The following is a 126,587-nucleotide window of genomic DNA, read 5'->3' as shown; positions in this document are numbered from 1 at the left end:
TAGTGGTGTCTACGTCAGTGATTTCCATCTGCCAGGTATGGTATATACATATTTACATTGGTCCAAGCAGCTGGCTCAGCCTCTCAGCCTGTTGCTGATAACCAGGGCCAGCTGTTCCCATCTCTCTGCAGCCTGGCACTCCAGTGAACACTGGAGGAGCAGAGTGGAGAGCAGTGACTGACAATCACTACTCTCTCTACAGGCAGTCCTTGGGTTACGAACAAGGGGGTAGATTCACATACCTTTTGCGGCGGCGTATCTCCAGATACGCCGCCGTAATTTGAATTCCACGCTCGCGTAGCGTTACGCCGATTCTCAAAGGCAGTTACGCTGAAAAAATAGGCTTCCTCCACTGACGTAACTTGATTGCGGCGGCGTAGAATTGTGTGCAATATAACTTTGGCCGCTAGGGGCGCTTCCGTTATTGTCGGCGTAGAATATGCTAATTTCCTAGATACGCCGATTCACAAACGTACGTGCGCCCGGCGGTAGTTTTTTACGTCGTTCGCGTAAAGGCTTTTTCTGCGTAAGGCTGCTCCTGCTATTAGGAGGCGCAGCCAATGTTGAGTATGGACGTCGTTCCCGCTTCGAAATTTGAATTATTTACGTCGTTTGCGTAAGTCGTTCGCGAATAGGGCTGGGCGTAATTTACGTTCACGTCGAAACCAGTACGTTGTTGCGCCGTACTTGAAAGCAATGCACACTGGGATATGTACACGGACGGCGCATGCGCCGTTCGTAAATCACGTCAATCACGTCAGGTCATCACATATTACCATAAAACACGCCCCCCTTCCCCATTTGAATTACGCGCGCTTACGCCGGCCCCATTTACGCTACGCCGCCGCGACTTACGGAGCAAGTGCTTTGTGAATACTGCACTTGCTCCTGTAAGTTGCGGAGGCGTAGCGTAAATACACTATGCTGCGCCGCCGTAGATTATAGCGTAGCTACCTGAATCTACCCCAAGGTTCTGAAGGTTTGTTCTTAACCACTTGCTGACGGCCGTACGACTTTGTACGGCCTCAGCGCGGCTCCCAATCTCTAACAGGCCGTCTTTTTACGGCCGCCCCTTTGCACGTTCCCCGAGCGCGCAGCAGGGAACTGCTGTGCTGGCCGTGTCCCTTGGACACAGCCAGTCACAGATCGCCGTGAACGGCCAATCGGAGCGGCCGTTTCCTAGGCGATCTGTGCGGCCAATGAGAGATGATCTCATATGTTTACATATGAGATCATCTCTCATTCCCGGCTCTCGCAGACAGCGGTGCTGTCAGGGGAGAGAGGAGACGGATCTGTGTCTCTTGTACATAGAGACACAGATCGGTCACCCCCCCCAGTCACCCCCCTTCCCCCACAGTTAGAACACTAATTAGGGAACACACATTTAACCCCTTCCTCACCCCCTAGTGTTAACCCCTTCCCTGCCAGTCACATTTATACAGTAATTGCAGTATAAATGTGAATGGCGCCAAAAATGTGTCAAAAGTGTCCGATGTGTCCGCCATAACTTCGCAGTCCCAATGCAGATCGCCGCCATTACTAGTAAAAAAAAAAAAAAATAATAATAATTCTGTCCCTTATTTTGTAGGCGCTATAACTTTTGCGCAAACCAGTCGCTTATTGCGATTTTTTTTTTTTTTTTTTTTTTTTTTACTAAAAATATGTAGAATACGTATCGGCCTAGACTGAGGATAAAAAAAAAACGTAAAAAAAAAATTGAGCTATTTATTATAGCAACAAGTAAAAAAATGTTTTTTTTTTTTCAAAATTGTCGCTCTATTTTTGTTTAAAGCGCAAAAAATAAAAACTGCAGAGGTGATCAAATACCACCAAAAGAAAGCTCTATTTGTGGGGAAAAAAGGACGTTAATTTTGTTTGGGAGCCACGTCGCACGACCGCGCAATTGTCAGTTAAAGCGACGCAGTGCCGAATCGCAAAAAGTCCTCTGGTCAGGAAGGGGTTTAAGTGCCCAGTAAGGAAGTGGTTAAAGTGTTACAGTAAAATCAGTTTGTATATGCAGAAAGGCTAGGTTTCCACTATTACTACCTCAAAGTCGTGCGATTTTGACACTTTTTTAACGATTTTTTTCTGCGATTTTGATGCGACTTGAAGAAAAGCATGTGTATTCTTGAGGTCTCAAGTCTCATCAAAGTAGGACCAAAGTAGTGCAGGGACTACTTTGAAGTCACACAGATATGAATGGTACTTATTGGAAATCATGGGGTACGACTTGTCATGCGACTTTGCAGTCCCAAGTCACGTGACAAGTCGCACTAGTGGAAACCGAGCCTAAAGCATGCTTGTTATACTCTTTGTGAAGTGTAAGGGGTTAATCCTCTGCATTGTGTAAAAAGGCTGTTTGATCTTGTCTTCTCTGATCGTCTTGGTCTTCCACTGGCTCCAATAAAAATCCTCTTATTTAGAGAGCCAGGGGACAGGCTGCACATGCTCAGTTTGGTGTTTATTGCTAGAGAGTTTTTTTTTTTCCTGGGAGGGTGCATGTGGTCAGCACAGGCCCATTCAGCACTGTCCAGACAGAGGGTCAGGGGTCCTGCATCCTGATAGGACAATAGTGGGAGACTGAAAACTCCTCCTACAAGCTTTAACTAGACACTCATAGAAGTCAAATGACTGCTCTAACTTCTAATGAAAAAAGGTATTTTGCAGTTTACAGTATTTGTAGAAAAATAATTGCATTTCCATGTTCTGTGTGCTGTGGGAGACCAGATATAGTGAATGTAGGCTCCTGGGTTTAGTAACACTTGAAGTTGAATTTGTATGTATGTTGGAACAGGTAATTTTTTTTAGGTGCAACTTCAGCCAAAAAATTACTTTTATCTGGCCGTGCAATGATGTGGGATTACTGACCCGTCCGCTGGACAGTAGGTGGCAGCATGCGGTGAGCAGCAAGATGGCCACCTCGGTGGTTTCCGGGACCAGCGTGACATCACGCTGCCTCCGTTCTTGAGTACGATTTGTATGCAAGTCGGATGTTTTTTTAACTCTGGGACTGCCTGTATTCTGATCAGGCCAAGAACAAAATGTGATTGCTCAGTTCTCAGGTTTAAAGCTGGCGTGGGACAGCTGCAGAAACACACAGATGCTGCAACATGGAGATGAGTATGTAGGTTTGTTTATTTTTTCAAACACTTCTCCTTTAATGCCTAGAACCAGTGCTTTAACTGGGCCGGAACGCGGCGGTACTCAGTACCGCCACTTCCAAAAATGGCCCTGGAGAGTACCAGCACCTCTCCGTGCGCCCAGTACATGGGTTTACAGTACCGGAACGCAGCCGGTGGGCTTGTCGAGTTGCGGGCCGGTAATGTGTGTCAGACAGGCAGCGCAGTCACAATAGAAACTGTATGCCGCCCCGCCGGAGCCGACTCACTGCTGCCGAGTGCGCTCCTGGCTCCCTTTCCTCTGTCCTGTCACTCCTGTCCTGTGCGTTTCCTCGACCCCCCCCCCCAATGGAGGAGAGTTGGTTCATTCCCCGGCATGCGCCGCGTGACGTCACGCCGGAGGTGAGAGGTGAGAGGAGGACTCGCGCAGGGAGCTGTGTCGGCGGCAAGGAAAGAAGCCCAAGTCACGAGGAGCCTCAGCTCAGCCTGCGTCTACAGTTCCTAGTGCTGCTACTGTCTGGATCCTGGACTCAGGACTGCAACAGAAGAAAGTAAGAAAATAATTGACTGTATTGGAGGGAGGGGGGGGGTTGGACTGAGGTGACCATCAGTTTTTTAATAAAAAAATGGCAGAAAAAAATATTTTTGAGTTATTTTGAGCTTGCCTTCTCTAACTAAAAAAAAACCCCCCCATTAATTGCAGCCTCACTGTGCCACCAAACGCAGCCACTGTGCCCATCAAACGCAGCCACTGTGCCCATCAAACGCAGCCACTGTGCCATCAATTGTCGCCACTCTGCCCATCACACGCAGCCACTGTGCCACCAAACGCAGCCACTGTGCCATCACATGCAGCCACTGTGCGAACACACGCAGCCACAGTGCCATCAATTGTCGCCACTGTGCCATCACATGCAGCCACTGTGCCAACTCACACTGCCACTGTGCCATCAATTGTCGCCACTGTGCCCATCACACGCAGCCACTGTGCCCATCACACGCAGCCACTGTGCCCATCACACGCAGCCACTGTGCCCATCACACGCAGCCACTGTGCCATCACACGCAGCCACTGTGCCACCATCAATTGTCGCCACTGTGCCCATCTAATGCAGCCACTGTGCCCATCAAATGCAGCCACTGTGCCCATCGCACGCAGCCAAGGGTATTTTCATGTTCAGTATTGGGGGGGGGGGGGGGTAGCACCGGCGCCTAATAGAGTACCGGCACCTCTTTTGGCCCACTTAAAGCACTGCCTAGAACATTTGCTTAAATCGGAGTTCCACCCAAAAGTGGAACTTCCGCTTTAAGCACTCCTCGCCCCCTTACATGCCACATTTGGCATGTCATTTTTTTTTGGGAGGGGGGGAGAGTGGGGGCTTTGGTAGGAGTGGGACTTCCTGTTCCACTTCCTCCTTCTGCCCAGGGACTGCCTCTGCGACTTCTCTTCTCACCTTAGGCGGCCCCTCCCTTTAAGCGATCTCCAGGGACACGTGACAGGTCCCAGGAGATCGCCTGTCCACTCATAGAGCGCAGCGAGACTCGCGCATGCACAGTGAGTGCCCCCGGCCGTGAAGCCAAAAGCTGTCACCGCCGGGTGCCCACACTATGAATGGAGGAGCCGGCCGGAGAGGGGGGGAAGAGGAGAGAAGCGGAGCTCCGGGCGGCCGCATCGCTGGACTGTGGAGCAGGTAAGTGTCTGTTTATTAAAAGTCAGCAGCTACACTTTTTGTAGCTGCTGACTTTTAATAACACCAAAAGGCTGGAACTCCGCTTTATAGCACCAAGATCCACATACCAGGGTGCACTATAGGTATGGAGTTAATATGTACTCCCTCAATCTAAAAACATTCTGGCAAATTACAAATTGGCTTCTAATCTAAGCAGACTGGTGCTATGGTGAGGTGGCCTATCGCTGTAGCAAGCAGGGCTGTGCTGGTGTATGTTGACCATTTTTGCCACTCCCCTGGTCACGGATGACTGGAGTGGCAGAGTTTCCTGTCACGCAGGCAGGAGTGGTGGACAGCAGAGCAATGCTCAATGAGGCTGAAGCACACACCTGCTCCCCTTTCACACCTGAGTCCTTGTAACACTAACGAGTCACATGACATCGGGGAGGGAAAATGGCTAATTGGGCCCAATTCAGACTGAGGTTTATTTCTGGCATTTTAGCGCTAAAAAATAGCGCATATATAACACCTGAAATACTCCTGTCCCAGCATTCTCAATGTGAAAGCCCGAGGGCTTTCACACTCGTTGGCGGGAGAAAAAACAAATCTCCTGCAAGCAGCATCTTTGGAGCGGTGAGAGGAGCAGTGTGTATACCGCTCCTTCCCATTGAAAACAATGGGACACCGCGGTAATACCGCCAGCAATGCGGAGGCGCATTGCTGGCGGTATTAACCCTTTTTCGGACGCTAGCGGCGGTTAATACCGCACCGCTAGCGGCCGAATACCGCCGCAATTCCGACGGTATAGCCACCGCACATACTGCCCCAGTGTGAAAGGGGTCGTAGGGGTGTATTTTGAGGGGACAGCAAATTTACACTGTTATACAAGCTGTACACTCACTACTTTACATTGTAGCAAAGTGTCATTTCTTCAGTGTTGTCACATGAAAAGATACAAGAAAATATTTACAAAAATATGAAGGATGTACTCACTTTCTTGAGATACTGTATGTAGAAATTTCTGGAAGCACACATATATGATATACTCATTCCAGTAAATTGGAAATAAAAAAGGACATGGCATTCAAAGAATAATAAGATGAAATAAATGGTATGACCTCATAATGATGATTAATACAATTGGAAATAAAATGAAAGAATAATATGATGAAGTAAATGGTATGAGGTCATAATGATGAATAATAATAAAAAATAATAAATTTTCTGTGCAAATTTGATTAAATAAGCAAAAAAAAAAAAAAAGAGACTTGACATGATTTATTCTGGAAATCGCCATATTTGTGACTTTTAGATAAATGGTGAAATGTGAGGTAGAAATGTCTCACCTGTCCTGTGGAAAGTCACACTCCTCTCTCTCATTTACCTCACGGTGACTGAAGGCGGGAGAATTTCCTCATACCAGTCTATGCTGTGGGGAGCAGCGCCATCTAGTGCTCAGTTTTATGTACTGCATGGAACTTTATTTTTTTTAATAAACAAGGGGCCAGATTCACAGTGAGAGTACGCCGGCGTATCTACTGATACGCCGGCGTACTTTCAAATTTGCCGCGTCGTATCTTTATTTTGAATTCTCAAACAAAGATACGACGGCATTTGGCTAAGATCCGACAGGTGTATGGCTTCGTACGCCTTCGCATCTTAGGATGCAATACTTTGGCGCCCGCTGGGTGGAGTTTGTGTCGTTTTCCGCTTCGGGTATGCTAATTAGCTGTTTACGGCGATCCGCGAAGGTACGCGCGGTCGTCGCATTCTCTTACGTCGTCGCTAGTCGGCTTTTCCCGTCGTAAAGTTGCGACTGCTATTTCAATGGCTTATATTTAGACTAGCCATGTTAAAGTATGGCCGTCGTTCCCGCGTCGAATTTGAATTTTTTTTTTTGTGTAAGTCGTCCGTGAATAGGAAAGGACGTAACGCACGTCGCCGTTCAAAAAATTACGTCGGTGCGACGTCATTTCGCGCAAAGCACGGTGGGAGATTTCAAAACGGAGCATGCGCAGTATGTTCGGTGCGGGAACGCGCATAATTTAAATGATACACGCCCCATTTGAATTAGGCGGGCTTGCGCCGGACGGCTTTACGCTATGCCGCCGCAAGTTTACAGGCAAGTGCTTTGTGAATCAAGCACTTGCGCAGAAAACTTGCGGCAGTGTAACGTAAATGTAATACGTTACGCCGCCGCAGATGTACCTGAATCTGGCCCAATATGTTTATCCCCTACCTCCCCTTTTGGAAGTTCCACGTCAACGTTTTCCGCCTCTCCCTGCTGCTTGGCAAGCTGGATGCCACGAAGGCATGCCAGAGCTGGGCTGTGTGAGTCCATAGACACAAACAGCACCTGTAAGCCAGTGTTCCCAGGTCTCCTAAAACACCTTTCTCCTGGCATCAAATACAAATTAGCATCAAATACATGCCTATAGCAGCATTTTTGTAAATGCATTTAGGCGTGTGAATCGCTTGGGCATTAATTCATTTCATTGGCCATAATAATCATTTAGTCTGGCCATTGAAATTAATTACAATTATTATTGATTAGCTATTAGCACAAGTAGGTAGCTCGCAAGATCTTGTATACTGTTTATACATTCCACATTAATTAATCACTCAAGTGTACAATACATAGTGATTCATGCATTGCATGAATCTCTATGTATTGTTGCCACTGCCGCCCACTATTCAGATGGCCGGCTCCCTGGTGAGCGCCGGCCATCTGTATAACAGCAGTTTATTGGTGTTTGGAAGTGCCGATCAGAGCCAGCAGCTCTGATAGGCTTTCCGATTAGAGCCTGTTGGCTCTAATCGGCTTCCAAATAGTTAACCAGGGGGTGTGCGTTCCCTGGTTAACACTGACACTCGTCTCAGCCAATCAAGTTCACCGGGTCTGGTTACCAGTAACCTGATTGGCTGAAGCGACATCGAGGGCGGGACTTGGGAGAAGACATCGAGGGAGGATGGCTGACCCGAGAAAGGTAAGTGCTGGTGGATGGGGGGAAGAAATCTGGCGGTTTTTGAGGGGGCAAACTGGCGGCAATTGATGGGCACAGTGGTGACAATTGCTGGCACAGTGGCTGCGTTTGATGGCATGGCACAGTGGCTGCGTTTGATGGCATGGCACAGTGGCGACAATTGATGGCACAGTGGCGACAATTGATGGCACAGTGGCAACAATTGATGGCACAGTGGCAACAATTGATGGCACAGTGGCAACAATTGATGGCACAGTGGCAACAATTGATGGCACAGTGGCTCCGTTTGATGGCACAGTGGCTCCGTTTGATGGCACAGTGGCTCCGTTTGATGGCACAGTGGCTGCGTTTGTTGGCATAGCACAGTGGCTGCGTTTGTTGGCATGGCACAGTGGCTGCGTTTGGCACAGTGGCGACAATTGATGGCACGGCACAGTGGCGACAATTGATGGCACAGTGGCTGCATTTGATGGGCACAATGGAAGCATTCGACGGACACAGTGGCTCCAATTGATGGGCACAGTGAGGCTGTAATTGATGTTTTGTTTTTTGTTTCCGTTTGTTTGCACCCCCAAAAAAATTTGAGCGCCACTGGCCTTCAGTATTGCTCTTGTTTTTTCTTGCTGGAGGCTGCCATTTTGCTGAAGCCCCTGAACAGCACTAAATCATAAAGTGTAACTAAATCCATTGATTTAACTGGAATGCCATCTGTCACATTTGAAAAATTGATGAACGAAAAATTTGCACTACCAATATCAACCAGCATCAGCAAAAAGACTAATTGCATACAAATAGGGTTGTCCGATACTGAGCATTTGCGCGAGTATTTGTACTCGCGCAAATGCTCCCGATGCTTCACCCGATAATTTTTTGGGGAGTGACGAGCGGGCTGAGAGGGGGTGGAGAGCGGGCTTAGAGGGGGGCGGAGAGCGGGCTGGAGATCGGGCTGAGAGGGGGGCGGAGAGCGAGCTGGAGAGCAGGACAGCTTTCATTTCAACAGCTGTGTGTTCCCTGCCGCACGTCGTCATATATAGCCCCTCCTCCTTGTCTGGGCACTTTGATAGACAGATCACCCGTCCCAGGATTGAACGGGTGATCTGTCTATCAAAGTGCCTGGACAAGGGGGAGGGGCTATATATGACGACGCGTGGCGGGGAACACGCAGCTATTGAAATGAAAGCTGTTATGTTCCCTGCGTGCTGATCAACTAGGCAGCAGTGGCGGGAGGCTCTCTTTGCCTACACAGGTAGGCCACTGGGGGCCGACACAAGGCTGCATTTGGGGACGCAAGGCTACACATGGCTGCATTTGGGGACACAATTTGGGGGAAAAAATAGAACATGTTTTACATTTTTAGGCAAAACTGATGAAAGTCAGCTTCATCGGATATCCGACGAAAAAATCCATCGGATTAGATTCCATCAGCTATCCGATCGTGTGTACAGGGTTTAAGAATATACATGCCTCCTGCATGTACCCTTACCTGTCAAATGTCTCCCCTCTGTTATGAGACCCGAAAAAATACAGATTCTGTAGGTGGGTCTGTTGCACGAAGCTCATGGGTGGAGTCGTATTGTCAGTAGACTCCCCGCCCACTCTACACTCCCCTTGTCAACATGCATTTTGCATTTTCTCCTGTGTATTTCTTAAGGCCCGTACACACGGTCGGACATCCGACAAACTTTCCCTTGGACTTTTGTCCGAAGTGATTTGTCCGGTCACACCTATAGCATACGCACGCTCTGACTTTTCTGAAAACTTTTCTAAAACTTTCCCAACATCACATGGTTTTTCTGCTCTTTTCTGCTCTTTATTGCCACCCTTTGGTTAACTTCTGCTATTGTTGGTTGATTTTAACATTGGTTCTGGGCATGCGTGTTTGTACTTCGGACAAAAGTCCGATGGCTTGCTGTACACACGGTCGGACTAGGCACCATCAGACTTTTGTTGTCGTAAAGTTTGTCCGTTTGCAGAGCGAACTTTTTGTCCGATGAACCCCGAAAAAGTTGGTCCGATGGAGTGTACACACGATCGGACAAATGTGAAAACTTGTTGATTTTGAAGTTTGTTGGCCGAAAGTCCGACCGTGTGTACGGGCCTTTACACTGAACTTCTTGGCCCGGATTCAGATAGCAGTTACGACGGCGTATCTCCGGATACGCCGTCGTAACTCTGAGTTGTGGGGTCGTATCTATGCGACTGATTCATAGAATCAGTTACGCATAGATTTCCCTAAGATCCGACCGGCGTAAGTTTCTTACACCGTCGTATCTTAGGCTGCATATTTACGCTGGCCGCTAGGTGGTGCTTCCGTCGATTTACGCGAGGAATATGCAAATTAGGTAGATACGCCGATTCAGAAACGTACGTCCGCCCGGGGAATTTTTTACGTTGTTTACGTTCGGCTTTTTCCGGCGTAAAGTTATCCCTCCGGTCTATGAGGCATACACAATGTTAAGTATGGACGTCGGGCCAGCGTCGAATTTTCCGTCGATTACATCGTTTGCGTAAGTCGTTCGCGAATAGGGCTGTACGTAAGTTACGTTTACGTCGAAAGCATTGACGATTTGCGGCGTAATTTCGAGCATGCACACTGGGATTCAATCACGAACGGCGCATGCACATGGGGTCACAATTAATTTAAATAAAACACGCCCACATCATCCACATTTGAATTAGGTGGGCTTACGCCAGACCACATACGCTACGCCGCCGTAACTTAGGGCGCAAGTTCTTTATGAATACGTTACGCCCGCCGATAGATACACCATTGTATCTGAATCCGGGCCCTAATCACTAACATCCAAAACCAAGAAAAGTCACCAAATGACTTCAGCATGCACAATCATGCTAAGGTGTGGAGCAGCCAATCCTGGGAGAGCTGGAAAAGAAAGGAGGAGGGGATCTGAAGTACACAGAATGTCTCTCACAGGCTCGTGCATCGTAAATCACCTGTCCCTCACAGCAAGGGGGAAGAACTGACTCCTATTTCTCTGTCAGTTTGAGGTCTGCTCAAAGCTGGATTAACTCTTCGTGGCAAGACTGGGCACAGATGACATGAAATCCTATACTGTACAAGGTGCAAGCCTTAATTAAAAATAAAAAATAAATCAAATTTACATCCACTTTAAGTAAAGTAGTTAACTAGAGATCGAGGTTCACTTTTTGAATTAAGATTTTACAAAACCATACTGTTCTAGGCTATCGTAGTATTTCAGAAATGTTTTCAAGCTCAATTACAGAGAGGTCTATTTTAAAGATCCAGTGTCATAAACAAACACAACAAAAATAAAGAGATAACGTTACACGTGAATGCGGTCATGTTTATTGCCATTGAAAATATACCAATACGTCATACCCGGACATATGGGTATACATACATAGTGTTTTTATGCCTGACGCCCCATTTTAGCACACGGTGCTCTGGATGTGGGACTCCTGAATTAACCCCTTGCCTTTCTACCGGAAGGTGCACTTTAGCAAATATGGCTCATGGAGGCAAGGGGCATGCATACATTTACTAGAAATGGGCTGCAGCAGACAAGCTAGCGTTGGCTCATCATCCTTGATATTCTCCTACTGACATCTCTCCTGGTGGCTTTAAAGGCAAGGGCTAGCTGTGTTCACTCTCAGCATATGTGCAATATGTGTTTGATTGCTGACAAGATGCAGTATAAATTGATATACACAGTAGTGGCAAAATGTCACAATTTTGGTCCTTAGAAAGTTGGAAAAAAAAAAGACAGAAAGAAAGAGATGCCATAAAGGCTAAGTATTACTAATGAGACATCAGAGGAAGAATAAACAAAAAACATATAAACTTGCTAATAAAGTTGTATTTCCTATAGTACAGACTAGTCTGCTGTTTTCCGAATGTCGCCCCCAATTATGATGATGCCAAATAAAATCTTTCTGTAAGATGGATCGCCTAAACTTGCCAAAAAACGTCAATAACTTCGGGTCACGATTCATTAACATAAAACACGCCCCCTGTTCCTCATTTGAATTAGGCGCGCTTAGGCCGGCACATTTACGCTACGCCGCCGTAACTTAGGACGCTTTAATCTTAAGGGGTAGTGTTAGTAAATTCTTCATGTGTTTGACAGAATCATGGGGAATCAACTGCATGTTTTTTTTTTTATATATATATATTTTTGTTTTTGTACTGATGTTATGTGGACTGGGTGGATAAAAAAATGAATAGCGGTCTTGTGATGTCTGTAGACAAAAGAGAAACAGGGCGATGAGTAGTGGACTGTGATGTTGAATCTTGCGAGATACTATCCAGAGAGGGGGCAAGAACCACCATTATAAATGTCCCACACTTTGGCGTTCTATTTATAAAAAAAAAAAAATGTGCAAATATCTCAAGCATTCGCACAGCTGTCACAAGTAATTCCCTTAATTAGTATAAAATGTTTTTTACTTCCTAGGATAATCAGCGCCACCTAGTGGACATAATGCTGTATTTTTCTGATGGGGTATTTCAGGATAATACAACATTATGGCCAAAAGATGAAGCTGGTAATCACAGTAAGTAAACAAATTACGATGATTATCCGTGACGGCTGTGCCAATACTTCCAACATTCCCATAGCAATTTTTATTATAAAATAAACACAGTACTAGTCTTAATGACACACAAGAAATACAAGCACTATACTTTGGTCAAACTCAAAAATTTAGAGAGTGAACACAGCTTAAGCCCAATGTACTTGCCCCAGTCTCAAAGAAAGGTCTGCTTTGGAGTTTACAATGGTAAGGAGACTGTTGGGAGTAAGATGGTGGTACCGTTATGGCTTCTTTGATGTCGGAGCAGCTCGAAAACCATTGCTCAGCAACGTACGACAGCCCCCAAATAACAGTAGAAATCCATTTTCAGTAAAGGGGGCATCCTGCACCCTCTGTAATATCAACAACTACCATGGTCACCAGGTAGTGGGAAGAATTAAAAGTCTTAAACGATCCAACCCCCCACCTTGTATTTTAATATGATGTCCCTTGAACCCTCTCTTATTCCTGCTCATTCATTTCCATGTCTGACACCAGTATGTTCTTATCAGCTGATCCTCCCGGCTCGGTACTGGCGCGACTGTATCTTGCACTTTCGAATGCTCCTTGTTCTGCCGCAAGTTTTCTGCGTCGGTACAGGTAGATGATTACAACCACTAAGATGCAAAGGGCAAAGGTAGAGAGGACCACTACGGCCACTGCCGTGCTGTGCGGTGGTAAAACTGCAGGAAAATAGATCAGTATATGAAATTTAGAGTGAAATTATCAAATATTAACATACAAATAAAGAAGAACTAAACCCTCAATGGATGACTCAATTTTTTTTTTTTTTTTTTTTTTATAGAGGTTTGTGAGGTCTGGAACTGTACCCAGTTGGGTAACTGAAAAACAAATAACTTGCCCCAAGGAAATAAATAAAAAAAATTTCAACAATAGGTAGCAGCAGCAGTGTAAGCGCAACAGCAACACTACAAGTCAGAAATATAAACCGACACCGCGCTTAGCTTATATAGAATAATAAATCCAAATGATCAAAAAATGAATCAGAAATAAAAATAAAAAATATATATGAAGTCCCACAATTGTGAAAGAGAGTGCTTGTGTTCAAATTTCAAATGGACAGATCGGTGCTCCACTTCACTGCTTAGTGACCAGACCAGGTGCTCCACTCACCCTAGATGTTGACTACCTATCTCTAGTGTGGTCACTTGCGCTAAGTGGGGAAGGAAACCCCTAGAGGGTGTCTTTAATAGCCGGCCGGCCACACTGCAGATACTCGTCCAATGGTAGGGAGAAAAATGGCAGAGTGGGGAGTAGTGTACTCCCACAGTGTAAAACCGTTTAAAAAAAAAATTGCAATAAACCAATGTAGGTTCACTCACCTATCCTGGTGCCTACAGCCTGGTCCCTGATGTGTTCAGCATGTGTGTATCAAGGAAAATAATCCGTCCAGCATCCACTGGATACTGCTTAGCTGATTCCTCAGGGTCAGTAGTCAGCGGATCCCACCATCTGCTGCGCCTACTACGCAGACTCACGCCCTTTATCCCGAAAGAGGACATTGCAGTCGTGGTGGGAACAATCATCAATTCCAGACTCGACTATGCAAATGTCCTCTTTCTAGGACTCCCCAAATACCAAATCACTCGTCTGCAAGTCATTTAAAATACGGCCGCTCGACTTGTGACTGGGAAAAAACCATGGGAATCAATCTCACCTTCACTGAGATCCCTTCATTGGTTGCCAGTAAAAGACAGAATCACTTTCAAGGCACTCTGTCTAACACATAAGTGTATTCAAGGCAACGCCCCCCAATATCTATGCGAAAAAATAAAAGCCCATAACCCCAATCGCATTCTGCGATCCACCAATCAAAACCTCCTCCAGATACCCAAAGCCAGATACAAGTCCAAAGGAGATCGAAGATTTGCAGTCCAAGGACCCCGCCTGTGGAATACACTACCAACCACCATCCGACTGGAGTCGGACCACTTGGCCTTCAGGAGAAAGATTAAAACCCATCTATTCTGAGGTCAAGGGGTTCCTTACCCGTGAAATGGATACAGCGCCCAGAGGTGATTCAGTTTGCATGTGTTGCGCTTTACAAGTCTCTCACTCCCTCACTCACTAGCATGGGATGGGCGGATGGGATGTTGCGATAACGCAATCAAGCCTCAATGCATTTCGGCCAATAGGAAAGGCCGTCATCAGGAAGCTTTTCACAGCCAAAATGGCAACTGAGTGCAACTGAGTGTGGCCGGCCATTAAAGATCTAGGGGTTTCCTTCCTCACTAAGCACAAGTGACCACACTAGAGATAAGTGGTGAGGGTGAGTTTACATCCATCTTGGGTACCAGGTCTGATCACTAAGCAGTGAAGCAACGATCTGTCCATTTGGAATTTGAGCACGAGCACTCTCTTTTCCTATTGTAACTGGCTGTAGTGATTTAGACGGTACAGAACATGAGAGCTCTATCATTTGTCCTCTAGTGGATTTTCTATAGTAAAATCTAAAGAAACGACCTTACACTGTTGGCAAAGGTATCTTATTTGAAAAGCCAAGCTAAACACAGGCCTGTTGGATGTGAAAAAAGACAACAGCAAAGACCAGAGGGAGACTAAACCCTGCCCCACTTTACCCATAGCTTAGGAATATATCTTTCCTGGCACCAACATGGCAGCCAGAGGCATAACTAGAACCTTCAGGGCACCGGTACACAAAACTATAATGGGCCCCCCTGACCCCCGCCCCACGTGGTGGTGGGAAGTTTGCGACCCTGGTAGTTCCACCATTGGTGTCAGTAATTTTTTTATTTTATTTTCCTTTCCTTTTTTTATTTATTTATTTATTTTTATTTTATTTATTTATTTATTTATTTATTTTTATTTTATTTATTTATTTTACAATTTTATTTAACAAATTTTAGCAGCCACGGTGGGGGGGGGGGGGGGGCATCGGTCTTAGGGGAAATATCAGTCTAAACAGACCTCTGATGTTTTACGTTTGAGACAGAGAAAAGAGATTGAGGACACAGCCCTCAATTTCCTTCTCTGCAGCCTCAGCGGCACAGAATGAATAAACAAGAATACAGAGCTTCCTGTGCATTCATAAACTGAAGCATAGTAACAAGTTTACAATGCCGCAGTTATAAATGAACGGGGTCAGTGATCAGTACCAATCACTGACGACTCTATTCATTAAGACAAGGAAGGGGCCAGTGAATGAGACACTTATCAGCTCCTTCCCCGCTCACCATCCTGACAGATTCTCCACAGCAGCCAGCAGGAGAGGGAAGGGAGGGGGGAACCGACATCACTGTGGGGTATAAGGGGGGGGGGGCAGGGGCAGGGGCAGGGGATAACACAAGGGCCCGATCACAGCAGGAGGTGGATAGGAGGGGTGGTAGGGTGGCATGTAGGGGGGACCAATCCACTCCATTTTCCTCTTGTAGCTGCTGAAAGCCTGCAGAAGGAAAATGGAGAGATCGGTTACTCTATATGCCGCCCCCTCCAATCCAGTTGTACAGGGGGCAGAACAGGCCCCCTGGAGCATAGGACTGGGCCGCAATTGTGAGCCCTGTACGTATGCCCCTGATGGTAGCATACTACCACATGTATGTTGCCATGAATTGACGCTAAGAATGGAAAACTACAGTCAGTATTTGATACAATTTTCCACTTTTAGGGCTGGTTTACACTAGCAGTTGAAGGGCAGAAAAAATTGCAACTGAGCTGTGTTTTTATCACCCTCAACTGCAGAGGCATTAGCTGGGACTGTACACATGCCATGACAGTGATGCTTTGCTTCATGGCCACAGCCGGAATTATATCGCCCGTTGATTTTTTTTTTTAAAGCCCCCTACCCCCCCCCCCCCCCTTTCATATGTGAAAGTATATCAAATATATTGTATTTATAACCATAACTCAGCTTTTGGGAGATTCAACTCTGTTTGTCCTGGTGACCAAGTACTAGAAAATCCCAAATGTTACAGTTATACAGAGTTATTCAAATTTGCTTAAACTCATACTTACTAGATTTAGCAATGTTGTCTTCCTCCGCTAATAAAATACAGGATTTTGGATAAAGAAGAGATAAAACAAATAATTAGTTATGAATTGCAAAAAAAAGACATCGGTATGTGCAATAGTAAAGTTAAACAGGAGTTCCACCCCATACCAACCCCCCCCCCCCCGCAAAAAACAAATACTGTAGCTGCTGACTTTTAATATTAGGACATTTACCTGTCCTGGAATCCAGCGATATCGGCACCACAACCAATGTTTCCATTGGCTCTTGGGTGCTACTGCCGCCATTCATAGTAAGGCAAACTGGCAGTGAAGACTTGTGGCTTCACATCAGGTTCCCTACTGCGCATGCGCAAAGCTCGCTGCACTTTCTAAATGGCCACAATTTCGCAGTCCTGCTAAAGGTCATGGATCACCATAGTTTGTAGACGCAATAACTTTTTTGCGCAAACCAATCAATATACGCTTATTGGGATTTTTTTCACCAAAGATATGTAGCAGAATACATATTGGCCTTAACTAAATAAGAAATCTGATTTTTTTCAGTCTTTTTATTGGATGTGTTTTATAGCAGAAAGTAAAAAATATCGTTTTTTTTTTTTCAAAATTGTCAGTCTTTTTTTGTTTATAATGCAAAAAATTTAAACCGCAGTGGTGATCAAATACCACCAAAGGTAAGCTCTATTTGGGGGGGGGGGGAAGGACATCCATTTTAGTTGGGTACAGTGCCATGCATCCATGTAATTGTCAGTTAAAGTAATGCAGTGCTGTATCGCAAAAATGCAAAAAATGGCCTGGTCACATAGGCGTGCGCACAGGGTGTGCCAGGTGTGCCTGGGCACACCCTTATCACCCTGTATGGGACAGATTCCCCCTGTTTAGACCAAGCCCGAAGGGGCTCCTAAATAAATTGTATTAAAAAAATGTATTGTAGAAAATAAAATAAATAAAATAATAAAAAACTCCTGACACCGTCCATTGCTCTACTGGCATTGTCAATATGTATACACGTGCACACACACATATGTGTTTGAGCTTTGGGGTGCACACCCTAATGCATTAGGCTGGGCACACCTATGCCTGGTCATGAAGCGGGCTAAATCTTCTGGAGGACAAGTGGTTAAAGAGGAAAGAGGAATTGTCCTTATTATAGTTATTGCTACTCCTTTGGGGTTTTTAATTTTTCCTGGATATGAGTTGTGAACCATTTAAAAAAAAAGTCAGATTACCGGTATATGTTTTGTTTTTTTCAAAACAAAATTCAGTTTTAATACTTCCAGCCCAACCTCTAAAGGTGAAAATGCGCAACTCACCTCTGTAGAGTTTGCATATCACTCCCTTTCTGATATTAGTACAAGATCCCAGACCCCAAACTCCATTGCTGCCTTCAATCCAGTAACAGGAATTTGGACTCAGCAAGCTGGGACCCGAATCTTGCTGTCCCCAGTTTGAGTAATTGACCGGCGAGTTATCATTCCACAAAAGGGAGCCTTCTGCAATACAAGACGATGCTGAATGTTACATCATGTTACAATCTGACCATTCAATCTCTCTACAATCAAATTTAGAGTTACCAAAATCATGTAATCTAAGGACCCACCTAATCTATCCAATCAATATCAAATCATGCAGGTCCTAAATCTGGTAGGTAGGTAGATTCACAGGTGATTGACATTTTTTATATTTTTAGAGGATAATTTTTATATAAATGCATACACTGTTCAACTGTGAACATCCACACTGAGGTGTAGACAGGCTGTTTATCCAGAAGCACTGGGACCCATATTGTTTAGAGATTCCGAAGCAATCTTAATGACTATTCAGGTCTTTTCTTTAAGATATAATAATTTAGCTCAGTCTCTCTCACACAAGATATCAATCACTTCTGGGAACACCTTGCTAGTCAGTGAGCTGTGTGTCTAATCCCCACGGGCTCCCCAGGCTGAAATTTCTGGGCCAGATTCACAGACAAATACGTTACGCTGCGGCAGCATAATGTATCCCATTTACGTTACACTTCTGCAGGTTTACAGCGTAGGTGCCTGATTCACAAAGCACTTACCTGTAAACTTGTGGCGGTGTAACGTAAATCCGCTTGGCGCAAGCCCGCCTAATTCAAATGGGGCGGGCACCATTTAAATTAGGCGCATTCCCGCGCCGAACGTACTGCGCATTGCTCCGTCCGTCAAATTACCCGACGTGCATTGCGCTAAATGACGCAAGGACGTCATTGGTTTCGACGTTAACGTAAATGGCGTCCAGCGCCATTCACGGACGACTTACGCAAACGACGTGAATTTTAAAATTTCGATGCGGGAACGACGGCCATACTTAACATTGGCTAGGCCACCTAGAGGGCAGCCTTAGTTTTACGCAGCGTATCTCGACGGAAACAACGTAAATTTAGAGCGACGGGTAAAGCGTACGTTCGTGAATCGCCGTAACTAGTCATTTGCATATTCTACGCCAACCGCAATGGAATCGCCACCTAGTGGCCGGCATAGAATTGCATCCTAAGATTCGACGGTGTAAGTCAATTACACCTGTCGGATCTTAGGGCTATCTATGCGTAACCTGATTCTATGAATCAGCCGCATAGATACGACAATCGTATCTCAGAGACACGACGGCGTATCAGGAGATACGCCGTCGTATCTCTTTTGTAAATCTGGCCCTCTATTGAGTTGGTTACTAACATCTTACAGTTGAACAGTGCATGCATTTATATAAAAATGATCCTCTGAATCTGAAGCTCTGATGAAGCGAGTCCTCCCGCGAAACGCGTAGGCCAATTTCACAGATCCCCCAGCCAGGATAACAACACCCTGGATAAGTTATACTGCAACAGTGTTTTTAAAGTTGTTTGTCTTTCAAGGTTTTAATCTATTTCATGTAATATGTTAAATAAAACTATGTATACTCTCTTTTTTAAAACCTTCTGATTTGTGCATTTCTTAAAAAACAGTAAAGTCCCACCCAACCTTTTTCTTTTTTCTGTACATGTGCATATTACATAGTTTGGGCAAATCTCAAGGTGCAGAAATTGTACAATCACATAGCAAGACATATAGCTGGGTTTAGACGTCAGATAAAAACATTCAATCATTTCAGTAACAATTAGCAAGGAAATTAATTTACAAACAGCACATTAGCTTATCAAACATACACCATGCACTGTCCTCTAATTTGATTAATTACACCACAATGAAAGTTCTATTTTGTAATGTTTTAAAGGGATGATCAACCAAAAATTGATGCAGTCATTTTTGTTGGGTGTTGGCAGGCTGAATCATCTGCAAACTATGGAAAGTTTTGAGTGGATATGGCTTTAAATACACTAACATAAGCAATGTAATTAATGATGACTACCTTTTATCACTTATCTCAAAGAAAAATATCTTACCTTTGATACTAAATGACATGCCAAGCCAGGCTCCTTGCGTTTGGCTTTCAAATGTCTGCAGGTGTTCCCAGACAAAAAGGTTTTCTGTCTCATCTACAATGGTTAGAACATCACCACCAACTAAAACACAGTAATTGTAAAAAAAGGGAATTATTGTAATTTTTTATTTACATTTTTGTTTGAAAGTGCACAAGATAATCATCTGTTGTACATGTGTTCTATAAAGCCTCGTACACACGATCAGTCCATCCGATGAAAACGGTCTGAAGGACAGTTGTCTTAGGTTAACCGATGAAGCTGACTGATGGTCCGTCACGCGTACACACCATAGGTTAAAAAAACGATTGTGTCAGAACGCGGTGACGTAAAACACGACAATGCTTCCAAGCATGCGTCGACTTGATTCTGAGCATGCACGGGTTTTTAACCGATGGTTTTGCATACTAACGATCGGTTTTGACCTATCGGTTAGCAATCCATCGGTTAAATTTTCAAACAAGTTAGGTTATTTAACCTTCGGTTAAAAAAAAGCAATGGCGCCCACACACGATCGGTTTGGACCGATGAAAACGGTCCATCAGACCGTTTTCATCGGTTTAACCTATCGTGTGTACGAGCCTTAAAAGGTCTGATTTAGGTGTGTGGGCTAATTTTGCATTTCTGAGCTTAATTTTTTTTCTTATAAATGGATTGGCATCACTAAAGCTTATTTTGGGAGTGTGTAAAGTTGAACCTAGCTCCACATTTAATGTCCCTTTATAGTTTGCTTTGGAAAGCTGACCTAGACAAACTATTTACTGCACTAACAGTTGTGCTTGTTGGGCAGGTACATACAGTGGGAGGAAGTTGAAAGTCCTTGTTGCCCAGCGACAACCCCAAAATATCACTGCTCTAGAGGAGATCTACATGGAGGAATGGGCCAACATACCAGCAACAGTGTGTGACAACCTTGTGAAGACGTACAGAAAACGTTTGACCTCTGTCTTGCCAACAAAGGATATATAACAAAGTATTGAGATGAACTTTTGATATTGACCAAATACTTATTTCCCACCATAATTTGCAAATAAAATTCTTTCCAAATCAGACAATGTGATTGTCTGGATTTGTTTTCACATTTTGTCTCTCATAGTTGAAGTATACCTATGATGACAATTGCAGGCCTCTCTCATCTTTTTTTTTTTTTTTAAATTATGTTTATTGAATTTTTCAAAATATTAGTGTACAAGCATTTTCAATAAAGCATTACACATCAAACTTTTGCGTTGAGAAACGCCAACTTCTTGTCTTACACACGAACTGACATATTATAAACTTTAATAAGTATATATATTTAAAGCAGGACTTAAGTAAATGGGGAGGGGAAATGATAAGAGAGAGGAGAGAAAGGTTTTTCTGTTTACTGAAATGAGTAAATAATATTACGTATCAATAGGCATATTCTATAATTTCATTTTGTTATGTGTTGACTAAAAACGTCCAGAATAAAGGTCAATTTTATCTAGAACAATCCATCAGGACTCCAGTAAGGCATGACATTCAGCGGAATTCACAAAGTGTGTCCAACAGGACCATTTATCAAGATACGATCTTGAAGAGTCCCTAGATTGATGAATTAATTCTTCCATTTTGGAAATATGGTTTACCTTACGTATCCATTCCGGAATGGTAGGTGGGAGATTTTGTTTCCACTTTGCTGGTATGCAAAGCCTCGCTGCGTTGATGAGGTGTATTATAATGGTGTCTTTGTAAACGGAGTGAGAGAGGCTAGACAAGTGTAGTAAGTATTGTCCCGCCGTGAAATCGGGAGAGTAAGTAGTTATTTGTACTATCAATTTATGTACTCCCGTCCAAAATTCAGCCAATACATTGCATTCCCACCAAATGTGTATCAAACTTCCCGGCGCGACCATACATCGCCAGCAAAGGGGCGATGTGTCGGGGTTAAATTTGTGAATGACCAACGGGGTCTTGTACCATCTTGAATAGATTTTGTATCCGTTTTCTTGTGTACAGATGTTCAATGTGCCTTTGTGCAATCGTTTAAATACATTCGCCCATTGATCATTTGTCACAGAAACTTGAAGGTCCTTTTCCCAGTGAAGGTTTGTGTTGTCCAATTGAGGGTCTACGTCAGAATTTAGAAGGTTATAAGTGAAGGAAATGAGGTGGCTCTGAGGGGATTCCCTAAGGCAAATTGTTTCAAATGGTGTCTTTGGCCTATACCATCCACTCATTGGTTCTAGCCTTTCAAGAAATCTAGTGATTTTAACATAATTGATATTGGAGATTTTACAATTAGGGTCAGTAGTTTGGAAGGATTCAAGAGACAAAAGGATAGTATTCTTAAAGAAATCTGTAGCTCTGTATAACGTTACTGGAAGAGTATCGGATGTCGATGCGTTACTGTCAGGAAGATAAATTTCAGGATTTATTGTGATTGGGGTAACTGGTCCATACATGGAAGACACCTTCTTCGTCTTACATAAATTCCTGAATATCTTCAGGGACGCTCCTACCATGGGATGTGTTTTAGTTATACGAGGGATCTTTTTGGGGTTGATCCATGGTAGGTGTCTTATAGGTGCACTTGAAAAACAGGAAAGTTCCTCCAATGCTATCCAATCTTTGGATTGAGCATGCACTTGCCAGTCAATTATCTTGGATAGGTGGCAGGCCCAATAGTACTTGCGCAAATCCGGAACTCCGATACCTCCCAGATGCTTGGGTTCCACCAATTTGTCCCATTTAATTCGAGGTTGTTTCCCACCCCATATAAAGTTTACACAAATCTTACGAAAGGACGTGAAAAAAGAGCTGGGGATACAAATAGGCAGTGTCTGAAATAGGTATAAAAATCTCGGTAGGATGTTCATCTTAATTATATTTGCACGACCAAACCATGAGAATAGTCCCTTATCCCATCTTGTTAAATCGGATCTAACCACATTCAATAATGGAACAAAATTATTAGAGTATATGTCATCTAAATGGGGGGACAAATTAACGCCTAAGTAGGACAATACTCTATCTTCCCAAACAAATGGGAAGTTCTTTTTGCATAGATTAACCTGGTCTGGAGGTAGGGAGATATTGAGGGCTCTGGATTTTGCAAAATTAATTTTCAGGTTGGACATGTCTTGGAAGATGGAAAAGTCTTTTAACAGATTGGGGAGTGTAATGATAGGATTAGTCAGAAATAATAGCACATCGTCAGCAAATGCAGCTAATTTATATTGTTTATCTCCAATGGTTATCCCCACAATGTCTTGATTGGCTCGGAGCCTACATAGGAGGGGTTCCAATATTAGAACGAAAATGATCGGTGATAATGGGCATCCCTGTCGAGTTCCATTGGACACAGAGAAAGCCTCCGACAGGCTGCCATTTATTTTGATCCTTGCTGTTGGGGAGGAGTAGAGAAGGTTGATATATTGTAGCATACGTTCGTTTAGTCCCATAAATCCCAATGCTGCGTGCATATAATCCCAAGCTATCCTATCGAAGGCCTTCTCTGCGTCCAATGAAAGTACAAATCCCGGGAACTTCGATACCAGTAACCAATTTTGAATGTTAAGGACCTTGATGGTATTATCCCTGGCCTCCCTCCCAGGAGTGAATCCCACTTGATCCAAAGAGATTAGGTTATTCAGGAGGGGTAATAGGCGGTTCGCTAATATTTTCGCATACAGCTTCACATCCACGTTCAGCAGTGAAATGGGTCTGTAGTTGGAAACTAGATTTTTGTCTTTGTTCGGTTTTGGGACCATCACTATATGTGCTTCAAGCAGATCTTTGGTCGATGTCCATTGGGTTGGATCCGAATTAAATGCTTTTATAAAATGGGGGATTAGGAGTTCTTTAAAGGTTTTAAAATAATCAACCGAGAAACCGTCAGGGCCCGGGCTTTTCCCGACATTAAGTTGTTTGAGAGCTCCAAGAGCTTCACCTGTTTCCAAGGGCTTATCCAAGTCTTTGGCTATCTTTGGGTCAATCGGTTTGGGACAGTATGAACTTAGAAAATCAGTGATCATGGATCTCCTTGAACTTGAGTCGAATTTCGGCGTTGTGTCACGTAAATTATATAAATTAGAGTAGAATTTTTGGAACTGTCTGGTAATATCAGAAGTACAGGTTAATTTTTTACCTGTTGGATCATTGATAGAGTGGATGTTGTCAAATTTTTTGTTTGAAGCATTCAGGGAGTTAGCTAGAAGTCTGCCCGTTTTGTTACCAAATTCATAAAAGAATTTCTGCGAGTAAACTTTGTTACGTTTAATTTTTTCCTCCAATATTTGAAGTAATTCATTCCTGGCAGTAGTTAATTCAGCTAGTACATCTGATGCGAGTGAGCGTTTATGACTTCTTTCTAACATCTCTATTCGGTCAGTAAGTAGTTTTATACGTTCCCGCCTATCTTTATTCCTTTTTGCCAAGAAGGAAATCAGCTCGCCTCTTAACACACATTTGTGGGCTAGCCATAATGTGGGAGGATGCACGTCAGACGTTGAGTTTTCCTTGAAGTAATAAGAAATTGCAGAATCTAATTTTCGGATTATGTTTTTGTCATTTAATAATGAATTATCCAGTCTCCAAGGTTTCCGGGAAAGGGGTTTGTCTTCAATGGACAAACACATCGTAATGGGATTATGATCGGATAGGATCATGGGATCAATAGAAGTGTTGTCTAGTAATTCCAGGCCGTTTTGCGAAATATAAAAATAGTCTAACCTAGAGTAGGAATTATGTGGGGGGGAGTAGAAGGTATAGTCTTTAGAAGAGGGGTTCATGGTGCGCCAGGAGTCGTGCAACGATAGACGGTGTAGCAATTTTTTAATTAAATTCAATGTTCTGTATGGGGTCTTGGAGGAGCCCGATGAGGTGTCTAAAAGGGGGTTCATTGTTAAATTAAAGTCTCCACCTAGTATCACTAGACCCGAAGCAAAGAGTTCTAGTGATTCTATTATGTCTGTAAAGAACGGGGCGTGAAGTCTATTTGGGGCGTATATGTTAGCCAGGGTTACCGATTGGTTGTATAGTGTACCTTTTATGAACAAGAATCTACCCTCCCTATCAACCTTAGTATCCAAAATTTGTATGGGACAGTGTTTAGATATCAAAATAGAAACCCCTTTGCTCTTGGAATCGGAGTTAGTGGCATGTAAGATGTGGGGAAAGTATTTATCGGTAAAGATGGTATAGTTATCAGTCTTAAAGTGTGTTTCTTGCAGGAAAATTATGTCAGAGCCCGATTTCTTTAGGAGTAGCAGAAGTTTTGACCTTTTTTCTGGTATATTGAGCCCTTTGGTGTTCAAGGAGTATAATTTGATCCTCCTTTTCGCAGCATTCATATTATTAGCAGAAAAGGACATTTCAGTAAATAGAATAGAATTGAATGATCAGATCTGGAAGAAGGGGAAAGAAAAAAAAAAAAAAAAAGGGGGGGGAAGAAAAATAACAAAAATGAAATAATAAAAAGAGATAATCTACTGTATCTTTGAAACCTCCTGAAGGAGGATAGAAACCAAAATATAATATGTAACAATGTCTCTATGCCCTATACCTAAAAGGTGAGATAGGCAAAGATTGTTGCTACTTGGGGGTTGAAATCTAACTAAGTCCAAAATCAACAACAGGACTAAATCACTACCCGCCGCCACAACTGTGTATATAATAAATATTTACCGTAAGAGGCACATATATATTACAAAAGTTAGCCATTCACCCTACTGAAAAATAGATAAACATATATTGAACAAGAACCACAAGTGTTGCGTACATGTACAGGTCATCTCACTCAGTTTGATTATCACATAACTGGTAGTCATGCCGACCATCAGCTTGTGTGTAAACAAACACATTGCCAATGCAGGGAATTCATTGCTATAATGCAAATTGGGTTCACTAAAGGAAAATAATGCACAAGACTGGTATAACTAGTAGTCCAGAAAGTGTGGATATAAAAGGGTGCTTTAAACCTAATATGTCAAGAAATAAGACATATATATTACAAAAGTTAACCATTCACCCTACTGAAAAATAGATAAACATATATTGAACAAGAACCACGAGTGATGCGTACATGTACAGGTCATCTCACTCAGTTTGATTATCACAGAACTGGTAGTCATGCCGACCATCAGCTTGTGTGTAAACAAACACATTGCCAATGCAGGGAATTCACTGCTATAATGCAAATTGGGTTCACTAAAGGAAAATAATGCACAAGACTGGTATAACTAGTAGTCTAGAAAATGTGGATATAAAAGGGCGCTTTAAACCTAATATGTCAAGAAATAAGACATATTATTTGAAAAGTGCCCTGCCAGTATAAACGAAGTTACTTTTCAATAACCCTTCAGATATTATACCTAGAATTAATGTGAAAATTAGGAGAAAAGGGAGAACGGAAAACAGTTCTAGGCTTAAGTAAAACAAAACAATTCAAATTATTAATATTCTTTCCTCGCCCTCCTGGGCTTAGGTGTAGTTGTAGCTCGAGGATCGTTCACCGAATCTGCGCCGGGTGGCTGTCTGTCGTCCGATGATTGGGAACGTCGTCTCCGGACCCTGGAGGAGGATGTTTCCATCAGATCATCTCTAGCTTCGTCTTTTGCGGGAGTCTTGGCTCTAAAGTCTGCATACCAATTTGGCAAATCCATATACTCTATATCCATCGTTTTGCAGAATGACCGTAGGTCCTCCGGTACTCTCAGAACCGCAATGTGACCCTGATTATTGGCTTGTAGACCGAATGGGAACTTCCATTTGTATATGATCCCCTTGTCACGCAATTTGTCTAGGAGTGGTTTCACATCCCTCCTATTCTGCAGGGTAATATGAGACAAGTCTTGAAAAAAGGAGATGACGTTTCCTTCATACACGTATTTATCTCTTAGTCTAGCATTTCTGAGTATGTTTTCCTTAAGTAAGAAATCGTCTATGTGACAGATTATGTCTCTGGGGGGATCAGATGGTTTGCCTCTCGGTCGAAGCGCTCTGTGGATGCGCTCCATATTGATGGTAGTCTGCGGAGGACGTCCTAATAAGTTGTTAAAAATTCCAGTTATTATTGGAGTAATTTGATCTGCCTCCACCGATTCTGGGAGCCCCCTCACTCTCACATTATGCCTCCTGCTGCGATTTTCCAATTCCTCTACTTGGCGATTCAATTCCCTAAGGTGTAGGGTATTGGCATTAACTTTAGAATTTACATGACGCAGCGCTGCTCCTTGTTGCGCAGTATGTAATTCCACCTCTTGTACTCGCGCTGTAACTGCGCGGATCTCCACACTCAGTTCTGTAATGACAGCTGTCAGCGTGGTTTTTATGTCTGCCGCAACCAAGTTTAAATCATCCAGGTTTAGATTACGTTGTACCTCGCTCTTGGTTGCCGGTACTCGTTCACCGTATGTGGGAATTTGATTAATTCCCAGTAAATGAGCTCCGTTGTTCCCAAGGGGGAGATTCTGTGATTCCGCCATTGCGGTATAGGGCTGAACAGATCAAGTAGTGGTAATTGCCCCAAGAGTCCTCCGTTTCGGGTAAAAATGGTATCAAAAGATTCCCTGGGGTTACGGGATGTCAAGTGGCCAATATGGGATGATCGGTCCTCTTACCGGCGCCTATATGTTCAAAGCTTCGTCCGTGGCGGCGGGAGCTTTCCGTTCAAGCTGCCATACCTGAGCTCGGCTAGACCACGCCCCCTCTCTCTCATCTTTTTAAGTGGGAGAACTTGCACCAATGGTGGCTGACTAAATACTTTTTTGCCCCACTGTACAGTCTACAGTGCTGTGCGCCTGCAGTGGCATGAGAACTTCCCGTACCACTCCCAGAACAAAATTCTATGAATTAAAGCAGAGTTCCACCTAGAGATTGAACTTTCGCTGATTCCCCCCCCCCCCTCCGGTGCCACATTTGGCACCTTTTCAGGGGGGAGCAGATACCAGGTATCAAATCCAGGTATCTACTCCCACTTCCGGGCAACTACACCATATCCGGCCCCTCCTCCTTCCCCCCTGCTGATTTCTGGGAGACACACAGGTCCCAGAAGACAGCAGGGATCATTCAGATTGCGCGACTCGTGCATGCGCAGTAGAAAACAGGCTTCACTTCCTGTTTCCCTTAGTAAGGATGTTGGCACCTGCACCCGGAGCCGAGGGAAGGGTCGGCTTTGGGTGAGGACATTGCGGGCGCCCTGAACAGGTACATGTCCTTATTGTAGCTGCTGGCTTATATATTTTTTTCCCCAGAACAAACAAAAAAAGCACAAAAAAGCTTAAATATAAATCGTTCATAAAATAGAAAAGAATAAAAAAAATCAGCAGGGAAAAAATAATTGAATAATTGAATGGAGAAGAAGGAGTTAATTAGGGCTGATTCGTGTAAACTAAGGGTTAATAAAAGGTGAAACAGAGGAAAATTTTATAAAAAATAAATAAAGCAGTTTTGACTTGACAGGTTGCTTTACCTGACATCATCTGCAGATCAAAGTTCATCTCTTTGATCTGCAGAGAAATGAACAGAATGATATAAAAGTAACAATATGCTACTTTTGTATCTATCTGTAGCATCTGAGAAAGTTTTATTTATAAATTGCCAACTTTCTTTCTCTGTGTACACAACCATGCTGGCTTTGATTAATCAAAGCCAACATAGTTTTTAATTTGGACTGGGGGGGATGTGGGGGGTCCTGGCGAATAGATAATGAGGCTGGAAGTGCTACACATGACCTGTGTATAATGGTGACTTTTTCGGGTGTGTGTGGACCTTGTTGCCAGACCATTCATTTTAACACCAAATATCCCATGAGGTTATATTTGCATTTAATGTATTTTAGGCGTTGTATTTACATGTAGACATCCAAAAGTCTTGAGTCTGCTGCTGTGTGCTGCCATCTTGAATGTGATGTTAGCATTCCCAGCAGATTCAGAGCACTCATTCAAATGACATTCTTTAGTATTCCTTTTGCTCCACCCGAAGCATTTACATAAAAGTTTATGAAGGGAAGTAAAGGGAAAGGCCAGCATAGACCGTAGTAGATGGTCCCAGTAGGGAAGAGGGCATGACATGCAAGGAGGGAAGGGGAATTGTGGCTGAGCCTGAAAATGTATTATTCCTGGTCTAACTGTAAAACAAGGGTCTCTTTAAAGAGAATAGGTGAATGAGAGTCGCACTCTGGTATCTGTTCATCATGGTACTTTTATTCAGCCCACAACGATATAGCTGTATCCATAATTTCTCCATCCAGAGACCACATCTCCTTAACATGTTTCACTATGAATGGCTTGATCACAAGACTCCATATGCTTATGATCAAGCCATTCATGGTGAAATGTGTTAAGGCGGAGGTCTGTCGGTGAAGACATTATGGATACAGCTATTTCGTTGCTAACTTAATGAAAGTACCTAGATGAGAAAATACTGGAGTGGGCTTTCATTCATCTATTCTCTTTAAAGGGGTTGTAAAGGTAAAAAAAAAAAAATTCCCTAAATAGCTTCCTTTACCTTAGTGCAGTCCTCCTTCACTTACCTCATCCTTCCATTTTGCTTTTAAATGTCCTTATTTCTTCTGAGAAATCCTCACTTCCTGCTCTTCTGTCTGTAACTACACACAGTAAAGAGAGGCTTTCTCCCTGGTGTGGAGAAAGCCTCTTGAGGGGGGAGGGGGCGAGCAGGCAAGTCAGGACACTCTCTACTTTGCAATTAGAGAAAAGAGCTGTGTGTTAGTGGGCGTCCTGACACTCCTGCTCGCCCCCTCCCCCCTCCGGAGGCTTTCTCCAGACCAGGGAGAAAGCCTCGCATTACTGTGTGGAGTTACAGACAGAAGAACAGGAAGTGAGGATTTCTCAGAAGAAATAAGGACATTTAAAAGAAAAATGGAAGGATGAGGTAAGTGAAGGAGGACTTCACTAAGGTAAAGGAAGCTATTTAGGATTTTTTTTTTTTACCTTTACAACCCCTTTAATGCTGAGTGAAGACAAGCTTTTTTGAGCTGCTACCTTGTCTGTCTGTAGACAAGAAGGAGGAGCAGGTCTGGAGCCACATCGGTGCTGTGAGTTTGGGATGTTTCAACAACAGGTTCCCTTTATTATTAAATGGGTCAAAAACTTTGAGCTAGGCTTCAGATTTTGCTATTAGTGATTACCTTTCTGGCATGTTTTGGCAGCGTCCTTCTGGCTAATGTTGACCTCCATATGGAAGGAGTAGCAGTAGTCACGGAATGGTATCCAAGAGGAATCACCTATTGAATTCGGACAGCTGCTGTTGAAACTCCACTTATGCGTTTTGGTAGATTCTATTTAGGAAAAGAGAGAAAAGGGGACATGTTAAGACATTGGGGCGTACAGGTACGTTGTTGATCAGCACAGAACTGCATTCATTTCCGCTTTTATCTGTCTGGAGTCTAGTTTTAAAAATGCCTATTTTTATCCAATGCATTCCTAAATGTAAACATGCCAATGAAACCTTAATGATCAGCTAAGAAATGGTTATATGCAAGCTTCCACGGTAGTGGGTGCCTTTTTAGCCGTGCTTTGTGTTAGGCAGCAATTGCATGCCATGAAAAAGCAATTAGTACGCTACTTATGCTATCCAGAAAACACTGTACCGGTTTCAAAATCTGTAAATTTAATGTAAACTCTCTGTCTACTGTAGAAAGCACTTTTTTGCGCTGGTTCACAACACATATAGCTAGATTCACGTAGGGTTACGCCGGCGTATCAGTAGATACGCCGTCGTAACTCTGAATCTACGCCGTTGTAAATTTAAGCGTATTCTGGAAACCAGATACGCTTAAATTAGGCTAAGATACGAGCGGCGGAAGTCTCCTACAACATCGTATCTTAAGGTGCATATTTACGCTGGCCGCTAGGTGGCGCTTCCGTTGAGTTTGGCGTAGAATATGCAAATGACTAGATATGCCGATTCACGAACGTACGTGCACCCGTCGCAGTAAAGATACGCCGTTTCCAAGAGGTACGCCGGCGTAAAGATAAAGCTGCCCCCTAGGTGGCCTAGCCAATGTTAAGTATGGCCGTCGTTCCCGCGTCGAAATTTTAAAACTTTACGTCGTTTGCGTAAGTCGTCCGTGAATGGGGCTGGACGTAATTTACGTTCACGTCGAAACCAATACGTCTTTGCGGCGTACTTTGGAGCAATGCACACTGGGATATGTACACAGACGGTGCATGCGCCGTTCGTAAAAAAACGTCAAGCACGTCGGGTCACCAATTATTTACATAAAACACGCCCCCCTCATTTGAATTAGGCGCACTTACGCCGGCCCCATTTACGCTACGCCGCCGTAACTTAGGAGGCAAGTGCTTTGTGAATACAGCACTTGCCTCTCTGACTTAAGGCGGCGTAGCGTAAATACGATACGCTACGCCGCCTGAAAAATGCGCCCATCTACCTGAATCCAGCTATAAGTAAAGCATAGAGCAAAACATATGTAAACATTCGCTGTAATGCATTGTATTAACACATTGCAGTGTTTGATTTTTTACTTCTTTTTTTTATCTTCTACAATAATTCTATGCAATGCAGTATTTTGCGACATACAACTATAACATGATCCTTGCATACTTTTATCACAACGCAGACCAATGTAAATTTAGATTCTATATGAAGCCAAGTTTTTTTATTTGGCTTTGCATTGGAACAGCATTCGACAATACTACCCAATGCTGCCCGGTGGGACTGGTGAGAATGAAGCCTAAAGAAACCCTGGAACTGTACATCCTGAAGCTTGCCCTGTGTAACTTAATATCTGTTCTTCATGCATCACAAATCACAATCAGTCTTCCATAGTAGGTACTTGTGAGAAACTTCTTAGCTGTAGTGGATGTTTTTCAGAAAATTTCTCCTGCATTATCACTAGGAGTTCTCAGATCATCAGATTACCGATAAAAGGGATGGGGGAAGACTGGTAAACAAGTGCAATGTCTGAATAAAAATACTAAGGGGGTAGGCTGTGTTTGTACAGTTTTAAAAGGGTTTGTAAAGAATTTTTTTTTTTAATAACAAACATGTCATACTTACCTCCACTGTGCAGTTCATTTTGCACAGAGTGCCCCCGATCCATGTCTTCTGGGGTCCCTCGGCGGCTGTCTCAGTCCTCCCCGCAATTAGTCATCACAGTAATGCGAGAGCTCGCATTATGGTCACTAATTGCGGGCACACTCCCGTGATACAGTGAGCGGCCATAGCCCCTCACTGTATCACTCGGCCCCACCCCTCGGCGCGCCGCATCACTGTATGTGATTGACAGCAGCACCAGCCAATGGCTGCGCTGCTCTCAATCCATCCGCGCTAGCCAATCAGCGGCCAGGCTGAGCGGCGAAGAGAATATCGGGACCGCGCGGGACTTTCGAGGGGTCAGGTAAGTATAACGGGGCTCGAGGGGTGGGGGGGGGGCGTCAAATTTTAGATTGCATTAAGGTGAAAAAACATTTTCCTTTACAACTCCTTTAAAGCGGGAGTTCACCCATTTCTAAAAAAAAAATTTTTCTTCCCCTAGATTCCTGCTCGTTCGGTCTAGGGGAATCGGCTATTTGTATTAAAATATGAGCCGTACTTACCCGTTTTCGAGCTGCATCTTCTTCCGTCGCTTCCGGGTATGGGTCTTCGGGAGCGGGCGTTCCTTCTTGATTGACATTCTTCCGAGAGGCTTCCGACGGTCGCATCCATCGCGTCACTCGTAGCCGAAAGAAGCCGAACGTCGGTGCGGCTCTATACTGCGCCTGCGCACCGACGTTCGGCTTCTTTCGGAAAATCGTGACGCGATGGATGCGACCGTCGGAAGCCTCTCGGAAGACTGTCACTCAAGAAGGAACGCCCATTCCCGAAGACCCATACCCGGAAGCGACGGAAGAAGATGCAGCTCGAAAACAGGTAAGTACTGCACATATTTTAATACAAATAGCCGATTCCCCTAGAGAAAACGAGCAGGAAGCTAAGGGGAAAAAGTGCCCTCTAAGGGTGAACCCCCGCTTTAAGGCTTTATTTTTTAATTTAAATTTACATTTAAATTTAAATTTAATATGTTTGACATAGGGGTCTAGCTCTCTTAACTTGCATTTTTAGACCATTTTGTTTATTTAAAATATCTACTTAATTTTTCTTTGACCATACATCTTACCTTTCTTACCTATATATTGATTCATGACTAACATGAGACAACGGGCCAGATTCAGAGAGAGATACGACGGTGTATCTCCTGATACGCCGTCGTATCTCTGACTTAGGCCGGTCGTATCTATGCGACTGATTCACAGAATCAGTTACGCATAGATATGCCTAAGATCCGACAGGTGTAACTGTGTTACACCGTCGGATCTTAACTGCAATTTAAAAATGGCCGCAGGGGGGCGTTCCCGCTGATTTACGCTGAATAATATGTAAATCAGCGAGATACGCCAATTCACGAACGTATGCGGACCCGACGCAGTGTTGTTACGATGTTTACGTAGCGGATTTCCCGGCGTATACTTACCCCTGCTTCTATGAGGCGCAGTCAGTGGTAGCAATGCACGCCGGGAAATTTTGCGGACGGCGCATGCTCATTTAAATCGGCGCGGGGACGCGCCTGATTTAAATAGTACACTCCCCCTAGCCGCGGAATTTTAATTCCGCTGGGGGTTTTACGATCCGCCGCCGCAAGTTTGGAGGTAAGTGGTTTGTGAATTACCCACTTGCCTCTCAAACTTGCGGCAGCGGATCTTAAATCACATAGATCACGCGGATCTAAAGATCCGCTGATCTATGTGAATCTAGCCCAGTATATTTTGTCTTCTGTGCTGGCCGTGGGGTATTGGAAAATGCTTACAGACCTGCAAGCATTTTTCCAATGTGTGTAGACACCTTAACACAATCTTTTTTTTTTTTTAAATCATTTTGGTTCTTAAGAAGAATTTCCAATTCATAGAGGTTCTTAATGAGTTAAGCTCTTTCCACTTATGGAGCTCTTCCACTCTTTCTAAGGGAGAGGCTGTTCAGAGATTTACTACCCTCATCTCATTAACTTCTAAAGGAGAGCTGAAGGCTCAGCCTTTATATCTCAGCACTGGTGAGATGGATTGCATGTTCAGGGAGGTGCTGCCATAGTTAATCACAGAACTAAATGGGCATCTATGGCGGCACTTCCCCTAACAACCATCAGAGATTTTTAATAAGATTTGAGAATTCAAAAATTTTATTTTCTTTGAGTGTGTAAAATATCACTGAACAGTCTTTTTCTGTAAGTAGATACATTCGTTTAAAGATGGCCATACCCCAATCGAAAATTGTCCGGTTCAGCAAGGACGGGCGAAATTCTGAATTAGAGTGTGGTCATCCTGCTTTGATTGACTTCTGTCGAGGGGACATGCTGGAGAATGTTTGTCGATTAGCTCTACCCACCTTCCTTGCCCTTACTCACTGCTATGAAATACCCAGTGATTGCCTTTATGGAGTAATATATGACACCCAGGGCCAGGGCTGTATCCTGGCCTAGGCCAACAAGGCCCAGGCCTAGGGCAGCACGTTGCAGGAGGGCAGCATGGAAAGAGTCCCCGCCGGCTTGCGCTACACTCTTAGTGTAGCGCCAGTCTTATGGGGTGTACTGGACAGAGAGGCAAATTAGTCTAGTGCCCCCGTAAAGCAGCCGCAACTGTGGGGGGCGGACCTTCTAATTTTGACTGTTCTATTATCCTGAACCACAAACCTTCCTCACTGTGCTATGTATTTTCTGCGGCACCATTGGCATGGTTATATCTTCTTAGTCCTCTCCATAAAATTTGCAGAATTATGTGCCTAAAGTAGAACTATAGGCAACACTTTTTTTTAGGGAAGGGCGGGTCTTAAACAGCAAGGGGTGTGGCCTTGACAGGAAGGGGTGGGTCATATTTAAATTAGGGGGTACACGAGTTTAGTCAGGCCTAGGGCAGCACAAAACCTAAATACACCCCTGCCCAGGGCTGGTACTACCACTAAGCAAACTAGGCAGCCGCCTAGGGCGTACTGCTGCTGGGGGGCACCCGGCCACTGGTGTTCCTACTCTCTTCTCTCTGCAGCAAGCAACTAAGTCTCAGCATCAGCAGACAGCTGCCGCTCCATTCGCACATAGTGTCAGAGGCACAACGGCGGTGGAGGACTGTGTCTGTGTCCCGACCCTGATTGAATGGAAGGGTACTGGTAGACTGCATTGATGGGCGCTGGTGAGGCTGCATTAATGGGCGCTGGTAGGCTGCAATAATAGGCGCTGGTAGGCTGAATCGATGGGCACTGGTGAGGCTGCATTAATGAGAGCTGGCAGGCTGCATTAATGGGTGCTAGTAGGCTGCATTAATGGGCGGTGGTGAGGCTGCATTTGATGGGCGCTGGTGAGGCTGTATTTAATGGGCATTGGTGGGCTGCATTTGATGGGTACTTCATTAAAAAGGTGGGGTATACATGGGCATGGCAAAGTGGGTGAAGCCAGGGGGGGCAGCAAAATTAGGTTTCTAGGGTGTCAAAAATCCTTGCACCAGCCCTGATGACACCTCTTTCCTCCCAATAATGTAGTTTGGGGTGCTTGAGCAGCCGATTGCCAGTTCCCGGTGCTGTCACTTGTGAGAAAAGAGAGGCTTGCAGAGTCTGGGGCAGGTGTTGACTTTCAGAAAGTCAAAATTTGCATAGGGGTGTTAAGGAGCTCTGACAGTTAACAAAGAGACAGGAAGCATGGGGAAGGTGAGAAAAGTCTGCCTAAGACAGCCTGCTATATTTTCAGGTATGGGCAAAGTTTGCGTTATAAGATATATTCCTAAACTGAGTGAAGTGGAGCAGGGCTTAAGCTGGACATACGCTGATAGAAATTCGCCTGGTTCAGCAGGAACTGGACAAATTTCAATAAGCATGTGGCCGTCCCTCCTTGACAGATGTATGTTATAAAGACAATAAAGCATTTTGTAAAAGAGGAAGTTAAGAACAACTATGAAGACTTATAATAAAAATGGAAAAATGTATAAATAAAAATGCTTACGAGTATTGTAGTTGCAAATTGCTCCAGGTAGTTTATGATCACAGTTTGCTGTGCTCCATGTTCCCTGGGCATCCATGTATACACAGCCACTCAGGCGTTGTGGTTCTCCATCCCTCCAGTTGATATATGAAGTCCCATCGTCTGTTAGCCAAGAGTAGGATCGCCCACCCTACGAAGTATGAAATAACACTATTGTAGGCAAATATTCCAATATAAATGGCAGTATTTTCTAAATTGAGATGGTTAGGATTTTCAGAATGCACGTTTTAGAAAACATAACAGAAGCAAAGCTCATCTCAGGCCCCGTACACACGACCGAGTTTCTCTGCAAAAACCAGCAAGAAACTTGCTGGGAGATATTTTTTTGCCGAGGAAACCAGTAGTGTGTACATTTTCGTCGAGGAAACTGTTGAGAAACTCGACGAGCCAAAAAGAGAGCAAGTTCTCTATTTCCTTGACGGGAATGGAGAAAATTGGCTTGTCGAGTTCCTCAACAGCCTAACAAGGAACTCGACGAGGAAAATTATGTGTTTCGCCCGTCGAGTTCCTCGGTCGTGTGTACGAGGCTTAAGAGTATCAGCAGATGGACAGGTAATTTGAAATCAATGTATGCTGCTCACCTTGACGAGTGGCCAAGAAAACAACAACTTGTGTCCCAGCTGATAGGCTTAAATTGCAGGAATCCAAATTCCTAAGAAATCTTTACAAGCACATCCCAAGGCTAGATGTACCACCCTTAACATCAGCGTTGATAGAGTTTAGGAGTCCACGAGGTGCGAAGCAAGGAGGTTAATTACGATAGTAGATAAACAAAACTCCCAAATTTATTAAAAGCAATAAAACTCAACATTTTGAAGCATGCATTGCTCTCTCTTCACTGGAGTTTTATTGATTTTAATAGTAGGGACTTTCATATACAGTATATATCGTTATCATGATTCTCCTCATTACTTTGCACCTTGTGGACTCCCAATGTCCAGCAGCGCTGATGTTGAGTGTGGTACACCCAAACTTGGGATGTGTTTTTAAAGGTCCTTTGGGAGTTTACTACAATTTAAGCCCATCAACCAAGACAAGACAAGTTGATATTTTCTTGGTCACTTGTCAAGATGAGATGCAAACATTGGCCCAGATTCACGTAGGAGATACGACGGCGTATCTCCAGATACGGCGTCGTATCTCTGAGTCTGAGTCGTCGTATCTTGGCGCCTGATTCAAAGAATCAGATACACCAGAATTTGTATAAGATACGACCAGCGTAAGTCTCCTACGCCATCGTATCTTAACTGCATATTTACGCTGGCCGCTAGGGGCGTGTACGCTGATTTACGCCTAGAAATATGTAAATCAGCTAGATGCGCCAATTCACGAACGTACGCCCGGCCGACGCAGTACAGATACGCCGTTTACGTTGGGCTTTTCCCGGCGTAAAGTTACCCCTGCTATATGAGGCGTAGATGAGGCGTACCAATGTTAAGTATGGACGTCGGAACAGCGTCAAATTTTTGACGTTTTACACCGTTTGCGTAAGTCGTTCGCGAATAGGGCTGTGCGTCATTTACATTCACGTCGAAAGCATTAGCTTCATGCGGGTTAATTTGGAGCATGCGCACTGGGATACTTTCACGGACGGCGCATGCGCCGTTCATAAAAAGCGTCATTTACGTGGGGTCACATTAAATTTACATAACACACGCCCACATCTTCCACATTTGAATTAGGCGGGCTTACGTCGGCCTATTTACGCTACGCCGCCGCAACTTCGGTTTGAGAATACTGCACTTGCCTGTCAAAGTTGCGGAGGCGTAACGTAAATAGGATACGTTACGCCCGCACAAAGAGGCGCGCTTCTACGTGAATCCGGGCCTCGGATTCTAATTTACCTCTTTATCTGCTAATACTTTACAATGCACTTTGCATTTGTTTTGCTTTCTGGTATATATTCCTTTGTGAATATTTGCAGTCAGCTGCTTATAAAATATACAAAAACTTTAATGCTGGATCACCAAGCTCCCCCTTATTATTGTGGGGTATTTGACTTTGGAGTATGAACTTTTTGTTTTTTAATATTATATTTATTGCATTTTTAGAATGGGGTACAGACCAGAGCATGCCCTGGCTCAAAGTAACATTGAACCTACTTTTGGAGTATGGGCATTTTGACTGTGGTACTGCTTGCCATGTGAACCTCTTCATGGATTAGATAGGCAAAGAACATTGCCCTGAGTGATGGAGAATGGGTATGACAGAGCTTAAAGTTTGAAATTGGAGGCAGTCATTAGAAATGAAAGACAAAAAAGTGAGTGCAGATACATATTGTTAGTGTTTTTTTAGTGTTTTTTTTTTACACTGCAAGCTTAGCTTAAAGTCTAGAGTTTAGAGTGTATGTGTGGGCAAAAGTACATCTCTGCAATACTCAAATTGCCATATTTTATCACAGATACAAGCCAGGGATTTTGTATGTTATTTTTTCAGTGGTGATGTTAGAAGCTGCTGACCATGGTTTTGTGGAATCGATTGTGACCCTGATATATTGAGCATTTATGACCATTTATAATCAAATTGTCCAACTAATCTGGTAAGAGGCACATTTGACTATCTCCCATGGTGGTGGATCTTCTTTGCACAGGATTGGAAGGAATTTGTGCACAATTCAGAGAGTGGATCGCTTATGAGTAAAGGCTCTTTCATCGCTAAGACTTTCCTTATGGACACTTTTTACAATACATTTTTTCACATTTATTTTCACTTTGATTTTTATGTATTTATATATAAACTGTATTTTAGATTTGATAACACTATTATTGGAACTAGCGCTGGTAATTTTTTTTGCACACTATGGGGCAGATCCACAAAAGGATTACGCCGGCGTAATTTTAAATTTCCCGTGTCATATCTTTGTTTTGTATCCACAAAACAAGATACAACGGCATCTGGAATTGATCCGACCGGCATACGTCTTAGTACGCCGTCGGATCTTAAATGCAACTTTTCGGCCGCCGCTAGGTGGCGTTTCCGCGTCGAGTATTCAAATTAGCTATTTCCGACGATCCACGAATGTTCGAGCGACCGTCGCATTTTTTTACGTCGTTTCCGTTCGGCTTTTTACGGCGTACAGTTAAAGCTGCTAGATGGTGGCGTACTCAATGTTAAGTATGGCCGTCGTTCCCGCGTCTAATTTTAAATTTTTTGCGTTGTTTGCGTAAGTCGTTCGTGAATAGGAATGTGACGTCATTTACTTTCACGTCGAATCCAATGACGTCCTTGCGGCTTACTTTGTCGCAATGCACCCTGGGATATTTTAAGGACGGTGCATGCGCCGTTCAAAAAAACGTTGTTTACGTTGGGTCACAACGTATTTGCATAGAACATGCCCCCATCACTCCCATTTGAAATTGCGCGCCCTTACATCGCAATAGATACACTACGCCGCCGTAACTTACCGCGCGGATTCTTTGAGGATTCACAAGAAGAAATAGTAAGTTACAGCGGCATAGTGTATCTTAGATACGCTACACCTGCCTAAAGATAGGCAGTTTTAGGTGGCTGCTTGTTTAATTAACTTGTCCTAACGCAGATATTAGTTGGTGTTTGGTTATACAATACTGCTGCCTTGAATCCCACTGTGTGCCAAGATCCCCTCTCCCAGGAGCTCCCCCTGCAAGACTTATACACACTTGGTGATGAGTAGCAATAGCGGTTTCTTACTACAGAAATAAAGTAAAAGGAAAAATAAATGCTTGGACATGATCCATGAATGAGAGGGAGGTTTGAGGTAAATTTGGGTCACCCAAGGAAATGACCTTTAAGCTAAGGACAAGTTTACTTCCTGGGGTCCAAACAGTCAACATGCCCTATGTAACTAAAATAGCAATTTTTAGTTGTCCATAACTCTAAAAGCCAAGTTTTGTCTCATCCAAATGTACACAGTTGTGCATGTTGCCTTCTTTATCATATTCACAGCACTGAGAGAATAAAAGGAACACTAAGAACATTTCTTAGGCCCATTAAGTCATACCACTTAGCAAAATAACTTGATATTTTTAAAGTAGTATTTCACATTTAATACTTTAACAGAAAACACAAAGCGTGAGAACCTCTTCATTCGACAGCCCAATCCAAAGAGGGGTCTTCTGCCCGGTTACTGCAAGGGTCAGATACGCCTGTTGGTAGGGGTCTGAGATGCTTGCTAAGGTGGCATTGCGAGTTTCGCACAGCAGGCGAGCTTCAGTCCAAGTCATTGGTTTTTGCAGAATGAGGTAGGAGCTGTTCCTGTACTGAAGTCTGGTGCTAGGTGGAAATGGAAAAGGCTCGGATGCTGGGCTCAGAGAGGGCACTGCAGAGAAAAGATTTTTATAAGAACAATATAAACACAGAGACTTACTTCAACAAGAAATGCTAAGTAATGATAAGAAAATGACATAGCAAGCAACAGATTTAAAACAATGAATTCTGATTGGTTGTTTTAGTGTCCTTCGGATTTCAGATTTTCTTTGTTTTGTCACATAAGCAATCTAGACTAGAAATGTGGTCGCACACTCACAGCGCACCTTTGCTGATCTGGCAGATATATCCATGCTTTTCTGTACATAGTTTGTCATCCCATCGCCCTGTGAACTGTGGTTGAGGTCCATGCCAGATCGCAGCACAACTAACCTGCAGATATCATAAAAAAAACATTTTGGAGAATTTTATATTCTGTTTTATATAATGATTATAAAGATTATATTATCTAGAAAGGTTCTAGAACTAATTAATGTAAATTCGCTCACCATCTTGCCATTGGAAGAGCTCTCCCTGGATGGTGCCCCTGGTGCCCAGTTCACATATGCCAAAGGCTGACCCTCTTCCCATTGGAATCTCTGCTGTCTATTGTTCAGACCAATCCAGAGGTCAGAGGTGATGTTGGGAAGTATGGATGTAATAAAAGCTAAAGAAAGGGAAGTAGAAAGACATAAAATAGACTAAAAAGTAATATTTAGGCTGAAAAGTAATATTTAACTATTGGGTGGAAGCCAACAGTTAAGCATGGTACACACTACAGTTTTTTTTTGGTTGCACCAAAAAAAAACTGACAGCTCGAGATTGGAACCGCTGTACTAACCATGTGAGGCTAGTGTACAACCGGCCTGCCCATACATGTGTTGAAATTCAGCCAATCCCTTCTGAACTTGCCAGATTTGAATCCATGTATGTCTGGCTTTAGACCCATAGGCTTTTTGGTGATGAGATTTAGTATGAGCACCATTTAGTACCATGTCCATGAATACCTTTACCAACAACAGTGACATCACTATCAACATTTTTTGACAACATTTGTGCTGTCTCAACTAGAATAGCAAATCCTCATGTACTGCAGAGGCTCATACCTGCATTAGCCCGTGACATGAAGTCAGACTGCGGGCGTTCAGTGTAAAAAAGCCATGGCTCCTCCTCGTCCTGTTCCGTGATAGGCGGAACACTCAGTTTCCAAGCAGAGACTGTTTTCAGTGTTCCGCCTATGCTTGAGACGAGGACGAGAGGACGTCCGTAATAGGCAGAACACTGAACACAGTCTCTGCTGGGAAACTGAGTGTTCCGCCTGTCACGGAACAGGATGAGGAGGAGACACTGCTTTTTTACACTGGACGCCCACCTGCAGTCTGACTGCTAATGCAGGTATGCAGACTTGAGTATAAGTCAAGGGGGCATTTTCAGCACAAAAAAATGTGCTGAAAAACTCAGCTTATACTCGAGTATATACAATACAGTATTTGATAAATAGCAAAATATGATATTTTGCTACCTCGATGGCTAAACATGACTACGTTTTTGTTTTTACATTTAAGATATAGGTAAGGAACCGATTAAACCTTTATAAAATGGCCATGTAGTTTTTACAGATAGCTCTTGTGGGTGTTACTTGCCAGCAACTCATTACTATTAAAACCCGAACAGTGTTCATGGTAGCACTTACCCTGTTCTAAGTAGTTGTCAATTGTGGCGATCTCTCCATTTAGGACTTTGCAAAACTCTCGAGCTTGTTGCCATGTCCTACTCTCGCCCTTACCATCTGCTCTCACGCCAAAACACTGCATGGAGATAAAAGTTATTTTCAGTATTAAAGATAACAAACACAGTTGTGGGACTGAAGAAAAAACTTTGCATATTGCTGAACTGACCATTATTAATCTGGCCTTACACCTGTAGAATTTAGTTTGGATGAGAAACTACAAAAAACAATCGTCCAACCATTGATGGTGTCTTCATGGACTTGACTTGTTTAAAACAACGTTTCCTGTCTCGATTTTGGCAGAACATTCTACTTCTGGATGAACTTTGACTAGTTCATGTGTATAAGGCCCCATACACACGGGAGGATTTATCCGCGGATACGGTCCAGCGGACCGTTTCCGCGGATAAATCCTCTCGAGGATTTCAGCAGATTTTAATGCGATGGAGTGTACTCACCATCGCATTGAAATCCGCGCCGAAATCCTCTGGCGATGACGTGTCGCGCCGTCGCCGCGATTATGACGCGGCGACGTGCGCGACGCTGTCATATAAGGAATTCCACGCATGCGTCGAATCATTACGACGCATGCGGGGGATCCCTTCGGACGGATGGATCCGGTGAGTCTATACAGACCAGCGGATCCATCCGTTGGGATGGACTCCAGCAGATGGATATGTTCTGCATGTCAGCGAATATTCGATCTGCTGGAATCCATCCCAGGGGAGATATATCCGCGGAAACAGATCCGCTGGCGTGTACACACCATAGGATCTATCCGCTGAAACCCATTTGCTGGGATTTATCTGCGGATGGATTCTATGGTGTGTACGGGGCCTAAGACTAGTTATGATTTTTTTCTCATTGGGGAGCGAAGTCAGTGTTTAGAAATTTGTTTGCTCCCATTAGATTTGGCAAAAAATTTCCATCCTTGTCCTTTGATTTTTTTGTTCTCACTGATCGAAACTAGTTGTTGAATTATTCCTTTTACCACTTAGGTAATGAATATTCCAAAAATGACATCTTTATAACAAATTTCTGCATGTGAAAGGCCAGCTTTCGTTAAAAATTCTGCTGCAGTAATTTGCCCAAAGAGAAAGATCTATCATAAATGTACATGTTTAGCTACACTTCGTTAACTACAAAAACATTTTACATTTTAGTTCACTAAAATACAACTAAAACAATTCAGATGACTAAAATACGACTAAGCCCTCGTTCACATTGGAGTGATATGTCAATCGATTTGACAGTTGCAGCGCCGCACCGATTTTCAAAAGTAGTTCCTGCACTACTTTTGCCGATTTCAGGTGCGACTTAAATAGACATCTGTGCATGAAGCTGCAAAGATGTCTTTCAAGTAACACCTGAAATTGCGCTGACCTGCTACTTTGAAATCGTGCAACTTCAAGTAAAGTAGCACGATTTCAAAAAAGCATCAATGTGAACCAGGGCTAAAACTAAATTTTTTTTTTACCCGAAAGACTAAAACTAAAATTGCATTTAAGTTAAAAAGGTACGACGAAAACTAAATCGAAATTTGATATCAAAATTAACAGTGCACTACCACATTCAGATGACTAAATTACAACTAAAACTAAAATGTCTTTTTAGTCAAATTACTACAATATAACTAAAATCGTATTTTAGTCAAAGGACTATGACTTAAAAACAAAATCGAATATTTGACCTCAAAGGTAACACTGCACTGCCACATAAAAATAAGTAAGGGGCATCTACTAAGCTGCCGTAAGAAATATTCTTAATATAATGGTAATATTATATGGTATTACAACCAATAGAGTTTACAGTTTTTTGATTTTTTTTTTATACTTTAAAGTTTCATTTCTGTTTGTCATAAAGCTATATTTTTGTTTGTTTATGAAACGTAGCTTTATTTATAGACATTGTATATCACAATGGCTAAATCTGTGTCTGTTCAAACCCTAATACCATAAATGATAAACATATTATTCGATTTTTACTCCAGGAGTATATAATGAGTTTGGCAATTCTATAAAAATGCTTAAATAATGCATTACAATTTAACTAAACCCATTCAATTTTAGTCGACTAAAATGCAGGAGATTGGTACTCAAGATTTAAGTCAACTAAAATACGACTAAATCGAAAACAGTTCAGATATCTAACATACAACGAAAACTAAAATGCCATTTTAGTCACAGGACTATGACTAAAACTACAGTAAATCAAAATTTTTGATGAAAAAAATAACACTGGTGTTCTGACCTTGTTCATGAAAGGTAGCCAGGTCTTGGGGCAGCCACCCACACTAGGTGGAGAAAGCGGAGGTAAGGTGGGTGGTGGCACTGTGGTGTTGGTCCGTTTACATACATATGGCAGAGCAGTAATGCATTTCTGATCACCCCATTCTCCTGCAGACAAAAAGAGCACCATGTGTCTAAGCAATACCCAAAACGCAAATTTACAACTCTAGTAAAACAAATACTTGGCCAAGTAAATCATTTAGGTACCAAAGACAAAAAACTGCTTCAGTATAAAACCTTCAACTTCATTAAAACTACTGGTTTTAAGCACAATATATACACTTCAAAGGATAAATTTCAGTAATTATGTAAAAAAAAACGCTAGTCCCCCCAACACACTAGGGAGTGTCATAGAAGGGGGAATGTGTCTAAATAATTTATTATTTATCTATTTACTGTAAAATTACTGGTTTGATAACTTCAAACTTCAGTAATTTGATTGTTAAGCTACCTGCTTGAGTACAGTTTTTGAAAATATAGTAAATTATCTTAAAAACAATAAATAATAATGATTTGTATATTACTTACCTATGTTAATTAACCCCTTGCCACCCAGGCCAATTCTGACACTTCTCTCCTACATGTAAAAATCTGATTTTTTTTCGCTAGAAAACATTATGGGGCAGATCCACAAAAGAATTACGCTGGCGTATCTATTGATACGCTGGCGTAATTTTATATTTCCCGCGTCGTATCTTTGCTTTGTATCCACAAAACAAGATACGTCGGCATCTCGGCTCGATCCGACATGCCTATGTCTTAGTACGCCGTCGGATCTAAGCTGCAATTTTCCGCATCGAGTATGCAAATTAGCTAGTTACGGCGATCCACGAACGTACGTCCGGCCGGCGCATTTTTTTACGTTGTTTGCGTTCGGCTTTTTCCGGGGTATAGTTAAAGCTACTGTTATGAGGCGTACTCAATGTTAAGTATGGCCGTCCTTCCCGCATAGAAATTTGAAATGTTTACGTCGTTTGCGTAAGTCGTTCGCGAATAGGGATTTGCGTAGAATGATGTCACAGTCGGAAGCATTGGCTTGTTCCGGGTTAATTTTGAGCATGCGCACTGGAATACCCCCACGGACGGCGCATGCGCAGTTAAAAAAAACGTTGTTTAAGTCGGGTCACGATGTATTTACATAAAACATGCCCCCATTACATCCATTTGAATTCCGCGCCCTTACGCCGCAAAAGATACACTACGTACGTTATTTGTGGATTTAAAAAAAAAGTAAGTTACGGCGGCGTAGTGTATCTTAGATACGCTACGCCCGGCGCATAAATGCGCCGCTGTACGAGGATCTGCCCCTATATATATATATATATATATATATATATATATATATATATATATATATATATTAGCAGAATAAAATGGTGGTCATTGTAACAATTTTCCAAGCGCATTTTTCATGAATAAAAGCCAGATTTTGTTGTATACTATGATGTATACGCTTTAAAATTGTGCACACTAGTTGAATGGCGCCAAACTTCGTTACTTATACCATAGTCTAGTGCCAAAATTTCTCTCACTCTAATGTTCACAGCGTATGTAACCTGTGTGTATAACTGGCTCTGATATTAGCCAGATCCTCACCAGCCAATGACCTCATCGCACATCCTTAAAAACACACTAATGCACTAATGCACACACGATCGGTCAAACCAATGAGAACGGTCTGATGGACCGTTTACATCGGTTAACCGATGAAGCTGACTGATGGTCAGTCGTGCCTACACACCATCGGTTAAAAAAACGATCGTGTCAGAACGCGGTGACGTAAAACACAACGACGTGCTGAAAAAAACGAAGTTCAATGCTTCCAAGCATGCGTCGACTTGATTCTGAGCATGCCTGGATTTTTAACCGATGGATGTGCCTACAAACGATCGTTTTTTTTTCTATCGGTTAGGTACCCATCGGTTAAATTTAAAACAAGATTGCTTTTTTTTAACCTATGGATAAATAACCGATGGGGCCCACACACGATCGGTTTGGTCCGATGAAAACGGTCCATCAGACCGTTCTCATCGGTTTGACCGATCGTGTGTACGCGGGATAAGATGACCCCCACCCACAGGAGCCTATTTATTTCATCTGATGGTGGCAGCCTTCCACTTTGTCTATTTCCTGGCCTTTTAAAATTTAGTGACGGGTTGCACGGACTGCAAACTTAAATAGGGCATACAGTACCTCTGACGACCCAAGTGGCTCAGGGATATTATATGACATAAAGTCAAAATAAATATTCTTGCTAAAAAGATGGTTAAGTTGTGTTCTGAGCCCCAAAAAAGTACTACTTACCTCTAACCGCTGTCATATACACACATTTCTTCTCTCTGGAAATGCGGCCTATCCGTCCAGGAGCCCAGTTTACGAAATTGAGTACAGTCTTGTCTGACCATCTGCAAAAAGTGCAATTTACCATAAAGATGACTAAAACCAGTATTTCATTTATTTCACCTAACAGCCAGCACTGCAGAACAAGCATACACTATGCCAGACCCAACTAAACAATCATTTTGTCCACTTTGCATTAATTCCACTTCTTTTTACCCAAAGGAACTCAATTTATTTGTCAGATTGTATCTACCTCCCATTATACAATATCTGCTTACAGCCTTTTCTTTCCTATCCTATGACATGCTGATTGGATAGGTTAACTAGTTTACAGGCAAAATGAGTGAATCTACTCTGGGGATGTAAAGAAATCCCATAACTTAATATCATTAGCTATTGTTCCACAGCTACTGCTGGTCTATGCAGTACTGTATGGGGCCAGAGGTGCAGGGGCACCGGTGTATGCAGTAATGCATGTGGCCAGAGATGCAGGGGCGCCAGAGACACTCAGAGATACTCAGAGATGCTCAGAGACACACAGGAACGGAGTGTCTCCGAGTGTCACCGGCGCCCCCCACACCTCTGGCCAAATGCGGTAATGCATACTCGAGCGGCTTGAATTCTGCTTGTCTTGCGAGACAAGGCTCGCAAATTGAGTCAGGATTTTTTTTTAAAAATGCTTGCATTGCTAAACGTTTGTACCCTCGCAATTCGAGGGTACTTAAAAATAGATTTTCATGTTTTGAGTGCTGCTTGTTTTCTGGTCATCTCTTTCCACAATTTCCTGGATTCCCTGCATGCTTTGCAGCTTTTCCTTTGCTGTTTACTTTCAATGCCTAAGGACTATATATCCCATGGTATCTTGCTGCCTGCAAGCAATAATTCCTGTACTGATTCCATCTCCTAAGACTCCTCCTTTCAGCACCTCTGTAGTTCAGAAGGCAGGCTCTGGGACACATCCGCGACACATCAGTGACTACTAACAGGTCATCGTGAATACGTGTCACAAAATTTAAGCAAGTAAATGTGGAATCTTTTTTTAGTTTTGACCACAGATGCACTTTAAACTAAATCAGACCCTATAACATATAAGTTATGCATCTTTTATTTTGGAGGTAAATGCCAACTTGCTACAATCTTTTATTATTTCATGAAACACCACAGCAACTCACCTGAATCTCCCATCATTTTCATATGTGTGAAGTCCGATCCACCAGTGCTGCTCTTGCACCCGAAGAGACTTACAGGGGAATAAAAAAAACAGCATTAGATACATATAATAAAAACCAAATATAAAATAAAGTGCTCCACCTCCTAGTAAACCTCAAATATGTATGAAGAACTCTGTAGCACTTTGCAAAGGACTTTCTCTTAGGCAGTTGAGTTGTGCCTGCAAGGAGGACTGCCTTCTCAAGTTTATGGGCAGCAGTTACAAAACAGAAAGGCACAACAAAACATCCAATGAAGAAGCAATTACTGGCATTCTGGGGGAGGAGGTGTCTTCTGCCAAAATTCAGATCTTTGGGCTCATGCTAGCAAATTAAATTATAGGTTTCAAAAATAACACGTAGCCTTCCATTTGGCCCCACCATACACTAATTTCCAGATTCCTTACTTTTCAATCCAATATTTTGAACATACTGGGCTAGATTCAGATAGCCCCGCCGTAACTTTGTGCGGGCGTAACGTATCTGAGATACGCTACGCCGCCGTAACTTAGTGAGGCAGGTTCTGTATTCACAAAGAACCTGCGCCCTAAGTTACGGCGGTGTAGCGTAAATCTGCCGGCATAAGCGCGCCTATTTCAAATTCAAATTGTGAGGAGGTGGGTGTGTTTTATGTAAATAAAACATGACCCCACGTAAATGACATCTCTAACGAATGGCGCATGCGCTGTCCGTGAACGTATCCCAGTGCGCATGCTCCTAATCACGTCGCAAATAGTCAATGCTTTCGACGTGAACGTAATTTACGCTAAGCCCTATCCGCGAACGACTTACGCAAACGACGTAAACAACGTGAAATTCGACGCTGTCCCGACGTCCATACTTAACATTGGCTATGCCTCATATAGCAGGAGTAACGTTACGCCGGAAAAAGCCTTACGCAAACGATGTAAAAAAATCCGCCGGGCGCACGTACGTTTCTGAATCGCGTATCCAGCTCATTTGCATATTCTACGCTGAAATCAATGGAAGCGCCACCTAGCGGCCAGCGTAAATATGCACCCTAAGATACGGCGGCGTAGGAGACTTACGCCGGTCGTATCTTAGCAACATTTAAGCGTATCTCAATTTGAGCATACGCTTAAAGTTGCGACTGATACGCCCGTCGTAAGTGTTACTGAATCCAGCCCACTGTATATAGCGCAGACCCCTAACAGGTCCCGCTGCTTTGTCACAGGTTCTCTTCCCGACTGGGTCCCCAGGGAGCCAGGCACTCAACACTTGAACATTCTCTCTCTCACAATTACCAGGCAGTGGATGTCTTTTTATGCTTTATTGCTGGTTAAACATGGATGGGGTGCAGGAAAACTTTGGCATACTCCAGAGTTTAGTTCACAAATTATTTGGAGGACACGCTCTATTCGGTCTTTAGAGCCAACGTCCTTCTTTGCAGAGGCTAGAAACACCAACACTTCTGGGACTCCCAGACAGCATATCCCACTTTAGCAACACTGACACAGTCACACGAGGGGTTAAACAGCAGACAGTCACTAGGATCCCACTCCCAAGCCTCTACTTACAGTGTCTCCAGATACTTGAATACCTCCTGTCCAATACTGGATAGACACTGTACTGTGAAGCTCCACGCCGAATCTTCAGTGCACCCCCTTATGCTTGGCTCTAAACTGCTTCCAGGAAAATAGGTCCCCCAGTTTCTACATAGCTGAGATCTCTGTCAATTCTCTGCAACAGGCATCAGCTAATCTGTTTAAGCAGCTCTTAAGCCTGGGATCTTCTAGACAAGAATCCCGCTGCTCCATGCCTTAAACGATGGGCTCTCTCTCCGCCTTCTGGGCACACCTCCCCAAGGATTGCCTAGAAACCCATAAATATTCAAGCTCAGGGTCTGCCTCTTCCACTACAATATAGAATCTACTAGAAGGAAGGCAGAAGTAGTTGAGCAGTTGTCATCAAAGCAAGGGTACCTCCCCTCACTTTCTGGGGGCAACTGTAAGATTTTTGATTCCTAGACACTTTTGTCTCCACTGACAAAGCTCAAGAGTGACAGCATGTACAAACAGCAAACTGTTTTGGCTGGAATTATACATAAAAAAAACACATAGGGATTTTATGTGGCCACTCCTACTCTTTAAAAAGTTATAGTTGAACAAGTCTAAACCAGGAAAACAAATGCGTTATTTTGTACCTTCTGTAGGTTCTGCACTACGAAGTCTAACTCTGCCGGACTATGAACAGACGTCAGCTCAGCCCCAAACCAAGTACAGATTCTCTGCGCCTGTTGCCATGTGGATCGATGCTCAAAAAATTTATAGTCTGCATTCTCAAATCTGATCCACTCTGTGTTTCCTGAAAAAGAGCATAATGAGACAATTGAAAAAAGGGTGATGGGCCGAATACAATATAGATACTGTACATCTTCAAATAAAATTCACCAATTAATATGCAAACATTATAAGTGGGCCTAACATCAGATACAGTATAGATTCTCATGTTAAGGGCTTGCATCCTAACTAATATTTACCTGTAATGCCTCGTACAAATGATGAGGATATCAGACGTATGATCGTTTGTTTATTTGTTTTTTTGCATGCTAATCTCATATCGAAAATTAAGAGGTTACTAAAGTTAAGACAATTCTTGTATGACAGAATACAATTTCGGAAGTAATGTAATGTATTCTATTGGATTGTAATGTATTCTTTTGTCTTGGTCACACACTTTTTTTTTCAGACGAATACTGTACTGATTAAACGAAAATCGTTCATTTTGGTATCAGACAACAAAATTTTTTGCTCATTGTCCCGTCGGATAATTTCACATGAACGGTCGTAATTGGCTCTCCAAATCTGTCTACCAACAATCAGATTATCGTAATATCGGTTCGACAGCAGTATTTTTGGTCCGATTTTCTCATTGTGTGTACTAGGCTTAACTCTTATGCCACGCACAGACATTCGGACATTCTGACAACAAAACCATGCAGTTTTTTCTGATGGATGTTCTCTCAAACTTGTCTTGCATACACATGGTCACACAAATGTTGTCGGAAATTGCGAATGTCAAGAATGCGGTGACGTACAACACGAGCCGAGAAAAATTAAGTTCAATAGCCAGTGCGGCTCTTCTGCTTGATTCCGAGCATGCATGGAATTTTGTGCATTGAAATTGTGTACACAATCTTGGAATTTCCGACACAAGTTTTGTTGTTAAAAAAATTGAGAACCAGCTCTCAAATTTTTGTTGTCGGAAATTCCGACAGCAAATGTCCGATGGGGCCTACACACGGTCGAAATTTCCGACAACAAGCCCCCATCGAACATTTGTTGTCAGAAATTCCGACCGTGTGTATGTGGCATTAGAAGTATTTATTACCACTCATGGAGGCCAGAGCACTCCCCCTGACAATGCCTTCATCTGATTTTCTCATCAGGACATTATAATTTTTTGTAGGCTTCATCTTGGGTCAGCATCTGCTTCTTGGACTGTGATACTGGCTCAGAGTCGAGTTTGCAGTCATGCAAATCCAAATGTCTTTGCGGTTCTTGGCTGTGTTCACGTATGTCTGCCACAGATCAGCCTTTGCTTTGTGACTTGCTATATAGTTGCATTGTCCCAGTTCGATTAATAGGGAGTTAAATGAACATATATTGGGCAAGCACCAGATCAGAATTTTGGTAGGTATTTTGATCTGTTGATATTTTAGTTAGGAGAGGAGTAGTCTAAAATCTGAAGAACAGGATTTAATCCGGAGTGAGTTTTTTTTTTTTTTTAAGAGAGAAAAGAGTGCCAGAGGTATGGTTAAGAGTTGAACTGGATTCACTTCATGCCACCAAACTATTACTAATGAGGGGAGTAAAGCTAGCCAAACGTAGAAAATCACTAGATTCTTCCGTCCTGGGTAAATACTGTAGAGTGGATGGAGGAACCTGTACTGCTCACTATTGTATTCAACTAGTTGCGACTTCTTGAACAGTGACTGCATCTGACTGTATGTAGACAATTTTTCACCCAGCTAATTATATTTTTAGGTAAAGGTTTGTCACCCAGGTGGTGCCAATATGGCCAACCACAGCTCAAATATCGGCCTGTTCAGCAGGAATTGTCCAAAATTCAAGCTGTGTGTGGCCTGCAGAAATGTCTTCTCCTAATTGCAGCAGACCAGTGACATCACCTAGGCAAAGTCACCTGACAGGAACTCAAGGATGGCCTTTTTTAATAGGATGGCTTATAGGCAAACTGCCACAATTAATTCAGCCTGACTTGAAAAGATAATGAGAGGTCAACTTTCAGGTGCTGATCAAAATGATTTGAACACATAGCTGATGTATTGCTCAGTAGTCCCTTAGAATATCAACCAACCTTTTTCTGCCTGTCTGCCTACTGTGGCAGATAACACTGATTTATAGACTGCCCAAAAAGAGTTCTCTAATAATCAAATATATTCTGTACAGATGTTTATTTGAATGCTATCCATATGTATATAAAACATTCTTTGCATCCCAATACAAGGAACTGAAAATGTTATGAAAAACAATTATGCTGCGTACACACAGATTTTTCTTTTTTAATGTCATTAAAAACGACCTTGTGTCGGCTCCAGAGCATTTTTCATGACGTGCAAAATGGGCATTAAAAATTTAGAACATGCTCTATTTTTTCGCGTCGTTTTTCACGTTGTCGTTTTCACGTCGTGAAAAATGGTCGTGTGTAGGCTTTAACGACGTGAAAAAAACGTGCATGCTCAGAAGCAAGTTATGAGACGGGAGCACTCGTTCTGGTAAAACTAGCGTCCGTAATGGAGATAGCACATTCGTCACGCTGTAACAGACTGAAAAGCATGAAGACTGAAAAGCGCGAATCGTCTCTCACCAAACTTTTACTAACACAAAATCAGCTAAAGCAGCCCCAAGGGTGGCGCCATCCGAATGGTACTTCCACTTTATAGTGCCGTTGTACGTGTTGTACGTCACCGCGCTTTTTTTTTTCACGATCGTGTGTAGACAAGGCAGGCTTGGCAAGAATCGGGTTGAAAAAAACTTAGTTTTTTCTAGACCATTAAAAATGGTCGGGTGTAGGCGGCATTAATCATTTGTTAGCTTTCATTTTCTTACCTTCACAGCAGAACTTAAATATGTAATCTTTTTGATTGTTATGTGCAACATGCTTCCAATACTATGGTTAAGTGTAAGGCCCCGTACACACGAGAGGATTATCCGCTGGAAATGGTCCTCCGGACCGTTCCAGCGGATAAATCCTCTGGCGGATTTTGATCTGATGGTTGTACTAACCATCAGATCGAAATCCGCGCGGAATCCATCCGCGGTGACGTGTCGCGCCGTCGCCGCGATGATGACGCGGCGATGTGAGCGACGCTGAAAGATAAAGACTTCCACGCATGCGTCGACTCATTACGTTGCATGCGAGGGAGAGGAGTGGACGGATTGATCCGGTGAGTCTGTACAGACCACCGGATCAATCCGCTGGACAGGATTCCAGCGGATAGATTTCTTAGCATGCTAAGAAATTTTTATCGGCTGGAATTTTTTTCGCCGATAAATGTCCGCTCGGACGTACACACCACCGGATCTATCCGCTGGAACTGATCCGGGGATAAATCCCAGCGGATAGATCCGGTGGTGTGTACGAGGCCTAGAAGGCTTCCACAAGCTAAGGCATTATAATAAAGTACATCAAAACAGCATATAAACCATCCAAATAACTATGTAATGATACAGAGGAGAAAAATCTAACTCACCCTTTGGAACTTCTGGTTCTTTGATGTCTGTTCCTGAACATTCAGAAGAAAAAATAAACAAGTATTACATCAAAAAGTAAACATGGACAGTGATTCAAAGATGGAATATTGTAACCAGTGCTGAATTTGTACCTAAAGTACAGCACCTGCCAAAACTTTCCTTTATTAAGTTAGGCCAGAATAGAGAACACACAGACAACAGTAAACACCTAACAGAAGCTGTAACCCTTTCACACTCCATTCAAGACTAAAAAAGTGGGACTGGAGTTCTACATTAATGAATGAAAATCGTCATTTACATTGATCAGCCAAAACAATATGACTACCCACCATAACCCGTCAGGGCATGGATTCCACATGGCCTCCACTAGACCTCTGGAGGTATGCTGTGGTATCTGGCACCAAGCCAACAGTAGCAGATCCTTTAAATCTTGTAAGTTATGAGATGGGGCCTCCATGGACTTGTTTTCTAGCACATCCCACAGATACTCGATTGGGTTGAAATCTGGAGAATTTAGAACCCAAGTCAACACCTTGAACTCATGTTCCTCAAACCGTTCTTGAATTCATCAGACCAGGCCACCTTGTTTCATGATGTTGTGGTCCAGTTCTCGTTCTCACATGCCCAGGTGTTTTTTTTGGCTGTGGACACAGGTCAGCATAGGCATCCTGACTGGTCTGGGGCTACTCAGCTCCATACACAACATACTGCAATGCACTTTTGTTTTAACTCCTTTCTGTCGGAACAAGCATGAACTTCTTCAGCAATTTTAGCTACAGTAGCTCTTCTATTGGATCAGACTACACACTGCATCAGTGAGCCTTGACCATCCATGACCCTGCCACTGATTCGTCATTTTTTTTTTTTTTTGCTTGGACTAATTTTGGTAGGTCCTGACCATTGCAGACTGGTACAAAGCTTCAGTTTTGAAGATGTTCTAACCCAGTTGTCTAGTCATTACAATTTGGCCCTTGTCAAAGTCATTTAAATCCTTACCCTTGCCCATTTTTTCTACTTTCAACATATAAACTTCAGGGAAAGTAAGTTCACTTACAGCCTAATATAACCCATCCATTGTAATGAGATAATTAATGTTATTCATTTACCTGTGAGTGGTCATAATGTTATGACTGATCGGTGTATATACAGTGAATCCAGAAAGTATTCACAGCGCTTAACTTTTTCCACAGTTTGTTATGTTACAGCCTTATTCCAAAATTAATAAAATTCATTTTTTCCTCAAAATTCTACAAACAGTACCCCATAATGACAACGCTAGAAAAAAAATTGTTTGAAATCTTTGCAAATTTATAAAAAAAAAAAAAAAAAATCACACGTACATAAGTATTCACAGTATTTGCTCAATACTTTGTTGAAGTACCTTTGGCACTAATTACAGCCTCAAGTCTTTTTGAGTATGATGCTACAAGCATGGTACACCTATTTTTGGGCAGTTTTTCTCATTCTTCTTTGCAGGACCTCTCAAGATCCATCAGGTTGGATGAGGAGCATCGGTACACAGTCATTTTCAGATCTCTCCAGAGATGTTCAATTGGGTTCAAGTCTGGGTTCTGGCTGGCTGGCCACTCAAGGACTTTGTTATCTTGGCTGTGTGCTTAGGGTCATTGTCCTGTTAAAAGAAGAACCACCAGTCCGAGCTTCAGAGCACGTTGGAGCAGGTCTTCATAAAGGATGTCTCTGTACATTGATGCATTCACCTGTCCCTCTATCCTGTCTCCCAGTTCCTGCCGCTGAAAAACGGCCAAGTGATGAGCGGTGCCTGGTTTCCTCCAAACATGACGACTGCCATTCAGGCCAAACAGTTGAATCTTTGTTTCATCAGACCCGAGAATTTTGTTTCTCATTGTCTGAGAGTCCTTCAGGTGCCTTTTGGCAAACTCTAAGTGGGCTGTCATGTGCCTTTTACTGAGGAGTGGCTTCCCTCTGGCCAATCTACCATACAGGCCTGATTGATGGAGTGCTGCAGAGATGGTTGTTCTCCTAGAAGGTTCTCCTCTCTCCACAGAGAAATGCTGGAGCCCTGTCAGAGTGACCATCAGGTTCTTGGTCACCTCCCTGACTAATACCCTTCTTCCATGATCGCTTAATTTAGCCAGGCGGCCCGCTCTAGGAAGAGTCCAGGTGGTTCCAAACTTCTTCTATTTACCGATGATGGAGGCCACTGTTCTCATGGGGACTTTCAATGCTACATAAATTTGTCTGTACCCTTCCCCAGATCTGTGCCTCTATACAATCCTGTCTCAGAGGTCTACAGACAATTCCTTGAACGTCATGGCTTGGTTTGTGCTATGACATGCACAGTTAACTATGGGACCTTATATACAGTGCCTTTCAAAATTATTCACCCCCCCCCCCCCTTGGCTTTTTATCTATTTTGTTACAGTACAGCCTTAGGTTCAATGTTTTTTTTTATCTGAATTATAGATAATGGATCAGAACACAATAGTCTAAGTTGGTGAAGTAAAATTTTAAACATATATACATAAAACTATTTTTCAGAAATAGAAAACTGATAGTTGTCATGTGCGTATGTATTCACCCCCTTTGTTATGACGCCCATAAAACACTCTAGTGCAACCAATTACCTTCAGAAGTCACATAATTTGTGAAATGTAATGCCGCGTACACACGATCTGTATGTCTGATGAAAACGGTCTGATGGACCGTTTTCATCAAACGAACCGATCGTGTGTGGGCCCCATAGTTTTTTTATCCATCGGTTAAAAAAATAGGAACTTGTTTTAAATTCTTTGAGAATATGGCCCATTGACTTTTTCTGTTATTTTGTCCTATTTTTTGTTTGCTTCACAATAAAAAAATAAATACAAAATCTTCAAAGTCGTGGGCATGTTCTGTAAATGAAATTATGCAAATCCTCAAACAATCCATGTTAATTCTAGATTGTGAGGTAACAAAAAAACAAAAAATGCCAAGGGGGGAATAGTTTTGCAAGGCACTGTAGACAGGTGTGTGCCTTTCCAAATCATGTCCAGTCCACTGAATTTACCACAGATGGACTCCAATCAAGTTGTTGAAACATCTCAAGGGTGAAAACTGGATGCACCTGAGCTCAATTTTGAGTGTCATGTGAATACTTTTGTACATTGGATTTTTTCCTTTTTTATTTTTAATACATTTGCAAAGAAACTTCTTTCACGTTGTCATTATGGGGTATTGTTTGTAGAATTTTGTGGAAAATAATGAATTTAATCCAATTTGGAATAAGGCTGTAACAAAATGTGGAAAAAGTGAAGCATTGTGAATACTTTCCAGATGCACTGTATAGCAACTATTAAAAATATTAGGAGACATTTTAGTTCATAGAGGCTCTCAGAAAAGAAAATACTGCTATAAAAAGAGCAGTGAAAGATATTCTTCAATAAAAAAATTATAAAATGAAAAAGGGGCCTGAAACAAGGAAAAATAGTATGACCAGCACATTAAGAAAAATATGCATTGTTTTTGCCATGTTGTATTAAACAGACCAACTCAAACTTCTAGCAGCATACTAAGCAATGTGTCCAATGACAGAAGTTGGAAAGCAACATTCATCTCCAACCCAAAGATTTACTGTAACTTCTTAGTTTACAAAAGGAAAGGCCAACTGATCCAGCTATAGTTAGTCTGAAGTCAACCTATATTCCAAGCCTAGGCTAAAGTGCACGGTTGGCTGGTGACATGAGCAGACTGTGGTGCTATCAAGCTTCTAAAGCTAAACTCCTGGCACCAATATTTGTAATTGTTAGTTCCTTAACCCTTGCAGTCCAGCATTTTCTTCTTCCATCAGAATCCAAATCTGACCTTTGGCTTTCAAAAACACATCCTGGGATGATGATGCGGGCATAATGACGCACGCATTGCTGCAGCGTGACAGCACTGGTGTCAGTCTTAGATGCAACACTTTATGCCGGCCATAGACAAAACATTTTTTCTTTTACTGGAAAATCAAAAATTTCTTCAATCCCTCCAACTGAGCCATTGTGCTCTCCCAGTGGGTGGACGGGGGAAGCCATCTTCCCTGGAAGAACACAGTAATTATTGCTAGCGGCCGTTATATCGCATGTAAAATCCGATAGGCTGGTTGTAACTAAGGCGATCGATTAATCAACTTGGGTACATTAAGCTTGCCCATACATGGTTTGAATCTGGGCCTGTTCCTGCTAAACCGGCCAAGATTCGCACCGTCTATGGCCAGCTTTAGTCAGCAGAAAACAGGAGCACATCAGAAGTTGTACAAAAAGGCACAACTAAAAGCTGAATTTTTAAAGGTACTAGACAAACAACAAAAATAATCTACACAGCCAATAGAACATCTAAAAATATAAAAATCATGGTGCCCAATATTAAAGTTTAATTGTGATTAATTTATTCAGCTTTATCTGATATACTGAAACAATAGGAAGTCAGGGAGCTGTACCTTTAGCCAATTTGCATATCCAATCCATCTGAGAGTCACACTCAATAGCCACCCACTGTAAAGATGACAGGTCCAGCACCACACACCTTCTTATATCATCATTGTCTTGATAGCTGCGGTCAAAGTTGTGATAGGAATACTGAAATAAATAGGCAGCATTAATTGTGTTTCCTGTGATCTCTTAGTACTACGTACACAATGTCTACTACGTGTAGACATTGAGAAGGAAGCTCTACTATGTGTAGACATTTTGAAGGCACCTCTGCTACGTGTAGACATTGTGAAGGCACCTCTACTACGTGTAGACATTGTGAAGGCACCTCTACTACGTGTAGACATTGTGAAGGCAGCTCTACCATTTGTAGACATTTTGAAGGCACCTCTGCTACGTGTAGACATTTTGAAGGCACCTCTACTACGTGTAGACATTTTGAAGGCACCTCTACTACGTGTAGACATTGTGAAGGCACCTCTACTACGTGTAGACATTGTGAAGGCCGCTCTACTATGTGTAAACATTTTGAAGGCATCTCTACTATGTGTAGACATTTTGAAGGCACCTCTGCTACGTGTAGACATTGTGAAGGCACCTCTACTACGTGTAGACATTTTGAAGGCACCTCTACTACGTGTAGACATTGTGAAGGCAGCTCTACTATTTGTAGACATTTTGAAGGCACCTCTGCTACGTGTAGACATTTTGAAGGCACCTCTACTACGTGTAGACATTGTGAAGGCACCTCTACTACGTGTAGACATTGTGAAGGCCGCTCTACTATGTGTAAACATTTTGAAGGCATCTCTACTATGTGTAGACATTTTGAAGGCACCTCTGCTACGTGTAGACATTGTGAAGGCACCTCTACTACGTGTAGACATTTTGAAGGCACCTCTACTACGTGTAGACATTGTGAAGGCAGCTCTACTATTTGTAGACATTTTGAAGGCACCTCTGCTACGTGTAGACATTTTGAAGGCACCTCTATTACGTGCAGGGATGGACTGGCCATTGGGACTACAGGGAGTTTCCCGGTGGGCCGATGGCTCAGTGGGCCGACTTCAGTGACAGTGGACCGCCACCCCCCCTCCGCTCCTCTGTCTCTTCCTTCCCACAACGCTCACCTGGGGGGGAACAAGGAAGCAGGGGGAGGACTAGAGGAGCAGGGATGTTGACAGAGGAGCATGGGGGAGGGGAAAGACAGCTGACTCAACACCTATGACCTGGAAGTTTCTCCCTTCTGCCTAATCTTGTCTCATAAGGGAGGGCACCAAACTGATTATTTGCCCCGGGTGAAATAATGTCTAGCTTCCCCACTGGTACTGCCTATAAGAGTACCCGTACCAGCCGTTCTACAATAATATAGCAGAACGGCTAGTGGCTAGTGAAGGGGGAGAGGGGGCTTGGGTGGCCGGGGGGGGGGGGGTGTGGGATTTGTCCGGCCGCCATGGGAGAGACCTGTCAAAGTGGGCCAGTCTGGATGAAGTCCAGGGCCAAATTTCTGTCCCAGTCCAGCCCTGATTACGTGTAGACATTTTGAAGGCACCTCTACTACGTGTAGACATTGTGAAGGCACCTCTACTACGTGTAGACATTGTGAAGGCAGCTCTACTATGTGTAAACATTTTGAAGGCATCTCTACTATGTGTAGACATTTTGAAGGCACCTCTGCTACGTGTAGACATTGTGAAGGCACCTCTACTACGTGTAGACATTTTGAAGGCACCTCTACTACGTGTAGACATTGTGAAGGCACCTCTACTACGTGTAGACATTGTGAAGGCACCTCTACTACGTGTAGACATTGTGAAGGCCGCTCTACTATGTGTAAACATTTTGAAGGCATCTCTACTATGTGTAGACATTTTGAAGGCACCTCTGCTACGTGTAGACATTGTGAAGGCACCTCTACTACGTGTAGACATTTTGAAGGCACCTCTACTACGTGTAGACATTGTGAAGGCAGCTCTACTATTTGTAGACATTTTGAAGGCACCTCTGCTACGTGTAGACATTTTGAAGGCACCTCTATTACGTGTAGACATTTTGAAGGCACCTCTACTACGTGTAGACATTGTGAAGGCACCTCTACTACGTGTAGACATTGTGAAGGCATCTCTACTATGTGTAGACATTTTGAAGGCATCTCTACTACGTGTAGACATTGTGAAGGAACCTCTACTACGTGTAGACATTTTGAAGGAATGTCTACTATGTGTAGACATTTTGAAGGCACCTCTACAACATGTAGACTTTTTATATTAACTGATAACAAGCAGCAAGGGACACATATCAATGTAATGTATATCATGTAATAGGTAGCCATATGTAAGAGTAGACTCTTATGCCTATAGATGCCAGCATACTGTACCAAAAAAAAAAAAAATAGGAAAAAATATTAACTAGATAAAGTTAGCTGGGTTCTATTGTACTCCACAAGAAAAGTCAGTTTGGAGGACGTCTAGCTATGCTCCTGCTTTCACTTGCAGTGGCATAAATATGTGGTCTGAGCATGGATGTTTATGCCACAATCTGCTAAATTTTTAATAATTTTTAACAATTCTTTTAGGTATTAGAACCCATCCATGTGTCTGAATACCTTCCACTGTGTATGTGCAGTGTAAGGCTGCCAATAAATTGGAAGATCTCCTATGAAATGCAGAGTCAATAGAAAAAATAAATGATTCCAGTCAATCAGGAAAGTAGGGATGATGTCATTATATCAGGTCTGGCTTTTTGTACTGTAGTGAGCGTAAAGTGGATGATATTTAGAAGATATTTAGAAGAGCACCATAGAACAAAATGGATTATAATTTCTATATATTTTGTGGACTGTTTTTTTTTTTTTTTAACTTGGAAAGCACATATGGACAATATATGATTCTTGTAATTTGGAGGATTTCTATGTCATTGCATTTTTTGAAGTGAAAGACATTTTGATTACTGTTTTATATCATCACAATGCAATATCTCAAAATTTCTATGTAGATATATTTGAAGTGGAGCGTGGCACCATTGATATATTTAAGTGGATTTTTACACAGTTTTAACAGCTGCTGTCTAGGGACAGCGCAAGATAGTTGTGACATTGCAGAATGAGCAATAATGAGTGCCCTCTAGAGATATGTATTATTAGATAGGCTGGCATGGGCCTCAATTGTCAGTGATGCTCAGCTCTGGATTACAGGCAGTGATAGGATCTCTTACTTTTATTGTGGGAAATGGGAATATTGTAATCACAAAGAAAAGTCTGCACCGCTTCAAGTGCCAGGTGTATTCCTCCCTTCCACACTGGATGCTGGCTTTAAGAGCTTATCCCGCTTGGCAAAAACTAAGAACAAAGCCACAATCCCATAAAATCTCAACATTAAGTTTAATTAAAGCAGTTATCTTCCAACCCTGCCCTAAGCCCCCCTCTAATGCATTTAACCCTGACTGAGCTTATTAGTAAAGGCCCTTGACCTTATAAACGTCTACGAATAAGCCCAATCAGGGAAAAATACGTCGCAGGGATGTGGCTTAGGGCAGCTGCTTTGAATACATTTCATGGTGAGACTTTATGGAAGTGCGGCTTTGTTTTTGCTGGATATGGGAACATAGATTTCAATGCACGTGGGAGCTTATAGGTTTACTTCTATACATTTATATACTGTGGTACATAATTGACTAACCCCCTGTCCATCGCTCCAGACCCAGCTCTGATCACCACTGGGATCTCTGCGATTCAGACCAATCCAAAACCAGTGCTGCTCCTGACTTTCCGGTTCTGATTCACTGTGAGAAAGTAGAAAATCATCAGTCTGGTTCAATCGGATGCACGGTTACAAAGGGAAAGTGGAAGGAGTGAAAACCAACCCAAATATTTTGTTCAGTAAATGAGCCACATAGTGTTCTTCTCCTACACTGGAGACACTGAGCAGCTGAGCTCCAATTTCTCGGCAGGACTGCTGAGCTGAAATCCAAGATTTTTTTTCTTGCAGCTTCTCCGAATGATAAACCTGAATAGGAGGACACAGAAAATAAGTCCTAAATTTGGACAGCATATCTAATAGCAATCCTGACAGATCCTATACATTAGAAAACCAACGGTCTTATCTAGGCCAGGCCGTATTGGTTTATGCTTTTGTCTCCCAGGACTATAGTCCTGTGTGGAGTATTCAACAAAAACATTTCCTGTGTGGGCTTTATCGGTTCTCTCTCCTGCTTAACGAGAACCTAGTATCAGATATATGTTTTTTAGGTAAAGTACATTCTGAATAATGTGTAAGTGTGAACTTTACAGGTATTTATTACCACTCAAAGTGTTCCCCCTGACAATGCTTTCATCTGCTTTTTTTGTCACAAGGACGTAGACATTTTTATTCAAGCCCAATGATGACAAGTAAATCCTGATTCCTGGTCAGTTCTTGGCTGTGTTCGCAAACATCTAACACAGTTCAGCCCTCTGCTGTAGCCTTTCAACTTGTGACTTTGTACAAGTTACAATACAGCAGACTAAATACCTAATCTTAAATTAGGAAAAGTCTTTTGACTTGAGTTTATGGACTGTTGTTCAATGATTAAAAGTGAAGATTTTTTATTATACTTGTAGCACCCTGTAGCTAAGGCAGGGAGCTCCTCATAAATTTACTTGCCAGGAGTAGTTATCCTGGCTGATTGATAGAGATCTATCGATTTCTCCCTAAGTTTGGCCTTGTTGCACTTTTCTCTTCTACCACTAGGTGGCCGGGTACTTAGTGGTACTAGATATAATAAGGGCAACCCAAGGTCAGGCTATGGGTATATGGGGTATCCCAGCCAATGGGCAGGGGTTTTCTTGAATCCCTTGGCCTGCTGGGAGCATCTATATATTTGGGTGGAGTCAGGTGATCGCTGTTCTGTGCCACCTGGATGGCTGTTTGGGTGGATGTGTGCCGTGCGCCCCGGGGCTGCTAGGCCGGAGATTGGGCCTATCCTGGGGACAGCTGGCTGCTAGGCTGTGCGAGGGCCTATCCAAGAGTAGGGTTGGGATTGCGGCTTGCAGTCCAACCAGAAGTGACAGTTCTGCTAGCCGGAGAACCTGTCAGTGGTCGGAGGTAGAAGGGAATCTGTCCCCACACCGGGACCAACCACCTTTACCAATGACCACAGTGAGTAACTGATGCAAGTAAAGGATCAGCATTTTCACCAAAGGGGCACGGTGAACAATCAGGAAACTTCAGGCAGTGATCAAGTCAGGAACCCAACCAGCGGAGGCGACGCTTGCAGAACAGCCTTGTGTGTCAAGCCAGGGACCGAGCTGGTCAGCAGGGGTGAAGCTTGAGAAGTATCTGGAGTGACAAGCTAGGGACCTAACAGGGAAGCTTGAGGGAGATACCACCACAAAGATTGGAGGATCTCAAGGGATTCAGAATCAGTGAATAAGAGGGCCTAGTGAAAGAGAGCGGGTACTCAGTGTTAAAGAACTACAAGGATCGATTGTAGTGAAGCTGAAGGAACTGTTACATTTGAGTTGGGAACTGTTAAGGACTGTTGCCAGATGAGACAGCTATCCTGCATTTGCAGATGTGGAGCCTTGCTGGGGCCTTTCCCTGTATGGCTGTCTTCCTATTGAAGTCTTCCAATTGAATCTACAACTACTTAAGGGTGTCCTGGCCCTAACCCTCTTTCCCCCAAAAATACAAAAAGGACTGTCAAAAGAAATAAAACCTCTTTTACATCCAAGAAGTGTCTGGCGCCCAATGACTTTCACCATCTTTGCACCCACTATGCCTCACAACCCACAACCCACTGAAGGATGTCAGCTATCTTTGGCCTTGGAGGTCCTCCTTAGACTGGAGAAGGCCGGAGACCTTGCTACATACTGTTGCTGTATATTGTGACGTAACAAGCTTTTCTTCATACATCTTCATTTTAAATGAATAAAAGGTCCAATTGATTCAGTCTACTGATTTCAGTCTACTGTAAAATTTGGCCTTGGAATATAGATGTCTGTGTGTTTTGGTAGAACCACAGGGGCTCATTCGCATGGGTGCTCTGGCCTGTATAGTGTGACTAGATGCCTTTTTAATGCAGCTACAACAACCTGTTTCTCAATGGGGATGCAGCGGCTGTGCGGACATAGCCGCATAAACAATTTGCTTGTTTACGCTGTACAGGCCACAGCACTAGTATACATTTGCCAGCTCTACTGGGGACAATAAGTGCTGTCACCGTGAAAGGCTTCATGTACCTAGTAAAAAGCTGCAGAATACAGTATATTGCAAGTTGCATATATCAAGCAAGGTCTGATATTTTACTACTCATTAAAACATATTACTCTTAAACTAGGCATAGCTGTGTTTAAATTATTCTCTGGCTTTCTTGCAAAACATTCTTTTTAGCACTGTCAATTTAATCCACGCTTCTGTGTTTACCTTGTAGCAATGCCTTAGATTTGGTGCAGAGTTCCAGCCATCTGGGCAGCTTCCGTTAAGGCTGGGTGTGGGCCGAGCTGCAGGTAACAGAGGGGTCATTGGGATCAGGCGCTGCATACAGATGTACTTTGCACTGAATGTAACGCAGTCCTTTACCTCCCAAAGACCAAGAGAGCGTCCTGTAGCCAACACAACACATCCTCCTTTATCGTAGCCTGTGTAGGCAAAAAAATATATATATGAAAGTTATTGAAAATAGTAATAAATGGCATATAGAATATTACACGTCACAAAAATGACTGGAGGGCAATAATCGAATAATTTGTTTTACAGCAAATGTGGAAAATAAACAGTTTAGTTGCATCTCTTCCTTACGTTCAGAAAAGTTTTGGACACCTTACATTAAAGTTAGAGCCGGTTCACACAGCCGCGGCACGACTTTGGGGGCGACTCTGCAAGTCGTCCTGAAAACGACTTCAGAGGCGACCTGCAAAACGACTTCTGTATAGAAGTCAATGCAGGTCCCCCCGAGCCGCCCCCAAAGTCGTACAGGAACCTTTTTCTAAGTCGGAGCGACTTGCGTCGCTCCTATTAGAATGGTTCAATTGCATTGAATGGGACACAACGCCGCCTGACGAGTCGCTCCAGTGTGAACCGGCTCTTAATGTTGAACTCTTATGCCGCGTACACACGCTCGAAATTTCCGACAACAAATGTTCGATGGGAGCTTGTTGTCGTAAATTCCAACCATGTGTAGGCTCCATCGGACATTTTCTGTTGGAATTTCCGACAACTAAAATTTGAAAGCTGGTTCTCAAATTTTCCGACAACAAAGTCCGTTCTTGTATGTGGACAATTCCGACGCACAAAATTTCACGCATGCTCTGAATCAAGTATGAGACGGAAGTGCTCGGTCTGGTAAAACTAGTGTTGGTAATGGAGATAGCACATTCGTCGCGCTGTAACGGCCTGAAAAGCACCAGGCTGAAAAGCGCCAATTGTTTCTCATCAAACTTCTACTAACACGACTGGTATCGAACTTCCCTTTAATAGTGCCGTCGTACGTGTTGTACGTCACCGCGTTCTTGGCATTTCGGGATTCCCAACAACATTTGTGCGACTGTGTGTATGCAAGACAAGTTTGAGCCAACATCCGTCGGAAAAAAATCTACGGTTTTGTTGTCGGAATGTCCGATCGTCTGTACGCACCATTAGAGAGATTAAGAATTTGCCATATTGTACTGTTATGCAGGGCTCCTTTAGAGAGATTTTCCCTTACTGAGGCTGGGTTCACACATGTCCGGCTGTGGTTTGCAGTCCGAATTGTTTCTGTTCACCGGTTTTCGGTGCAATTCGGGTGCAAATTTTGACTTGCATCCTCAGACCCCAATCTATACAGCAGGTGTATGTACACCTGCGCAAAGCAATTTAACTGCAAGTGGATCACTGCACCTTGATATAGTAGAAAATTGGATACTTTATTCAATCTTGTAGATAAAAACATCATGGCAAACATACAAGGTACAGGCCGGTGAAACATGAAACGTGTAAAACGCGTTAATCAGCCTGTTCCTTGGATGTGTGCTATGTTGTTTTTTTTCTTTACAAAATAGAAAAAAGTATCTGATTTTCTACTACATCGGTGTGCGGTGATCCACTTAAATTAAAATAAAATTCAGTGGCTTCTCATTGTATGGACCCCAAAATATCTTTGTAATTTTTCAGTCTTTCATCAAAAACATGACAGAAATGGCTCAGGCGCTATTGTTTGCTTCCAAAATTGAAATTATGTTTCGACTTGCACACAGATAAATATTCTCAGAACATTTGGCATGTGGGAGTTCAGTAAGAAAGTGGTTGCTCACGGTGCATACCAGGTTGATCCCGGTTCCAGTGGGTATAAGTCACTTCATCACCAATGTACCATTTGAATACTCCAGTACGGTTCAGATCCTGAAGTGCTGTCCAGTAATAGTTTCCATCTGATCCATACAGAAGACTATTAACAAATGCTTGCTCAAACCTGCATGAGAAACAGCAAGAGAACAAATATCAGTGATAGAGCAAACTCAAAAAATATTAAAAACCTAAAATGTGTAGCAAATGTCGAATAACAAATATTCATGACCAAATCCAGAAGTGCTGATTTTTCATGGAACTTTGGCAATTGTTCATAGCATAAGTGATTTAGCACCAGGGCCCGGATTCACAAAGGACTTACGACGGCGTATCTCCACGTACGCCGTCGTAAGTCCGAATGTGCGCCGTCGTATCTTCGCGCCTGATTCATAGAATCAGATACGCCTCACGGTTGCCAAGATACGAGCGGCGTAAGTCTCCTACGCCGTCGTATCTTGGGGTGCATATTTCCGCTGGCCGCTAGGGGCACTTCCGTATATTTCCGCGTCAAATATGCTAATGAGCTAGATACGCCGATTCACAAACGTATTTGCGCCCGGCGTATTAAAATACGCTGTTTGCGTAAGGCGTACGACCGGCGTAACTTTACCCCTCATAAAGCGGGGTAAGTCATGTTAGGTATGGACGTCGGAAACGTCGCAACAGCGTCGTATTTTACGTTGTTTGCGTAAGTCGTCCGTGAATGGAGATGGGCGTAGGTTACGTTCACGTCGACTAAACATTGAGCCGGCGTAAGTTAGGGAGAAAATTTGACGTGATACTGAGCATGCGCGCGCATGTGCTGTTCGTTAGGTGCGTCATTTACGTGGGGTCACGATTCATTACCATACAACACGCCCCCTACCAGCCTAGTTTGAATTAGGCGGGCTTACGCCGGCCCATTTACGCTACGCCGCTGTAACTTAGAGCGCAAGTTCTTTGTGAATACGGTACTCGCCTTTCTAAGTTACGGCGGCGTAGCGTATCTAGGATACGCTACGCTCGCACAAGGATACGCCCTCCTACGTGAATCTGGGCCCAGGTGTTTATCACTAGTTTAGGTTTGTAGATTAGCTGCAAATTTGCTCCATTTGGGTCAAGCAGAACAGAGGCTTATTTAAAGTGAATATTTTTCCCATGTAGGGCAAAGCAATAATCTCACAAAATTTCCAGTAAATATTAATCTTCCTTTTACTTCCCCACTACTCCATGCACCCGCCAAACGCAATGAAAGAAGGCACTGTATGTTACGGCACTGAACCAATCACATATATCAATGCTATCGCATGGGAAAAAAGGGAATGAGTCACATGCTCTTCTATACCCATAAAACCTGGGTAATTTTTTTTTAGCTGCTGAATGGAGCTACCTATTGTTTTGCCTTATATTAGGACCTGTACAGTCAAAGCATGAAGGGCAGGGCCGCTAATAAGGCAGTACAACTGGTCCTGTTGTACTAGGCCCAAGCCTCATCAGCTAAACAGAGGGGCCTGCAGCAGCTTTATTCTTAATTTCTGCCTAAATGAATCAATTGTTTTTATTAGACCACACCCCCGCTTCTACTTGCCTACCAGAACTTAAATTACATTTCCCTTGACCCCATCACGTCAACAGAGAGGTCCAGCAGGTGGGTGTAGAGGAGGGAGGGTTTTTTTTTCAGTGCGAGCTGATAAAGTCAGGGTCGCTGGGTTCTGCTGCACCCGGGGGGGTATCAGGAAAGCTATACAGGACCCCATGATTTCTAACAGCAGCCCTGATGGAGGGTGTCATTGTTGACTTCTGAAAATGCTAGCGGAGAATGCTAGACTGTCACTGTGGTTGAGTGGCCTCAGACCGCGTACACACAGTCAGACAAAACCGATGAGAATGGACCAAGGTTCAGTTTCATCGGTCCAAACCGACCGTGTGTATAGCCCATCGGTCTGTTGTCCTTCGGTACAAAATTTTAAAACATGCTTTAAATTTGAACCGATGGCCTGCTGCCCGATCGGTCCAAACCGATGGTTAGTACAGAAAGCATCGGTTCAAAACCCGAGCATGCTCAGAATCAAGTCGACGCATGCTTGGAAGCATAGAACTTCGTTTTATTCAGCACGTCGTGTGTTTGACGTCACCGCGTTCTGACCTGATCAGTTTTTGGAACGATGGTGTGTACGCACATCAGGCCGCTTCAGCGGTGAACCGATGGAAATGGCCCGTCGCACCATTCTCATCGGTTTGGAACGACCATGTGTACGTGGCCTCACTCTGATTTCCCCAACTTGGATTTGTATCTCACAAAACATTTTAGCCACAGACAGCCAGGCAACTTGTATTTACTGAAGAAGGTTAGTTATGGCATACTTCCTATCTCTCTTAGTATCAGGTTCCTTTCAAATAACTTTTACATAAACCAGTTAATGGAAATTATGTAATTTAGGCAAACTTTTAACATACAAGCAAGTATGGCATTCTAAAAAAACATTAGCGTCACCACATGATTTAATTAATATTTAAATTGAACAGATGGAAAAGTGATGCAAGCACTTATAAGTTGATATCTGCCTTTGAGGACACCTACCTGTTCTGCACAGTGACCAGTCTAGAGCTGCGGCCAGAGCAAGACTTGACTGCTTCATTGTACGTCACTTGTTCATCACTCAACCAGTAGCAAGCAGGACTGTGCCAACTCCAGCCCTAGAGAAATTAGAAATACTGTATATAATGCTGCCAAAATAAAACAAGAGAAGTAGTAACTTTTTTGCAGGTGGTGGTGATAAATGGGGAGTACTCGGAATGGTCTGGTGTGAAAAGTGAGGTCTCCCTGGGACCAATCCTGTTTAATTTATTCATAACGGTCTAGAGCAGGGGTCTCCGAACATTCTAAACAAAGGGCCGGTTTATTGTCCTTCAGACTCTTGGAGGGCCGGACTTTGGCCAGTGAGAGTAGAAATTTTCCTGGCATCATTGTTGGTGAACATCTGGTATTAGGGGGAGGAATAGTGCCCTATTGCTGGTATCATAGGGAGTAATAGTGCCCCATTAGTGGTGTCAGTGGGAGAAATGGTGCTCCATTGTCGGTGTCAGATGGCAGAATAGTGTCTCGTATCAGCGGGAGGGTTAGTGCCCCAAAGGCAAGCAAAGGGCCGCATCCAGCCCTTGGGCCACAGCTCAATCTTAGTATTAGTAGCCGATACAAAGTTAAACAGGGCAATAACGTCTACAAAGGTAGTGGAAACCTTGCAAAAAGACCTAAACAAAATAATGGGGTGGGCAACATGGCAAATGTGGTTTAATGGTTTGCATTTTGGTGTAAAAAATATGAACGCAAGTTACTAGCTGGGGGGAGAGCCTCTGGGGGAATCTAGGATGGAAAAGGACCTAGTAGGATGACAGGCTCAGCAATGGCATGCAATGCCAAGATTCTGCAAGCAAAGCGAACAGAATATTGGCATGCATTAAAAAGGAGATGTCCTCCAGAGATAAAACAATAATTCTCCCACTCTACAAGACTCTGGTCCGGCCGCATCTTGAGTATGTCGTCCAGTTCTGGGCATTAGTCCTCAGGAAGGATGTGCTGGAACTGGAGAGAACCCAGAGAAGGGCAACAAAGCTAATTAAGCGAATGGGGAAAAACTACAGGTATTGAACTTATTCTCTGTAGAGAAGAGACACTTGAGAGGGAATATGATATGATAGCATAGGTAAAAAACTATTCAGTGAAAGGGAATTTAAAAAGATTCACCAAAGCTAGAAGAGAAGAGGTTTAAACTTAAACTGCGTAGAGGGTTCTTTACTATCAGAGCGGTAAGGATGTGGAATTCTCACAAGCAGTGGTATCAGCAGGGAGCATTGATCGTTAAAAAGAACTATCAGACGGGCACCTCAACGACCACACATATATATACAATGTACTATTGACATAAACAAATACACACACATCATAGGTTGAACTGGATGGACTGATGTATTTTTTCAACCTCACCAACTATGTAACTATGTCTCAAGACAATAAAAACATATTGCTCTTCCAGTGCATTGTGTCCAGCCAGTACTGGTGACAACTATCTACTTGTCACAACAGTACTAGCGGTACATTTTGCCTGTTAGGCTTGTTTTACAGTTTCCTCCGCTTACACGCAACTATTAATTTCCTATCTGATGCTGCCTTAATTTAGTTGTAGGAGCACATTGACGGAGACAAAATGCCAAGCTTCTCACACAGAATTGATTTACTTTGTGGGTGGACTTTGGTTAATAGGTAACAGAACAATGCTTTTTTTGGAGGAGATTTAACCAGGCATGCTGCTTAGGTTATTCCTGGAGGCCAGAAAACGTAGATAGCACAGAAAACATTGGAGCTGCTTCTTGCAGGAATTTTCCACTAAGTTCACAGCTAAACAACTCAGGCCTCGTACACACGACAGAGATTCTCGGCAGAATTCGCCGAGAAACTCGGTCAAAACCCGGATTCTGCCGAGAATCTCTGTCGTCTGTACAGTTTTGGCTCGATGGAGCCGCCGAGGAGCTCGACGAGAAAATAGAGAACATGTTCTCTATTTTCTCGTTGGCCGCGTTGTTCTATAGGAGAAGGCGGCCCGCCGAGCTCTTCGGCGGCTTCATCCCAAAACGAGACGAGGAACTCGACGTGCCAAGCACGTCGAGTTTCTCTGTCGTGTGTACGAGGCCTTATTCTGTACTTAGCATTTCTGGGCGCAATGTGTGAGGGGGCCTTTCAGAGAGACAACAGTTCCTCCTTGAGGATGCCAATGTCAATAGTCAAGAAGACAGGGCTGGTTGACCAGCTGAACACACTGAGACTTAAGTGTTTTGTCACAGTAAGTGTATCACTAGGCATTATGCCAATGACTATTAACATCTGCACCCACCAGGGAGACAAAAAGTCTTATTAGTGAACACACATTGTATATCCATTAGCAATGCAGATAGCTACATCCCCTAAATGTACACTCTAGCATGAAAATGCTGCATTGTAAGTGAAAAGTACATTTACAAGAGACTTCAAAGGTGGCCACCTTTTCACCTTCTACAAAAAACAGTGACAGAGTCCAAGAGCCATCTGTATCAAGAGACTTCTGAGACAGCCAATTGTTAAAAAAGGTGGGTGAGACCACTAGCTGCAGACAAGGGACTGTTTAAAGTGTCAGCTCCAACAGAGAAATGCCAAGGCTTCTGCCTGTCCCAACTGACCACTAGTTTAGACAGAGACAGTTACAGACAGGTGAGGTGGCTATTTGTTACAAATCACTGTGATAGCAGTTCATGACATGGCCATTTTTACATTCCAGGTGCTTTAAAACAAACATTTTGAAAGTTAACAGCAGCCTCTGCTACTGAGAAAAATTGCACAGATTGCCCATCCACTAATGCCTCGTCTGCCGTTCACAGAAATCATGCTACTACTTTGCCACAATACATAGCATTCTGTGAATCGAGGAGGAGCACTTGAACAACAGGATCTCCTCTGCCCATTCTCAAAGCGTAATGCACTTTTAGAGACTAGTATTATAAGTTCTGTGAACGGCGGAGAGAGCAAACGAGTGGCGCAACTTTTCTCATTAGCAGCGGCTGCTGGTAATGCTCACAGAAGGACAGCTGCTCAAAGCATTACAAAAAAATAGGTATAGATACACTTTGATGAATTCAATTTTAACATTATACTTTTAGGGATCTGAGTGCAAGTTCCATCATATATAATATTTATTGGACACTGATTCTGGGATTTATTGAATACATTTTATGTCATATACTGTACCGTAAGGTGAGTGAAGTTTGGGTTTAGGCTGCATTCACACCTTGGCGTACCAAATCGCTGCGTTTTGTCCCGCGAATTGCGGCGACAAATTGCGGCGTTTTGTACCGCGATTTGCGGCGACAAAACGCCGCGATTGTGAATGCACTTGTACCCCCTCTGTGGAGATGGTTCACATCTCCTATGCGGAACGCCGAAAGCCGCCTGAAAAAAAGGTCCGGGACTTGTTTTCAGGCGGCAGGCGTACGGCGTTGGGCGTGGAGATGTGAACCATCTCCATAGAGGGCAATGTGAAATCATCCCTCCAGCGTCTCAGGGGCTGCTGCGGCGTCGCACTACAGGCGTATATACGCCCAGGTGTGAACAGAGCCGAGCTACAGACAAACAGGTATGGGACTGACATTCTTCCCGCACTTTACTTTTATATGCTATACGAAATATAATCATAACATATGGTAAAGACCTGAAAGTAATTTGGAGTTGAATGTAAATAATATTAACTGAAAATGTGTGCTCATTACCTGAGCAAACCTCAGACTTTATTGCAGTCCTTATTATGGTGCCTCTGAATGATAAGCTAATTATTAGAGATAAAAAGATTTAATTCAACTTTTAATCTACAATGAGCTCCTACTACATATAAAGTCTGGTAAACATGATGCACAGGCGAGCTAAAACTAAACAGTTATTAAGGAACTACAAATCCCAGCATACCCTGCTAGTACCTTTTGGCACCCATGATTGTCCTCAGAGCTTCCTTGTGTGACTAATCCAGGTTTCTTACAGATTGACGGCAGTGTTTGGTTGCATGGACTATCGTTCCATTTTCCCTCCTAATAAGAACAGGTTCCATTAAAAACAGACAAACCACTATAAAACACAACATGTCTTAAGCTGTAACGCCATGTTACTTAAACATCCAGTGTCCATGGACTTATACAGTATTTAGGAAGCCTGAAAAGAAAACCGACTTCTGTTCTGAGTCCTGAAGTCTGGAGGCTTTGTAGAGCTTTGGGTGGGATAACGCCTCCATCTCTAGGTACACATTTTATCTGGTAGCCAGACCTAATTGTTAGCTTTAGCCCAGGGCTCTCTCTCACTCTCTCTGCTGTGTGAGCCTGTAGCTGGGTGAAAAGGCTAACCGCTAACAGAACACTAAAAAGGTACAAGAGCTTGTTTGTTTTGGGGAACCCAATTATAAGGCACCATATTAGTTGGGGACGGATCTACGTTTATTTAGTGGCTCAGACAAGCAGATCATTTGTTTTTTCTATAATAAACATTATATATTTTTTCATAAATAGTTGAGGTGAATCTTATACATTTATGTTGTTTAGCTAATATATGCTGACTGCCAAAATCACTTAACTTTAAAGATTTAGTCCACTCAGAATTTAAATTTGGTAGCAAAGTTTTTGGTAGATGCTGGAGGTAAACCAGTGAACAGTTGCGTCTTGCTCTTGGAGCCTTATTGGTGAGATCTCTTCAATGGTGAGCTTCAATGGTGAGCCCATTTCGAGGGACTCCCACTCTGCTAGACATTTTATTTATTTTACATTGTAAAAGGACTGTAAAAGGAAAAACTGGAACACACAAAGGTGAGTGGGAACATCCAAATCTCCCAGGATATATGGCAGGAATCTCTTGAGTACCATCAGGAGAAGTGGAGTGACCCTACGATGTGAAGAAAAGCCTCAACTGGGTTTTAAGCCATAGGCATTCACCAACCCCCTGTCATAAGGGGTCAACTGGAGCTGGTAAGCAGTTTCTACAGCTGGTGGTGGATTCACTGTGATATTATTGGTGATGGATGATGGACACCATCATGGAATCATTCACTTTAAGTGTGGACTTTCTTTGAATTAACTTACATACATGGACTTTTATATAATTAGCACAATTTTATTATTTTTCTTATGTTGATTGTGATTGCGTTGCACAAAATTACTGCTTATGTTTTGTTTGTAGGGACAGATGTTATTTAGCACTGTTTTTTCACATTTTACATATGGAAGGGGCACCTTACCATTGGAGTATCAACAACATGTTAAAAGCCAGGAGCTTCTTACAAGCCATATCACGTTTTGGTATTCTGATCCTTTGGGAACTTGGGGCCAGAAAGGATACATGTATGAGAGGAGCTGTTATAAATCTTGCTGTCAGTTTGACTGACAGTGAGCTGCTACTGTTGTAACCTTATCACAGAATTAGAAATGATTGTGGATTGGTCTAAACCAGCCAGTCTCATCCAGAATTCTGTAGAATTCTAGGGCTCATGAAGGGTTGTCTAGGGGTTCCTTGAGCTGTGAATTCCCATCTGATGGTGCTGCATAGTTCCTGGTCCAATGCTACTTGGCAGAGCCAGCGGCATGACTGCAAGGGTGTCATCTCTTGTAAAGGGTATTTTTTCCACTTACCACCACCAATGTAAGGGGCCTTTTCCAAATGATGCCACGATAGACTGATCTTACCAAGGGGTCCCTTAGATCTAAAAATTATTTAAAGTTTTCCTCTGCTGTGCAAAGGTTAAAAAAAAGCTGATTTGATTAAAGATAAAAGCTGATGGCTTATGACTCACCGGTCCCCAGATAGTCACACAATCCTCCATGCTGTCCCTAAAGTTGTTGGGTTCAAAAGGATGCCAAGACGTAAAGGTAACTGCACTCCCATCTGACCATTCAAAGCTCATCTGATGCTTGATGTCATTGAGCCCAATCCACAGCTCTTCCACATCTGGAGGAATATAAACAATAATCTGCATAGATTTCGACTATGAGAAAAATCTATATCAAGTTGACATGTGCATTGGTTTTCGTCATGAATTTCATGGATTTTCGCGTTCATTTTAACAAACGATAACGACCGCACAGAATCCGAAATCCAAAAGATCTAGCTTAAAAAATGCTTTATTTTCGTTTTGTTGCGACAACAGTTCGATATAGATAGAAGTTTCGACATGGTGACAATAGCAATCTGTGTCTATCGAACCTGCGGTTGAATGTGCCTAATCTAATTCTATTAGTCCAAGATTTTTCGACATAGAGAGAAAAGATTCGACATTACAGAGACATGAAGATTCCACGAAGCAGCTAAAAACATATGATCGCCGCAAGCGGACATTTATGGTCAAATGCTTCACCCATAGGCTATAGAAGAATTCTAATGTTGGTTGACTAGTAACAATAATTAATAAATATAATTATTACTAGTCATACAACATTTAGAATTCTACTATAGCTTGTGGGTGGAGCATTCGACCGGAAATGTACGATTGCGGCATTGTACAGTTTTGCTGCTTCGTCTAATCTTCTTAGAACATTCGACAGACACTATAAGCCTTCAATTGACAGATTCCACCTTAATTCAGATTTTTGGACGTACGCATTTTTTTCGGACGAAACCGAAATTCTGAAACATAATATTTCAGTGTGTGTATTGTCTAATATCAAGCTTCTAAAAAGCTGAGGAGAAAGCAGTAAATGTAAGCCAAGCCAAATGTTCCCATGTTTAAAGCTTAGTGGCTGACAGAGAGAGAAGTTGTACACCCCAGAGCCATGTGATAGGATGCCGCTGTCCTGCCCAGAAGGATTGTCAACAACCTGTTGAATCTGGGTGGAATGAATTGTAAAAAACTCAAACTAATGAAAAGCTAAGTGGACTCATTTGCAACGCTCCCCAGAAAGCAACAGTGGTTCATTAAGTCATTTTACTTGTGCAGCGGAGTTGGTTGTTCTCAAAGACAGTGTTAGGCCCTGTACACATGGGCAAGTATCTCGTCAGGAAAAACCCGTCGTTTTCCCTGACGAGATTCTTGGCAAGAATCTCTTGCCCACATTCTATGCCGTCGCCGCCATCTTGCTTCACCCTACCTATGCCGTGGAAGCTACCGCACATGCGTCAAAGTCATTTTGAGCATGCGTGGGTTTCCACGGCGACAGGTAAGTATACACATTCTCGGGTTTCTCGTTGGGAAACAGGTCGACAAGAATCTCGACAAGAAAAAAGACGAGAAACCTGAAAGCCTCGTACACACAAAAGTTTTTCTCGGCAAGAAGCAGTTTTCTTGCTGTTTTTTGCAGAGAAAAACGGTCGTGTGTAAGAGGCTTAAGTTTTACGCCACACATAGCGTTTTGCTTTTGGTAAAAAAAGTAAAATTTTGGTCTCATCTGACCAAAGCACCTTCTTCCACATGTTTGCTGTGTTCCCCACATGGCTTCTCACAAATGGCTCAACAATGGCTTGCTTCTTGCCACTCTTCCATAAAGGCCAGATTTGTGGAGTGAATAGTTGTCCTGTGGACAGATTCTCCTATCTGAGCTGTGGATCCCTGTAGCTCCTCCAGAGTTTCCATGGGCCTCTTGGCTGCTTTTCTGATTAATGCTCTTCTTGGCCGGCCTGTCAGTTTAGAGTTTAGGTGGACGGCCATGTCTTGGTAGGTTTGCAGTTGTGCCATACTCTTTACATTTTTCTAAAGACAATTGGTTCCACTAGATTTTAGTTAGGGGTATCAGAATAAAGGGGGCCGAATACAAATGCACGTCACACTTTTCACATATTTATTTGTAAAAAAATTCGGAAACCATTTATAATTTTCCTTCACAATTATGTGCCACTTTGTGTTGGTCTATCACATAAATTCCCAATAAAACATCATTTGCGTTTTTGGTTGTAACATGGCAAAATGTGAAAAATTTCAAGGGGCATGAATACTTTTCAAGGCACTGTAAATCATTTCTTCCATCCCTGTAATCTCATACATCTGGAAGACAGCACATTCTTGTGAAAAACAACAGACATAGTAGCTGAATCACCAAATACAAATTGAAGAAGAAAAGCCTTAAAAAAAAAAAATGAATGCAGCCATCACATCTAATGCCGCGTACACACGATCATTTTTCGGGTTGTAAAAAATGACGTTTTTTTTTTATGTCATTAAAAACGATCGTGTGGGGGCTTCAGAGCATTTTTCAGGTTCTGAAAAACGGGCATTTTTTTTTTCGAATATGCTCTACTTTTGAACAACGTTTTTAACGTTGTCATTTTTCGGGTCGTAAAAAATGATTGTGTGTGGGCTTTAATGACGTGAAAAATCCGTGCATGCTCAGAAGCAAGTTATGAGACGGGAGCGCTCGTTCTGGTAAAACTGCTGTTGGTAATGGAGTAAGCACATTCATCACGCTGTAACAGACAGAAAAGCGCAAATCGTCTTTTACTAACACAAAATCAGCTAAAGCAGCCCAAAGGGTGGCGTCATCCGAATGGAACTTCCCCTTTATAGTGCCGTCGTACGTGTTGTACGTCACCGCGCTTTGCTAGAGCATTTTTTTTTACGATCGTGTGTAGGCAAGGCCTGTTTTAATGATCAAGTTGAAAAAAACGTCGTTTTTTCTAGAGCCTGAAAAACATTGTTTTTTACAACCTGAAAAATTATCGTGTGTACGCGGCATTAGAATTGATAAGCTGCAATAAAATACATTTTTGCTTTTGGGTTTAATACTGTTTAAAGGAAACGTTTCATTGTTAAAAAAATGACCATAAATTGTATATGATAACTTTCCAGAAAGAATAAACTTTTATATAGGCAACATAATGCTTTTTAAAAAGATTTCCCTACGCCTCCAGGCTGGCTGATGTGTCAAAAATGCAATAGAATGCAGAGTCAGCACTTCTCCAATGCAAAGAACAGATGACTGAAAGAGCCCCAACAAGGCCAAAGCTACAGTCAGGCCAGACTGTTCAGCAATCTGCAGAATTGATTACACAGGAACCAAACTGGCCTTTGTTTACAGCCCTGTAATCTTTTTCATACGTGAATGTGTTCTGCCTATGTGCAATAAATGTATCAATACCTGGGAAAACAAAAGGAAAAGTTTGCTTCTGTGTAAAGTAAAGTTGTGTTTAAATATTAACATGGAGACCGTTCTATTTGCCAGGTCAATATACTGTGTATCTGTGTGTGTGTGTGTGTGTGTGTGTTTATGTACAGTGTATATATATATATATATATATATATATATATATATATATATATATATATATATATATACACACACACACACACACACATTTAGACATAGCTACTCTCAAACCTAGCTTATAATGACTTTGCACACCTGCGAGCTCACATAGGCTGCAGGCCTCTTAAAAAAAACCAAACACCGGATCAAAGGTTTCAAGACACCTTGAAACCTTCAAACTCCAGGCCACCAAACCCAGAGAAAACTTAAAACACAATTTTCTCTGCGAAACAGATGCTGGTGCTTCTCAAACTGCAACGTTGTCATTTTTCACAGCGATAGGGTCTTGCACTGTCACACGGTATATATACACATAAATCACACACACACACATATATATACGGTATAAAATACCAACCTACTCATTCTCTTTGTTCTTCGCAAGACCTCTTGCTTTCTAGCTCTCTCATCACCTCCTCCCATGCTCGCCTCCAGGACTTTTCCAGAGCCTCTCCAAGCCTATGGAACGCCTTACCACAATCTGTCCGCTTATCTCCTACTCTATTAGCTTTTAGACAATCCCTGAAACCCCTTCTCTTCAGAGAAGCCTATCCTACCCACACCTAACATCTTGTCCATCTGATCATCCCCCACAGATACCACCCTTTGTTCCACTTGACTCTCCCTTCTACAGTTGCAATAAAAAAGTATGTGAACCCCTTTGAAATGATATGGATTTCTGCACAAATTGGTCATAAAATGTTTTCTGATCTTCATCTAAGTCACAACAATAGACAATTGCAGTCTGCTTAAACTAATAACACACAAAGAATTAAATGTTACCATGTTTTTATTGAACACGCCATGTAAACATTCACAGTGCACATAGAAAAAGTATGTGAACCCCTAGACTAATGACATCTCCAAGAGCTGTCAGCCAACTGGAGTCCAATCAATGAGATGAGATTGGAGGTGTTGGTTACAGCTGCACTGCCTTATAAAAAACACGCACCAGTTCTGGGTTTGCTTTTCACAAGAAGCATTGCCTGATGTGAATGAGGCCTCGCACAAAAGAGCTCTCAGAAGACCTACGATTAAGAATTGTTGACTTGCATAAAGCTGGAAAGGGTTATAAAAATATCTCCAAAAGCCTTGCTGTTCATCAGTCCACGGTAAGACAAATTGCCTATAAATGGAGAAAGTTCAGCACTGCTACTACTCTCCCTAGGAGTGGCTGTCCTGTAAAGATGACTGCAAGAGCACAGCGCAGACTGCTCCATGAGGTGAAGAAGAATCCTAGAGTGTCAGCTAAAGACATACAAAAGTCTCTGGCATATGCTAACATCCCTGTTAGCGTATCTACGATACGTAAAACACTAAACAAGAATGGATTTCATGGGAGGATACCACAGAGGAAGCCACTGCTGTCCAAAAAAAACATTTCTGCACGTTTACAGTTTGCACAAGAGCACCTGGATGTTCCACAGCAGTACTGGCAAAATATTCTGTGGACAGATGAAACCAAAGTTGAGTTGTTTTGAAGAAACACACAACACTATGTGTGGAGAAAAAGAGGCACAGCACACCAACATCAAAACCTCATTCCAACTGTGAAGTATGGTGGTGGGGGCATCATGGTTTGAGGCTGCTTAGCTGCGTCAGGGCCTGGACAGATTGCTATCATCGAAGGAAAAATGAATTCCCAAGTTTATCCAAACATTTTGCAGGAGAACTTAAGGCCATCTGTTCACCAGCTGAAGCTCAACAGAAGATGGGTGTTGCAACAGGACAACGAACCAAAGCATAGAAGTAAATCAACAACAGAATGGCTTAAACATAAGAAAATACGCCTTCTGGAGTAGCCCAGTAAGAGTCCTGACCTCAACCCGATTGAGATGCTGTGGCATGACCTCAAGAAAGCGATTCACACCAGACATCCCAAGAATATTATTTCAGGTACAAAACATTGATCAGGCAAAAGCAAACCCATATGATGGCGTTCAACACACTAGAAAGATTGTTCAAGACTGTTCCTAAGATTGATCATCACTTGATCTTCCCCAAATCAGCCGTATTAGTAAATGGTCATAGTATGTCTAATGGACACCTTAACATAGAGACAGCCACACCAGGAGATAGAATACAGCAGAGGAAAGCACTGTTCCAGAGCTAGCACTGTCTTAGGGCTAGAAAGCTGGTAATCTTTAGCACACAGTTGCATCGGGGACAAGTAAAGGTTGCCATGATGGGTTCATGCCAGTACGCCAAAATGTATAGGAGAGGGATGGCTACTTCTAGGAAAAGGTAATACCAGAGCTGGGTCTTCCAATGAAGAAACAGCCTCACATCTACTATAGCAGGGAAATATGAAAGCAAATACAGTGGCAGCCTGCCACATTGGTTCAGAAGTTTCATCAGATGTCATGCCATCAAATATAAGAATACATAACACATTTGACCCAAAAGGCTTTCGGCTCCTTGTCAACCTTTGCTGCTACACATGTGGCTAAGGATGGTTCCTGTCATACAGGACTCACCTTGTTTAATCTGCTTGGTAATATATTCTAGCTCCAGTAGGCTATGAACACTGCCTAGGTTCCCCTCGCTCCGCACACACGCCTTCCTAGCCTCCTGCCAGCTCCTCTTCTCATTGTTTAAGCGGTAGCAGTTAGTGCCATAACTCTGCCATCCAGGATCACACTGCACAACAACATCTGGTTCAATGGGTTCTGTTGGGAAGACAAAGCAAGACATTAGAAGAGGTTTGATAAAATCATCTGCTTGAAGCCAAAAATGTACTTAAGAAATTTTGGAGAATTACCACCTCTAGCTTGGGTTGCATATAGTATACACACAACCATTAAAGCGTATACTTAGTTAATTATTGCTTGTAAGTTTAAAAATATTCATGTATGTGCTTGATCTCATTATTTATTACTTACCAACCTGGGTAGGCAAGAACAAGTCAACATGGAAAGAGATTTTGTAGATTGCAAAATCTAGTTTAAGAATCTTTAAAGCACAGCACAGTGAAACCAGAAGGGACTGTTCCAACCCTACAATACCTATCAGTAAAATGTAGTACTGTAAATGTAAAGAATTAAAAGTAGTAAAATTGGAAATGGTCCTTTACTACTACTTCCTACGTCATTAGTTAAAGACTTAAGGGCATACTGTCGTAACATACTGTCATACCATACCCACAGGGAGAAGAGGCAACCTTTACTCTGTTTTCTCTGGTGAGAAACCTTTCTTTCCAGAAAGTGTAGGTCTGGGACAAAAATCCAGTGAGCTCCTAACTTGACCTAAGCTGACAACACAATGCCTTTGCTGTACTGGAATCCCAAGCAGTGTTGTCTGACCTCTCTGTGTTGCTTGCTAGACTACAGAACACCGCCCCTTTGTGTTATGAAGATGAGATGGGAAGGTGTTTTGTATTTGCAAATTTGCAACTGTGTTACAGACTTACCTACAGAAGGAAGACTTCTCTTGGAGCTTTTCTTACATACGTAGGGTAGGGCATTATAGCAGTTACGGTTCTGCCAGGCACCCAAGGACTCTGTGCGAATAACTGCACAATTTTCTTCTTCTGAATTGCTGGGCTGATCTAGGATATAACGAAAAAGAAAAGAGAAAAGTGATGAGCAGAGAAACAAAGAGATGAAAACTAGTGAAGTATACCAGTAGAGGGTTGTGCTCACCATATTGGTAAACTGGAAAACTGGAAAAGGTCCTAGGGAAACATCATTCATGGACAAAATACCAAAACTAGTTTATGATCTATATATTCTTTTTCTTGTCATTCAATTTCCTTATCGGTTTCCATCAAAATAATAGAGAAGGAGTTTAGAAGGTGAAAGTTAGATATAGAAGAGCACTCGGCATTCGCCATCATGTTCATTTTTAGTAATAGATTGCACAAAGGGTTGACTTTTAGCCATAGGCATATTTTATTCTGGTGGAGTTTATCTTTGTTTACGTTGCTTTAGATTTCTTTATTATTTATTTGTACTATATGCTAATCATCATCTTACATATTAGGCCCCTTCCACACGAGGCAGACTCCGTCGCTACGGAGTCCGCCTGCTCCCGCCAACTCAGCGGGAGATCAGTCCGTTGATCTCCACTGAGCTGGCGGATGACAAGCTCCTCTCTGCTCACTGAGCGGGGAGGGGCTTGTCGGGCGCCGCTGTTTCCTATGGAGTGATCTGATGAAAACGGACAGCATGTCCGTTTTCACCAGATCTCACCCGATCCGATCTGCCATGGATGGATGGGGACGTGCCCCCCATACGTCTGTTTTTAGTGGTTCGGATCGGGTCGGATGTCAGCGGATATGTCTCTGCTGACATCCAACGCTCCATAGACATGTATAGAGCGGACGCTCAGGTCCGCCGTCAAAACTGACAGGTGGACCTGAACGTCCGTGTGAAAGGGGCCTTATACTGTATGTCATGTGACTCTTTGATAGTGCCAGACGTGCCTGGGCCAGGCCAGCAAGTGAGTACACAGAAATGAGCAACAGTACACAGAATCCAGTAAAGGGTTAACTGATTGTTCTATTGTTGGGTTGTAAGTGAACAGTAATCAAGCCAAAAGTAATCTGCAAGCACTGGCATTAGTACAATGGCTATAGTAACGGCACTTGCGAAAACAGTTCCAAATTCTCTTGAACTAGAACTCAGTAACACTGTCGATACAAGTACAAATACAGTAACGTTGGCGGCCAACAGTATTACTCAGTACTGTATATGTCTCACACATCTAGCCTTCATTACTGGGCGCTGCATCTGTAACAGGAGTGAGCTGTCTGGTGAGATGGCGACGCAAGCAGCTTTTGTGGAGACTTGGATTCTCTAAGTATCAAGTCTTCCAGACAAATGACAGCAGAGATCACAGTGGCGTCCCTAATCTTTCTCTCTTTGAGCAGGAACCTCCCCCTGAAGCTAGGGCAGGCCATAGATTATACAATTTTCTTTCCTGCAACCCTTGGAATTGCTCGATTCTCCCACCAACACAGTCAGTGTTGATGGGGGAATCCCTCATGCAGAGCTATTGTGTTCTCCTGATGGGGAGTAGCAGTCCCCGCTGGGACAACACAGTGATTATTGCTAGAGACCATAGCTAGCACTTTGTTAGGGTTCAAGAATTGATTCCCTCATAATAAACTCTCTATAGAGTTTTTACGATCTTCCTTCGCATGCATGGATTTCCTCCATTCCTTGATTTTTGCCACATTTACTTACTAGTAGGCTTACGGCTTCTACCCAAGTTTATCTTACCAAGTTTGTGATTGTGGTAGAGACATTAGGCCTCGTACACACGACCGAACATGTCTGCTTAAACTGGTCCGCGGACCAGTTTCCGCGGACATGTTCGGTCGTCTGTATGGCCTATTGGATGGGATTCCTGGCCGAGCGGACAGGTTTCCAGCGGACAAATGTTTCTTAGCATGCTGAGAAACATGTCCGCTGTAACCATGTCCGTCGGACATGTCCGATGGTTAGTACAACTCATCGGACATGTCCACGCATGCGTCAAAGTGTTTCGACGCATGCGTGGAAGCATAGATACACACATCAGACCAAAATCAGGCAGCGGACATGTCCGATGTAAACGGTCCGGCGGACCGTTTTCATCGGACCGGTCCGACCGTGTGTACAAGGCCTTAGACTGTAAGCTCCTCTGGGACAGGGAATGATGTAAGTGGCCTGTGCACCCTAAGGTTCTGTTTTGTTCTCTGTAAATTAATGTCATAAATAAAAGCAATACAAAGCAATCTTCTACCCTTTACATACCATTCTCCCAGTTCAGGTATTTTAATGGAGAGCCATCTGACCACTGCCAGCCACCGTTAACATTAAGATCATTTAGTCCTATCCAGAGAGTGGAGCTGTATCCAGTCAGGAGCCCTATGAGGAAATGAATAGATAAAAAATAAGTAATAGAAGTCATACATAACTTGATCATTAAAAGCATGTAGACTGAACAACCCTAGTCAGTCAATGTCATATGATGTACTAAAAACCATTGGCAAAGTTAAAAGCATCATCATATTTCACTTTCCTGAAATCAAATTAGTAAAAGATGATTTTTGTTAGAAAGTCATGGTTTGCTGCGCTTTAATGAGATAACCAGCATTTTAGTCAAAAATATTAGCAGTTTCATGCTCTCAAAAACATCACAAATCATTGACTTTACCATTTATGTATGTCTGCTCATGAATCTCATTGATACTGAGGAGATTGGCATCTTGCTGGAGGCAACTGGTCCAGGCCTCGCCCCAAGAGAGTGCCGACTGGAAATTAAATTGGTAGCAGCTGTGGGTAAGTGGATCCTTGTCCCAGAAAGTCTCACAGTCCGCACCTGAATTATAGTATAAAAAATAAGAATGATACTGTTATAAGAAGTCTTAATTAATTGGTTCAGCATTTTTTCTGACAATAATGCAACAAAAAATGTGTAAGCATTGGAAGTGCTGGGTATTGCACACAGAAATTTTCTAACTTTTTGGAAAACCTCTGCGACAGATTCCCAGACCAAATATACCAACTTCAGTATGCGTCTGGTATCCTGACAATAACTCTATAGCTATATTGCCTACGAAAATAACTTTTTACATTGTTTTTTTTTTTTAAATAGTACAAAAGGGAAAGACATAGGAAATGTGTCCATCATGCCAGTCATTGTTCCTCTGTACATCAATATATAACATGAATGTATGTGCAGTATACAATGCAAGGAAGTACATTAGTAGGAAAGGCATGTTCCCATACAATGGCTGCAATTGGCAATGGGATAATGGAGTCTTATCCCACTACGATGCATATAATGGAGTACAAAGAAAAAGCATCATAAACCCAGATATAGGGCCAGATCCACAAAGAAGTTACGCTGGCGTATCTATTGATACACCGCGTAACTTCTAGGATGCTCCAGGGTATCTTTTTTATGTATTCAGAAAACAAGATACGCCAGAATTTTGCTAAGATACGACCAGCGTAAGTCGCCTATGCCATCGTATCTTAACTGCATATTTACGCTGGCCGCTAGGGGCGTGTACGCTGATTTACGCCTAGAATATGTAAATCAGCTAGATACGCCAATTCACGAACGTCGCAGTACAGATACGCCGTTTACGTTAGGCTTTTTCCGGCGTAACATTACCCCTGCTTTATGAGGCTTAGCCAATGTTAAGTATGGACGTCGGGCCAGCGTCGAATTTTCCGTCGATTATGTCGTTTGCGTAAGTCGTTCGCGAATAGGGCTGTGCGTCATTTACGTTCACGTAGAAAGCATTGGCTTTTTGCGGGTTAATTTGGAGCATGCGTACTGGGATACTTTCACGGACGGCGCATGCGCCGTTCGACCGAAACGTCATTTAAGTGGGGTCACAGTTAATATACATAAAACACGCCCACGGCTTCTACATTTCAATTAGGCGGGCTTAGGCCGGCCCTAATACGCTACGCCACCGTAACTTTAGATGCAAGTGCTTTGTGAATACAGCACTTGCCTCTCAAAGTAGCGGTGGCGTAGTGTAACTACGATACGCTACGCCTGCCTAAAATTATGTGGAGCTACGTGGATCTGGCCCACAAAGTTTAACTAGGGTCATGGAAGTAAAGTACATCCAAAGGAACCAAAGGATGGCGTACAGGCAAGTGTCAGGTGGCGAGATACCTCTCTAAGGAGCTGGCCAGTGATGGTATAATGTGCAATTCAATGGCCAAGGGTCATTTTAGATCATGTTGTTGAGTTCCAGAGAACAATACAACAGGCCAGACGAGATGTCGGGAAATTTCTCTAAGTTATTCTTACCAGTAAACACCCATCTCTCTGCCTCAATTACCCTATCCACCTCTTGCTTCCAGTCCTGTAGGGTAGGACAATAGGTTTGTTTCCAAAACGTCAGTATAAGGCTTTTTGAGTGATATTTTTATATGGCTTTAAAGAAGATGGGGTGGCATGGAATAAGCAGTGGAGGGGGGTGAATTGTATACAGTCGGTTTCAGCATAGTTTTGTGGATCCAGGGTGATATGAACTTCCAAAATGTTAGCATTTTGGGACAATGCCACCATAAGTATATCCAATAGCAAAAACATCCTTAACATGTTATTGTAATTTCAAAAGGAATGTTCCCTTAAATAGCTTATTTATACAATGATGCACGTTATAACGTGTTACCACAATGCATGGTAAGGCACTGTCAGTGTGTAGCATTCAAACTTAGTTTTACCCATTAACAGCGAGCAGCAATGCACATATACACTTTTAAATTATTTCTGCTTACTTTTTACAGGGCAGAAACCCCACTTTTCATCTTTGCCATAGTCAACAGTGGTTGCACACCAAAGATGGCCATCTTCTCGCCCTGTGCTTGTGCAGGCATAGAACCACTGGTTGTCGTACTTGAAAGGTATAGCACAGGGCCGTCCATTGGAGTTCCCTTGTATAGTGTAAATATCTGAACAGAGAATGGAAAAGAAAAAGTAAAGATAGAGTAAATAAAAACAATCTTGAAATACATGGATATGATCTATCATTCAAAATTGTTAGTCAGTAAATTCCAACTACAACAGGAATTTCAGTGTTGAGGGGTCATCCGTGAGTTGATCCACCTACTTGTTTGATACCTCCATTGAAAAAGTTATCCAGATATCCAGAATTTTACACCTCCTCTTAGGCCCCGTACACACGTCCGAGAAACTCGACGGGCAAAACACATCGTTTTGCTCGTCGAGTTCCTTGTGAAGCCACCGAGGATCTTGGCGAGCCAAATTTTCCCATTGCCCAACGAGGAAATAGAGAACATGCTCTCTATTTGGCTCGACGAGTTCCTAGACGGGTTTCTCGGCGAAAAGTGTACACACGACCGGTTTTCTCGGCAGAATACGTCTCCCATTTCTTGCTGAATTCTGCCGAGAAACCCGGTCTTGTGTACGGGGCCTGACAAGGCCCTTAATAGACCTGTCCCTCATCTTTGCTGGTGGACTTTCTAATTATTGTTTATTGATAGTATGAAGTATCTATCAGGACAGCATGATACCACCCTGACATAGCAGCGGCAGCATGACTGAATGTAGACTTCTGATGGGGGATATCATACCACTAGATTACTCAAGCCAGATTGTAATTGAATTTGTCATAAACCATGCAAGTATGGAAAATCAGTGCTGAGTGGACAGCTGTGAAAGCCAGCTAACCAACCAGTTTGGAAAATTCCTCTGACACCCATAATCTTGTGCGGTATAAGCGTCGGTGCCAATTACATACTCAATTGGCAATGAAATGTGCTTGAATATAAATTATGCTGAAAATAACCATTTCCAATATTTTAGCAGCAAAACATCTGCACTAAAAACAAATGCGCCAACATCAGTAACAAATGCACCATGCAAAAGTAGGTAATATGAAACATGCAGCTATATTGTCATAGAAAATAAATGGTTTCAATAAATGTTGTTGGTAATAAAGCAAGAATGATCATCTCAGGGCATAATTGTCCTTAGAAAAGTCTCTTAGGAGATGTTTACAATGTTGTCTGCTACTCTATTCATTCTTCAGATAAGGCAGAAGCAATTTCTCCAGATATGGCAGAGGCCGACAACGATAACCCAGTGACCTGAACCTGATTACTCGTTTGTAGTCAGTGCCATGGAGATCTCCCAACGTAATGGTGGTGGTTGTGCGTGTGGGGAGAACAAAAGACAAAAGGTTGGATTATTCAATGCTGAAAAGTAAGATTCTCCCATGTATGGTCACCTTATTTGATTCCAGTGTTATTGCTTTTTTATAAAATACTAGCTGAATACCCGGCGTTGCCCGGTCTTCCTATCTTAACCTTTTGGGGAGGAAAATCATAGTAATATAAATATACCCATCTTTTATATAAGGGTGTAGGTAAGGGTTAATTTAACTGTCATATATTTTTATTTGGCATATAAGTAATATGTGTACCAGGTATTATTGAAATATCTCCAGGCGTAGAGAAGTTATGTGGGAACATACATTTCCCATTGATTTGCATGGGACTTTAAACAAAAACCCCGACCCTCACAAATGGGGGTAGTTAAGGGATAAATTAACTATCCTATAGTTTAAGTGGACATATAAGTAACATGTGACCAAGTGTTATCGAAATATGTACAGCCGTTTGGAAGTTATGAAGTAACATGTATTTCCCATAGAGTTGAATGGGACTTTAAAGAAAAACCCCGACCATGGCAAATGGGGGTGGGTAAGGGTTAAACCACCTATCCTATGTTTGTTGCTGACATATAAGTAACATGTGTGCCAAATTTCATGTTAATATCTTTAGCCGTTTGGACTTGATGCTGGAACATACATACATACACACACACGTTGAGTTTTATATATATATAGATATATCTCAAACAGTAGATGCCATAGTAATCTTATGGCGCGTACACACGGTCGAAATGTCCAACAACAAAAGCTCGATGTGAGCTTGTTGTCGAAAAATCCGACCGTGTGTATGCTCCATCGGACATTTGCTGTCAGAATTTTCGACAACAAAAATTTGAGAGCTGGTTCTCAATTTCTGCACATGCTCGGAATCATTCTTTTTTTCTCGGCTCCTCGTAGTGTTGTACCTCAACGTGTTCTTGAAGTTCGGAATTTCAACATTTGTGTGACCGTGTTGTTTGCAAGACAAGTTTGAGCCAACAATCCGTCGGAAAAAAATCCATTTAATGTCGGAATGTCCGGTCGTGTGTACGCGGCATTAGGCTCGTATCCACAGATCAGTCTTTAGCATGCTGAGTGGTATGCTCTGTTACTTTATCTGTTAGGTTTTGTTAAATCATTTTTTTAAATTTAAATGTGGATTAGTAAAGCAACATACTCTATTTATTAATGTAATTGTAAATTTTTTTTTGTTTTTTTATACCGTTTCTTATAAGAAACGCTAAGCAAAAGAAAATCATTGGAAGAAAAAAATAAATCCTCACATTATACCCTTGGGGCCAGATTCACCGAGAATTGCCCAGGCGCAGCGTATCAGAGATACGCTACGCCGCCGTATCTTACCTGGCTCTAAGTCGAATCCAGGAAGATTTTGCGCCGTAAGTTACGGCGGCGTAGTGTATCTCTCGGCGCGTATTTCAAATTGGGCGGCTAGGGGACGTGATTCATTTAAATGAAGCGCGTCCCCGCGCCGATTGATTTCCAAATGCATCGTTTTTAAATTTACCGCCGTGCTTTGCGCGAAATAACGTCGCACCGACGTCATTTTTTGAACTTCGACGTGAGTTACGTCCTTTCCTATTCACAGACGACTTACGCAAAAAAATTTTTTTTAAATTCGACGCGGGAACGACGGCCATACTTTAACATGGCAAGTCTATCTATACGCCACATAATAGCAGCTTTAACTATTCGCCTGGAAAAGCCGACTAGCGACGACGTAAGAGAATGCGACGGCCGCGCGTACCTTCGTGGATCAACGGAAAAAGCTAATTAGCATACCCGACGCGGAAAACGACGCAAACTCCACCCAGCGGGCGCCGAAGTATTGCTCCTACGATCCGAAGGCGTACGAAGCCGTACGCCTGTCGGATCGAAGCCAGAAGCCGTCGTATCTTGGTTTGAGGATTCAAACTAAAGATACGACGCGGCAAATTTGAAAGTACGCTGGTGTATCAGTAGATACGCCGGCGTACTTGCTCTGAGAATCTGGCCCTTGGTTTCCAGGAAGCTCGTCTAAGCAAAGGTGACATCACTGGGCCCTTTCCAGGATCCTTTGGGAGCCGAGGAGCCCAAATCTCTTCCTGTAAGGTTTGGGCTTCTTAGTGCCTCTTGGAGAAGGCCCAGTGATATCACTCTCACATGTAGGAAGCACCTAGAAACTGGGGTGTAAGGTAACTTTTACATCTATTTTGTATTTTTTTCCTTGCATATAGGATCATATTTTTCAAACAGTGAACTTTCACTACATGGAAATCTTCCAAGTGCATGTGTTTATCATAACAGTGAGTGATTCACCACCAGTGAACGTTTGTTGACATCTTAGTTTTAGTTGTAGGGGTCTACAAAAGAAATGAACCTTGCATTTTCATGAATGGGCTGCTGTATGAAGAGGTCCACTCTAAAGGTATTTGGGAGATTCTGGTAGCAAACCATCCTTACCCTGAAACACAGCAGAACAGATACTTTTGTCTGTTCCAAATATTAACCATTGCCCAGATGTTTTGGCAGGCGGCTGCTGTAATCCAGTGGCATTGGAGGTCTGTGTAAGTAATGCAGCAGTCAGCTGCTCCAGCAAAGTCTCACAGCGGCGAATAAAGAAAAAGTTCTCATCACATTGATAGGTGGAGATGGCATTGGATGTGCTGTTAGAGGCAGATGGCACCAACAGGCAACTTAGAGTGCCCAAATTGAAGAGCCGGCGGCGAGACACCCAAAGCCATTGCTGCTCCGGTTTGCTGGAGTGACACGGCCTTGCTATTCGAACCGTGCTTTCTTGAGCTTCCAGACATCCTTCAACATCAGGACTGTACACCAGGAATGATTCTGGGTCTATAAAATAGAAAAATGGAAAATCATGTTACTTTGTTTGCAGTTTTGAATGTGCCAGCAGAATAGGTAGTGAAAGGAAAAAACAAAATCACAGAAAAGAGATCAAAGAGAAGTGTGATGTAAAAAATAAAAGACATCGGCCCGGATTCACAAAGCACTTACGGCGACGTATCTCGAGATACGCCACGTAAGTGTAACTATGCGTCGTCGTATCTGTGCGCCATGTCCACAATCTGAGATACGCCTGAAATTAGGCTTCATCCGACCGACGTAACTTTCCTATGCCGGCGTATCGTAGACGCATATTTACGCTGGGCGCATCCATGGATTTTCTATGTGCATATGCAAATGAGGGAGATACGCTGATTCACAAACATACTTGCGCCCGGCACATAATATATGCGGTTTGCGTAAGTCGTACGTCCGGCGTAAAGTTATTCCCCATATAGGAGGCGCAACTCATGCAAAGGTATGGACCAGGGAACACAAGCCGTCGTATCTTTTGTCGTTTACGTTGTACGTGAATATGACTAGGCTAGGTTACGTTCACGTCGTAGGCAGTGATTTGCCGTTTCTTAGGCAGTTGTTTCAACTCCGATTCTGAGCATGCGCACCGTGATTCGGCCACAGGACGGCGCATGCGCCGTTCATTTTAAGTTCTTTCTTTGGCGCTTCGCCCATCATTTGCATGGGGTCACGCCTCATTAGCATGGCTCACGCCCACTTCCACCTACGCTGGCTTACGCACAGGAAACCCAGCGTATCTTTAAGAGCGAGTGCTTTGTGAATCCAGTGCTTGCCTCTGTGCGCTGCGCCGGCGTAGCGTAAAAGAGATACGCTACGGCGGCATAAATATGTGCCGATGTATGTGAACCCGGGCCATCATTTTTGCCAGGATGGTTAAACAGTAAACCAATCTGTAACATACTAAAATTCTTTGAACTGCATTAAATAAAGCCCATAAATTGTGTGTAAGTTTGGGTTCACACTAATGTGATGCCAGATATCGCATGTGATTCACACCGCATTGCTTTGCACATCACATGCGATGTCTGTGCGATGCAAATTCAGCCATACAGTCAACGTGGGCTTCGCTGCTTAACTGCAGACAAGAAATAGGAACTGTAGAGCAGCTACAAACTTATATACATCTATTGGTTGAACAATATACCTCTATTAAATACTAATATTGATGTAGTTGTTGCATAAATTACAAATGAACATTGTATTCCAACAATAATTAAAATACATTTTTTATTTTAGTTTTGGATACCATAGAGAGGGATTAGAACCCCTGTCGCATTTTTATTGCAGTCTATACCTATGTTAGAGAGATGCACACTCTCTATTTCTCCTGTTTACCATCATCAACGAAAGTTAGAAAAATCACGCATTGTGGATTCTCACCAGAAAAAGAAAAGAGGAGAAATCTTTTAATCTGGTGATCCTGGTGACAACCAGGGATTTGTCTCACTTTTTAGGGATTTCCTCTCACTTCCTGTTTTGGCTATGAGACAAGAACTGAAGGCAAATCTCCCCAATATGAGGTTGAAAAAATATTTTACAAGGTCTAATTAAATTTATCCAAAATGAAAAAACAAGTTTTGCCTTGAGTTCTTCTTTAAGAGCTTGGTATATTTCTGGCAGATATGTTTCTGTGCATCCAGGGTCAGCTATTATTGCAGAGATATACTGCATATTTTTTAAAGCAAACCTGTGCTTTGTTTACCATCCACATTGGCTCAAATACATAGTTGTCAACAGTCCAGATTTTCCCAGGACCTTCACGGCATTCAGACCATGTCCCAGGCGGCCGCAGCTTCCTGCATATGCACTGCTCAGGAAAGCTCGGACGTTTGGCCTCCGGCGTAGGTGGGGGGCACATGCACATGACATTATGGTCATGGTGCCGCCCTGAATGTAGTGGGCACACCCTCAAAAGACACACATGAATGGAGCATTTTCTGCACCCTGAGACCACCCTATTTTAAAGCCTATTAGAGCGCCCTGGCTCTAATTAGATGCTTAAAAAAAACATGTCCCTCACCCTCGGAATCCATACATCTGGTGTCCTGCAAGGGCATGTAGCATGTCCGCACACTTTCTGACCGTCTCATGTAGCATGTCAGCACACTCTCTGACCGTCTCCTGTAGCATGTCCGCACACTCTCTGACCATCTCCTGTAGCATGTCCGCACACTCTCTGACTGTCTCCTGTAGCATGTCCGCACACTCTCTGACGGTCTCCTGTAGCATGTCCGCACACTCTCTGACGGTCTCCTGTAGCATGTTGGCACACTCTCTGACCATCTTCTGTAGCATGTCCACACACTCTCTGACGGTCTCCTGTAGCATGTTTGCACACTCTCTGACTGTTTCCTGTAGCTTATCTGCACACTCTCTGACCGTCTCCTGTAGCATGTCCCCACACTCTCTGACCGTCTCCTGTACCATGTCCGCACACTCTCTGACCATCTCTTGTATCACGTCTTCAGTCTCTGACCATCTCTTGTATCTGTTTGATGGGATCTGCCTGGGGTGGTGGTGTTTGGAGTATCTTTATCTGCTGATTGTTAAACTTTCTGGCATACACATATTGCTATTGTGGTGTAGGATCTGGGCTTGCTGTCCCTCCATCCCTTTTTTTTCCGTCTTTCTTTCCCTCTCCTTCCCTCTCTTTCTCGCTTTCTCTCTCCCTTCATCCCTCTTTCGTCTCAGATTCTATTTAACCACACCTCATTTAAGCCACGCCCAATATTTAGTTTAAACCACGCCCATTTTTCCACTCTGGCTAGACCATGCCTTCAAATGAATGCCCCGCCCCTAATTAAAATAATGCCCCACCTACAGACTAAAAAAATGTTGGCTACTTTGCAAATGGTGCTGTATAGTGAGGCCCCGTACACACGTCCGAGAAACTCGACGGGCAAAACACATCGTTTTGCTTGTCGAGTTCCTTGTGAAGCCGCCGAGTATCTCTGCGAGCCAAGTTTCCTCATTGACTAACGAGAAAATAGAGAACATGTTCTCTATTTGGCCCGACGAGATCCTCGTCGGTTTCCTCGGCCAAAAGTGTACAGACGACCGGGTTTCTCGGCAGAATACGGCTCCGATCGAGTTTCTGGCTGAATTCTGCCGAGAAACTCGGTCGTGTGTACGGGGCCTGAGACTGGGGACACTTGGTATACAGACCTATTCAAGCCTATGGGGCCAGCATGGACAGCAAAGATCAGGCAGTAAACCCCAAAAAAGGCCTCAGCGCATAAACAAATGTAAGTAAGCAGGTGAGGAGTGGGAGTTAGCATAGTTTAAGTTGGGGTTGAAGGTATTTAGAAAAAGTTTATATAAAGGTACAGCCAAACTTTAAGAGAGCACACAATTTACTGTTCTAATTAAACCCAGAATTGGTTTACTCTGTGCTTAGTAGGAGACCTACTTAAAGTGGAGTTCCACCCATAAATATAACATTACATCAATAGTTTTAAAAAAATGTCATTAGTCCTTTAAGAATTTTTTTTTTTTTTTAGATGCCTTTAAAGTGTTGTTGCTAGGCAGAATAGTTAATCTTCCCCTCTTCCTGCACCTAGGTGCTTAAGCTTCACCGCACAGACTCCTGGGAATGTAGTGGGTGTAACTTTCCAGGAGTCTGTGCACTCCCCAGTCTCAAAGAATCATGTGACTTGGACAGTACAGGTGCTGAAACCTGATCTGAAAACTATTACATTGCTTGTGCAGTACTGAGCAAGTGCGAGATCTGCAAGGCTGAAATCCAGGAAGTCATACAGTCTGGCTTCATGATGCCCACACTTAAGATGGCCCCAGTCAATTTCTATTTTATAAAGTGTCTAAATGCTGTAACAACCTAACAAAACGGACCTTAGTTTACAGACTAACTTTACTAGAATACATTAAGCTTGTGTATTACAGGGGTATTTATATTTAAAAAGTGAAATTGTGGCCGGAACTCCGCTTTAAATGCAAGAAAAGAAAAAGGTTTTGTTAAGAGAAATGTATTAGCTGTGTAGCAATTGCTCCAGTTCTGTAGCTCTATTCATAGAGACAGCAGCATCTGATGAGCTTCTAACGTGAGGAAAAATAACTATTGAGTACAAATCCAAAACATACCTAGTCTGTGGCAAACCCATATTACATGTCTGAAGACAGTTCCCATCGTTTTGGCATCTGGAACCACATGGGTGAGTCTGGCAGACCAGCCCTGTGTAGTGTGATGGAAGTAATATATGCTTGGCGAATTATAAACAGTTGAGTAGGACAATTGTTCTCTGCTGGGGATACAGCCAGGGGAGTTCCTGGACCTCTTCCCATAACGCTTCATCAATAGGCAAGATGATGTTCTTACCATGGAGCTAGTGCTCCCCCCCCCCCCCTTTCATTTTTGAAATGTATGCTTTATTTGAAAAAACTTGGCACAGGAGGCTACCATCAATGACTTCTCCTTCTAAGAGTGCCAATTGACTTGCTGTATCCCTGTCATCAGAGGCGTATCTAGAGAAAATGGTGCCTATAGCAAACAATGATACTATCCCTTGTCAAAACATTTGAAACCCATCTTTCAGATAACCTTAACAAAAAAAAAAATGGATTGGCACTGATGAGCTGCACTATTGGGCACTAATAGGCAGCACTGATGAGCTGCACTGATAGGCAGCACTGATGGGCACTGATAGGCTGCACTGATTTGCACCATTTATGAGCACTGTTGAGGCAGCACTGACACTTATAGGAAGCACTGATGGGCTGCACTGATGGGTACTAATTTACGGCATTTATGGGCACTGATGAGGCAGCACTGATGAGGCAGCACTAACACTGATGAGCTGCACTGATGGGCACTAATAGGTGACACTGACAGTGCCCTGAGTTGCGGATGCCATGGGGGGCACAGGATAATGTTGGGGGGGTCCAGCCACTCACGAGCGCCCCCTTCATATGGTGCCCATGGCACTTGCCATATGTGCCATACCTTGCATACCCCACTGCCTGTCTTTGTCAGTCCAATGACCTGGCACAAGTATGCAGATAAGAATGCCTGACATTTCTGACTTTCCTTTGGTGAGCTTTTATTACTGATATGAAGACGCAATCAGGGACTTACTCTAGCTCTATGTAGAAATACATTTGATTTTATTGCAGTAAATACATAATTGGATTAAATTGTGTTTTATAGCTGCCTGGAGTTCAGCTTCAACATGAGCCTCAAGACTATAACTTGTATTTTGTAACTGTTTAAATTACAGTTGTGCGCAAAAGTTTGAAAACCCTGGCAGAAGTTTTGTTTAACCCCTTTAAAGGGTTTGCTATGTATGATGGAAGGCGGGACGAGGCTTTTTGCCACGTGACTGCCTTGATTGGCTCTCACGGTGGTCACATGATCGGAAAAGTTTGCGAGTTTCAGTGAGACACTGTACTGGGAGCGCGCAAGGTGCAAGCTCTCGACACAGCACTGTTGGTGCTAATGCATGCAAATATGCGGCCGCTCGGCGCCAAGGGGTTAATACAGAAATGCGCCAATGCCAAAAAAAAGCTTAATTACAATATGCCCTACAACACCTTCACGTGCCTTTTCGTGTTTTTTGTGGAATTGGCGCAGTAGAGGCTTCTTTCTGGCAACGCGACCATGCAGCTCATTTTTTTGTGTCGTATTGTGCTCCTTGAAAGCAATCATACCATCTTTTTCCAAAGCAGCCTGTATTTCTCCTGAGGTTACCTGTGGGTTGTTCTTGAACCATTCCTCTGCCAGTTGTAGCTGCAATCTTTCTTGGTTTACCTGGCCTTGGCTTGGTATCAACAGATGCCCAAATTTTCTACTCCTTAATATGTGATTGAACAGTACTAACTGGCAAATTTAAGGCTTTTGATATCTTTTTATATCCATTTCAAGCTGTATAAAAGTCTATTACCTTGTTACGCAGGTCTTTTGACATTTCGTTTTTGCTCTCCATGGCTCAGTACCCAGCCTGCAAAGTGCATTCATGTGAGAGCTACCAAGAGCAATTGACAATTATACATTTAAAAAGCCACAGATGTGGGAAAATAACTTTAATTGCCATTTTAACCTGTCTGTGTCACCTTGTGTGTCTGTACCAAGGCCAAACATTTCAGGGTACGTAAGCTTTTGATTAGGGCCATTTGGGCGATTTCTGTTATTATGATTTAAAAAGGAGCCAAACAACTATGTGATAAAAAAAATGGCTTCATATGATCACTGAGGAAGTTTGTAGAAACGTAACGCGTACGGGGGAGGAGCTTGGTCTGACGTCACCCGCTGCCGTCTTTTGGAAGCAAACAGACATGTTTGCATTATATGCTGCCATTCACGTGTTTTACATGTGAGTAGTTTGTGTTATGACACAAATAAATGTTATATCGGTATAACAGTAAGCGCTTAGATCTCTTTTTCTGTTTATGGTACGATATTTCTGCCGAGTTCTGAGGAATCTGAAATGAACATAGGATACAGTCATTAAGCCTGTGATATTGATTTCTGCTTGCATGACTACCTGGTAACACAGGAGTCCATGCCTTAAGGTGAGAGTAGCCAAGCTTATCAGAGCTGGAGGGATCACCATTATAATTTTGACGTCACTGGTGAAGGTTTTCTGGAACTTGTTGTTCACAATTTCGTTGGATTTCATCTTTGCATCATTTGGACTTTTTTTCATATATTCTTTGGATTTCTATTCATTTTGCATCATTTGGACTTTTGTTTACAGGGAGTGCAGAATTATTAGGCAAATGAGTATTTTGACCACATCATCCTCTTTATGCATGTTGTCTTACTCCAAGCTGTATAGGCTCGAAAGCCTACTACCGATTAGGCATATTAGGTAATGTGCATCTCTGTAATGAGAAGGTGTGTGGTCTAATGACACCAACACCCTATATCAGGTGTGCAGAATTATTAGTCAACTTCCTTTCCTTTGGCAAAATGGGTCAAAAGAAGGACTTGACAGGCTCAGAAAAGTCAAAAATAGTGAGATATCTAGCAGAGGGATGCAGCACTCTTAAAATTGCAAAGCTTCTGAAGCGTGATCATCGAACAATCAAGCGTTTCATTCAAAATAGTCAACAGGGTCGCAAGAAGCGTGTGGAAAAACCAAGGCGCAAAATAACTGCCCATGAACTGAGAAAAGTCAAGCGTGCAGCTGCCAAGATGCCACTTGCCACCAGTTTGGCCATATTTCAGAGCTGCAACATCACTGGAGTGCCCAAAAGCACAAGGTGTGCAATACTCAGAGACATGGCCAAGGTAAGAAAGGCTGAAAGACGACCACCACTGAACAAGACACACAAGCTGAAACGTCAAGACTGGGCCAAGAAATATCTCAAGAATGATTTTTCTAAGGTTTTATGGACTGCTGAAATGAGAGTGAGTCTTGATCGGCCAGATGAATGGGACCGTGGCTGGATTGGTAAAGGGCAGAGAGCTCCAGTCCGACTCAGACGCCAGCAAGGTGGAGGTGGAGTACTGGTTTGGGCTGGTATCATCAAAGATGAGCTTGTGGGGCCTTTTCGGGTTGAGGATGGAGTCAAGCTCAACTCCCAGTCCTACTGCCAGTTTCTGGAAGACACCTTCTTCAAGCAGTGGTACAGGAAGAAGTCTGCATCCTTCAAGAAAAACATGATTTTCATGCAGGACAATGCTCCATCACACGCGTCCAAGTACTCAACAGCGTGGCTGGCAAGAAAGGGTATAAAAGAAGAAAAACTAATGACATGGCCTCCTTGTTCACCTGATCTGAACCCCATTGAGAACCTGTGGTCCATCATCAAATGTGAGATTTACAAGGAGGGAAAACAGTACACCTCTCTGAACAGTGTCTGGGAGGCTGTGGTTGCTGCTGCACGCAATGTTGATGGTGAACAGATCAAAACACTGACACAATCCATGGATGGCAGGCTTTTGAGTGTCCTTGCAAAGAAAGGTGGCTATATTGGTCACTGATTTGTTTTTGTTTTGTTTTTGAATGTCAGAAATGTATATTTGTGAATGTTGAGATGTTATATTGGTTTCACTGGTAAAAATAAATAATTGAAATGGGTATATTTTTCTTTTTTGTTAAGTTGCCTAATAATTATGCACAGTAATAGTCACCTGCACACACAGATATCCCCCTAAAATAGCTAAAACTAAAAACAAACTAAAAACTACTTCCAAAAATATTCAGCTTTGATATTAATGAGTTTTTTGGGTTCATTGAGAACATGGTTGTTGTTCAATAATAAAATTAATCCTCAAAAATGCAACTTGCCTAATAATTCTGCACTCCCTGTATTTATTATTTATTATTAATTTTGAATATTTTTTGCGCTGCACTTACACCCTATTTTGTATACTATCCTTAAAGCGGAGTTCTGGCCACAATTTCACTTTTTAAATATAAATACCCCTGTAATACACAAGCTTAATGTATTCTAGTAAAGTTAGTCTGTAAACTAAGGTCAGTTTTGTTAGGTTGTTACAGCATTTTAGACACTTTATAAAATAGAAATTGACTGGGGCCATCTTAAGTGTGGGCATCATGAAGCCAGACTGTATGACTTCCTGGATTTCAGCCTTGCAGATCTCGCACATGCTCAGTGCTGCACAAGCAGTGTAATAGGTTTCAGATCAGGTTTCAGCACCTGTACTGTCCAAGTCACATGATTCTTCGAGACTGGGGAGTGCACAGACTCCTGGAAAGTTACACCCACTACATTCCCAGGAGTCTGTGCGGTGTAGGTTAGGAAGCTTAAGCACATAGTTGCAGGAAGTGGGAAGATTAACTATTCTGCCTAGCAACAACACTTTGAAGGCATCTAAAAAACATTTTTTTTTTCTTAAAGGACTAATGACATTTTTTTAAAACTACTGATGTAATGTTATATTTATGGGTGGAACTCCGCTTTAAATAAAAAATGTTTTGCATGATCAGTCATATTTTCAATATTAATGCCAAAATGTCACGATTTCTCCCAGGGTATGCAAATGTTTGAGCAAAATTGGAAATAAAAATGTCTGCTCTATGTCTGGTCACTCCTTCTCCTCGGCCTGACATAGCTGGCAATAGTCAGGGGTGAATGGGGACATGGCATGGCATCTACTGACTCTCAATTATGGTAAAATGGCATGAAACCAGGCAACAAATAATTTTGGGTGTCTGGGCTAGATGTGTTAATTTGCATAAAAGCAGCCTTACAACCGCAAGAAACAGATACAATGGTTAACAGCTTATATTTAGAGAGCTAAGCAACTCCAACATTAGGAACTATAGACATGTTTTCATTCTATTTCAATCGCTTTTTCCCGTTCCTATGAATTGTGAGCTGGCACCAAGTTTCTCACAGAGTTTCTGCAATGAGTGTGCATACCAATTGTACACATGTGTGAGTTCATATGGGTTACGGTGATTTAATTTAAGGCACAACGGGAAACCAAAAACCAAAGAGGAGGTAGAACAGCAGGGTTTAAATATACTCCTACAGGAAATGGTTCTCCGTGACATTTCTGGATGGCCAGCGGGCAATCAAGTCCTGGAAATGACATATGGATGATGAAAAGTACTTGCGTATAGTCTAGGTGAAGCGCCAATTTTGCTTTAGATACTAATAGCCAGATTCAGTAAGACCTGCCTAACGTTAGGCAGGCGTAGCGTATCCCATATACGATACGCCGCCGTAAGTTAGAGGCAAGTGCTGTATTCACAAAGCACTTGCGTCCTAAGTTACGGCGGCGTAGCGTAAATGGGCCGGCGTAAGCCCGCCTAATTCAAATTGTGTTTAATGTAAATAAACCATGACTCCACGTAAATGATGTTTTAAACGAATGGCGGATAGAATGCCTAAGATACGTCGAACACTGCCTACTACGTGAACGTAACTTACGCACAGCCCTATTCGTGTACGACTTACGCAAACGACGTAAAAAGATACGCTTGTTCCGACGTCCATACTTTGCGCCACCTAGAGACCAGCTTTATCTTTACGCCGGCGTATGTCTTCCGTAAACGGCGTAACTAATTGCGACGGGCGTACGTACGTTCGTGAATCGGCGTATCTTGCTCATTTGCATATTCGACGCGGAAAACAACGGAAGCGCCAACCTAGCGGCCAGCGTAAATATGCACCCTAAGATACGACGGCGTAGGAGACTTACGCTGCTCGTATCTTAGCCTAATTTAAGCGTATCTGGTTTCCAGAATACGCTTAAATTTACGACGGCGTAGATTCAGAGTTACGACGACGTATCTACTGATACGCCGGCGTAACTCTCTCTGAATCTAGCTATAACTAAATATACATTGCAAAGATTTTGTCTGTTGATTTTCCTTCCTGTTTTTATTGCGGTAAATATGGGTTAATGCAATTCTTCAAAATTAGGCAAATTGTGGTTTCTCGTAGAGGATGTGTCCTCAGTTACATAGTTCTGTATTTGAACACAGAGCAATATTATATTATAGGTACATTAGCTCTAGTCCCACAAACAGAACAGTACCATTTGAGTGTGGAAACCTACCCTCAAACCTGCGCAATGCTTTTGATTCAGGAAGACAGGAACCCAAACTTAAAGAGGTTGTAAGGGTTAAAAAAAATTTTTTTTTTAAATAACAAACATACCATACTTACCTCCACTGTGCAGTTCGTTTTGCACAGTGGCCCGATCCTCCTCTTCTGGGGTCCCTCGGCGGCTGTCTCGGCTCCTTCCCGCAAGAGATAACCCCCCTCTGGGAAACGCTCTCCCAAAGGGGGTTGACTTGCTGGCGCGCTCCCGTGTGATACGGTGGCGGCCAAAGCTGCCAAGTGCATCACTCGGCCCCGCCCTCTGACGCACTGCGTCATTGAATTGATTGACAGCAGCGGGAGCCAATGGCTGCGCTGCTATAAATCTCCAATGAGGAGCCGCCTCAAGCTGGGGAAAAGCATCGTGGGATCGCACCCACGGAGTTTCGTGGCTCAGGTAAGTAAAACGGGGGGGCCCGAGAGTGCAAGGTTTTTTTCACCTTAATTTATAGGATGCATTAAGGTGAAAAAACAAAAAAAAGCTTTACAACCCCGTTAATTCTCAGGCAATACATTTTCTGGTGACCTACCCTCATATCTGGTACTATTCATTGCCCATCCTCAAAGCCAACCATGCTCTTGCCAATGTTTGTTACCAAGAGCAAACAATTTCAGTGTACAATCCATGGCCCCAAAAATCTATCCCCAAGCTTCCTGACACACATCACACATCCCAGGAGCATGGGCGTCCACTGAAATTTTTTCAGGGGGGGGGGGTGCTTCCGCAGCGGTGATACACATTTAACCCTTTCTTCAAACACTAGCAGGGGTTAAAAGCGCCCTGCTAGCGGCCGAATAGCGCAGCTAAAACGATGGTAAAGCAGCACTTTTTAGCGGCGCTTTACCGATAACGCGGCCAGTTGGCAGTGTGAATTAGCTCTTGAGATAATTCAGCTTCATGCCCATATAAATATAGCCTAGAGAATGTACAGACCCCCCTTCAGCACAGACCCCCCCCCCCCTTTAGCACAGACCACTCCATTCAGCACAGACCCCCCATTCTGCACAGACCCCTCCATTCAGCACAGATGAACCCCCCCTTCAGCACAGCCCCCCATTCCGCACAGACCCCTTCATTCAGCACAGACCCCCCCTTCAGCAAAGACGGACCTCCCCTCCCCCATCCCATTCAGTACCTCAGATCAGCCATCAGCATGGCCGGGTCACAGCAGGTTTCCTTCCCCCTGTGTACACATAAACACTTGAGGGGGAGGCGGCTTCACTTTGCTCGCTGTGTGCTGTGTCAATTGCCCCCCCCCTTGCCCTATGGAGCGGACGCCCATGCCCAGGAGGCATTAGGATCGGTCTCACTACATCGATTGATCGGCACAAGCGCAGTGGGGAGCCTGGCTGTGATTCCTCAAGAAGTTTCAGCTGGCTCCCAAATCCAAATCCAAAATGGCGGCACCAAAGACCCACAATGATAAGAAGAATTAGCTGTGGGAAGACAGCAGTGGACTTGGACTGGTATGCGAAAGATTTTTAAAAGTCAGAAACTACAGTCTTTATAGCTACTGACTGCTATTTTTGTTTTTTAAATAGATGAAGTTCCTTCATAAAAAGACCCTGTCACTGGATCACTAATTGTATCAAAAATCTTACTATAGGATTAGATGTGCATTTCATAGGCATGCGCACAGGGTGTGCCGGGTGTGCCTGGGCACACCCTAAACATCCTGCATGGTGCCGATTTCCCCCTACTTCGTCTCTCCCCTCTGCAGTGCTGCCAGCTTCCCTCCTCTCTTTTCAGTGTGGAGTGGGAAAGGGGCTGGTAAATATTTTATATACCGACTCCTTCCTTTTCTGAGTGAACACAGTAAGTGATCTGTACTGATCGCCCCTGTCTTCATTCTTAACAGAAGCACACTAAACTAATCAAAAAATCATTAAAAAAAAGAATTGCAAAAAATAATAAAAACTGACACTGTCCACTGTCCTACTGGACAGTCTTTGCTCTACTGACACCGTCCACTGCTCTGCTGATATACACACGTGTCTGTGTTCTGGTGTGCACACCCTAATGTAATAGGCTGCGCACACCAATGGTGCATTTAATATATTTTATGCAAGTTATTTACCTGTAAACACCTCCCTTAGACATCCAAATGCCTTTAACCACTTTACTACCGCCTGGCAGCACGATAATGCTGACGGCGGCACGATGATGCTCTAGTTCTGTGAGGATGTCATATGACGTCCTCGCCTTGCCGAGCCACTAGGGGGTGGACTACAGTCCACCCGCCACATTGCATGAATCTATCTATGGGCGCTGTAGCCACCCCCCATTCAGATGTCCGGCCTTTTTACGGGGTGTTTGCGCCCCCCTACCCAAAAAAATTTGAGCACCAGCTGCCACTGATACCGTGGCATGCAAAAAAAAACATCAGGTTTGTCCTTTTTGGACTAGAAGAAGGTGTACTTTATTAGACACGAGGAGGAGAGGAGGTTGTCATCTTGGGAGGGAGGCAGAGGTCACATACTTCTGCCTTTTTGTTTTCATCATGTTTTGCTGTACAGTATGGCCTAGATTCAGGTACGGCCGATCTACGTTGCGCGGGCGCAGCGTACCGTATTTACGCTACGCCGCCGCAACTTAGAGAGGCAAGTGCTGTATTCACAAAGCACTTGGCTCCTAAGTTACGGCGGCGTAGCGTAAATGGGCTGGCGTAAGCGCGCGTAATTCAAAGTAGGCTGTAGGGGGCGTGTTGTATTTAAATGAGGCTTGACCCCATGTAGATGCATGGCCGAACGAACGGCGCATGCGCACGCATGCTCAGTATCACGTCGTATTTACGCCCCAAAATACGTCGGCTCAATGCCTGTGACGTGAAAGTAATTTACGCACAGCCCTATTCGCGTACGACTTAGGCAAACGACGTAAAAAGATACGCTTGTTCCGACGTCCATACTTTGCATGGGATGCGCCACCTAGAGACCAGCTTTATCTTTACGCCGGCGTATCTCTAACGTAAACGGCGTAACTAATTGCGACGGGCGCACGTACGTTCGTGAATCGGCGTATCTAGTCATTTGCATATTCTACGCCGAACTCAACGGAAGCGTCACCTAGCGGCCAGCATAAATATGTACCCTAAGATACGATGGCGTGGGAGACTTACGCCGCTCGTATCTTAGCCTAATTTAAGCGTATCTGGTTTCCAGAATACGCTTAAATTTACGACGGCGCAGATTCGGACTTACGACGGCGTATCTACTGATACGCAGACGTAAGTCTCTGAGAATCTGGCCCTATGTGTTTAACAGAACCACAAAAAGGAAAATCCTGAGCTATTTAAAGGGACAAAAGGCTTAATGAGCTTCCCCAAATAGAAATAAGAAGGCTAATTTATTTTTTGCCACAAAACAACAAAAATTATTATTAAAGTTCAATTATCCACTGCAATTTAAAATAATTCCAATAGTATTTTAATTTGCCATTCGATTTTCTCAAAATCGGGCCACTGTTATCACAAAGCGTTAAAAAGTACGAACGAGTTCAGTCCCAAAGATAACTGCAGTGAAGGATGAAGGATTTAAAAAAAAAGCCTGTCCCTCGGACAAAGTCACACCCAGCTTGAAGAGAAGTACGGAACACAGCCACTATTATATCATGACTGACCACAGAGCTGACCCTCCAGGGAGCTTTCAAAAACCTTGGCTGTGTTTAGCAGGGCCTGAGGGCGGAGATAGAAGAAGGTCAAGAGCCTTATGTGTTGCTGAACATGGGAGCTGCCTATTAAATAGCTCGGCGGTTAACTCGTTCGGTGCCGTTCATCACATTTTACCGCAATGAGACAAAAAAAAATATTCTTCTGGGCAAATGCACATAGTTGGTTTCAGTGGCTTCAGTGTGTATTTATATATACATATAGCCAGATTCAGAAAGAGTTAAGCCGGCGTATCAGTAGATACGCCGTCGTAACTCTGAATCTAAGCTGTCATACATTTAAGTGTATTCTCAAATTGAGATACACTTAAATGTAGCTAAGATACGACGGCCTGCGCCATCGTATCTTAGCTGTCTAGTTCCGCCGGCCGCTAGGGGCGTGAACGCTGATTTACGCCTAGAATGCGTAAATCAGCGAGATACGCCTATTCACGAACGTACGCTTGCCAGTCGCAGTAAAAATACGCTGTTTACGTAAGGCGTTTTCACATGAATGCATTTTTGTGCCTCTGCGTTTTTGGAAAGGGTCGGGGACTTTTTTTCCCCACAAAATACAGCGTTTTGCATGTAATAGAATTCAATGGACCCGCATCCAAGAAGCAAGTACCGCATTTTTAAGGCGATTTTGACGCGAATTTGCCACATTTTGCGTGTTGCGTATTTTTTCTCTTTTTTTTACACTGTATCTAGCTGGTTGCTAAGGAAGGGGCCAGGAAGCCGGTGCCTCGTCCTTAACAACCGAGGAATCATCAGCTGTCAGATCGGATCTGTCAGATCTGGGGGCCCCCTTCTCCAGAATCCGATAAGACCCCTGCCCGCAGCCCCCGACAACCACCGGGCAAGGGTTGTCGGGAAGAGGCCCTTGTCCCCATCAACATGGGGGCAAGGTGCTTTGGGGTGGGGGGCGCAGATCCTCCGCTGCCCCATAGCACCCATCCCCCCATGTTAAGGGCATGTGGCCTGGTATGGTTCAGGATGGGGGGCGCTCGCTCGCTCGTCCCCTCCCTTTCCTGACCTGCCAGGCTGCATGCTCGAATAAGGGTCTGGTATGGATTTTGGGGGGACCCCTCCATTTTTTTTTTACATTCAGCGGGAAGCCCCGCTGACAGCTGATGACTCATTGGTTGTTAAGGACATGGCGGGCATCTTTCCGGCCCCCTCCTTAGCAACCAGCTAGATACAGTGTAAAAAAAATAGAAAAAAAACACAAAACGCGAAATCGCGGTAAAATCGTAGTAAAAACGAGTGTCCAAAAATGCGGTGAATCGAGCCTGAGGGCTGGTTCAACATGGTTTCCTATGGATGTATAGTTCACATCTGTGCATTTTATGGAAAGGGTCAGGGACTTATTCTGGTTTTTGGTTCCACGGACTTCAATGGATCAAAAACGTGTATTGAAAATCGCAAAATGCACCCAGAATATGCAAACTACAACCTGTATTGGTGTGAACCTGGCCTCATACTAACCTTCTCACTCCCTCAAAGCCATCTCAGACACACGGTACTCATGGGCATGATGGAACATATTAGTTTTACATAAATAAGGTTACGAAGGTCTTAGGCCTGGTTTGCACCTGGAATATGCAAACTGCAACCTGCATAGGTGTGATCCAGACCTAAAAAGAGCTCTTTGCTTTTACCCATCGTGAAATGTTTCTTGTGTGACACCTTGGCAATGAGACACCTTTTAATAGGCCATCACCAGCTGATATTAATTTGCACTGACAAGGGGCAGGATTGCTTTCTAATTACTGATAGATTTCAGCTGGTGTCTTGGCTTTACGTGCCTTTTTTTGCTACTTCACGTTATTTAGTTGTTTCACGGGATGAATTTATTTATATCCAATTGCATGTTTGTGATATATCTTTTTTGTACATTTATTTGCATGTTTGTGTAATTTATGTACATCCCTTTTATTCAATTTTTTTTCATTTAGTAGAATATTCATCTATTCTTTAGCGCTGTTAATATTTACTGACACTTTGGTTTAAAGGGTTAGATATTTATTTATTTTTCATCTACATTAAGACTTACCTGTAGGTGCAAGAAATATCTGCTTAACCTACACGGTTAAGGAGATATATGCAGAAAACACTGCACCGATGTCTACGGCGCATGCGCGATAGACAACGGCGCAGGCGCAATGAGCACCCAGGCATTGGACTGGGATCATGCTGGGATTATGCCGGTCCCGTGCGCATGCGCGGGAGTGACGTCATCGCCGCCCCGGGCAATCACAGCGCCGGCGCGGCGATACCAAGAAGAAGCTCCGAGGGGACATGCCGGCGCAGGGGAACGAGGAGCACTTTGGGGGCTTCGATTTCAGGTAAGTGCCACATAATGAGCTAGTATGCTATGGCACTAGGACCCAGCGGTTTCCAGGACTGAACTGGTAATCGCTGCAGCACCCACCATTTTATGAGCCATATCTACCAGAAATGTGTGCGATAGGAATATTGATCAGACTGGTATAGACAGACTGGGGGCCGGATTCAGATACAATGGAGTATCTATCCGCGCGGCGTAACGTATCTCAGATACGTTACGCTGCCGTAATTTAGGGTGCAAGTTCCGTATTCAGAAAGAACTTGCGCCCTATGTTACGGCGGCGTAACGTATGTGGTCCGGCGTAAGCCCGCGTAATTTAAATGTGGATGGTGTGGGCGTGTTTTATCAAAATTTACTGTGACCCCACGTATTTGACGTATCGTGAAAAAATCCCAGTGCGCATGCTCGAAATTCCGCAGCAAATCGTCATTGCTTTCGACGTGAAATTACGTCCAGCCCTATTTGCGAACGACTTACGCAAACAAGGTCAAATTTTCAAAACTCGACGCGGGAACGACGTCCATACTTAACATAGGATACGCCTCATATAGCAGGGGTAACTATACGCCAGAAAAAGCCTAACGTAAGCGATGTAAAAAAATGCGCCGGGCAAACGTACGTTTCTGAATTGGCGTACCTACCTAATTTGCATATTCAACGCGTAAATATACGGAAGCGCCACCTAGCGGCCAGCCTAAAATTGCAACTAAGATACAACGGCATAAGAGACTTACGCCGGTCGGATCTTAGTCAAATCTATGCGTAACTAATTCTATGAATCAGGCGCATAGATACGACGCCGCACACTCAGAGATACGACGGCGTATCTGGAGATATGCCGTTGTATCTCCTACATGAATCTACCCCTGGTTGTTTAGCGGAGAAGCAAAGTGTTGTACCCTGAGCGGGCAGGTGAAAGGTCAGTGTCTGCTCCACTTATGCAGAGCGGACACAGAACCTGTAGTCATCACTCATTATTCCCACTACGCTGCATCTGATTGGTTAGCTTTAAGTGACTATACTTTGATTACCCATGTTTGCTCTTTGTGCTTTCTTGTATAAACCCAACCATATTTAGGTTTGGCAAACAGCTGTGTGTGGGTCATTGTTTAATTTTTATTATTAGACACGTCCCACAAAGAAATGACTAAGAAAAGCTGACTGCAGGAATTTTCAGCAGAATCCCAGACAGGAAGCCAACTGTGTTTAAGAAAATATCTCCCTCACAAATTGTATCACAAATGTCTTCTGTCCTACAAAACTCATAAATCTGTCCTATATTTACGAACCCTACGCACAGCGGACTCAATCACTCCGTGGGCTGAACCTTGAATACTCAGAACACTTCTGCCCTGGGATTTAGCAGTATTTTCTTTGTGTTTATTTATATAGTGCCAACATGTTCTGCAGCGCACTACAGGGAACATTGGACCATTCACATGAACATCCTCTGCAGAAGTTTACAATCCACGCTCCCTACCACAGTCATAAAGCCACACTGCTTGCCAGTTTGGGGTCAGTTCTGAGTAGAAACCAATTAACCAATCAGCATGGATTGTGCAAGGATACTGGAGTCACCGATATACAAACTCCATGCAGATTTCCTGTAATAGGAGCTGATCTCGGGTCTCTATCACTGCAGAATAAAAAAACTCTAAGGATCATAGGCATATGTTCCAAAATTATAGCTAAAGCTATAGCTATAGCTAAATATTGCAGCTTGTCAGTCTTGAGATGTAGTGGCTGCATTTGTTTTCTTTTCATAAGCCTTTTTTATCTTTATTCTCACCTGATGATCCTGCCGGTAGCACACAGTCCTCTGGTGACAACGCTCACTCATTATATTGTATCTATGGAGGAGTAGCACTGTCACTAAAAGTGTTTTTTTAACAGTAAACTGAGTTGATATAGTCAAATACAGTACTTACAACTCCGTCTTACCGTTTAGATGTTGATTGACAAACCTGTATAATCAGGAGGCTTGCGTCAGCTTTTAAAATCCAACATCTAAACAGTAAGACGGAGTTGTAAGTACTGTATCTGACTATATAAACTCAGTTTACTGTTAAAAAAAAGTGTGGAACGCAAAACTCTGGTGAGTGTAACAAGATGTCCGCTTACCCCTTCTCAGTGCATCCTTACTATGGACAGGTGCAGGGTGTAGCAAGATGGCGGCGATGAAATGTCACTTCCGTTACACGGTCGCCTAATCTGGTGAAACACCTGCACGACTTTTATTGATTTAGGGTCCATTTACATCTAAGTGGCAGCTGGAGGTATATTTTTTGGGGGGTCAAAAGACAATCCAAGGTCGGTCGGTCACCAGCCCCGCACTTACCCCATCTAGGTCTCCGGCAGCGCTTCCTGATTGGCCAGGAGGAGAATCAGGAAGATAATAGCGAATATTAATTTGCTATTGTCACACAACTGGGTGGGCTCAGGGTGCAGTTCTCTCCTCCCACCCTCTGGCTCTATTCACAAAAAAAAACAAAACCTTATTAGAATCCATGCGTCCGGCGCCCTGCATGTAGACTAGGGGGCTGGACGCATAGATTAGCGCCCTGCGCCCTGTATGGATGGGTCACCACTGCATCTAAGCATTCCATAAATGCGTGAAGAACGCACATAGTGCTTGCGGTGGCATTCATTGTTAATGGTACCCCAAAAACAGCCAGCAGACGTGCGTTTTTGCATCACAAATGCGCCCGAACTTGCGGTAATAAAAACTTGCAAAGCTCAATGTGTGTCAGCAAAGCCCCTTGTATTTTAACCACTTGCCTACTGTGCAATTTTACATCCCCCCGCCCAGGCCAATTTTTGGCTTTCAGCGCTGTTGCACTTTGAATGACAATTGCGCTGTCATGCAACACTGTACCCAAACAACATTTTTTTTTTTTCACACAAATAGAGATTTTTTTTTCTTTTTCACTGATGAGGCTTCACTGATGGGCAGTGATGAGGCTACACTGATGAGGCAACACTGGTTGGCACTGATGAGAAGGCACTTATGAGGCTGCACTGAGAGGTGGCACTGATGGGCGGCACTGATAGGTGACACTGATGAAGAGGCACTGATGGGCACTTATTGGCAGCTCTGGGCACTGATTGGCAGCACTGGTGGGCACAGATTTGCAGCATTGGTGGGTACAGATTTTCAGCACTGTTGGCACTGGTGGGAGTGCATTGATAATCAGGTATGCGTGATTACGTGATACCATCATATGACAGCATCTCAAAACTAGACGACTGCGCTGTAGCCGTCATTTGGCAATGTGGCCAATGTGTGTATGTGACATTATGGAAGCACGGGTAAACAAGAAGTGCCTGAACAAGAGCTTTCATGGCAGGATTACCAAGTATTATTTAAAAACTGAAATCAACTATTAAAGTTACATTAACATGTTATAGCTTATATGATATTTCAGTATCTAGGTTTGGATCCATTTTTAGACAGGCAAAAGATTATGCAATTTTCTTACCTTCAACCATGGGTTAAAGGAAAGAAAAATTGCTTGACTCCTCCCCCTCCATCAACACAGGCAGTGTCGATGGGGGAATATCTCCTGCAGCACTACTGTGTTCTGCCAGCGAGGTGCATGGGAAGTCCTCCCCACTGGCTGGATACAATTATCAGCACTAGTGACTAAAACCACCAACAAAATTGGCGTCCTTTTTTCCCCACAAATAGAGCTTTCTTTTGGTGGTATTTGATCACCTCTGCGGGTTTTTAGTTTTTGCGCTATAAACAAAAATAGAGCGACAATTTTGAAAAAAATGAATATTTTTTTACTTTTTGCTATAATAAATATCCCCCAAAAATATATAAAAAAACGATTTTTTTTCCTCAGTTTAGGCCGATACGTATTCTTCTACATATTTTTCGTAAAAAAAATATCGCAATAAGCGTTTATTGATTGGTTTGTGCAAAAGTTATAGCGTTTACAAAATAGGGGATAGTTTTATGGCATTTTTATTAATATTTTTTTTTTACTAGAAATGGCGGCGATCAGCGATTTTTATCGGTACTGCGACATTATGGCGGACACTTTTGACACATTGTTGGGACCATTGGCATTTTTATAGCGATCAGTGCTATAAAAATGCATTGATTACTATAAAAATGCCACTGGCAGGGAAGGGGTTAACACTAGGGGGCGTGGAAGGGGTTAATTATGTTCCCTGTGTGTGTTCTAACTGAAGGGGGGTGGGACTGACATGGGGAAATGACAGATCGCTGTTCATAGGGCTGGTCGGCAAGCAGTTAAGGAAAAAAAAATTGTACCTTTACAACCCCTTTAAGTGCTGTAACGATAAACTTATCTTCTCTGATAATTGTGTTTAACTACAATCAAGTTTGGTTGTGGAGAAACACATGGTGAGTTGACATGGTAAACAATGGCTGGAGCTTTATCTAACCCTTTGATCCTTCTGTTGACCGGAGTAAACAACCATAACTTGTCTAAGCAGTTAGGATTGTTTAAGGATGAATAATAAAACCTTGGCCATCAATGGTGATGATAAACTGTGAGTGAATGTGAAAACAGCCTGTGGGCTAGTAAGATAGTACATGGCTGCCAAGAGTATACAAGGACTTCCTGTGACATCTGTGGCTAACTATGTACATAAAAGAACATAAAGAATGGGCCAAGGGTTTTGGTAGACTTTAACAGTCATCATAACATTTGCTTAATTATGTGATTATAATTCAATAATTTTTTTTAGAAAAGTTATAATCAAGCCCCACCTTATGAAAGACACCAAGCCCTATCTGCATATATATTCTGCGTATATGACTAGGATTTGTTAAGCTCAACAAAGCAATCACATTTATATATTGAATATGCATTGGGGTTTAAGAGGGCTTGAGCATACTATTTAGTTTATCTAGAAGACACTTACGAAGGTACCTTTTAAAGTTGGGATTCTCCCTTACATTTAGAAGATTTCCTGACACTTCCTGTTGTATTTCTAGTGAAGGAAAGGGAAAGAAATCTCCATGATGGGGAAAAAGACAGCAATACATTTCTAGAAGAAGTTCTAACACTTCCCTCCTCTGTTCAAAACTAGAAAAAAGGATGCGGTTGCAGTTCTAATTGAAAGTGGTTGTACACCCTGTACAACCACTTTTATCTACAGGTAAGCCTAGATTAAGGCTTACCTGTAGGTGCCCGATGTCTACGGCACATGCGCTGTAGACCACGGCGCAGGCACACTTTAGAAACTTGCGATTGTGCTGTTTCTAAAGGGGGTCATGGCGTGACTGGCGGCTCCCGCATGCATGCGCGGGAGTGACGTCATGCGACTCTGGCCAGTCACAAAGCTGGATCTCGTGGCCCCGGAAGGAAGAGGGGTGAAAATGGACGCTCGCTGCTTGTGGTCAGGTAGGTCAGTGTAGTAGTCAAGTAGGTCAGTGTAGTAGTCAGGTAGGTTAGTGTAGGGGTCAGTGTATTGGTCAGGTAGGTCAGTGTAGGGGTCAGGTAGGTCAGTGTAGTGGTCAGGTAGGTAAGTGTATTGGTCAGGTAAGGTTAGTGCAGTGGTCAGGTAGGTCAGTGTAGGGGTCAGGTAAGGTCAGTGTAGTGGTCAGGTAGGTAAGTGTATTGGTCAGGTAAGGTTAGTGCAGTGGTCAGGTAGGTCAGTGTAGGGGTCGGGTAAGGTCAGTGTAGTGGTCAGGTAAGGTCAGTGTAGTGGCCGGGTCAGTAAGTCTAGGAGTCAGGTAAGTCAATGTACTAGTCAGGTCAGTATAAGGGTCAGTGCAGTGGTCAGGTAGGTCAGTGTAGTGGTCAAGTAGGTCAGTGTAGGGGTCAGGCAGGTCAGTGTATTGGTCAGATAGATCAGTGTAGTAGTCAGGTAGGTCAGTGTAGCGGTCAGGTAGGTCAGTGTATTGGTCAGGTAGGTTGGTGTAGTGGTCAGGTAGGTCAGTGTATTGGTCAGGTAGGTCAGTGCAGTGGTCAGGTAGGTCGGTGTAGTGGTCAGGTAGGTCAGTGCAGCGGTCAGGTAGGTCAGTGTAGTAGTCAGGTAGGTCAGTGTAGGAATCAAGTAGGTCTGTGTACTCACCCTGCCACCTCCACCGTATACACATTCAGGACAAAGGGGGTGGAGTTAGGGGCGGAGCCAATGGGCGCCAGGGTGACCGCATTTCCAAACTGCCATTCAGGGACACCCTCCCTTCCCAAAAATCAGCTTGTGCTGTAACAAATCACAGCACAGTGATTGGACACAAGAGACGGGATTTATGATTTCTCCAATCACAAGTAGGGGGCGAGATTGTGCTCCTCCAGGCATTCCCGGCCAGGACAAGTACTGTCAGTGAGTAAAGTGGTGATGTGGCGGCCTTTTTTGGGGGTGTCAGATTGGCCCGGGGGAGTGTCTATGTTAGTTTCATTCTGGGACACTGTATTGTCCTGGAATGAATTTGCCCGGGACAGACCTGCAAAATGCGGGACTGTCCCGGGCAATCCGGGACACGTGGTCACCCTAATGGGCGTGGCAAAATGAGGTTTTGCCTAGGGTGTCAGAAATCCTTGAACCAGGCCTGTGTATACGTTAATGTCTTCTTTTCCCATAAAGGCCCACTCACACTGTATGCGTTGTCCGCTCTGAGCAGCCCACGCAGTCCCGGTTCATTGACAGGGGAATTGACTTTAAGTCCTGCTGTGAACAAGCCCTAGATGTCTTCTGGAAACAATGACACACAATATTCATGACAAAAGAATGTCATTCTTTGCAGATGCAAATGAAGATATTCTACCCCATTAGGAGAGAGATGATTAAAGTGCGACAATTTAATACCATTCTGTTTACAAACACCGGACTTCCTGCTCCAGTCAGTGACATGTAAACGCGTGTCACTGGAGAGGGGAAGTTGCGCCAGCTGCGTTATATTTCTGAAGATATGCTCATGTCATCTGTCTCTGATTTTTACTGTCTGTATTTTATCAAGCCCAGCTGAACGCCTCTCACCCCCACGCCACAGCTATCCAATATATGGGCCAAAGCACAGGGGACTTTGAACAAAGTTAGACTCAAATTTAGCGTGACAAAGAATTTCATAACATTATAAAAGGAGCAGTATAATTATAAATACATGTTGGAACCTCAACCTTTGTTGCAGAATATTCATCTTGGTTCCTTTGCATTGATGATGTCACTATAATGTAAAAGCCTGGACTGCGACATTTGAAAAATGGTTCTCTGTCTACATGCACTCCAACAATGGCTGAAAGGCATTTCTTAGGGCAGGGTGGTGACATGAGTGGTCCATGCCTGTGTAATGCCCATTAAAATGGCCACTTATACTCTCCACCGGAAGCCCACGTCACAATGTAACAATGCAGAAGCACAGTTGAAAATGATTCACAGACAGCGGCGCACATTTATGCCGCCGTAGCGTATCTCCTTTACGCTACTCCGACGCAGCGCAGAGAGGCAAGCATGGAATTCACAAAGCCAGTGCTCCCAAAACTGCGCTGCGTTTCTAAGGCGTAAGCCGGCGTAGGTGGAAGTGGGCGTGAGCCATGCAAATGAGGCGTGACCCCATGCAAATGATGGGCCGAGCGCCAGACAGATACGTATAACGAACTGCGCATGCGCCGTGACATGGACGCATCCCCGTGCGCATGCTCACAACCACGTCGGAACAACTGCCTAAGATACGCCGGATCACTGCGTACGCCATGAACGTAACCTACGCCCAGTCAAACACACGTCCAACGTAAACCACGTAAAATACGCCGGCTTGAGTTCCCTGGTGCAGACCGTTGCATGTCTGCTGCTGGGTTACACCTGCTTTATGGGGCTTAACTTTACGCCGGACGTACAACTTACGCACACATCGCGTAGCCTGCGTCGGGCGCACGTACATTCGTGAATCGCCGTATTTTCCTCATTTGCATATTTGAATACAAAATCAATGGGAGCGCCACATGCGTCCAGCGTAAATATGCGCCCACTCTACGCCGGCGAAGGAAAGTTACGTCGATGGGATGAAGTCTATTTTTAGGCGTATCTTAGTTTGTGGGTCTGGCGCACAGATATGACGGCGCACATTTGTACTTACGTGGCGTATCTTGAGATACGTCGGCGTAAGTGCTTTGTGAATCCGGGCCGTTTACTCCTAAATTAGTATTAATTATTATTATTATTATATAGAATTTGTATAGCGCTAACAGTTTACGCAGCACTTTATAATACTTCTGTTCTATTTCCAAGACATCAGTTAAAGTAGATCTAAACCCAATCGGTAAACTCTCACATACGTTCTAACAGGTTAATGTATTTTCAAAAGTTGTTTTCATATTTAAAATAAACGGCTTTAATTATCATAATACTTGGTGATCTTGCCACTAAGGTTCTTGTTTAGTCTGTTCCTGTTACGGGGTGACAACGGTCTCCCAACTGTGCTCCTGCATTGTCACTGTGTCACACACAACCCTGGTGAAGGCTACAAGTGGCTCATGTGCAGGCATGGACCATCATGACCACTGTCAAGAAGCTGGTCCTGAGCAATGATGAGCAGCCAACACCGGGGCAAGACCATGCAGGGAGGAAGATGCTAAAAGGGTCAAAAGAGATCAGCAGTACTAAGATGCAAAAAAATTAAGATTTAAGATTTGTATTATGTCAAGAGTAGGCAACCACGGCCCTCCAGCTGTTTTGAAACTACAAGTTCCAAGAGACATTGCAAGACCCATACAATCACAGGCATGACTCCTAGAGGCAGAGGCATGATGGGATTTGTAGTTTCACTACAGCTGGAGGGCCGAGGTTGCCAACCATTGTGTAGGGTATAAAAAAAATGGCAATTGCGTGATACATGAGGCTTTAGCAGACTAATAGCTGGATTCAGGTAGGGTTACGTCGGCGTATCAGTAGATACGCCGTTGTAACTCTGAATCTATGCCGGTGTAAATTTAAGCGTATTCTGGAAACCAGATACGCTTAAATTAGGCTAAGATACGAGCGACGTAAGTCTCCTACGCCGTCGTATCTTAAGGTGCAATTTTTTTTTTTCGCTGGCCGCTAGGTGGCGCTTCCGTTGAGTTTGGCGTATAATATGTAAATGACTAGATACGCCAATTCACGAACGTACGTGCGCCCATCACAGTAAAGATACGCCGTTTCCGTAAGAGGTACGCCGGCGTAAAGATAAAGCTGCCCCCTAGGTGGCATAGCCAATGTTAAGTATGGCCTGTCGTTCCCGCGTCGAAATTTGTACGTCGTTTGCGTAAGTCGTCCGTGAATGGGGCTGGACGTAATTTACGTTCACGTCGAAACCAATACGTCCTTGCGGCCTACTTTGGAGCAATGCACACTGGGATATGTACACGGACGGCGCATGCGCCGTTCGCAAAAAACGTCAATCACGTCGGGTCACCACCCATTCACATAAAACACGCCCCCTCATCCTCATTTGAATTAGGCACGCTTACGCCGGCCCCATTTACGCTACGCCGCCGTAACTTAGGAGGCAAGTGCTTTGTGAATACAGCACTTGCCTCTCTGACTTACGGCGGCGTAGCGTAAATACGATACGCTACGCCGCCGCAAAGATACACACATGTACCTGAATCTAGCTATAAATGTCATTCAGCTAGGGTTTAAAACTACTTTAAACTTGGGGTCTTAGAAGACATTGCATGCTAACAATTGGGGTCTCAGTGATTCATACTTACAAATTTATGGGTCCTGGTGACATAGATAACATTTATGGTCTCCCAAATATAGCACACTCCTAATTGGAGTTTTAGTACAAACCTCACGTTTGGGTCTCATAGAGAGAGAGCACACAAACATCTTAGGGTCTCATAGACGAAGTGACTCACCGTTGGGGCTGCAGCACAAAGGGTCTCTCATACTAAAGACATATTTATACTTTGTGTCCCAAAGAAATGGCTTACTGACACTGTATTTAGAGAAAGAGCAGGCTGTGTGCCAACCTATGACATGAAGGGTTCTATAACACTGGCCTACTCATATTTGAGTCTTTATAGGAAAGGTTCTCTAATGGGCAGTCTTATGCAATTTGTGCTGCATCCATCAGTTGTTACGGAACTAGAGGACCTTGGGACAACGGAGGCGGGGCTTGGGGTCACAGGGGTAAAGGAAGATGGGGACTGACAAGAGGCTCAGGCCCTGTTCAACAACCATTGGAAACAATCTGTCAAAGTCACATCTGCTAGTGCCATTGCAGGTTAGAATGCGGAAATTACACTGGGCTTCATCTCCCAACACCACCAAAAGAGGTGGCAACCTAATAGGTTAAAAGCGATTGAAGCGGAACATTGCTTGGTCCTATAAAAAAAATGCCATGGGGTCCTCTGTATTCCACATGAATTACTGAACCTATTAAAACTTACATAGTAATGGCCCACTTTTACTTGCAATATGAAATTATTATTATTATTATACAGGATTTAGATAGCGCCGATAGTTTACGCAACACTTTACAATTTGAGGGTAGACTGTAGAAATACAATACACTTTAATACAGGAGGAATCAAAGGGCCCTGCTTGTTAGAGCTTACAATCTAAATGAATGAAATGTCATACTGACACATTAAATATAAACCAACGATATACTAGAATTTGGGTTCCCACAGTAATGACATTTGGAGCCGCATTGTGGTTGCTCTTACTGCCTACCTACCTCATTGTTTATGGACCACTCAAATGATCCCAACCCACCAACAGTTTTCCTTAATTTCTCACATGCAAAAAATAACTATTATAAAAGAAATAACTCCATGTTTAAATTTTGCATTGGCAAGGAAGTTTGGTCAACCGATTTGACATTGGAAGAAGGTGTACCAAAACAAATTTCTGAATGTGATATGTACCGTATGTAACATAAAGAACGCTGTTCATGCAGAATAAAAATAATAGTCACATAAGTTGAAAAAAGACACAAGTCCATCTAGTTTAACCAATAAACCAACAGTTAATGGGAAATTAGTATCAGACATTCAAACAAACTAGTTAAAGTGGAGGTTCACCCGAAAAGTACATTTTTAACCTTAGATTGATGCTCATTTTGTCAAGGGGAATCGGGTAGTTTTTTCTAAAATCGAAGCAGTACTTACCGTTTTAGAGAGCGATCTTCTCCGGCGCTTCCGGGTATGGGCTGCGGGACTGGGCGTTCCTACTTGATTGACAGGCTTCCGACAGTCGCATCTCTCGCGTCACGATTTTCCGAAAGTAGCCGAACGTCGGTGCGCAGGCGCCGCATAGAGCAGCACCGACGTTTGGCTTCTTTCGGCTACTCGTGACGCGATAGATGCGACCGTCGGAAGCCTGTCAATCAAGTAGGAATGCCCAGTCCCGCAGCCCATACCCGGAAGCGGCGGAGAAGATCGCTCTCTAAAACGGTAAGTACGGCTTCGATTTTAAAAAAACTACCTGATTCCTCTAGACAAAATGAGCCTCAATCTAAGGTTAAAAAAAATTTTTCGGGTGAACTCCCGCTTTAATTACATTTCCTCAGCTTTCTGATGACTTGGCAGATCCAGAATTTGGGCCCAGCCTTGTGCATAGAACATTCTAAACACTGGATTGGGGGAAAAAAATACAAAACTTTCTGCTTACTTTAGAAAATTGCACATAAACACGCACCCAAACAAATGCTGTTTAGGGATTATAGCTGGCCACGTTATTAAAGACACATTTAGTTGTTTAGGCGATGTCATTAAGACTCAATGTGCACAGAGAAGAAATTGTTACTTGTTTAGTACCAGGCTGTAACTTGAAGTAGTATCCAAAAAAGTTTGTTCTCCACCTCCCCCATTGTAAGGACCTTTATATTGCACATCTGCTTTCACTCAGTCCTTCACTCTTCTTCCCCCTTGCTAGGCCACCTCAATCCCCCCAAAGTTCCCTTCGACTAGCCAACAACTCCTCAAAAGACTTGATTCAAGAGAACTCTTCTAAAAGCCAACACATTCACAACACATTCCCAAAGTGGAACAGTGAAAGCAGTTGCAGAATTCATGAACAATGAGCAGGGCAGCAAAGTTATGCAGGCACTAGGCAAGCATCAGGGTGCATCCCCTTACCTGTGTTGGCAATGGCAAGCCTCAGATCAGTGATAAAGACCAAGAAGGTGCATTTTATAAAGAGAGAGATAACTAAATGCCGGCAGCAGAGATACATTCTAATACTAAAACTCCAGCTCTCCTGCAGAAGGATGCAGGGGTGAGTGAGAGAGAGAGAGAGACAGAAAGGGAGGGAGGAGGAGGAAAATGGGGAGGGCTAGGAGGACAGATGTAAAAAAAAAAAAAAAAAAAGTCTCAGCTTGTGAGTGTTAAGTCAATGGGCTGGACCAGACATTACGTAAGGAAGTGTGAAAAACTGGGGGAAGATCTGAAAAAGAGAGCAAAAACTTTCAGTAACTTTTTTGCTTTTACTTTGTTTTCACTCGATTGCAGAACAATAGAACTTTTTAGTTCCCTTAAAAAAGAAAGAAAAAAATCCTATTCCTAGTTTCGGAAAGGAGCCGAAATACATTTCTTGGTATCTCCTCTTTCTCTCTAACCACAGAATTCTAATACAGTTCAATGTGCACTGAGGCACAGAACAGGGGTATGCTAAGGAAAATATTCCGCTCAATGTATGCCAGAATGGACACCGATACGCAAAGCTTTATTTCAGCCTTTCTCAACCATTCTACCCCAAAGGAAGCCTTGAAATAAATGTCAGGTCTTACACATTGGTGGTCAGTGGGACAAATGCCCCTTACAATGGTGGCTAGTGGGAAGAATGTCCACTTTACGGTGGTGGTGAGAATGCGACCCTCATCCCGCGTACACACAATCATTTTTCGGCATGAAAAAAACATTGTTTTTCAAAAACGTCATTTTAAAATGATCGTATGTGGGCTTCACATAATTTTTCAGGTTCTGAAAAACGACAACATTTTTTTTCGAACATGCTGCATTTTTCTGGTTGTAAAAAATGATCGTGTGTGGGCTAAAACGATGTTAAAAACCCGCGCATGCTAAGAAGCAAGTTATGAGACGGGAGCGCTCGTTCTGGTAAAACTGCCGTTCATAATGGAGTAAGCACATTCATCACGCTGTAACAGACAAAAAAGCGCGAATCTTCTTTTACTAACACGGAATCAGCTACAGCAGCCCCAAGGCGATTGGAACTTCCCCTTTATAGTGCCGTCGTACGTGTTGTACTTCACCGCACTTTGATAGATAATTTTTTAAAAACGATGGTGTGTGGGCAACATTGTTTTAATGATGAAGTTGGGAAAACTTCGTTTTTTCGACATGCTGAAAAACAACGTTTTTTTTTTATGCTGAAAAATGATCGTGTGTACGCGGCATCACAGACAGCCAAAAAGTTAATGGGTGTCACTCAGCTCCCCCTGCCATGTGGCAGTGTTTCCCTGTAATGCAGGCACCATTTTTTGGGATGCCAATCCGTCACAGTCAAGGAAGTCCAAGCAACATCTGGAAGAGCATACCCTTATAGACAGCTAAAAAGATTATTGATGTCATGTAGCTGGCTCTGCCATATGGTGTTGATCCTAGAACTATGCAGACACCATTTGATGGAAGGTCAGTCGGCCACAACTCAAGGAAACCCTAGCAACCTCTGGCGTAACCTTGTTTGAGAATGGCTGTTTTAGCCTATAAGATGGTCATAAGCATCTAAATAGTGGGACATTCTTGGGAGAAGTATGATGTATTTATACAGGTTAAATCTGTGAATTGTATGTTTCCCTACTCCTAGGAGTAAGTCCCCTCATTTTCTATCCCATTTATGAGGATCACTGAGCTGGGACAGGAAATTGGGGCAAATCTTTGCAATGGATACACAGACAACAACATATACACTTAGGGCCAGATCCACGTACCTCGGCGCATATATAAGGCCGGCGTAGCGTATCTCAGATACACGACGCCGCCGTAACTTACAGTGTAGTTTCCGTATCCACAATGAATTTGCGCCGTAAGTTACGGCGGCGAAGTGTAAATGTGTCGGCGTAAGGGCGTGGAATTCAAATGACTTAGGCCCCGTACACACCATAGAATCCATCCGCAGATAAATCCCAGCAAATGGGTTTCAGCGGATAGATCCTATGGTGTGTACACGCCAGCGGATCTTTTTCCGCGGATAAATCTCCCCTGGGATGGATTCCAGCAGATCGGATATTTGCTGACATGCACAACAAATCCATCTGCTGGAATCCATCCCAACGGATGGATCCGCTGGTCTGTACAGACTCACCGAATCCATCCGTCCGAAGGGATCCCCCGCATGCGTCGTAATGAATTGACGCATGCGTGGAATTCCTTATATGACAGCGTCGCGCACGTCGCCGCGTCATAATCGCGGCGACGGCGCGACACGTCATCGCCAGAGGATTTCGGCGCGGATTTCAATGCGATGGTGTGTACACGCCATCGCATAGAAATCTGCTGAAATCCTCGAGAGGATTTATCCGCGGAAACGCTCCGCTGGACCGTATCCGCGGATAAATCCTCCCGTGTGTATGGGGCCTAAGATGTGGGCGTGTTTTATGTTAATTCAACTTGACCCCACGTAAATGACGTTTTTTTTTTAACGGCGCATGCGCCGTCCGTGGGGGTATCCCAGTGCGCATGCTCAAAATCACGTTGCAAATAGTCAATGCTTTCGACGTGAACGTAATTTATGCAAAGCCCTATTCGCGAACGTTTTACACAAACGACGTAAACGACGGAAAATTTGACGCTGGCCCGACGTCCATACTTAACATTACGTACGCCTCATAGAGCAGGGGTAACGTTACGCCGAAAAAAGCCTTACGTAAACGACGTAAAAAAATGCGCCGGGCGGACCTACGTTTGAGGATCGACGTATCTAGCTAATTTGCATACTCTACGCGGAAATCAACGGAAGCGCCACCTAGCGGGCAGCGTAAATATGCACCTAAGATCCAACGGCGTACTAAGACGTACGTCAGTCGGATCGAGCCCACATTCAGTCATATCTTATTTTGTGGATACAAAACAAAGATACGAAGGGGCACCTTAGAACTTACACGGCGTATCAATAGATACGCCGGCGTAAGTTCTTTGTGGATCTGGGCCTTATACTTTTATCCCATTCCCTATAACAAATGTTAAAAAAGTGTATTTAACCACTTGAGATCCGCGCTATGGTCGAAAGACGTCCACAGCGCCGCTCTCAAGTGCCGAGTGGACGTCTTTAGACGTCCTGTTGTTGTTGTTCCCTGTGCTGGGGGCGCGCAGCGGGGAAACAACGTGCCCGGCTCATCGTTCGGGAGCCGATGCGAGTGCCTGGCGGCCGTGATGTCCGCCAGACACCCGCGATCGTCGGTGACACAGCAAGACGTGGAGCTCTGTGTGTAAACACAGAGCTCCACGTACTGTCAGGGAGAGAGGAGACCGATCTGTGTCCCTTTACATAGGGACACAGCATCGGTCACCTCCCCCAGTCAGTCCCCTCCCCCCACACAGTAAGAACACAATGAGGGAATACATTTAACCCCTTCCTCACCCCCTAGTGTTAACCCCTTCACTGCCAGTCACATTTATACAGTAATTAGTGCATTTTTATAGCACTGATCGCTGTATAAATGTGAATGGTCCCAAAATTGTGTCAAAAGTGTCCGATACGTCCGCCGCAATATCGCAGCCCTGACAAAAAAATCGCAAATCGCCGCCATTACAAGTAAAAAAAAAAATCATAAATCTATCCCCCATTTTGTAGGCGCTATAACTTTTGCGCAGATGAGCATAGGTAAAGCTGGTGATGCACTGTGGAAACACCAAGTCCCACTGGAGGTGGAGTCACAGCTGGTAGAGTAACAGCCAAGAGGAAAGGCACCAGGACATAAGCAGAATCAGAGTCAGGAACAGGCAAAAGTTGGCAACAATCGGGCAGTGAGGTATAGAGTCACTAGGTACAAGCGTGGTCAGTACTTGGTAGCAGAGGCAGATAGCAAACATGAGCAGGCAAGGGTAATCCGGGAGCAAGGTCAGAGAGGAAGCAGGGTCAGTAACAGGATCAGGGATACACATCAAGGCTCACATCACAGGAACAAGGCTGAAGACCATAGTGTAATAGTTGTACATACTGGGCACACAAAAAAATCTGTGTGCATGGCAGCAATTTTGTCAGGTCTCAAGTCACCTTTTCCATTTTGCCATAAGATATATAGCTGCAGTGACCTTCCCCCTCCCTCCTACTTTCAGTTTACACAATCCACAACCTCTTAGTTGCACACCAGACACATCTTATCTGTCTGTTAACCACTTGCCTACTGGGCACTTTCACCCCCTTCCTGCCCAGGCCAATTTTCAGGGTTTCAGCATTATTGCACTTTGAATGACAATTGCGCGGTCATGCTACACTGTATCCATATGAATTTTTTTTGTTCACTTTTTTTTTACACAAATAGAGATTTCTTTTGGTGGTATTTAATCACCACTGGGTTTTTTATTTGTTGCTAAACAAAGGAAAAAAGACAAAAAAAATTGGAACAAAAAGTTTTTCTTTGTTTTTGCAATAAAATTTTGCAGACAGGTAATTTTTCTCCTTTACTGCTGTGCACTGATGAGGCTATACTCATGTACACTGATAGGTGGCACTGATTGGCAGCAGTGGTGGGCACTGTTGAGGCTGTTCTGATAATCAGAAGTTCTAGGGCACTATTCCCAATGCACACATTCCTCTACAGAAGGCAGTATTTGTAAGTGGGTGCTAAAGTGACCCCCAGCTGGAACCTTGTATAATCGCCTGGTGAAGGGGTCCTGCATGGCTCCGAAACGTTGCTTTCTGCTGTAACTATGTGATCGCTGATTAAAGCTTTGGACCCATTTTTGGAGATCTTGGTGTGCTCTCTCTCGCACTGATCATCAGGACACTGATGATCAGTGTCCTGATTTATTATTATTATTATTTTTTTTATGTCACAATGTAGAGAATAAGATTTCCTATTATCTGTGCCCAGTCTTGCCACACAGAGTTAATCCAGCTCTGATCAATCCTCTTTTATTGTTCAGTGAAATACAACAGACTTCCAGATAAAAACCAAAGTCCTTACTTCTGAAAAAAAGTGCACAATTCACATCACCTCCCCTGTGTTTTGATTAAATGTTTTCAAAATATGGGGTGAGTCTCACAGTTCAGTGCCATGAGAAAATGCAACAGCCATCGGAATATACATAGAGCTGGAGGGAAGAGGGGAGGGGGATGTGAATTGAGCACTTTTTACAGAAGTCTCCTTCCCCAAAGAGTCCTAAGCTACAAGTGCTGAAAAATAAAAGAAATATACTCTGTGCAAGATATATCAAAATTCAAGTTCAACAGTATCATCCTACAGAGAATGGTGCAGCACACTGCCCCTAGCGGTCAGCGTGCTGGTACTGCAACAGTCCCAAATTCAAAGGTGCAGAAATAGCAGCAAAAAGGAAGTGAATACAAAAATGGAAGAAAGAAAAAAAAAATAGTTCTTTCTCCGGGTTGAACGTTCCAAAGCTGCTCAAAGGAAGTTGGCAAAGTCCCCACTCTAACTGACTGAACCCCACCCCTCCCAAGAGGTCTTACACAAAAGTTTTTGTGGTTCTGGAGAAGTAGGGGGGAAAAGGGGAAAACTGGGAGCAAAATTCAAACGGAGCGGGGCATACTAGTCCTTGTCCAGAACTTGTGTAAGGTTAACAAACCATGCAAAGTCCGCATGCTTTCTTCACTTGTAGAAACAGGGGTCAGGCAACCAAACAATGTCTCCTTTTGGAGTAGTGGATTGTACTGTGAAGACCTGGTCTTCTTTCCCGGGGCACTTCACCACGACCCGATCTCGGTAGATGTGGCGGCCCCAGCTCCCATCTCGGCTGCAGCGCTCAGATCTCATATTTAGATACGGCACTTGTGGGTCAGCACCCACCAAAATGTAAGGTGCTTTCAGATGTACCCAAATGGCTTCTTGACACCAAGCTTCCCTTTCCTGATCAATTTAGTAAAGGAGAGGGGGTGGCACATATGGGTATTCATACCCGTAGTCAGCGGCAACCTTCTGGGTTACGACACGCTGCAACCGGGCCAGTCTAGGCAGGATGCGTGGATCTCCGCGTCCCGGCAACACCAAAGCGTCCGGTGCCCTCTTCAGAATAGGAACGGCACGAGGCACAGGGGTGGTGAGGGTAGTGACAGACACAAAACTTGACTCACCAACTCCCCAGGTCAGTTGCGGGGTCTCCACGGACTGCTGTTGAGGCCCACTCATTGCGCTCAGGTCAGAGCGGTTCTCCCTCGGAACATCGTCAACGGCACTGGGTTCCTGAGAGCCTTGTGACTCCGGAAAATGGTCACAATCATCAATTGTAGAATCATCCGGTAACAGATTAAAGTCCATCAAACGCCACTCTTCTGCCGACAGGAGACCGCAGGGTTTGGCCGTCACGGAATCCTCTTTCCAGCTTAAGGAGCGCTGAGCAGGTAGGCCTCGACCGCCGCTGCGGGAGGCTGGAGTGGACTCTTCTCCAATAGGGGTACGCCACACGGAAACCGCTGTGGAAGTTTCAGTTGTCTCCGAAATGTTCTCGCCCTGAGTGCTTGCCACGTCCGATGAGCTTGTCACACTGGATAGGACACTTTCTGGGTCCGGGTTTTCCCCAAGGCTTACCTCCAATGAGGAAGGTGGCGAGGTAGCCGACGGTAGAGTCAGGGTAGATGATACTGAGATCACATCGGGGCCCCGGACCTCTGGTTTCACGATTATCACTGACGGGGAGGGCACTGGCCAAGGAACTTCCTCCTCCGCGGTAAGCGTGGCGGTGATGAAGTTCACCCGATACTCTTTTGGAGCCTGCGTAGGTGAGCTGGCCACAAACAGGTAGGCCCGGCATTTCTGACATCGAGCAAAAGGTTGGATCTTTACAGACAGATCTTCGCAGCGGGGGCAGGTCAGGCCCAGCATCTTCGTTTCGCTACTAGACAGGAGGACGAACTGTCCTTGGGTAGACAAACGAACGCCCGTATCAGTCACAGGCACTCCAGACGGGACAAATGCGCTGGAGGCCCCCAGTGAAGTGGTTGGGGGCCTCAATCTCTGAGTAGCAACACCCGGTTGTCGGAAGGCAGACATCACCCCACAGTCTGTACTTCACAAGAAAGATGGAGGTTCTGCCAATTTTTGGCGTGCTGGTGTGCGTTCCTTTCCCTCGTTTGGCGCAAAACTTTCTGCACGTTGCACGCAGGGGAGGGTGGCTCCGCCCACTTGAAATAAACTTGTCTGTACACGTTGCATGCGCATGCTAGGCCGCACTTATGCCCAAGCTTAGCGGTGCAAAGTTAACCCATTCGCTGCCGGACAGTTCAAAGTACACAACGGACACTCTTTGCTGTTTAATAAATATCCTCACTTTCTAGTTGCCAACGGTAACGGCTAAATCCCGGACGAGCCCCCACGTGTAGCGCTCACCCCCGAAGGAGCCGCTGGTTGATTTGAGATCAGCCTGCTAAGTTACCCTGGCGATGTCTAGGGGTGTAGTTGTGAGAACAGAAGTAGTGAGCGAAGGTCCAGACAGTGAATAAAGGTTTTTCCAATGCTTTATTTTCCAGGCCAAACACGGCCAACATCAACATATATTGGGAAGGTCAAGGTTGATGAAGGAAGAAAAGAGAACCTTGCAGTATCAGGCCTGGATATTAAATGGAGCAGTCAGTACTGCTCTGTCTAGTACCAACTTGTAACACGTCGCCACTCTGCTTGGAGTGGGTGAAGTGCCCCCGGACAGACCCCTATGATAGGCCTGGCAGCCGA

The 126,587-nt window shown here is 43.5% G+C and overlaps 1 protein-coding gene across 1 annotated transcript; it reads right to left on the bottom strand.

Annotated features, from left to right (window-relative positions):
- Positions 1-11,075: 11,075 nt before the first annotated feature.
- Positions 11,076-119,016, bottom strand: MRC2 (mannose receptor C type 2). The gene is made up of 30 exons (XM_040330882.1): positions 118,861-119,016; positions 89,868-90,257; positions 86,011-86,184; positions 83,918-84,082; positions 83,515-83,628; positions 81,186-81,323; positions 80,254-80,445; positions 74,338-74,492; positions 72,485-72,592; positions 68,568-68,683; positions 65,983-66,131; positions 64,109-64,323; positions 61,569-61,711; positions 61,385-61,487; positions 57,716-57,854; positions 53,277-53,309; positions 49,707-49,867; positions 47,507-47,574; positions 46,299-46,399; positions 43,957-44,102; positions 41,671-41,785; positions 40,487-40,644; positions 40,265-40,370; positions 39,812-40,050; positions 35,715-35,883; positions 29,862-30,011; positions 19,715-19,834; positions 17,625-17,804; positions 16,318-16,344; positions 11,076-13,007 (listed from the first exon to the last, which is right to left on the bottom strand). Exons 1-30 carry the CDS (start codon positions 118,955-118,957, stop codon positions 12,787-12,789), a joined length of 4,392 nt encoding a protein of 1,463 aa, XP_040186816.1. The 5' UTR covers positions 118,958-119,016; the 3' UTR covers positions 11,076-12,786.
- Positions 119,017-126,587: the final 7,571 nt, after the last annotated feature.

Source organism: Rana temporaria, chromosome 12 (assembly GCF_905171775.1).
Source record: "Rana temporaria chromosome 12, aRanTem1.1, whole genome shotgun sequence".
Lineage (NCBI taxonomy): Eukaryota > Metazoa > Chordata > Amphibia > Anura > Ranidae > Rana > Rana temporaria.
The sequence above is the reverse complement of the archived record's forward strand: the minus strand, read 5'-3'. Positions and strand labels throughout refer to the sequence as shown.

What these genes read in the sequence shown, in the direction of transcription:
- MRC2 (XM_040330882.1), bottom strand. Translation starts at nt 118,957, where the DNA reads ATGTATCTCTGCTGCCGGCATTTAGTTATCTCTCTCTTTATAAAATGC. An exon ending in GCTCTTCCAATGGCAAGATG is followed by an intron (nt 40,371 to 40,486) that starts GTGAGCGAATTT and finishes TGATATCTGCAG; the next exon opens with GTTAGTTGTGCTGCGATCTG. An exon ending in AGACAACATTGCTAAATCTA is followed by an intron (nt 13,008 to 16,317) that starts GTAAGTATGAGT and finishes ATTTTCCTGCAG; the next exon opens with TTTTACCACCGCACAGCACG.